This window comes from Solea senegalensis, linkage group LG5, assembly GCF_019176455.1.
Source record: "Solea senegalensis isolate Sse05_10M linkage group LG5, IFAPA_SoseM_1, whole genome shotgun sequence".
In the NCBI taxonomy this organism is placed as follows: domain Eukaryota; kingdom Metazoa; phylum Chordata; class Actinopteri; order Pleuronectiformes; family Soleidae; genus Solea; species Solea senegalensis.
In genome coordinates this window covers 13,750,634-13,859,016 of record NC_058025.1, presented here as the reverse complement: position 1 = coordinate 13,859,016, position 108,383 = coordinate 13,750,634, and the positions used below count along the sequence as shown (strand labels likewise).

The window sequence follows — 108,383 nt, the reverse complement described above, 5'->3', positions numbered from 1 at the left end:
TTCATCTTGCAGTGTATGGGAAATGGCAGTTGTTACATTTCCTTGACCATAAATTGCTCATTTAAAAAGTTAAGGCTCAAGTATTTGTGTGTGTTGTGGTTTTGTGTACAATCCCGGTCTCGTTTGCACTCGGGTCAATTTGGATCATCCGTCTGACCTCACTAATAAAGTGGTCAAAAGAAAGCTCAAATCTAACCTTTAAAGGTTTAAACCGATCAAACAGATCATAAATCAACATATTACTACGTCTTATAGATACTTCCTCTGTTGCATAAACTCCATAGTCAAAATGAGATACATATTTTTACAGACAAACTCAACTAATCACTCATTCATACGACACATGGCGTTTTAAATTCCATAAACAGATCTTTGGCCAATGAAGTGTCATCACATGTGTGTATTAATTTATATGTTTATTTATTTGATTTCAGGATTTTGTGATGAATTTCGACAACTTTATAATTCATAAAACACAGTATATGGATGGAACATGTGCAGACAGACCCTTTTAAAGGGTAAAGCTTAGGCATGAGGAAGCATGAGAGCAGACAATTTTGCACAGAGGCCGTGGAAATGCTCAAATAGTTGAGACGATCACATTTTCTGTGGTGTGAAAGCGATTGAACTAATAAGGGCTGATGTTCACAGTGTTGTGCTTTTGTTCTAACAGCCAGCAGCACAATCCCACACACAGTTCTCCCCAGGATTTTGGCTCCTTCCCCGTGTCAACATCAGACCCTTGTGTGACTAGCATCCGAGTGTCCCAAAAATGAAAAAAAAAAAGGCATGTAAACTAACAGAAAGTGAAAAACACAATATCGTCACACCGCCTCCACTAAACTAGAAGCCTTTAAAACATCAATCAAGACTAGACAATAGTCCACAGTACAGACACCAACAGGAACACAAATGTCACGACAGAAACACAAATCCTCAAAAATCAAAATCCTCTACAAAGCAGTTTATCTCTGCGGGCTGCTCTGGGTCAGGTTTGTGGAATATTTGTGATGACTCTTGATCCCTCAGCTCACTTGGTTCTTCCAGCAATCAAGTAAGGATTTACAGTTTAAAAAAAAAACAAAAGTACAATTTGAATCATCACGTGAAAAAACGTCCTTCAGATTTCAAAGACCCTCATTTCTGTCTCCACTCACAAAGTACTTGTCCTCTGATCAGTGAGTTGTTAAATGTTAAAGCAAACCTTAGAAACTTGGTTAGGTTTGAGTTGAAACCTCTCTCACACACACACACACACACACACACACACACAGATACACACACCTAACTGCCTCTTGTGACTCAAAGCAACAAATGCTGTTTTCGTTTCATACCCTGTCAGCACTGAATGGGTTTATCAAAATGATATTGTTTGAGTTTCCGCTCATTTTGGTGCGGGCAAGTCAGTTTTCAAGGCGATGAATCACCTCTCGGTTGTGCTGAAAGGAGTTACCGGACCTCTGTTGGAAGCTACTATGTTCTACTTGGAGCAGGTATTGATGTTCTTGCCGTCAGCAGCGTCTTCCACCAGCGCTAAGTAATAATCAGTGGAGAGTGTGAAGTGAGACACGCAGCCCACCAAACCCCCCACATACTGTCTGTTTGTGTGAAGAGCAACTTCTTTCATTCCGCCTTCAGAGGGGAGAAAATACAGAGAACACGTGTTAAAGGGAACAATAATGGAAACACGGGTATTGTACATATAATCTTTTACAGCTTCGGGAGCTCCACTTACCTACGTATAAAGGTCCATTGATATTGAGTTGTCTCATCTTGCCTGGTGACCTGCCCGTCTTCGCTCCATAGTCGTCCACTGTTAGCTTCCCTGTCTGGCCATCCCTGAATGTATAAACGATACTGGTTATTTGTAGACCTTCAAAACTGTGCAAAGCTACGGTCATGTTTTGTTTTTGTTGTTTACATTCAAGACTAAATAAGCTTGTCCTTGGATCTTACGGTTTTTCACACTGAAACTGTTTCACATATTTCTGACCGATGGCATCGAACCAAACGACCTCTCCTTGAAGCTGCACTTATCAATAATTGGATATTAACTGATCAATTGAGTATGTGAAATGTGCAAGGGCTTCCTCGTCGGGGAAAACACAATCAACCTAAGCGCTGCATAGATTTTCACCATCTTTAAACTGAAATATAAAATATTCTGCCTTTTTTTTTTCATTTCCCAAATCAATAAGTTGCCATATTGCTCCATGTCTGTTTGATATATCTATAAATTGCAGTAATGTCTGTCCGTGTGTTCAGCTGCTACCCCCTAATCTGGCATCCACAGAGCATTATTTTTTTCTATTATTTGTTTTCTTTATTGACATTATTAACAGTCATAGTTGGATCAGATTAGTGAAATGTGTCAAAGCACCACTTGTTTTTCCTTTTGGAGAAAAAACATCCCCTGGACTGACATGCGGGAATGAATAAACATTGAGATTGATGCTTGGTTTTGTGTACAGTGCACTGCCCCCTAGTGGACAGGGAGGAGGATAATTGCTGCTGACCACAGGAAACACTGATTTTGACTTGATCTCTCACCTCACAGCTTTGACCCGGTGCCACTTTCCGTCACTAAAGGTCCCGTTGACGACAATGTTGGCTCCACCGCTGCCCAGGTTATAACTGCAACACAACACAAAAGAGCTTCATATATGAAGTACATCCCCCTTCATCATCTTCTTCCATTGTGGTTTCATCCAACTATGACCAAACGACTTAACAATCGACTTAACGGTTGACTGAACTTTTCTGAATGAATAAAAGGGAAAGGGGAGTTTACATGTGTGGGGACAGTATAGCCTCTTTGATAACTTCTGCAATTAAACATCATCACAAAACAGCGTGCAGCATATACTGCTCTACGGCTGCAAAGCATTGTGGGAAAATCCAGTCCGTCAACACAACAAGCACTAAATAAAGTCTGTGGCCCGTAAATACCATTACATATGTCATTAATATGCAAACTGAACATGAAATGTCAAATGAAACATTTTAAATTGAATATTTCCCATAAAAATTTAACATGCAAGTATCTTTCAAACAAATCTCCATTTAAATGATTTCACTTGCGCTTAAATCTGACTTTCTCCCCTGAGAAGGTCAGAGTCTGCCCTTTGACTTTAACTCAGAAATATAGTCTGATAATAATAAGAAAGTTACACACAATCTATTCTACACAAACAAATACCTAAAGATTAAAGCACCGTCCTGAAGCCCCAGAGAGAGGAAGTCACTGTTGGGTCTCATTGGACTGTCTCCTCGCCACAGCAACAATCCGTCCTTCGCTGTGCTTTTAAAGCGCATGAAAAGGTTGGTCCTGGAACCGGAAACCCTGAGAACAAGGGTTTGACAAGTTTACTTCCATGCTTTTTTCAGTTTTTAAAATCGTACATATTCTACAAACCAACCTTTTAAGGATATCTCTGTTGTCGTAGGTCAGGTAACTTCGCCCGATGAACTGCGGGATCTCAATGGCTTCAGTCACAGCTGTGCAGGGAAAACACTGTTCTTATTCCTTACGGTCACAAGGTGGCAGCGTCAACGTTTACTCTATTAGTGGTTTAAGTTATAAGAGAACTACCAGAATGCTATGAAGGTTCTTTAATTCATACAAAAACAACTTACTGTTCAAACAGTAATTCCCACACTCTGTTCATTGAAGGCATTCAATGAAAAGAAGAAAAAGAAGGCATAGATAGGTTTAAAGGATTACAACGTCCAATATATTATTCTAAAGAGATTACATAGAGATAACAGAGGATGAGCGACGAATGTAGTGTAAAGCCATACACTACATTATTAACAAAAACAGAGGGCCAAGATACATCATGCAGTGGAAAACGTAGTGCAGTGTAGTTTGGTTTCATTTAGGCCTTTAATATCAGGGTTATTATCCATATTGTGCAAAATTGACTTGAAATCAAGGTAGGGTTGTATTTAGATACGTTTATATTGCAGTTTAGGTCTTGATTTCTGAACCATTACTTGCTCAAAGTGCATATTTTCCCTTAATTCTGCTGTGCTAAAAATTTTAAAAAATGTATTCATAGTTTCTTCAAACGCACAATCTTTGAAACATGTCTTTGAGTGTCATGTAAACAACAAACGACTGTATTTAACCACTGGACTGGTTAAATACACCGGGTAATGAGCACAGACCCTGCGTTCAACGCACCTTTCTGGCAGTGCCTGCCGTCATACCCGAGAGCACAGTCACACTCGTAATCGTCCCACTTGGGTCTGCACGTCCCTCCGTTGGCACAGGGACTCTCCACACACGGGTGTGCAGAATTAGCTACATTGACGCCACCGGCGGAACCGGTGGTTATCAGGATGGTGCGGTCGTTAAGGATCAGCTGTGGAGATGAAATGAAGGAGAGTTAGGGCGAGAAAATGTGTACAAATTGGACATGACCGTTTATTTATACAGCACAGTGTGTGTATATATATATATATAATATATATATAGTATAGATTCTATACAGCCCCACCTTCTGAATGATTCCAGTGAACGGCTTCGTTACACCTGACATCTTCTTTGTCTTTTCATATTCCGGTACTCCTCCAATATAAAGAGGTGAACTGCAGTTGATCTGAGTGAACGCTCCCTGAGGAGAAAGAGTTGTTATGATAAACACTATGTGAATATCTCCTTAAATATCCATGTCATTCATCATGTGATTATTGCAATAGTTACACTATAGGTATGATAAACTTTACACTGTTCACGGATTGTGAAATTAAATCAATACTCTGGAATAGCAAATCGCAAAACATTTCATCCTAATTCAACATTAAATTTAATTTTAAAAAGAATAAAGTATAGCAGAATTAAATGAATGATATTTTTCTCTAGAGTTCAGGGGTCAGGTCAGGGCTACAGTGCAATTAAAAGGTGATTTGAATGGGGCATCCATGTTACTTTGCTTCCGTCATTGATCTAAGAATTTAAACAATAGTGTGAGTGTTGTTGGGCTTTTTGTGTGGTTTGTCTGCCCTCTTGTGGTCACAAATAACAAACCAGCTTTAACCCTTTAATGCCTAAGCCTCAAAGAAATGTCTGGTGTGCTTTTGCCAATTTTTTTCCAGAAAAACAAGATGTTTATTGAAATTTTGTATGTTAAATTTGAAATTTGTACAGTGTAAACACATTCAATACAACATTTGTTTGAGTCTTTGTCTCAATGTCCAAGAAATGGAAACTTATGTACAGGTGTTTTTCCGACTCTCTCCTCTCCCGTGACAAAGACTCCTGCAACATCGGGAGATTGAAATTATCGTATTAACCACATGTTGGCTTTGACGTGCAACTTCTCAGCTTTCGGGAAACAGTTGAAAATGATCGTAATTCCGGTAATGCAAAGATACGCTCGGTGTTAAAGAGATAAAAACACACAGACACGGAAGGAAAATACCTCAGCTATTCCCTCCCTCGGCCTCTGACTGTCCACCTGTAGGATGCCACTCTTTGCTGTGCGAGAAACCCTCAGCTCATGCCACGTGTCCAGACTTATCTGCTCCTCACTCCTGTAGGCCACATCATCACATTTAATATGAATAAAATTAAACAAATGTAAAAAGATGCAGAAAGAGCAGACTAAATGCATCCAGGACCTTATGATGGCTCCGCCAGAGCCACAGTCAAATCTGAACTCCACATATCTGTCCACCAGGTTAATCGCCAGGAAGTCTCCACTGCCTGCGTCCTCACTGTACAGCAGCGCCCCGCTGGGCTCCGAGGGCCGAAACGTCAGCTCGAACTCCGTGAAGGACAGGTAACTCTGAGAGGACTGAGGCCACGGGAGGACGGCGTACGAAAACACGGTCTCGTTAAAGAGTGGCGACAACAGTGAGAAACCTGGGAAATAACAAGCACGGGGGAAGACATCAGACATGGGGAGGGGGGGGTTTGAAAAGGTGTAGAGCAGTGAAATGATTTAGAGTGAAGACGGAGAAATGAAGAAATCATCGAAATGGCCGGATGTTAAATCAGTCCCTCTGTACAAGAAATAATAATCCTCCATCTCAACCAATTTTCTCCATGTGGCACTCAGCACTTCCTTTAAAAGGTGCGAGAAGACAGAAAAGTGAAGTTGACTCACTCTCTTCACAAAGTTCTCCCCGGAATCCGAGCGGGCACAGGCAGATGAAGCCGTCAGCCCGGTTAGCGAAGCACGCGCCGCCGTTGGCACAGTTGACCGGGTCACACACGCGGCCACTGCAGTCGTCTGGTGCAGAGCGGTGAGGAGATACATGCGGGGTCATGAGGTCACGCTCAACAAAATGTTATCAGTAAACCAATGACTGTATGTAAAGACAGATCATAGGACAGCGTTCCATAGCGGAAAAAGCTAAAAACTCTCCATGTTAATGAACAGAACGTGAGCCAAAAAATTTGTTTGTGTCACGGTTCTCAGTTTAAGAAATAATGTGTGCAAAAGTAACATTTCACACAGCAGAAAGAAGGTTTCCAAAGGATTAAACATAAAAAATGTGTTAAACGGCGCATCAGTATGGTGTAGAAATTGGAAAATATAAAGTGTTATTATTTATGTACCAAAATTTACCCTCAAGTGAACTTTGAAATGTGACGCATTTCCAAATTTCACTAATACAATCCGATTTTAAAAAAGGTTTGACTACTTTTTGCTCTAAAGTTGGTGAAAGTGATAAAAATATGCATCAGATTGTCTAGGTTGTGCTGAAAAATAGCCTCTGTTTAGACATTTTTTTTACATAGTAATGAAAAAAACAGCCTTAATGCTCTGTGTTTCAAATAAGTAGTTTCCTCCTACAACATAGAGATTTAATTATATGGGGTTTTCAACAGCTTTTGCCTTGGTGAGCAGTGTGGTCAATGGCTGATATTTACTGATTCTATTTTTACGTCTGATAAAATACGCCACATTTAAGTAATAAAACATCATCTCTCAGCTTAACCGCTGATCATTTGAAGGTTGGAGGAGACTGGTACTCATTCTCACTCAAGACTATTTATTTATTTAACTGATGCATCAGCTAGTGTTACCTGTTATTATTAGACTGAGCATTAACACCTGAAAGGTAAACCAGTGCGTTCTGAATTACATGGACAAGAACTGCAACAGCCAAGGGCAATTATGACATACACATAGTGACATATGCTTCCTCACCTATATCAGCTGCACTCAGAGCTTTACCCAGAGGCCACGGTCTGATATCGGTGACCTTGTTGTTGACGGTCAGACTCTGAATGCAGCCGACAAAGCCACGGTTTGTCCCCGTCACCCTGACCAGCCAATAAGCGTTCGGGGATCCTCCCACATACAGCGGGGAGCGGAAAGTGATCTTCGTGTACTGGCCCTGAGACAGAAAGACGCTTCATTTATTACTGGGGGAAAAAAAAACAATGTGTAGATGAAACACTGAGTGTTCAGCCTTCTGAATGCGCCGCGGTCACCTGTGAGCGTCCAGATACAGGCGTGTCGTTGTCCACACGAAGCCAACCACTCATGCCGTCCCTGAACACAGTGACTGTGTGCCACTGTCCAACGACGACGTGGCTCTCGCTGACTATCCGAGCTGCTCCTGTGCCACAGTTAAACCTGCGGAGATGACAAAAACAGAAAGCGGGTCGTTCCTTTATATTCACGAGGAATGTGTGTTATGTGCTCTCCATCTTTTCAAGTCAAAATGAATTAATCGTATAATTACTGCTACAATTACTACCCTGAGGATTTAAAAAGGTGTAATGTGTAGAGTGTAATTATCTAAAAACCCGGTATAAGTACATATTTAAGGTTCTGAAGTCAAAAATCGCACAAACCTTTCGCTGCTTTTGACCAATACTGTATTTAAAATGCAGCTTCAAACAGTCTCTTTCTTTCTCAGGTGATATAAACCGGACATAAAAAATGTGTGTCAGTGCCTTCCTCACCTGTAGTGAAGCTTCCCTCGCACCAGGGCCAGGGAGGTAAAGTCTCCGCGGCCATGTTCGTTCTCTCCACAGTAAAGTAACAAGCCGTCCTCAGAGTCGGCCTGCGCCACACAAAAAACTCTTTCAAGGCCATTTTTGTCATTGTCAGGTTGAAAAAGAAAATGATACAGTGCTTAACAAATGTATTAGACCACCACCCAAAGCCACAGCTGCCCTAGTTTAACAGCACTTTTTATGTTTCTGTCACAGTTAATACACCAGAATGAAGAAGCTCTATAACCAAAATGATATTTTTAATGCTAAAATATAAGTATTATTGTCAAATCAAATCAAATAGTCATCAAATTATAGTTATTTACTTGCATTCCAGGTCAGAAAAATTACTTTTAGTGGTTGAATGCTTGAATATATGTTTGTTATTTGCCAAATAAATAATAACCTTAACAAGTTTTTGAAAGACCTCTGAAAATATTTAGGTTTTCCCATGTTTATGACACTTTGTCTAATACATTTAAGCACTGTACAGAGTAGAAACAACGCGTCGTCTTACCTTGAACTCCAAAGTGATCTGAAAGCTCTGGTAAGAGTTCTTCAATGGTTCAAAGGTCATGTGAGAGTAGCCATGGAACCTGGGAAACTTAACTGACACCGCTAAACCAAGGATAACCGTGACACATTTGTTAGGGTCAAAGAACTCAAAATCAAAGAAAAATGGACAATTCAAGCGCACATGTCTCTCTCACCCTCAGAGCAAGTGTCCCCTCTTCGTCCGAGGTTGCAGTGGCAGCGCGATCCGCCGCTGTCGTAGTCGCTGAGACAGAAGCTGTCGGGGGGGCACACCGTGTCGTCGCAGGTCAGGTCGTACGTCCGAGGCACTTCGCCTCTCCATGGGGACATGGTCGGGGTGGTGGTGGTCAAAGTGGTGCTAGGGTGGAGTCAGACAAGAAAGAAAGAAAGGAAGAAAGAAAGAAAATGTAGTCCAGCACTTAAGGCCTGTACATCACAAGAACACAGAAATGTGAGAATGAAAAGAATGATGCATTTCTATTCTTGCAGCCCTGGTTTTGGGAGTTCTCGCAGCTTGTTCTTGACACATTACGTGTTGTGTCAAGAACAGCCGAAAGGAGGAGTTCTGCAGAAGGTTATAATAGTTTGGGATTTTTTGTTAGTTCTTATTTCGTTTTGACATAAGTTTTTAGTGCGGGTCTGCTAGTTTTTTTTTTATCGTTTTTTTTGTAACTGCTTAGTTTTAGTTTAGTTTGTATTCGTTTTAGAGCTGCAACTAATGACTATTTTCATAATCGATTAAAGGTGACATAGAATGCTTGTATCACACATATATGTTAGTTATGGAGGTCTACTTACATATATTAACTTGTTTTCATGATTAAAAACCTCCTAATCGCAGCAAACGAGCTGATCAAAATATCTCCTCACTGACGCTCTCGTCAGCCGTGCTGTTTCAGACCAAAACCAGACCCCTAGAATGTGGACTGTGTTGTGATTGGCCAGCCAACGAGAGCTTTCCCACTGTCCTGTGATTGGCCAGGTACCTGGAAGTGATGTAATAGATAGGCCAGCTCTCAGATACACAGCTCCCCCTCTGGCACGGTGGATGCTCTGCATCTCAGCAGCTACAACGAGAGTAGTTCTTCTTCTTCTGCGATTGAATGTACGCAACCGGATGTGCCCGGACTAGTGCCCGCACCAGGAGGCGCTACGGTGGTGAGAGGAGTCGTGAGGATTTTTGATGACGACATCAAATTAAGGAAGTGCCGATCCGCTTCGCAGAGCCCAGGAAAACAATACAACACTATTTTCTCAGCAGTGGCTGAACTGTTGTTCTGAAACTTTAGGGTTTCATAAACAAGGTAATGACGCAGATACACACACACAAACGCAGCGTTAATTGGAGCTTCCGGTCTATGTGGGCTTTAATCTTTCGATTATTTTCTCGATCAATCGTTTGGTCCATAAAATATCAGAAACCATTCAAAAATGTTGATCGGTGTTCGTCAAACCTGGAAATGATGATATTTTCAAATGTCTTGTTTTGTCCACAAACCAAAAGATTGATTTTAATGATTCCTTTGTTATCCAGACCAAAGATATTAAGAAAATATTCACATTTAACACGTTTAAACAATCAGAAATCTTGTTTTAATCATGAAAAAAGCTTCAAACCGACTACCAAAATAGTTGTCGAATAATCATGGCCCTCGGTCAGATTGTATACGGTCCGTGGGACAGAAAATTGTCTTCAGTGATATGTCACTCCTACGTGCCTTAGATTGGCTTTTGCCATTTAAAAAAGATAATTGTGGTGTCAAGGACCAGTGATCCCCGGAAATCTTCACATTATCAAATCTGGCCCTAATCTAATCTAAGAACGACATCAGAGAACAGATTCTAAGGTAAACCAAGACTTTTGCAGTGAATCTTACCTGGGAGTGATGGGTGGTGCAGTGGTTGTGGGGTTGAGGGTGGTACTGGGCGCTGAAGTGGTTGAAAAGATCAGGTCTGTGAAGGCTAGAAAAACAGACATGGTGGTGGTCGCTGTGGTGGAAACTGCCGTGGCAGCGGGACTGGGAGGAGCTACGGTGTTCATACGGTAAACGACATTTCGACCAGACGGTGGACCAGAGTGAGAGCGGAGCTGGGATTTCTTGTTGTCAGGACCGATACCTGGGAATGGATTTAACTGTGGAGCAGAGGAGTAAAGTGTGTCTCTTATATTTGTCATCATTTCTATTTACCAATATGCTGAGTAGCTAATACAACACATATACTCTAAAGATCATTGCAATTTAAAATCTATTCAGACTATTATAATCTGGGTCATGTAAGGACTGACCTCTTCAATAAAGACATCATAATCAGAGTCATCAATGTCCAAGCCGTCATTATCTGTGACCCCAGAATCTGTGATGTACTGGCCATAATCGCCACTGCCCACATCTGATGCGCCTGTTGAGAAAGTTAACATGAATTATTATGAAGACATGATTAATATTACATGATGTGACGACAGCATGTGTCCACAACTGGTCTGATAATTAAAGTCATAAATGCAGGTCACAGAATCACATATGTAGAAAGCAAAGCAATATGCATTAATGTATATATAGGTGTTTTTCACATATAGATACTTTGACATGTAAGAAAAGCACAGGTGGCAATAATTGATTTAATTACTAACATCTGACCGTAATTAATGTTACATTAATGTTATGAGGAACACCTGGACCTTCCCTTCGTTGGCTAGACAAGACTTTGAGGACCTGTGAGAATAATCAGCATAGCCTAGAGCAAAAAAATATATACATTTTTTTACCAAACACTATTATGGATTAATTACCATATTCTGATGACCCACATTTTATTAAATAAAACCAGTAAAAAAAAGCAAAAAAAAAAAGCCCTACATGTTAACTAAACTGTATTTAAAAACACATACTTTAAATTTGATGCACAGCAGTTGCGAAATATAATGTTAGATTTACATTTGATGGTATATCAGACATTCCAATCCAAATCATAAAAATGTCCTCGTGAGCCCGAGCTGATGCAAAGGTTTCCATGCTAATTTGCACAGCTTAATAACATTATATCCTGAATACGGTGTGTCCTGGCAGGGCAGGGGAAATCCTTCCCCATCCTAATCTTCTGTTGTGTAACAACCCCCACAATCATACCATTCTGTTTCCAACTACTCTGACCACACACACACACACACACACAATCAGTCAAGTCCACCCCTGCTGTTCTCTCAAGAAGCTGCCTATTGTTGCCTCAGTGTGTATCTGCGTGTCCATCAGGGGTGTAGATGAGGAGAGAAGGGGGTCTGGCATCCCGTCCTTAATCCTGTCTGATGAGACTCAAACATAGCCGGCTTTTATCCCCTGCTGAGAGACCATGCTTGTTTCTGTCTGTCTGTCTGTGTGTCTGTGTCTCTTACTCACTCCATTTATCTCGTTTCATGGGACTTTCGTTGACATTATTTGTGGCTTCCTTTCTAGAACCTCTCTCCTCGTCTGTCGTTCCTAGTTTTTGCGCCGTCTCTGGGCAAGTCAGTCTGAGAGGACTTATTTATAGCCTGTGAGTCAGTGTGGCCTTTTTGTGTTTATACATAGCTGTTTACTTCTTATCATCGTATACATCTAAAGTCTAACATGCACAGAAATATGGCCACAAAGTAAACGGCTCTTGAATGTCATGGTCCTCAACACATTTCCCGTTACTGTATGCAGAACAGAATTACCTGTGATGATGTTTGGATTATTCTGTACACCACATGATTAAATTACAAAATAATAATAATAATAATCAGCTTCATGTGTTACTTTTGACTGTGTAAGCTGCAGTAGATAGGATCGCTGGAAAAATAGTTCATCCTCAGGACATTTAAATCCAAACAGAAGCACAGGATGATTAGACACAATCTCTTCATGCACACTGATTTGGACACATGTTTAATAGTGTCCACAATCCAACTCTCTTAAGACTGTTTCCTTTTTGGGTCTTCTTTGTCCATGCAGACTACTGTCCTGTGCTCTCTGTCCTGTAATGATCAAAGCTACCTTAAAGGTATAGTTGAGTAAAAGTGCAAGTATCTTACCAAAAAATGACTTTGGTAGACGTTGAAGTCACTTTTTAGAATAGTACTGAAGTAAAAGTCTTAATGTATATGACATTTACTGTACTTAGGTATCAAATGTCATTTTCTGATATAAAATGTACTTAAGTTTTAGACAAAGTGAGCAGTTAGGATTGTGTCAGTGGTAGGGCAAGTTGTCTTTCAACTGGAAGGTTGTGGGTTCAATTCCTAGTCAATATGTGTCACACTTAACCCCCATTACCAACTCTCCTTCTTCTGATTTTATGTGGTAGTAACTTGCAACAAAGATAGAGGAAATGTAGTGGAGGAAAAGTAAAAGTTGTACAGATCTGTGAAATGTGTATTTCAGTTAAATTACAACACTGCTTACATTGTGCTGAAAGGTTATAATGAAACATTATCTGTTGGAGGAAACTTAAAAAAAGTTTTTGAAAACTGTATTATTGCTTTACTCCGCAGGGCGAATGGAAACTCCAATGGTGAAGAGGTATTTACACAGTGTGGTTAGACTTCAGTGATGGAGAATCTCAGTGTGACCTGTTTATGTCCGTGTTGGTGTGTCGTTGTAACTTGAGTTTGTTCTTATTTTCACGTGGTTGAAAACCAGAAACAAGGTTTTTGCATTTCAGTGGGAGATCAACATGTGGCCAGGGCCTTACCAAGAGTGCGCACAGGGCTGTTGATGTGGCTGGGTGGGCTAACCCCGTGAACGTTGACTGCCCTCACGATAAACTGGTACTCCGTCTCCGGCAGCAAACCCTTCAAAACCATGGAGTTGGTCTCAATGGGCTCACGGATATACGTCCACTCCGTGTCCATTTCTGGCCTGGAACACAAAAGGGACATGCATGAAGATACACAAAACTTACAATACTTAAAATAATCAAATGTTTTTAAAATAAACATTTCTGTCTGATATGTCTTTTTATGAAACATTACATTTTTCTTCTGAAAAAGGAAGTTTTAAACTTGATATGAACTCATACTTCTTTCTTCTTCCTTTTCTGGGGGGGAGAACATAATTGCATAATTCATGGTCAGGACAACACTAATTAACTTTTTCTTCCATTATTTTACTTTTTTATAAAAAGGAATAAGGAAGTAAATGAAGATGAACTCCTGAACCGTCTCCAGCTTCCCTCTCAGCTGCCATGTTGTGTGTGCTGCAGATGCCTGTGGCTGAGCTCTCTGCTGAGTAAGATTCATCCTCTTTACCACTCACTCACTCACTCACTCACTCACTCACTCACTCACTCACTCACTCACTCACTGTCTCTCAGTAATGGTTGTCTATGAGACGTCCCTTTGTGTGGAAAATACCCCCACAAGCAAAAAAACGGATTCATCGTTTGTGTCTCAGAGAAAGTGACAACATCTATCCAGTTTTTTTCAAAGAATGTATACTTTGTACTGTGTACCTCTAAAAAGTATTAAAGTATTATTGTAAAGTATTTTAAAAGTCTACCTTGCCTTTTCTATTTGCAGGTGATAACTCAGCCTCTGGGGATTCTGGGAAAATAATTTCAACACTTGACATTATAGCCTGATGACTCAAAACACTGGAGGGTGTTTTTGAGGCCGGACACAATCAGACACAGTCTGAACTTTATTCATTTCTCATGCTCCAAATTACCCTCGTGTCATTTCGCAGCAAATAGAGAGCTGTGTATTCTGTATGATAGTAATGCAACAGTGGAATTACAAGGAGGTTAAAAATGTCTACACGCAATATTAACACTGACATCTGAAAAAGAAGTCAACTTTTCAACAGTAAAATCAATCCAGGTATCTTATTTTTAGCATAAATGTTGAATCCCAGATGATGTTAAAATAGCATTAATAGTTAACAGGCTATTTTTTTTACATTTGCAAAAGTTGTGAATAAGAAATATTCAAATTGAAAGAAACAAAAGAGAGAAAAGGCCCTTTAATTGCTATATTGTTGAGAATTAGATGCTACGGCATTTATCAATTCATCTAACATTCAGCAATTTCCTGAATTCAAGCTCAGAATTCTACCAGTTTATTTGCATCATTGTATTCATTTGTTGTACATTCTTTATCTTAAGAAACCATAAAAATTTGAGGTTGATTGACAGCAATGTGATAATGGACTCATCAAGTCATCTGTGTGATTATTATCAATAGTTAAGAGGAAAGTAAAGGGAAAAACCCTCTCAGAATCCCTGAGAATCTCTGAAAAACAGTTGAAATCAGTCATCTTTTCCCTTTCCCCTAACACACTGTATTTCCCTCTAGGATGTGACCACAGCAGCTTTCAATTGATCTGTGTGTTGCCAGTTTAAGTGTGGATTATTATCACTGTGTGCATGTGTGTGTCTGTGCACTTGAAACGAAGGTTTATTGATTGATCAATCATTTACGACTGACCTGATATACGCCACCAGGAAGTGAAGGACAGGTGAGCTTCCCTCGCTCTCTCCTTGCTGCCATGACAACGCCAGCTCTGTGTCAGATACAGCCAGGACAACGGGCTGAGTGGGGGGAGATGGTGGCATACACACGTCTAATCGAAGAGAAAGAAATTGAATTATATTAATATTAACAATGATATTATGGAAATAATAGCATCGGCTGATAATGAATTCCTTTTGCGCACATATTCCTACCATGTGAAGCAGTGCTGATGTCTCTGGGCATGCTGGGTCGTCCCTCTCCTGCCCAGCCATAAGCCCCAACAGTGACTCTGTACTTGGTATTCACCTTCAGGTTACTGATGTCCACATCCTAGAAGAAACCGAAAGAAATGGAATAATAAACACATCAGCAAGGGTGGAATGAGAGACAGGTGACCAAAAGCCATGAGAGAATAAGAGAAAAACTAAGTCACATCTGTTTATTTTTATTTATCTAACTTAGTTGAAAAACAAAAGTATCACCTTTTGAAACACTATATCAAACAATAACTTTCACAAAAAGACATCTGCAGTCCCTTTGGCAACTCAGAGCAACATCTAAATCACTAAAAATGACCAAATGACACTTACAAAACTTGCTTGTCCATCAAATTGTCCCTTTGAAAAAATAAGAACAGAGGTTTCCATTAATATTCTTAACACAGAAAATGCCATAACGTTTATTTCTGTAACAACAGACTGTCAGTAAGGTACTTTTACAAAGTGAGAAAGTATGAGCGAGTGCTATGTCACAGTATAATATAAATACTCAGCAAATCCTTATCCTTATCCAAAAAATAAAGGATGTTTCTCAAATTTCATGAAAGAGCAAAATTCCCTTTACATGTAAATGAAACGGCTTTTAAGAATAAACTTCCTACTACAGAGTTATATTACTAAGAGTTTACCCCACAGACAAGGTGACATAATTCACTACAGTGTTTGTTTCATCATGAGTTTTGATACATTTTTCAAATTCAAAAATTGCCAAAATCCTATTTTAAAACGTGTTGTTTTCAAGCTTTTATTCTGTGTGTCTGCGTGTGTTCACCACTCGTCTCTCCACTGGACACGGCATGGTTATTTTGCGTTTCCACTAGCGTAGCACCTGGTACTTGGTACTTTTTTAGTACCTGCTCTGGCGAGGTACTAACTGATTCTAATGATTCAGTTACACTGAAAACAACTGCTTTACAAGTCACTCGTTTGTGTCGCCTGGAAAACGAAGTCACGGCAGTTTCATGACTCCGCCCACGTTCATTTGGGCGTGAAAACCAACGCAAGTCGCGCCGTGCCGTGTCGTGCCGAGGCGAGCTGCGACCATAGGTGGAAAAGGGGCTTTATACTCACTGTGGTGAGCATGTCTAAGCTGAGCGGCACCTCCATCAACGATGCTGAACCCAGTGGATGACCATTCCTGATCTCCGTATAAAAGACCTGAAAAACAACCAAAGTCAAACAAAGAGGCGCACATAAACACAGATTTAAAGGAAAACATGTGTCTGGTTATTTATATTCCAGTAAAGTGAAAACTGTTGGGTTTTAGCCGGCATTCTCATTTTCAAAGATTTCTGTCACTACGATATCATGACTGTCAACAGTGTAAACCGGGGGTGGAGTGGCTCAGTGGTTAAGACCGGTACCCTGTGTGTGAAAGACATCATGGTTGCAAGTTCAATTCCACCCCTGGCTTGTACTCGATTCCATTGTAAGTCGCTTTGGATAAAAACGTCTGCTAAATGACATGTAATGTAATGTAAACACTGTGAGGAAACTTGTTATACTCTGCCTAATTATTTGTGAACCTCCAAAGTAAGTGGCTAAATAGACACATGTTTGTCTGTGGGAAGTGGGGAAGCTGGGTGGCTGACTAATCCTCTTAGGAAACATATGGTCAAAAGCAACGTGTGCACACACACACAGTCATACTGATCCATACTGTTAACTCAAAATGAAGAGGAGGAAGAAAGGAGAAAAATACAGAAAGGAAGCTTCCAGTGTTCAGTCAAATGTGTGCTTCAATAAACCTGAAAAGCCTTGTTCAAAAGCAAAAACCCTAACAATGTAGCCACAGTCAGTACATTTAAGGTGCTACATGAAGATTCAACATGTTTCACAACTGCACTGCCTCAGTACACAGCATACACACTTAGTGGAAATGTTACCAAACTGCAGAAAATTTATAATCCATCAATCTGACCTCAGAAACCACCAAGGGCGCCTTGCTGCATGGACAGTGAGTTTGAAAGGCACTTTAAAGAAACAGAAAGAGTATGGATGCAACCCACGTCAGAGAGAAAAGAGCATCCATTCAGTAATTTGATTTGGAGTGTACGTCAATCACTCACTCACTCACTCACTCACTCACTCACTCACTCACTCATCTTCTACCACTTTATCCTCCACTTAAGGGTTGCTGGTGCTAATTCCAGCTGACGTAGGGCAAAAGGCGGGGTACACACTGGACAGATTGCCAGTCCATCACAGGACCACACAGGGACAAACAACCATTCACACTTAGACCTATTTTAGAGTGTTCAATTTGCCTAATCCTAATCCAAATCTGCATGTTTTTGGAGTGTGGGAGGAAAGTGGAGAAAACCCACATGCACACGTGGAGAACATGCCTTTCTCCATCCATCCAGAAAGGCTCTTGTTCCAACTGGGTTGCTGTGGGTTTTTTGTAGGTAGAAATCATATTGCTGTAATGTGCAACTTTTAAAACACAGATGAAAGTCTGCAATATATAAGCCATTATCAAATGAGTTTATACAATGCTCATTGATCAGCTCCATATGACTGTGTATTTCCCACTATGCATGTGCAGTATGGCGCAAACAAAACCTTAAAAAAAGTGTATTCCACTGCTAAAAATAGACCTGGACCGTCAGTTTAAATCATGGTCATGATTTTGGTTTCTCGTGGTCCAGTGAATGTGAAAACTATTGAAAATGCATGCTCTGCCAATAGTACGCAAAGCAAATTACACTTTTCCCCTAAACATGTGCCCAACAGAGCTGCTGCTGTTCCTCCACCACGCAGCTCCAAGTTTCCTGCATGCAGTCCTGATGAGAAACACCACAGAACACATGACTGCTGCCATACCCTTGAGCCAGGGGTTACGTGAATGTAAACCTAGAAGTGTAGATTCTACCTATATCAAAAATGTGAAATACTTGAAGAAACACATTGTGTTGTTATAGATGATGTCTGATGACAGCACACAGTTGCATCACTGTTCATTTAATTGAATTCACATTTTTTTGTATATCAAGGAATGACAACATACATTATCTCAAGGCACTGCACATAGACAATGTTTTTGAGAGCAGAGAAACCCAACAGTTCACACAGTGTGCAAGGACTAAACCCTCCCTTTAACAGGAAGAAGCCTCTCACAGAGCCGGACTCATCCGGGGGGAGAGAGAGCATTGTTCATGTTCATCAGTGCATTCCATGTTCCATATACCTTATATCCCGTGATGGTGCTAACATGTCGCCGTGGCATCTTCCATCGTACACTGAAAGCTGTGCAGTTGATTGTCTCCAGCTGGATGTCTAACGGAGGACTCAGACGATCTGGTGGACACACACAGACACACACACACACACACACACACACACACACACACACACAATCAGAAGACATTCAAAGGGGAAAAGTGTCATATTTGTGATTAGGCAGGTATTATCAACCTTTATACTGATTTGCTTTGGTTGACATTGGAACAGGAATAATTAAGTTAAGTCTGTCTAAAAACGGTTAAATATCTCACCTTAACATATTGAACATGATTGAATACAAGTTAAAACCTTTGTGTTAAATAGAGTGATAAACACACACAGTATCGCCATCCCTGCAGCTCTTTTGCCGTTATTGTTTTAGTTTTACAGCTTTACTGTTCTGGATCACCCTCACTGATTAATATAGTCGGTATTAGCCATGACAGACAATGTTTTCTGTCAATGAAAAAGAGTTTAGCAGCTACACAACAGCCAGATCGTTTCTTCAATACCAAAACGGAACTAAAAATTGTGTGAGTGAATTATAAAAAGACATTAATCAGGTGGTTAGGGCTCCTACACTACATTTAAGAGAAGCTTCTCAGATGTGACCTTTTTGTCTGCATATGATTGTCACATTGAGTTGAGTTTGAATTCTGTATCGGCTCCAAGTGCTCTTATATTTTCCGAGCGACAAAATGACATTAATCAAATGACCTGCGAGATCTCACGCAACTAAAAATAGCGAGACAGAAGTCAGACACCTGACAGCTCACACTGCTACAACACTGATCTTTGCAACCCTCTGCCCTTTCCTCTCGTCTCTCACTTTTTCTCCACTTCCTATGTCGACCTCACTCCTGTGCTCTTCCGACTCCTCGTCTCCTGCCCTCCTCCCGCTTCCTCCACCCGAGCAGATAATTCAATGTGTCAGCTGAATTCCCCAATGCTGCACATCTCTACAGGGGCGTGTGGCCCAGTGAACAATCACATGAGCTTAACTTACATATAAAACTATCATCTTTCTGGCCATTAACATAGAGTTAAGACACAGGCGTGGGTACAAATCGTAATTGCAAGAGAGATTGAAATTAAGCCATTATCTGTAATCAATCTAATCTTAATATAAACCTCCAACAGTGATGGATTACGTTTGGTTAGTAAGAGATTGGGTATTGATCCTGGTGTCTCTTCAGGAGGCCCTCGCTGGAGTTAATCAAACTGTTCTTGAGCTTACTGCATCTTTCGAGTAGCACTAGTCAAACGATGGTGATTGGTACCACTTTAAGCGTCTGATACAATACAGACATCTCAATCTCCAGAATCAGACCCAGACTGGCAACAACACATTTGTGCCATTTCAGGTTATTTCAAAGACATAATTTTCCAACTGTGTAACAAATATTATTCTCCCATAAAGCAGAAATAAACAGCCCACAACGTGACTCAGCTGATGCTATCTGCCCAACTTCATCCCTAGTGATGAAAAATGAAATTATATTAAGATTTAGATGAAATCACATGTTGGAAAACGCTAAACTCCAAAAGTAGATGGGACGCAGGAGGATGTTTGTTTACCCTGTAAACTGTCGCTCTCGTGAGAGGTTGGTGCCGTCAGTTGGCTTCAGTTGGTTTGACAAATCATGTGGTCTGTGATCCGCATCAGGGGCAGTCATTAAATGTGTGATCTCCAGTCTTTCAGTCATCATAAAATTAAGTCTTAGACTCTTCAAAGTCTTTTCAAAGTTGTGTAGCGTGTCCCCAACTTCAGACAAATGACAAAACTGAGCAGACAGACTGAGCAGCATGGAAGTAACGAGCAGCAGGTGGACCTACGTGAACACAGGTGAACTGAATAAGTGCAGGACATGTAATCACAGAAGGGGAGGGTTCTCCGGTTTCCTCACACAGTCCAAAAACATGCAATATGGGGTTTAGGTAAATTGGGACACTCTCAATTGGCTTTAAGTGTGAGAGTGAGAGTGAATGGACTATGTTTAATGTTTTATTTCTTTTTTTAATGTCTACAATTGAAATTTTTTTTTTTTCATTTCCAATGCATTTCCTTGCCTCTGTAATTCAATATGAATTGCTTGTGTAAGAATGATGCAATACAAATAAACTTACATTGCCTTGTCTTCTGTTAGTAATGACCACTTTATAAGGTACACTTGTTCAACACCTGCTGAAGAAGTGGTGAGAAGTTAAACTCGGGAAGAAAGATGAAGAGTGTGACTCTGAACAAGGTGTAGATGTTAGTGACAGATGTGCTGATGTGACGCTTCTGAATGTACTGGAATTTAAACCATGTCTAAGTTTTAAGTGAGTGGCCCGAAAAAGAGAAAATAATCCAGTGAGCATATTATTACTGTTATTATTGCACGTGTGTTTTCAGCTGATGTACTCACCAGATCTCCGAGCATTTGATCTTCTTGCACAGAAGCAAACGCTGGCTGTGCACATTATAAAGAGTAGTAAATACAGAAGACTCCTCTCCTTACAGGTAGATTCCATGTCTTCTTCAGGTCGAAAGTTTGGAAACGGTCAAATGTTCATTTTATTACAGAGCCCAACGCGCCTTTGACTGGAAATGGAACCGAGCAGGTTGCTGATAAAAGTTTCCTCGTTTTGCGCAAACGCCATCCAAGAAAACTGGCCGAGAGGAAAAGGCAACGACGGTTTGACAGTGAGAAGATTACGGTCTGCAAAAGATCAGTGGGCACGGACAGACAGACAGACAGACGCGCAGGCGGACTGACACAGGATGGACTGGCGGTTGCCCTGACAATCCACGCGTAATTTCCACAGCGGCTGACACCACTGAATGGTCGACACGGTCCGTTTTTACGCACAAATCTCGAGCGCTTTCGTGTTACGCGTAGTCCGCGCGCCTTCGACAGCAGATGAGTGAAGTGCAGGAACGTGGGGCCATTTAGAGCTAAGAGGATAACAAGCGTCTAATCCGCCGCGCACTGGACACAGATGGAGGGCAGCGACAGCACGCCTGCCTCCGTGTGTGTGTGTGTGTGTGTGCGCGCGCGCTTAATTATATCTTTGTGAGGTTTAAAAAACAAACAACTTAAAAAACTATCTTTGTGGGGACATTGTGTCTGTGCCCCACAACTTTAAAGGGCCTTTAAAGGTGAATACCTGGTTTAAGGGTTAGGGTAAGGCATTGGTGGTGACAGTTGAGGTTAGAGCATTATGTCTATGATGTGTTCTCCTCACTAAGATATAAAAGTGTATGTGTGTGTCACTGACTGCTTGTTGGTACAACTTTAACCATAAGGGTAATTCCATGAATCCACATTGCTGTGAACTCATAAATGTAGACTAACTGATGTGTAGTATTATAGTAAAGCACTATTAACACTGATAAAGACTGTCTCACTGTCCTGGCAGTCAGTAAACATGCAGACTGATTCTTCAAGCTATTTTTTATTTTCATTGTGCAGGTCAGACATTTTCCAGTGCCCTCAATTTGAATAAATTAGAAAAATCCACTTTTGGCCCACACTGTCACCTTGAGCAGTTTTGCATGTTTGAATTTGTGTCACTTAATGACTCATCCTTTATAGCAGCAACTCAAATCATGTACCCATCGAAATGTATGAAGTAAAGTCTAAGGTGGGCACACGGACACTCGCGAGCCCTCGAGCTCCAACCCGTTCAGAGCCGCTTGCAGTACTAGTTTTTAAATTTCTTTGTTCCATATAACACAAATCATTAAAACCAATTCATTTTGTGGACAAAACAAGATATTTGAGAACATCATTTACAGGTTTGAGAATCTATGATCAACATTTTTCAATATTTTCTGGTGCAAGGAATTGAAAAAAATAATTGACTGGTGAATTGATTATATATATATTTTTTTTTAAATCAGCCCCCTTCTCCACAAAAGCATCATCCCACAACCAAAATGTCAGTCATCTCTTTTTTCTGTCGAATTCATGATGCACTGGATGCTGAGACTGGAAGAATCGTCTCCTCGCCCCTCTCTCCATCTTGGATCACCAGTGTTTGCAGCTTGCAACAAGCCACTGACTTCTTTGTCTACCGTTCGGTTGTTCCAAGTCTGATCTTTACTTTGGGAAACATCTTGTACATCTGTGCCTCACACTTTGGTGTTTAACTGTATTTTCCTGCACTGTGTGGCGCTCAGTCAGAAATATAAGCATTGCATGTGTGGCTGCTCATATTGCTGCTGGTGTTAATGGTACTGCAACACTGTTCAAATAACTATTTGAATAGCACTTTTCAAAACAACTCTACAAAGTGCTTTCCATAGTAGAAAAATAAAACCTTTAAGCGTAAAATGGTAAAGACAGAATTAAAAGATAAAATGAAAAGCCAGATGAAATAAAATAGTAAAAATGCATCTGTAGTTAAAAGAAGGCCTTTTAAAGCAAAGTAGTCTAATGTTCAGTGGCATATTTTTATGCATTAGCCATATTTAGTGTTAGTGTCCAATTTATTATATTCCCTTTAAAACGTTGCACAAATCCATATAGGTATATATATATATATAACTGAACACTTGGAGCAGTGTCAAAAGGTGCCAAGCCTACAGTAACAGATCAGTGCAATTCCTTTTAAAAGAATTCCACATCTTTAAGTTCAAAGCACTAACTTGTCAAAATAACACTCATCACAGAATCACTGAAAAAATACAAGTCAACCATAAAGTTAAGAACAAAAGTTTTACTTGATATGAAGAAGGCAATAAATACAAGTTTTCAATGTCTAACATTACAGGCTGAAAGTAGCAGTGTCTGTACAAGTGATGTGATTAACACTACAAATCTGTCCATTCCAATCCTTTGTTTCGGAGGAAGACACAGTACATGCATATCATGACAGGCCGAGTCACAAAATCAGATGGATCCTTGTCTGATTTTGGAAACTGCACAGCCATGGTATGCCACTCAGTCAGGATCCGTGGCCAGATTTCCTCACACACAGAGAAGAAGGGGAAGGACGAAATGCCTTATCATGTTACGAGTCGACTCAATTTACCTTGTTCTCTGTTGTGTGAAGAAAACCCAGCTCATAAAATCTTGACTGATTTAAAAATTGAGCAATTAAATAACTCAAACATCGATGCTGTTGGGTCATGCAGAGAGCTTGCGATCTTTTACAGAATGAAACAGGCTAAAAGTAGTAGTGTCTGTATTTTGTCAAGTGTGGTTGTGCATCAGTAGGGACAGGGGGGTTTAAAGTCCATTAAAAAAAAATAAAAAAAATCTTGGTGATCATGTCCTGTTGGGCAGAGTGACGTAGCAACCATTGAGGCATGTGTACAGTTTGGCAAGGTCCAGCATCTAACAAAAAAATTAAATTAAGAGTCAGCACACTTTAGTATTAAGTAAATATATATTAAACATATTGAGTACCATCTGAAAGAACATACCGTGGAAAAGGTCGGTTCATCTTGGGTGAAGTCCTCGTCGTAGAAGGGTCGGTTCATCTTGGGCAAAGTCCTCGTCGTAGAAGGGTCAGTTCATCTTGGTCTAGGTCATCACCGCAGCCATCCAGGACGGGACTTCTCCAGGTCGTGGTGTCCAAAATGGAGTCCTCTGATCCAGGAATGTGCTGCAGCCTTTATCTCTTCAAAACAAGGAAGAATTTGATAAGTCACAAGAAAAAAAAGAAAAAGAAGTAAACAAATGACAAATCTTCAGGTAGCTCACCTGGTCTAGTGTGACACGTCCTCACATCCAGTCAGAGCTCACCGATGGATGCCCTCCCTAACCTATACCTGCCTTTCCTGTCCTACTCTGACAGTTACAAGCAATCTAAGCCAGCCATTTGGGATGATGCTAACCCCAATGTCTTGGTTGGCTGCATGAAAAACTGTAAATCTCGCAGTTGCCCAGACAAACGTTCCTTCTGATTCTGTAGCCACACCACAAAAAGGTCCTCTGCTGAAACCCTCATTTTGCTAAGCATGAAATCAATTCCACTTTCCTGTCCTCAGATCTCATTTTCCCTCCCTGCAGCCTTTCAACGACCATTGCTGTTGTAACATCTGCAAGAGGCAGCAGTTTCACAATTCAGAGCTTCTTGTGTGTTTAGCAAGACGTGGCACCAGAGTATTGACAAAGCAGACACCTGAAAATGCTTGACCACAATTTAAACAAATGCTTCACCATTTACAAGTGATGTGATGTGATTTACACTACAAACCTGTCCATTCCAATCCTTTGTTTCGGAGGAAGACACAGTACATGCATATCATGACAGGCCGAGTCACAAAATCAGATGGATCCTTGTCTGATTTTGGAAACTGCACAGCCATGGTATGCCACTCAGTCAGGATCTGTGGCCAGATTTCCTCACACGCAGAGAAGAAGGGGAAGGACGAAATGCCTTACCATGTAACGAGTCGACTCAATTTACCTTGTTCTCTGTCGTGTGAAGAAGACCCAGCTCATAAAATCTTGACTGCTTAAAAAATTGAGCAATTACATAACTCAATCATCGATGCTGTTGGGTCATGCAGAGAGCTTGCGATCTATTGCATCATGGTTTCCCAAACATTTAGAGGTCAGCTTACTGACCCCAACAATAATTTTCTGTCCTAAACTGATGAACCATTTGAATAAATTAGATCAAGCATTTAAAAGGTGTTTACATTGTTAGTAGTCTAATGACACTTCTTACCCAACACATGAAGACGCAGTGAATCACGATACGGCTACCTTTAGCAGATGCAACAGCAGCAGTGGGTGGTGGAAGGCTGCAGGGAGAGAAAAGTTTGATATGGAGACAAGTTGGAGGAATCATTTAATGCATAGCTCAACAAGAGTTAAAGCGGAGAGAAACTTTAGGGCAAGTCTACAAAAATCAGAGGAGGAACTTCGCCAACACATCTAAGAGATAGCAGTTTCTCATGCAACCAATCAAGACATTGGGATTAAGCATCTTCCTAATGACTCTACAAGCTGCCTAAATTGTGAAATTTGAAAGAAAGTCATGGGTAATAACGGACTACAGACACTTCGCTGAAATAGCTAGTGTATGGTGAGGTGTTAACCCTATGCTCTATCAAAAATCCCACTTTGGGCAAGCCATAAAGTCCTATCATTTCAACCAACTGCCAGCTTCGCAAATAAGAGGCAAAAGACCACTTGTGTTTACATGTTTACATGATCACTGTTAACCACAAAGCTCCAGACACCAAGTCAATCCAAGAAACAAATCAAATAACGAAAAACAAATTAAAAAGCTGCAGCTGCTCACTCCTGCTACAAGAGGGTACTTGCACAAGAGTCTTTAACATTAAGCAAAATTCTGTCTGATTTCTGTCTGAATTCAGCTCACAGAATAAAAGTTTTATTTCAAGTCATTGTATCGAAAGATAAAAAGTTTGAACATTTGGTGCAACTTTCATTTAAATAATCCAAGTTGTCTCTCTGCCAGGTTTGTGTCCTCCTAAAGAAAAGAAACGCGCTATAATCCTGAAGCCTACAATCTCATTTATGAAAGAAACTATGCAGGATAGCCCTACATCCCTAAGGCAAGTAACGCATAGTTCTGCAGGAGAAGATAAAAATCCCCTGCTGGGAGGCCTCCCAACATGACGCGCAAAAAGACTATGAACACAAAAGGTTCAACTCCTTTAGAGGGAAATAAACTTGGCAGAGTGAGACAAGTCAGCATTAATATTGAATTCGATTTCAGTTAGCAACTACAAAAGGCTGATGGCAGTGCGTAAAGTTTAAGACTTAAATGGATATCAAAAGTGTGCCAACAAATGCCAGATTTAAAGTATATCATAACATTATCCATGGGCTGAATAACACCTACAATCTAATGTGACTACACTTGCATATAAATCAAAAGTTTAGCTTCATAATCAAATCAGGAACTGGTTATCTTATCAAAGCAATTACCAGTTGAGAAGGAAGACCTGGTCTAGCTCATCATAATCAATTACTAAATTTTTACAGCACTTTGAAAGAACTTAAGCTACAGTAAACGTTGATGCATTTACTACATGATTCATCAGCTTCCACGTTTGTCAACAGTCCAAGTGGCAACTATGATAACAGATTCAAGACCAAAATCTCATTTTTAAATTAAAGCCATTTCAAAATGAGGTACCAGAATTTCCTGCAGAAATCAGACGCCTCAAGACTAATCAACTTTAAAATCTTGGCATGCGTCAGTGTGTAAATAAAGGCGTTTGCACTCAGTAATGCAAAACAAAAAAACTTGATTATTGTAATGCCATTGTGTCAGGCATTGTAAATGTTTAGATGCAAATTAACTTTAAAAATTGAGTGGACACGATTTACCCACAAAGATCATGTGGCAAAGGCCTTTAATACTTACCTGAAAGCTAAAAATGTTACCTGTTTTTTAAAGAATTTGAATTAGCTTGTTGTCTAATTGGTGTGCATCTTGCCAGTCTTGCAGCATAAATTTTGTTCACCTTTCTGGTGCAGTAAAGTCAATTGGAGTGTTAGTCTTGGTCCAAAGGTCAGATTAACGTCAGTCCAAGTCAGTCATCACACACACACACACTCAACCAGGAAAACTTAGTAGGAAAAACAGATCAGAAATGATAGACTGGCATGAACACCAAGACCAAGTACAGTCATGACACAGTGGCCATGAAAAATCAAGATTGAGGTCAGAGCAGGTATAGTAATGGCACGGCGGCCAAGTGAAATTTCACCTTAACTAAAACGCGATCTAATTAAGATGGACATGCAGGGATGTCGGTGCTCCTCTTGACTGATGCTAGAAGAAAAGTACAGGTTAGTTCACTTACTGTGCATGGACGCGGAAGGCACCCATGTTTGCCTATGTAAAATGACTATACGCGCAAAGCCAGACGTACAAGAACACAAGTAGGTGATGAAGGCGCGGGCACAGTTAGCGATCATGGCCTACTTGCATTAAGGGACGTATGGCCATACAAAGGCAATGGCACAGCTACCATCCAAAGCCAGGTACTGTGTAGATCACCAGGATCTACTTTAACGTTCTAGGGCTAAAGGTAGATTAATGGCCACGATGGAAAAGAGAGAGAGAGATTTCAGACCACCCAATAAAGTGGACAGGAACATACAAAACCAACCTGTGGCAAATGCTCCATGTAAAACCCTTAGCTATTTGAAAGATGGAAAGCAGGAGAATAGAAAGAACGTGGCCATGTTGGACAAGAGAGAGAGAGAGATGTAGGCACAGCGGCCAAGAAAGAGTGGGGACACAGCGGCCACCCAGAATTAAATCATGACACCTACTGTTTGATAATCTTCATGAAGATCAATCTGGGGGGGAAAAACAAACAAAAAAACGTTTTTGAGTGCAGTCTCCAGCCTTGACAATGTTCAAGTTCACACCGTTACAGGTGTAAAATAACTAGGTAAGGTGTTCTACAATGTGTTTGTATGAGGTACAGACATGGTTCACCCAGCCTGAGATATAAAGACTCACTTTCAGTGGAAACATTGCTGCCAGCACAAATTCTATTCCAACAGTGAAACAAAGAAATTAACATAATCACAAGTGATGTAGAATAAAGTTGATTAAGATTTAGGGAATGCCTTTATGTTCAAGTATAGAAATGTCAGTACCTCATACAGCCACACTCTTTAAAAGCACAAAAAACTTATATTATACATGTTTGATTAAATTAATATGATATATTGCCATCAGTTAAATACATTATGAAAATTAGCCATAACATTTTCAATGATGTACTAAATTATCACTAAAGATGTCACTCACCTTTTTTTGACAGCCTCAGGCTTTTGTATATGGCGGGTCCGACCAGGTCTCCGTGAGCAGGAAGCAGGTTGTTCCTTTACAAAAAAAAAAGAAGTTTGTATTTTAATGACTATATTAAAAGTTTAAAATTATAAAAGACATTTTTTAATAAAAAAACAAAACTCAATAGTAATGACCATGAGTGGAACCAAGGGTGTAGAATTGGGTAGGGACGCTAGGGACACGTCCCTACCAATATTCAGCTGCTACTGTATAGTCACAATCAATACAACTGCTGTCCGTAGTGTTTAGTCAATGATTATGGCACACAAAGGGTTAAATGTCGGTCTCTGCTAGAAGTCCCGCCTCTAACATAAATATCGCTCCCTGATCGGCTGCCGGTTTCTCGCTAACTTACATGTGCTGTCCCCGCTGTCACTCATTCTGCCTGTAGACGCTACATGCAACATGCTAGTTGGACCGGACGAGAGGCAGTGCATGTTATCTGCAACCGCGAGTGTAAGTTGTCAACATGTTTGGCAATTGTTCCTCTTGAGTCACTGTATCCCTAATGTATCTGTTCATATGTCATGCATCAACATATTTTTGTTGGTTTACCATTAGTTGCTTTAACCTATAACATCTGCATGACATGAAATTATGATTGCCAATGTAAAAAAATGTCAACTTTCAGGAGTGCTGCCTTGGAGCACTTTTGTGTCCCCACTGATCTCAAAATCAAACATACCCCCTTGAGTGGAACAGTGAGTTTACATAGCACAGCAGCCATTTTAATTTGTTTTTAGTCTTATGGATTGGTTGAAGTGTTTGACTTTCAGATCTTTTTTTTATATTGTTAAATGTTAATATTTCCTCATTGCTTTGCTCTATTTAAGCAATCATTGAAATCAAATAATTTAAGAATATAACTTAATTTAGAAACAGGGAACAACATTTAACATTTTATGGAGCAAACATGAAAATAAATCACAGGTTAATGAAAATAGAAATTAGCTGCAGCCCCATTTAAACCAATGATTTAACTGCTGTAACCAGACAAAACGACTGCCGATTCACTTTAAGCCACATTTGAGCTATATAATTATTATTATTACGTATTATATAAATTAAGCTTAACATGAAGCACAGCTCAAGCAAAAGCTGAAATTGAGCAAATAACTTAGGCAGAATTAAAAATGAAGGCATAATTGAGCAGACAATGAGCAGGGCTAAATTTGAGCATATAATTTAGCAGAGTCATCATTAAGATAACTTGACAAAAGTTACTCACCAATCTGGACCAGGTCGAACACGCCATCCTGAAGCGCCTTGCTGCGTTTTTATACAGGAGCTGATGCAGGCGACCACCTTTTCGGCGTTTGACGTCACGCCGCGGTAGTTTTCTTCTTTTTCTCTTCTTTTTTTAAAGTTCCCTCGTTCTTTTTTGAGGTTTTAGGGCGGTTTTAGGGCGGTTGGTGCATTACCGCCACAAGTTCCCTCCTCTCGGAACAGTTTCAGTAGTTAAGCAGCTTTTTTCACGTCTTTTTTTCCATTCCACGGCTCGTGCAGCTTCTCTTCAAAGTAACATCACGGAACTGTTGGCTGGAGGAAGATTAAATAAGAAGAGGAGGAGTGAGCAATCAGCGGTCATCAGCTGATTGAAAAACACCTGCGTGAAGACGAGCAGACGCGTGGTGTCTTCTTTTCTAAGGTTTTATGGCGGTTGGCAAACAACGATTTGGCGCATTACCGCCACCATCTGGTACGGAGTGTGGATCGAAATGTTGATCTAACTGAACTATTAATTAACAGTAAAAATAATAAATAAATATTATTATACAGACACACACACACATCCTATATCCTCCCAATTAACTTTGTGGTTTTAAGAAACTGAAGTAATATCTTGTAACACTCACTCCAGTTCTTCCGCAATACATCTACCAACTGTAATTCCTCATCAATGTCTCTCAACTTTTTAATTAATCATTACTTCTCTCTCCCTTTGCGAGAGAAGTAATTTATTCACCAGGTGAAGTGCATGAGGGAATTAGGGGAGATGTGTCAAAACAACTGAGGAAACTACGAGACAGGAAGACATGACATTTACCAAAATAAAACGGGAAGTGAAAATCAAACCCACACCAAAAGTGACAAGAACTTAACGTGAATTTAAACCTAAACTAACATGATAACTTAACTAAGTAGGACAAAAACATTAACAAACCTGACGCTTTGTGACATTATATGACTAACTGTTTCACATAACAAGACAATTTATTAATTTCATTGTAACCTAATACAAATAACTTCTGATATTTCAGCTTATTTACATGGCGAGGCAGATAAAATAAAAAATAAACTTTTTTACTTTTTCACTAATTTGAAAATAAAAAATGAGCAAATGAACCAGATCGGTGGTTCATAAATGTATTTAACTAATTGAGAAGAACAGCCTCTAGTTAAAAGAGACATCAAATTTCAGATGAAATATTTTTTTCCTCCTCATCAAACCACAGAAATCCATACACAATGTGCAGCCACAACACATTCATAACAACAGCGGCAAACAGCGCCTACCAGTGGCAGCTCTTAAGTCCTGCATGCACATGTGTGAGGAATCAGCACATCTGCAAGTAGTAATCTCATCTGTAGAAGGAATTACTGAGTGTGTACTCGTCAAATAAGAGTCATGCCACACTTGACCAAATCATACAGAGTGCAGACATTTTGGCTGGTCCTCACTTCTTTAAAGGGCTTTTTTTGGGGGGTTAAGACCTGGTTTTAGGGTTAGAATTGGGTTTAGGTTAGGGTTAGGATAAAGGTTAAAGGTGTACCCATATACCAAAATGTGGGGGGGGGGGAAATAATTGAATATAATTGAGAATCTGACTACCACTGGCATAGTGCATGAGCACCAACAAAGACTAATTAACAGTAAACAGAAAAAATCAGGCGGATAAAACTCTATTAATTAGCATGATTAATTTTCACTGCATGGATCACAAAAGTTATTACAATTATCCCTTGAGCGCCGTGTACAGTGGATCCCATTTCATAGCAATCCATCAAAGCATTGTTGGGATATTTCAGTGGGGAACATGTGTGCCTGCAGTCTGATAAAAACACTTCCTTAACTGTAACATCAAACCACTTGCAAAGTCAAAATATTCACTTTTCGGCTAATTACTACCACGCCAGGAGCCATTCAAGCCAAATCAGCTGCCAACTCCTCCCTCTCACATGAGCCACTCTGCGGCTAAAGTTTCACGGTGGCCCATAATGACGGATGAAATGACCTGCGCAATTAGCCTTTTACATGTGAGTCAAACTCAGCCCCCCCAAAATGGCTGACAGACTGAATTGCAGATCAGACTCACGATTAAGCCCTCGTGCCTTTCAAGGAGGGAAACGGACATCTGTTTGGTGTATTTGCTACTTGGTGAGGGTGTAATTGCTTGAGGATGAGGTATTTCCATACAGGAGAGGGAGCAAGTCAGTGCAACGGGAAGCTGCTTTCGAGTGACTAATGGTCTAATTTCTAAATAGAAAAGCAGAAGACGACTGGATTTATGTGCAATAAAAGCATATTTAGAATTTTTTTTGCATATTCAAGTGATTACTATACAATGTGGCTAACATATGTGCACGCACTGACACAAACTGTCAGTGAAAGGATGAGTGTGCACGTGTACACATCTGCATTCAAATATCCATGAGGGTATAAAGCTGCTAAAATGGGAAGGAAATATAAAAAGAGTATTGCGGATAAAAGAAAGTGTGCGAGCACCATAACAGATTTACATTTTACCCATAATAGTTACGCTCAAAGAGAGAGTGAGAAGTTTAAATCTATGGTCTCAACACAAAAGGAAAGGAAAGATTTTCACATTGAGATGTCCTCAGCAGACAAAAACTTGAACTCAATTTAAGAAATTAAATCTATTTTCTGGAACTCTAATAAGTAATAATATAATAATAATAATAATAATGGCATTGTCTTTGCTTGCACATTTCCATATAAATGCATAGGAACATGATCTGTCTAAATCCAATACAGTCATGTGGTATACATTATCATCTACTGTTTCTATACATATATATGTATGTATAATATATATATATATATATATATATACACAATGTGTTCTGCTTACCCTGAACAGAAAATGCCTTCAAGCATTACAGCTGTGTGTGAGTCCGTTTTACTGTACTAGTGCAGACTAACATGAAATAAACAACGTTCAACTCCTCTTGGAAGGAGAGCGCTTGACACGCAGGCACATAAACTCCTCAGATCACTCTCACTTTTCTCTGGCTGCTTCCAATCATTTCACATGGTTCCATGCGTCGCACATCTCTCCCTCGTTATTCTCTGAAAACATTACGACAGAGAACAGACTAACACGGGGAACAGACGAGAAACTGGAAGTCATCTTTCTTCAGGCCGTGGAGAGATCAAATCACATTATTTATGATGATATTATATATGATAGTGTTTTTTTTTATCCACTCATGCTTTTAACTGAATGGGAGGCCATATGAGGTGATGATAACCATTTCCTGGATATGTATTTAGTTTAGGTACACAAAGCACCGTTGATGCTACCAGACTTTTCCTGATAGCATCAACATTGTCACATACAACGTAACAACATATTGTAAATACACATGGATTTTTGACCTAAAACAGTTCTTAGCAAACTTCTCACGCCTGAGAATTTTGTGTCAGTGATATGACACAGATGAAACGATCTGCCAAAACATGAGATTCAATCGACCTATTTGATTCCGTACAAAATGAACAAAAGCAACATTTCCAATGGCTTTCAGTAAAATAGTATGTTCTTGTGCCTGAGACCAGGCTGTGAGAGCATGTCACAACAGACACATTTATTTCACAGCTTCATATAAAACAAGGATCTATGTTTCTTATTCATGCTACAAGTGAAATAAGCACCAAAGTCTTTAAACTGGTTATTTCAAGTTCAATATCACCATACTTTAGTGCTTTTCCACTACACAGTCCCGGCATGCCTTGCCTCGCCTTGGCACTACACGGTTTGGTATGGTCTTCCATTACTATAGTACCTCCTCAACGTGGGCGGAGTCATTGTAGCATGAGTGGATGAAACTGCCGTGACTTCGTTTCACACACGACACACACAAACTAGTGACTAGTGGCTCGCATGCTCACAATTGCCGCTTTCAGCAGTGATGTCGCCAAATACACCAGACTCCTCTGTTAAATGTTGAGATTTTAGAGACTTCCTTACAAAATGTTGGTGATTATCGCAAGTTTTCAGGATTTTTAAGTCTTTTTGACGGATCTACTGTGCGGAATTGTTCGGTTTGATTCTTGCGTCGGACGCCATGCTCATGACTCTTCCAGTGACGATACAGTATCAGTATCAGCTCAGGAACGGATTGCTTGGAACCTCGCCGCAGGTACTAATGGAAAAGCAAAAAAAAAAATCAAATTCTGCTTAGGGCCCCATAAAGTTTTGGGCCGGCCCTGTGCTATCAACACAGAACGTGTTTGTTTGCAGTGTGGTGATCTTTTGTGTCTTTCTCAGTCACCAATGCATCATTGACGAACAGAAAACTAAAACACTTGTGTGTGAAAGTTCTCCTTGCGTCACTCAGAGTGTAGATAAAGGCAATCGGACATGGTTGGATTTTGTTGGAGAGATTTCAACTCTTCTCCAAGAGGCTTCTTGAGTTCTGAACGACTGATGGAAAACTCACTACCAGTCGGTCAGAACTCAAGAAGCCTCTTGGATGAGAGGTACAGTTTTAATCAGAATTCAACCAAGTCCAATCGCCTTTATCTACACTCTTGGGCACAAAACAGTCATTCTTTTCAAAATGGAAAATGTTCTTTTTGTGTCTGAGTGTAGTATGTAGAAAGGACATGACATTTTCTATACTTGGTCTTTAAAATACAGTATATGTCTATCAAAGACGACTGTCAGATTTGCACGTTTATCTGTAATAAACATCAACTCAAACACAGCATCACCTGTTGATTCAAGAACAGCAACACAATCTACCCTCATTCTCTTCTCTGACTGCATAATTGGAAACACATTTCCACGCAGTATCATGCAAACACCAGAAGCAGCAGGAAATCTGATGAATTGTTAGTGGAAAGTGTGAAACTCCTCTCCCCCCACTCTTTTCAGATTTTGGAGCTCCATCCCTCTGTGTTAGTCTACATGGGAGGAGACTGGAGGAGACAGAGGATGGACTTTTGGACGTCACCACCTCTGTCTCTCCTCTCTCAGTCCTCTCTCTTCTCCCTGTCAGGGTTGATGGTGAGTGGAGATGAGCAGGAGTCTGCGTCACTGCATTGTGCAACAGAACCCATGCGCACTGAATGAAGGACTGTAAACTGGGAGTCCGTTTTTTTTTTTTTTTTGGCGTCGCTGGATCCAACAATAACTTCAGAGGGAAGTTATTTTGCGCTTCTGGCTTTGGTTCCGTGCGTCTTTTGGATGTTGCGCCACGCCGCAGACTTGTGTTCGCCAGCTGGCGCGTGAGCCATAGCGTGCTGTTCAGGCAACGACACACTGATCCTGGCCGACACGAGACGTAGCCGACGCGCGTTTCCTCTCCAACGGTTAAACGTCTTGAATATGATGTTTATCAGATGAGCAGCAAAGAGTTCCCTTCGCGCCATGTCCCTCTGTCGGACCGAAGTGGACAATGAAGTTATGGGATAGTCTGACCACTTGTTTGATCCTGCTGAGTTCCGTGCGCGCCAGTCCGATGGCGCGGAGCCGACAGCAGTCCGTGCCCGCCAGGAGGAGAGAGCGCGTGCCCCCCGAGACTCCACGGGAGCAGCCGCCGCTTCACATCCGAGTGTCTGTCACTTCCACGGACACGGCGGAGTGGGAAGAGACACAGGAGACTGCAGGAGGACAATGTAAGAGCACGAGTGCCAAGACCAAAGAATACGACATTTGCATTTATTAGTCTTTCTGTGTCCTGCAGAATGATATAGGAGATAATTGCAGACATGGAGAAAACAAAACAAAACACTGTTTATAATGGATTCATTAATTCCCAATCTCTCACCCAGAACAATGGATCTCTGGTGTATCTGTACATTTTCTACATGGAACAAGTTTATCCTGTAAACAGTTGCTTCACAGAGCGTTTTTTTTAAAAATTATTTTTAATCTACATTTTTTTTTAAATGTTAGAATGTAGAATTACCAATTCGTTTGGAAACGATTTAAAAATCGGGGCAACAGTACTCATATATGATGCCATTATTTATTTCCCCTTTTCTTTCCATCTATAAAATATAAAAGCTAAACGCAAACACGTGAATAAATATTAACTGTAACACTCCAGTATAGTCTGTAGATTGCCTGCACTGGAGTGCATTTAAAATACATACACATTTTAAACTAAATCTTTTTCAGGACTAAAATACATGACATGTCACCCCAAAAACAACATTTTAGTGCACTTTAACAAGTTCCTAGGAACAAAATGTGTAACCATTCAAAAAAGTAATAAAAGTCCAATTAATTAAATAATATTCATCCATGCCAATTAGTAAAAAAGGGGGAAAAAATGACCAGATTTATCGATTAAGTGACAAAATAAGAAACAGAGAGCTCCAGGGAATGTGTTTGTCAACTTGAATATTTAGAATATTTGCCATCACAATCACTTCTAAATTCATTCTTTAAATAGCTGTCAAAATCCAGAAATGGATTCATTATTTTACGCTGTTGTGACGTGTGGCTCTAGGCAACATTTCGGCTGCTGTAGCTTTAATGAAGTCCATGTGAGCAAAACAGACAAAAAAAAGATCTGGTGGATGAATAAGAATGGGATCCATTAGTAACGTGGAGCTCGAAACACAAACAACGTGTGCTCTTTTTCAGTCCGTCTTACACAACTCTGCTCTTGATGTGTTTCAGCCACCGTGGAGGAGCCGCTCCCCAGCGAGTTTCAAGATTTAGTGGACTTCATCAAAGTGACCATCAGGAGGATACGTCGCTCCTCTGTGTCCTCATCTACCTCCTCCTCCTCCTCCTCCTCCTCCTCCACCACCCTGTCCCCTTCCAAAGAAAATTTGAGCAGTAGCAGTCGTCACAGAAGGGAGAAGAAAAGTGGGGGAAGCCTGCAGACCGGAAAAGGAGGAGCGGGAGGTGGAGGTGGAGTGACAGGCAGGAGGGTGAGGGGAGGAGGAGGAGGAGGACGAGGACAGGGCTGTGCACTCAAACAGATCCACCTCAATGTGACAGATCTGGGTCTAGGCTACCGCTCTGGCGAGGAAATGATATTCAGGTACTGCTCGGGACCCTGCAGGAAGTCTGAGGCCAACTACGACAAGATCCTCTACAACCTCGCTCACAACAGAAGGTTCCCCCCCAAAGACACGCCCTCTCGGGCCTGCTGCCGGCCAACAGCATTTGACGATGATCTCTCGTTTCTGGACGACAACCTTGTTTACCACACGCTGAGAAAACACTCTGCCAGGAAATGTGGTTGTGTGTAGGGACGGTGAAACGAGTGTCAGGTTTTGTGTAACTGTAAATTCACGCCCACTTTAAAGTGTATGCTATCGAGTGTTGTTTGTTTTTTTTGTAGATTTTTACGTTGCAAGGAACCGTGTATGACCTCAGTTCATCAAGTAATATAAGGGGAAGATTTGTGATGTGCATCACACAGTACAGTCACATGGCATTTTTATTAGTCCAAGTAAAACTGGACTTGGGTGTAGTGGTTAGTACTCTTGCCTTTTGCAAGCAGACTCCGGGTTTGTGACCCGACCCGGTTGGAACAAGGGCCTTTCTGCACAGCGCGACCCTCATGTGGAGGATAAAGCAGTAGAAGATAGATTTTTCTGACTGAAATTGTACTAAATCAAATCAGTCCCAAAGTCAGACACAAACACCCAGATAATGCGACTGACAGTCAGATTACTGCCGCATGTATATGTTCAACTGGACTCAATCTGGCCCAGGTAATCCGTGCATGCGGCACAGTTCTTGCCCCCTGAGCTTTGGTGCAGAAATAATAGAAAAGGTCCAGTACACAGAAGAGGATTAACGGTTAGAAAGACAGTAACAATTGAGACTGGTGTGTTTGTTTTGGTCTGGCGATGAGTCCAAATTTAGAATTTCACATTTTGAAGTTAATGGATAGTAGAAAGTCATGGATTAGTGCTCGGCATACTCATAACAACCTGGTTTTTGGCCAACCAGGAAACACCAAATAGTGACAAAGCTGAAAAAGGGCCACGTGTAGTGTAATGGGGGTGGACACACTACGATTCCCTGCCAGTACTTGAACACTCGGACAGTCGTGGAGCTCCAACCACAGCTTGACTTAACTGCATGAACATGTTGTGACAGTCTCACAAAAGTATTTATGAAATGTTGAATGTATTAACTTATTCATATTTATTTTTCTGTTTTTATATAAAAGGAATAAATGTTATTTATTACTGGTATTACTGGCATGTGATGTAACACTGCAATGTTATGCTTTACACTTCATGATCATAAAAGGTGAAAAAAAGGGACCGTGGTCAAATATTGTGCGGAACACCTTTAAAATCTCTGGAGAATGGTTAGAGGAATTGCTGATGGTTCAGTTATTTTATACAGCATTCACTTTTAAATTATCCTTTCCTCAGTGAACGGATCTGTGTGGATTTGTTGTTACGTGCCATGCAGTTGTAAATCTGCCTATTTTGAACCTATTTCTATACACTAACAAAAAAAAAAAAAAAATATATATATATATACATAATGCCATTACATAGATATGACATGGGGGTAGCAGAAATGAATCATCACATTTCTGTTACTTTTGTGTACCGAAGGGAACGGAACAAAAGGGCCGAAACCTTCAGAGTCATTTAATATGAGAGAAAAGCAAACACTGACGTGATCAAATGACAAGGACAGACATTAAGCAGGGGGAAGAATAGAGTATCCTTAACACACATCTGCAGTATGAGAACAGGTGGAAGGTGAGACAGAGAGTGGAGGATGAAAGAAAAACAAGTGTTAAAAGATTTTTTTTACCACATAAAGAAAACAATGAGGAGGAAGAGGAAGAAAGGACATAGTGTCCGTTTGAAGAGTGAAAAGACGGTATGATTAAAAAGAAAACCAGAACATCCAAATGAGACAAAGGTGTCGGAGAACATGAGAACACAAGTCCTGCTTGAAGTAATATGTGGTTCGATATCTGAACCGCCGCCTGCTCTCTCACGTTTCCTCTGTGAGTCTGATTCAACGGACTCCGAGCTGCTGAATGTCCTGATGCAGTTTGACAGTTTCACCGTCAAACTCATTTGGCACACAAAAAAAAGAGTTTGAAAGGGATAAAGGGATGTTAGAATGAGGGAGACAGTCAAAGAGGCACATGTGTCAACATTTTTAAATGTAAAACGCTCACAGTGAATCGTGGTTAAATTAAATGTAGTCTAATGGCTCCCGGGAGCTCATTTACACGAATGTTTAAGTCCAAGTCAGTTTCACCTGCTGACAGCAGAGGGAATCATTAGCAGTAACTGACAGTCAGAAGATAGTGTCATTAGTCAGATGTGTCCTCTGCGCTCTTTTGTCCATGGTGTCAGATGAGCTTGTAATGAAGGATGATGTTGCACTGGAGAGTAATACAAGTATCTCCAAACGTGTGCTAAATACTGGCATAGTGATGTCACACTTAGAAGTGATGTGGGTCAATTCACTGGAATTATATAACAGTTTACTTACTGTATTGTTGTCGTCTACATGATTCCACTCGGCTATTAGGGCTATTAGGGCCAAACTGAAGAGAGAGAAAAAATCATCACATTACAAGACTTTTTTCATTAATTAAAAATGTATTATCATTATAATGATTATTTTTATTAATAATAATAATGACAACAACAACAACAACAATAATAATAATAATAAATAGCAACAAAATGCACTTGCAGTCGACCACTACTAGCCATTTCCTCCTCCACAAACAAGATGATTTCCTCTTAGTCTGTGTGATTCTTTGTTCTAAAACAGACTCAGTTTCTTGCACAATCTTTTCATGTTAATGATAACGTGATGCTGATGTGATAAAAAGATGGAGTATTTCCTTATTTGTGAAGCCCAAACCAAAATATAACTTCACAAAATGCTCCTATTATTGAATAATAATGACGACTTTATTCTTGAAAGATTGACCCTAATACGAAAGAGGTGACTAGAATGTCCCTCGAAACATGCAAGGCAATGGAAATGTACAAATAGTTAACAGGAATGTTTATTTTAAGGGGCAACATCTCGATTGCCACACCTCAGTGTGACGTCTGCTGTAGAAACAGAGAGGAAAGTTGTGGAGAACTCTCTGACCAAACCACATACTCATCCACAAACACAGTGTTTGTGTTATTTTTGAGGCAAAAAACATTATGAGTGTACAGGCCATATTCTTTTGCTGTCTACACATGAAACAGCTTCAAATCTTCCAGTCACACGTTCACATTAGACATTACTTATGCAACACATCTATTTTACACAAATGATGTGTATTGGCTTTGAGTGCCGCCAGAACACTGTGACCTCCATCTCAAAGACGCAGAATGAGTAAAGCTGCTGCTCCCTTTTTTAAACTTATAACACGATAAATAATAATAATGTTTTAAGTTAAAAAAAATAAATTAAGTAAAATATTCTAAACCAATCCCTGCTGTTTAAAGTCAAGGCCAGTTTAAATCATAAGAAGCTCTTTGTGGTCGCTCCAATTCTCATCGCTCAAATTCAAATCAGTGACCAGTTTGTTTACAGGGGGAAGCAATTGTGGCCAGAGCCGTGTTTACCCCCTTTTGTGTCAGCGAGCATGAAAAAAGACACAGAGGACGGCCCTAAACGCAATCACGGTCATATCAGGCTCTCCACGAGAGATTGACGGAAACCACAGGAGCGTCTGTGTGCCTCTTCTCTGGAATCTGTCTCTTTGAGTCGAGCTTCACGATGACACGTCTGTAAACACAACCACAGAAGGAGAAAGCAGAGGCATCAACGACGGAAAACAATACCACCATCAAGTCAAGACGTATGAATGCTGATGCTGCCTCGCCACCTCTTTGAGAGTATGAAGAACAGTTCATGTGTTTTAATGAGTCGTCTACAGGGAATTCTCCAAAAACTTAAAAAGCCTGAAGGATGAACAAAAATACAGAGAGGAGGGAAAAGTTTCAGTGTAAGTACAAAAAAAAGATGATAGAAAACACAAGTATTTTTTTTTGCAAAACAACAGCCTTTCAAAATTAAAAATCACTGCTGTGCTGTCATCACACTGGCTGCAACACAAAGCAGAGGCGGAGGGGATTAACGTGAAGCTCTAACTGCGCTGCACTGATCACCCCTTCACTGGCCCAGTGCCAAAACTTCCAGTCTGGACCATCAGCCTCAGGCTCCCGACTCACCACCGTTACCCACACACACACACATGCACACACGCCCTGTTGTCAGTCAGCACCGTGGGGAAGTACAGAGAGAACACACACATTCAACAACTACACGACAGTCAAGTAAAGTGAGGAAACGGCCAAGCTTGTGAAAAAGTTCTTGTATTTGTTACCCATTTCTGGCACAAACACTGACTTTGTCAACACCAGTACTCCCAATGGAGACCAAAACCTGGTCCTAATATGGCAAAACATCATTTCTGAGGAGGTGGTGAAGTTTAGGGTTAACATTTGAATTGTGGTTAGGTTAAAGGAGTACTTCACCGATGTGCATTTAGCTTTGTATTACTAATATCTTCATTCTTTTTTTTGTTAAAAAAGACTTGGTCCAAGTCTCGGTCCGAGGCTTAAAACTGCAACGCTAATTCCGCACTTTTTAGACCCACTCGTAGGGGGACGGGACCTCATTCCCAGAATGTAAACAGTGTCGGCCATCTTTGCTAACAGTTACGCTAACAGGACCAAGCATCACTGGTGGGCACGTAAAAGAAAAGAATGGAGGTATTTCTCAACTCAGGGGAAACTGAGGGTGGGAAGCACAATTTTTCAAAAATACTACCCCTATTCTAGCAATACAAAGCTAAATGCAAATCAGTGAAGTATTCCTTTAAGGTTAGCGGTAAAGCCTTGGGTAGGCTGTCCAAATGAATGCAAGCCTTCCAGTTCCAAACATCAGCTAAAACCTGGAAATAATAGAAGAAGCTGGTACAAAGACAACCGTGACAAGAACATGGTATGATTCTTAGACCAATTATATGCTCTGTCTATTTTTAAGTTATTATAAGGACGGCAGGGAGACAGTGAATGATTGAAACAAGACAAGCGTAAAGATGCAGTATTTTACCACACGGCCACGAGTGAATGTAACACTATAACCTGGGTGTTGGTGTGTGTGAGAGGTGTTAAAGCTCACATGTTTAAATATTTACTTGAAACCTGAGAACATGCGTTACAGTGTTCTCGCTCTCTGCCTTACACCTGTGCTACATCACATGTGAGTCTCTATTTTCTGACATGAAAGTGCCAATCTGTAATTTGGAAGGGTGCAACAGACAAGAGAGCTGTTTAAAGTCAGCGTAAGACGAGTTAAGATGATTGTAAAAAGAGGTCTCTATTTTGAATATACAACTTTAGTTTAGTTTAGTTTATTTAGTTTGGTCACATGCAGAGGAGGAATGGAGATTATATTAGACAAAGTATGTATGTTGAAGATGGGGCAGGAGGAAAAGCGCGGGGGGAGGAGACGGGAAGACGACAGAGGACACAAAGGACACGGTGAGATGGAGGCAGAGGTGGTTGGCAGTGGTGAAGCCTGAAGGGAGAAGTCCAAAGAAACGGGAGAGTTGGATCTAGAGCTGAAACAATTCCTCGATTAATTGATTTGAAGCTTTTTTTCATGATTAAAACAAAATTTCTGATTGTTTTACCTTCTTAAAGGTGAATACCTTTTGGTTTTTTTGCTTCATGTAACAAAGAAATCATTAAAAACGGAATCATTGAAGTTTGTGCACAAAACAAGACATTCAAGAACATGATCATTTCCAGGTTTGACAAACACTGATCAACATTTTTTAGCGTTTTCTGACATTTTATGGACCAAACGATTACTCAATTAATCGTGAAAATAATCGAGTTGCATTTCTGCCATTATATTATGGGTCAAATCATTCAAAAGTCAAACCTCTAATAATGTTATTTGCTCCTTCCGTATGTAGACTGTTACTTAATGTAAAAAACATGGATTTGAGCGTTCCCGCTGGGTCCATAAAAGTTACAAATGTTACAAAATGTGCATAACATACATCGTCACACATCAGTGCTCTTATAGTTTATACATATGGCTCAGAAGCACCTCTGCTATGCTGAGGAATGGAACTACCCTAATCTCCTCTGTAAACACAGCAGTGTGTGTGTGTGTGTGTGTGTGTCTAAGACCCCAGGATGCAAACCAGGCCCCAAATCACCATCCATCCTGCCCTCATGAGAGAAAAAGCCGACCTCCATTTGTCCCTTTCGTGTTCCCCACCATCCCTTCATCCTCCTTGTGTCTTTCACCACCTTCCACATCTCTACAACCCCCCCTTCATTTTGATGTCCCTCAGCATATACCATTAATGTCTTCAGCTCTCCATCCTTCTGTTTTCTTGCTCCCCTCGTGCATAAAAGCAGGACTTGGCTTGTCATCTGCATCTGTTTTGGTGTGTGTAAATCCTCATGTACCTCCATATTCCCCCGGTGTTAAAGGGAGGAACTGCTTACTTCCTGCGTAAACACATCAGTGGCATGCGAAGGATCTGTAGCTTCTGACTCCGTCATGCGTTGTATCTGTAATTGTGCTTTGTAAATAAAGAACATCGCAGGTTACTGAAAAAAAGTCTTCATGATCCCGGGTATTAAAAGATGAAAGAACACACATTCAGAGAGACTTCGTTACCATTCATACCGACTTATTTGCAGTTCCCAAGATGAGCTGATCAGCTGCTCTTGGTCACACCAAAACAAAACTGAAGCTCAAGAGGGGATCAGGCCTTCGCGGTATCAGTTCCCACATTGTGGAATGATTAGCCGCTTCACATTAGGCCGGCTGGCCATGTCACTTCCTGTTTCTGTCTTAAAAACACAGATTTTTCCTTGACATTTGACATGTTGTTTTGCTTCCCATTTGGAATGTGTCGTTCTCTATTTGATCACTTTGGTCAACTATGTGATTAATAAATTATGTCAAAGAGACCCTTCTTCTGAATCGCATTACTGCGATAAAATGTCTATTTTTGCCGCACACAATTGTAATCATGGCCTTGCTTATGTGTACTGTCCTGCATTTTACTGTGTTATTGCAGACTAAATTCCAGTTTTATGGACAGAATTTCAACTGAACTCTTTGTTCTTGTATTTGTTTCCTATTTCTGGCATAAACACTGACTTTGTCAGGACCAAAACCTGGTCCCAACATGGTAAATCCTGATTCCTGAGGAACTGGTTATGTTTAGGGCTAACATTTGAATTGTGGTTAGGTTAGGTTAGGGTTAGAGATAAGGCCTTGGGTAGGCTGTCCAAATGATTGGAAGTCTTGAAATGCATAGAAATACGAGAATGTGTGTATAACTTGGGTATTAAAGGGGAAGTACAACATTACATGACGGCGTTAGCCTCTAATTGACAATTGAAAGTACAAAGAGTCACATAAGAACTGCATCATTATCTTCGCACACAAACCACGTCCACGCGTTAAAGTCGGGCCAAGAGCAGAGAACGGCAACTGCCAACAACTGACATACCACTGAACCATGTGTGTGTTCATAAATCTGCTGCTCATGATGATGCTAAAACAATATGGGCTCCTCAACCAAAGTGAGCGAGCATTCCTCTGTGAAAGCTGCAGCATTGCACAAGTGTTTCCCTTACAGCAGAAGTTTCCCAGCATGAAAACAAAAAAAGAAAAGTGTCAATATGTTTTAAGTTAGAAAAGCAGACACGCCTTACAGAAATAATAAATAAACATTACAGTTTTACCATTCGAGATGCTTTTCAGACAAAAGATGGTGATTTGCAGATGAGATTAAAAGTCCAGGTCCAGGTTACATCTGATATAAAGAGTCTCCAGGTGCTCATTAAAAGCAAGGCGTCACATTTTGGCACAACATTTTGTGGAATATAAATGATTTGGGTGACAAGCAAATATTGCAAACATTAGTGCGTAAGACCCTGAGATATACGTTCACAAGTATTTACAAGCCTCTGATCCCAGAACAGACATCTGTTCCCCCCCTCCCTGAGGTGAATGGACCCTGAAATGAATCCTACAAAGCCAGAAAATGACTCACAGAGCAAAAGCAGGGAGCAAACAGTTCAAACCTCTGACTCACAGCCCCTTTATAACCCCGCGGTGACCTTTGATAGTTTAGAATGACCTTCCTATGACTCCTCGGAGTGCCTTAATAACACCCATGCAGGCCTGAGTGAGTCGAGACACAACTGCTGGAAATGTGATATCTCCTGTTCGGCTGCCCGACAACTCACTCACACACATCATCTAACTCTGTCAAAAATCAACCTGCAAGTAGAATAATGCACACATGTATACACACACACACACACACACACAGTGGATGTGTGTATGCTGTTGAAAGTTTAAAGGCTATTTCACTTTGATCCAACAAAAAAATAAGTGCAGCGCAGAAGGAGAATCATAGCATGTCATGTTTATTTGCTCTTTGATTCATTTAAGTTATGCCATATGGCGGGAAGTGCTTTAAACACCACCGCAAATTGGATAACTCTTTATGACAGGATGACCAGAACAGGAAATAAAACATTGACCTCTGTAATGTTTCTGCCATGCTTTAACCTTTGGAGGTACACAGCGTTAACAGTGAAAGAAAAACAAAAACCACTCGCCTCTTCTTGGTGTGGAAAAACAAAACCCACACCACATCATACCTTGGCAAAAGTCGGAGCCAACAACTGAAATCTTAAAGCGTTTCTTTCACCTGATTTTCTGCACCACCATACTATACTATTTCCTCAGCAGGCACGGTAACTAATTCAAGTCATATTGTTCTAGGAATAGGAGTTCCAGGAGAGTCTCAGGGGGATTAGAAGTCAGGACGTACGTATGTGCCTCACCTGCTGTTGTTTAGACCATTTCTTTTCTTCATTACAGTGTGATGCTGCAAAGAAAAATAATCTATTCTCTGCTTATAACTCGTTATGAATAAAGAGTAACAATTAATACACTTTTCTGTGTGTATGAACTGAAGTTAAAGCTGAAGTTGAATAAATAAATACTGATTAACTGGAAAAAACTACTGAATATTTGATCAACTCAGCAACTAAATGGGCTTTAAATATGAATAAAGTCAAACTTGACATCTGTTACATCACTGCAGGACATACTTTGTTGTGTTTTTCGTACTTTTTTCCATACTGTAGAGACTGTGAATAAATTGTCCTGACGCAGAGGAATAACATTGAAGAAATGGCTCTCTTTTGTCCCTTGGCTGGATTATGAGTGAGCTGAAATGGAAAAAAGCTGCTGTCCCTCCACCGGTCACTCACTACGTCTATTATTTAACAAAAGATACCCTGATTGCAGCACTTCACCCAGAGTCTGAACACACGGCGAACTGTCAGCATGTGCCATGAAAGTTGTGGAGAGGAAGCCGACATAATGTCAACAAAGCACAGCGTCATCAAAGGAGACACAACGAGAAGGAGGCGCTGTGGCCTCTCATGCATCAGGAGCACTGGGGGAGACTATGGAAAAAGCTGTCACACCAACACACTTGTGATGACAGGAGGAGACACTTTACGCTACATCGGTCCACAGAGGACTCAGATGAAGAGCGTCTCTCTCTCTCTCTCTCTGCCTCAGGTACTGTAGATTATTTTGTCTCATCACAGGGACGACCTGTTGTCAGAGGAATTATGCTGAAAAGATCTTGCCAAGCAGAGTTTGCATCTCACATAATGTCTGCACAAGTACTTACAAATGTCAGACAAGCCGACGCTGTCTGTTCTCGAGCACATGAAGCACTAACGCGATGCCGCCACAGTGAAAATGGCACAAAACACGTCACAGCTCAAACAAGCACTTCACAAAGAGCAAAATGTTGCACACATATGTATGTAAATCACACTTTTGACAGCCACAGGAGGAAGAATCAACTCTGCCAAGGAGGTTATGCTTTCCTGCGTGTGTTTGTTGGTTTTCTCCTGAAATAATGTATGGACTAAATCAAATCACATCAGGTAAAATAAGATAATAATAGAGGACTGACATTAATGAATTGGAAGTGCACACACATAATAACTGAGATCTATTTAAAGCAGCAATTGCATTTTCAAAGTGCCAAGTGCATATGCTGGGTGTGAGGTTAAAAATAGCAAGTACTTATAGTACTGATGTATCACAGGAGCATATCACAGTATCAAAAATCCATATAAATCGAGCACCAAATACCTATAAAGGTCGTATTATTGAGATCTATGGTTTTGTACAGATCCACTCACAGAAAAAGAAAGTAATGCACAAAATGAACTGTAATTATGCAAATGTGATTATCTCTTGCAGTGTTAATAGCTGTTCTGAAGCTGAACAACTGTCTGTGCTGTGCAGCAGGAAAGATAATAACGTTTGTCACGTTTGCCACACAGCTACAGCACCAGTTGATTTGTCTTCTAAATCTGGACACAATTAACTGCTGGAACAGGACTCAAATGCCAGAGCAAGTCATCACGTCGGTCTAAGCAAGATGGATTTCCGTTCCACGCTAGTGTTTTGACAGGTAGGTGAAAGAAAATAGGAGAAAGCATAGCACAGCGAGCCAGTCTGCTTCCTCTCTTTATCTCCCTCTGTCTCCCTGCACCCGTTTTCCCCACATCTGCAGAACATATTCTAGTGGCAGACGGGTGAAATTAACCCCTAATAAGACTCCACGTTAGCACCTTGCTGCCCCACTTTGTCTGCCAGACTCTGATATGACGGAGTAGCTACTGAAAACCTTGTGGTAAATGCCAAAGAAGCAGCATGCACCCTCCAGGTCAAAGAAGATAAGCCTAAAATGTTTGCTTTTTTTAAACTTCATAGGGTTTTTCCTTTTTCATGGTATCTAGGTCTCACGTGCACACCACACATCACATAACCACCTCCTCCTTACAACTCGCTCTTTTTAGAGGCCCCTTGGCAGTTATTCACACACAATCCCTGGAAGAGTGAAGACTTTGCCCTCAGCCAGGTCACACAAACATCCCCTGTGAGAGCAGCAACATACAGTGTATTAACAATTCATGGTGCATGTCTTTGACTGCTGTAATCCATGATTGAACAGGTCCACACAGACTGAGGGCAAAACACACACACAATGTGATGATAATTCAGACTGATCATATTTACATTAACTGACTCAAACCGTAACTGCAAGTACTACATGCCAAAACCTATACTTTAAACTAACAGTAATACTTTACCTTAAAGCTGTAGTGCGCAACCTTTGATTTTGTTCTTGGCGATGTTATTATTCTGCCTCTGTGAACAGAAATGATGCGACAGTGTTAGTATCCGTATCCTTCATTTGAAAACATTCGATTCCATCTTCTCAGCCATGACTTCATCCAGTTTCTTCCATTTCTCAGCACAAAACATCGCGCGCACACAACTGCTATTAACTGACGACACGGACAGTCCACCTCCTTGTCCCTGTATTCTGAAGTCACGTTAAATCATGCAGGTTAAAAATCGGTTACAAAGTTAGTTGTGATAGATAGTTAGTCAGATTTGACTTTGACACTTTAGTGTGGGGCAGGCTTTAGTCAGCATTGTATGAAGTCACGTGACAGTAGATTGAATGTAATTTAAGTTACACACATTTTTATGGTGAGTTGCTTTCTGTCCCCATTAGGGAAGACAAGTGCCCATTTAAAAGTATAATTTGGGGCATTTTCACATGAAATTTGGTTCTGAATATTTAAAATGTTAATGATTCATTAAAGGAAAGTGAAAAATTAAACACACTTCCTTATCATTTCAGCTTTAAAGTGAAACTGAACTATTGAAAAGTACTTACTCTGAAATAATTTACCGACATCATCACAACCAAGAAGAGCAGCTGATTCAACATTGGTCAACGTCAGTAAGACTATTTGGTTCTCTGGAGCCTGGAAATTTATTAGACAGTTTGACAAACAGTGACATTACAGAAAAGGTAAATAAGTTTGAAATAACAGATCAAAAGAACAAGAACAGATTATAGTAGGGGATGTTGTTAATGTTATTATTCTGTTATTCCCAAAGTGACAGACAACAAATGAATCAAATCACCCTTTTTTTTTTTAAACCAGCTAACAATTGTGTTTCTTAACAGTGGAGTGTGCTGCCTTCTAGTGGCTTCAACCACCTACTGAGGAACAGTGTGACGAGTGACGAAGGACTGAAGCTCCATCCTGCAATCACAGATCTAGAAAGGCTTTAGACAATATACTGACAAAAATATTTCAGAACATTCTCTGGTCAAAAGTCATTTAAAAAATATATCTGATTAAAATAACTAGAGAAAGCAAAGAAAGAAGTCCATTCTTTCTTGCGCCATAACTTGTATCAACAAAAAATGTCCTGTACGTAATAATACTAATAATCAAATATAAAAAAAGAGCCTTTTTATCTAGTGTCTAGATATCAAAGAGTAATTTTCATTTTGCATGTTTATTAATGTAACAATCAAAAACAAACGTTTTGATAGGAAAAGACAGGAAAATCTGTTAACATATAATAAAACAGATCAATTCAAACATCTTGACACAATTGCTGTGTATTTACAATGCATCTGTGACAGCAAAACACACTTTCTTTATCTCAGGTTATGATATGTCATATGTCCCATTACCAAACCTTGTTAGCAACACATGAAGGAAGATCTAATCAATTAACTGATGAAAAAGTTTTATTATTTCAAAGATAAACACAAATGACCTCTCTTTACAAAGATGTTGCCTTGGACTTGAGGCTACTCAAAGCTTCCTGCATCGTCTGAATAGCAGATGCATCTTCTTCTACGGCCTTAGAGCAGACACGCTGCACACGCCTGTGCAGATCCTCCAAGGACTTCTGTAGGACAAACAAATCACAAGGGACAGTGGTGAGAACTGAACAAAGCTGAAGTCTAATGAGCTGATAACAGTCATACCACCTTACCATGACACAAATACAGGTCTATAGAGAAATGTTATATCGGAGTGTAAAACGGTAAGATGTTGAACGACGACACAGTTACCTGAATTCATTTTATATTGTCTATGAGGCGTGAACGGTAAAATGTTAAGATTCATTTCACTTTTACCTTCTCGTGGTCACGAGAATGGCCATGTGAAACATACTTTCAGGTGTTCAAAACCATCAATCAAAATCTCCCAGTGGTCAAAAACCTGTTTTATACTGTTTTATTCCCCAGTGGCATTGGGTTGGGTTCAGCCTTAACTGCATTTTTTAAAGCACCTCCCCCCCCAGGATTTAAAATCACAGATTTTAGTGTGAAAAAGGCTATAGTGTGGACACAGCTCACCTCCGATAAGGACCTGAAACACTGGTCTGATGTAGTATAGATGTAGCCTCAATCATTCAACTTGAGTAAAGATGCCTGTACTACAACAGACAGACACAGTGGTGCAGGAAAGTTACCTCTGTGATGGACAGGTGGTTAGCAGCTGTGGTAAACACAGACGCCAGGTTGTTAGCTACCGTTCGCCTCTCCTCGTTGGTCTCCTGCAACACCAGGTGGTACCTGGAGAAGAGGGGAGCACAGGCCTTTTACTGTAAAAGTAAGACTGAACAAACCAGAAGCCCCAATGGTGTTTAAGCTCACACGTTATTTATTAAATGGTTACTTACTGTTGTTGTGCTGCCTTCAATTGTTGCACTGCTTCATCGTAACCATAGTTTATTTTCTTCTCCAGGAGTTTACGATGATTTTCCACAGACTCCATCTCTGCTGCCCATTCCTGTTCCTCTCGTGCCAGCTCCTGCACAGACACAAACATTTGAGAAACGAGACGTAAGCACATCTTATGAATCAAAATAAAAATCAGCTAATTCATTCTTTGTATTGGCTTCAGGTTTCCGACATTGGATAAATAAGTATAAGGATAAATCTTTCTTTTGGAAATGATATTCTTTTGGTGTCAAGTTTGTTCCATTTTCAAAAATGAATGATCTCCTGTAAAAGCACTTAATATTTTTAGATTAAATATAATAGTGGTGAAAAGCTCTGACTGGGGTGGACAAGCTGCACCACAGATCATCTCTCTCCGCTTCTGTATGCTATTTTAGTGTTTGATTTCATTTGTGAAGCACTGTTTACATTACGTGTTTAATAATACCCACTGGTGTCACATCACATGGCATTTTTACCATATGAAGCAGAAGACGGTCTGTACCTGCATGTCAGTCTCCAACTGTTCATCCAGCTTACGAATCTGCTCTCTCAGCTGCTTCAGGTCATTGGACTTGTCCAAAATATTAGAATTCACCTAAAACACACAACCAGAGTAAATTCACAATCACATTAGGCCCAGTATGTCTAGACACAAATACAGCAGCGGAAAAGCTTCAATACCTGTTCACAGGACTCCTCCAGACTGAGGTTTGTGTTGGTTAATCGAGTGTTCTCCTCTTCAACATCACTGATCAGTTTTCTCAGAAGAATCTATCACACACAATAATGTAAACGATTTTGTTCTTGTTCATTGTGAATTGAATTTAAATGTGAAATTCTGACAGATTATGTGTGGTGGATAAGAAACAGGGATGTACCTGTATCTGTGTTTTACGTTGAACCATGCTGCTGGGTCCACATTCAAATGGTTTGATCTCAAAATCATGACCACAAGCATTCTCTGCAGACAGAGGTATCAGCTTCAGTTTGCGTGCCAGCTTGTGGTATTCTGCTACCTTCAACTCAGCCTAGAAGGAAATCACAAAACAAGGTAAATATTATTATGAGCCACCCAGAGGAACATCTGACGTTTCTTCAGGGTATATGCAGGAATCCTGAAGTTAATTCCAATACCTTCTTAAGACTTTTTCAAGACCTTCTCAAAATATTTTAAGAGCCTATCACCACTCTAAGCTGTAATCAGCAACAGATATTTAACTTGCAAAACAGTTTTAGTTTGCAATTAAATCTATAGAGCACAATCAATATATACAAAAAGCCTCCCGGTTGTTCTCAGCAACAGGCTTCAGCCATTGCTGAAATTCAGGGATCTCCAACCAGGAATCCGCAAAAATCGTGCAATTTCGGAAGTTATTTCATGCCAGGAGGAGCGTGTTTGCTGTCGCAAGATGCGCAATGTCACGTGTACATGCGCAGCCCCAAGGGGGCCTGAATACCTCATGAAATAGTGTTTAATGGCATTCATTTTCCCAATATTATTATTTCAAGTTGGCCTTTTCCAGTCAAACCACCATCCATTTTTATAGATGTATAAGAGAATGCAAGATGATTTCAGAAAAATCAAACATCGTGTTCATCACAAAATAAATCAAACCCTGCTCCTTATACACAGCTGCGTATGCATAAATTACCTTCTCTTTCACTTTGGCCAGAGCAATCTCTTCATTCCACTTGTGCTGTTCAGCTTCCTCAAGAGACTTGGCAAGACTGGAAATGGTCTGCTGGAGTTCTCTTTTCTCTCTGTTGATCCTCTCGACATCAGCTGGAGTAAACTTCTGATTTTGCAGCCGGTGCTGCAGTTCATCCTGCTCATGTTTTAGAGACGCCAGATGACTGACTGCAAAATGAGGAGATGCGTGTATAATTCATCACAACTGATCCACAATTCAGATTGCAAACAGATGTTCAAAACTATTAAATACATAATATGTACACCCAAGTAAAAACAGCAGGACATATTCCTGCTGTTTAAATCCTTAGTCTTCGAAATTAACTTACAATTTTTAAATAGCAGTTGGCCAGTTTAGGTGCTCTTTCACTGTTCAGGATTTTAATGCATGTCCAAAATATGGCTCCCTGACAGACAGGAGCTATAACTAGAATAACTCTGCAGTAATATAAAAACCCTCTGCACACTTGCCTGTTTGATGTGATTAACTGCACCTGCCTCTACACAACTGCCTTTGGTGTGGGAGCTAGCTAAGATGGCTTTGTTCTGAAAATGTGACTTACCACAATATAAAAAACATGCAAAAAAGCTCTAACCCGTTTTTCCATTTCCTACAGATGAGGAAATGAAGTAGAGAAGCAGACGGCTGCAGGTGCTGCTGATAGGAAGAGGAAAAGGGAGAGGGAGGAGGACTGCTGCTAAACTAGCTGTTTAAAAATGTTGGAAATATCATTTATATACATGTTACTGTTGTGCAAATATTCTGTACAACCACTGATGAAACGGGACTCTGGTCCGCACTTGAGCTGGTAGACCAAAATAGTGTGTGCATCTTCTGTAACAGCCACGCCCTCACCATCTCAGAGCAGAGAATGAAGCTGAATTCGACATGATTTTTAAACAGTTTGCAACTATTTTAATTACTCAAATTTAGTATGCTGATTACTAAAACAATTTCCTCTGGGGTGACAAAGTCACAAGAGATATATTTATTACAGGGACTTCAAACTGGATTTTAAATGAAGACTCAGCCAGGACACAAATCCAGTACACCCAAAACTAGAACCCCTATTATACTTAGACCTGTAAAACACATGTGCATCCTGCCAAAGACTTGGCTGACTATCATGTTTACCTGTGGTTTCCAGCTCATCATTCAGTCCTGAAGCTTTGTTTTCCAAGTTAGCTTTAAAAGAGTCCAAGCTGCTCCGATAACTCTGGAGTTTCTTGAGATCTTCTTGCAGCTTCAATTTTTCCATCCTCTTGGTCATTAAACGATCCTAACCATGAGAGATACAGTAAATATTCAAACAGATAAGTGGCTCCTCTGCCTACATATTACTGAGTGAGCTGAGCACAGTCAAATGACATCTATTACAACCCAAACACTAAAAATACATTTTAGCCACAGCTAAATATTTAATTAGTCAGTTTTCACCCTTTTCTTTCTCTTTGTGTATTTTTTAAGGTTAGTGTTCATGTTCTCACTTTTTCTACTGAGGATCAGTGCTGTACAAATACCCTTACTGAATATAAATATTGTTAATGGAATTTAAAGTCAGAATCTAATTTGTATGCATGATAATGGATGCTCTTACCGTCTGGCTTTCCTTTTCCAGTTGTTCAACCTCAGCACTGAGTATTCTGTGTTTCTCCTCCATCGAGGCCAGCATGCATTCATCAACATTGTAAAGCTTCTCTGTGAAGATACACACACATCTCGTTTATTTTCCAACATCACAAAAATCTGGGGAATTTAAAGAAAAATACATTCATTGTTTAAAATATTTTTTTTTTAAAAAGATGATGCGTTTACTTAGTTTTGTGAGGAATATTTCATCCTCATCTTCAAATGTGTCATCACCCTGCATGAACTTCGAATATGTTTCAGCTGTATAATCCAGGAAGAGCTGAATAAATAAAAAAAGTTGAGAGATAAGGATCAAGAAAAACTGGGTGATGTTGACTCCAGTTAACAAGCAAAGGAAATAAAAATTATGTTTATAATAAAATGGTATCTTAAGGAATACACAAACTGAATTGTTACAAGTAAATCTGTCCAACAACAAAATACCTTATTATACTCGGCCCCTTCCTCAATATTGTCATCGTCTGCACAGAAGTCACTGAACAGCAGGTCTTGTTTACTAAAACTCCAAAAGATCTGAAACACAAGCATTAATTTTATTTGACAAAAAACTACACATTGAATGAATCCTACAAAATGAACCTAGTTTAAGCTAGAATATAGTCCACTGTTGCTTGCTTCTCACCTTGACGTTGTCAATTAACCAAATGAGAGCACCCAGGGCTTGAGGCCAGGTATGGGGAGCTCCAACAGAGAACATTGAAGACTTGGAGAGCACAAAAGGATACCTTAAAACATAAATAACACACACAAGAATAAATAGACAGTGAGTGGTTTTCTTTAACTATGGAGGGAGTCAATATCAGTGCCCACAACAAATGGCATGCATTTACAAAGACTCAGATGGAAGACTAATGAATAAATAGATTAAATACTTCAGGGCTTTTAAGATAGCAGGGACTTCTTCTTCCACTTTTGAGTTTGGCATCTCAAAGGTTGGGTCCAGCTGGCGATAGATAAACTCAAACATCTTCACAAACTCCTTGGTAGAGGGAGACTGGAGTGTCTTGGCCGACAAAGTGCCAGGGTAACCTTGGTCTGTCAAGAACTAGAAACAAATAAGACAGAAGGGCTGAATATCAACATATATATATTACTATGAGTGTTGCAAGGATTCCAAGATCATAACTGTAATATAAATGTCCACAAATGTGTAATATGACACATTTAAATTTAATTTCATAAACAAGCAAAATTATAATAGTTGTAATTCTGAAACTAGCAAAGATGCTTGCATTGTGCTTTGAGTTTTTACCTCATGCAGCTGCCTGATGCACTGCTGAACATAAGATTTATCATGCAAAGGCCTGGCATCTTTGACCTTCTCAGTTGCTCCAAAGCCAGACACGGTGCTGTTGCGAGGCATGCCCGCTCCACTAGTCCTGCAGGCAAAATATGAACATACAAGATTTAAACATTTATTTCAGGATAATAAATAAAAACTGCAATTTTATTTTAGGTGATCAATTTACCTTTTACTGCAATAATTCTGAAAATTGTCACATGTCATTATGTTGTGGGAAATTTTTTTTCACATACCTGGGGCCAAAGAAGCTGGTCCGCCTTTCAGAAGTCACAGACTGGGGTTTAAGTGTGTTGAGCTTTCCAAAGGAAGGCTGTTTACTGTAAACGAGAAAACAAAACTGTGTACAAACAGAAGAGGTTCACCTTGCTGACTCACATTTAACCAATCTGCTTTGAATTCCTCCTTTATCAAGTCACTACATAAAAGAAAAGATATGTATGCTACATAGAAATAAGGATTTTAACATGCATGTCTATATTGAAAAATTGCCTCTTGTTTGCATCCCGGTTATCTATTTTTTTCTTTCATGCCCCCCCAAGGACAGAAATGTCCCCAAATTTAAATATTATTGAGAACCTGAACCTGACCATTTTTATATATTTATCTGTATAAACCACTGTATCAGTTGTCCTGCCCTGCCTCTCACACCCCACCATTTGAGAAGTACTGATTTACAGTAAGTTTTTCAGACAGGTACACTAATTATCTGTACTAACATTATTTTCCCCCATGTGGAGATTAAAGCAGTATAAAATGGACAAATGGATGAATTGATGCTATATTTATCCCATGTAGTAGGCATGGGACAACGTATAAATGTTCTGCTGTGATTATCCTGACCATAATAATTGCGATTCACAATATTATTGAGATGACTAAACGGTGGTCAGAAAAATGGCAGATAGGATGCACATATTTTAGTGAATTCAATAACATCATAATAAGTCATGAGGAAAGGCGCAGCAGTACCAGTATCACTATAAATAAAGCAGCATTAATATCGATAAGCTATCTGTGGGCAAAGCCTTCAGTCTGCACTTACAGTGGTCAGAAACAATGCAGATATGAAAGATATTTTAGTGAAAATAATGCATTCAATAAGTTCATAATAAGTCACAAAGAAAGATCCCTGTCGTGCCATTTTAAAATTTAAGTCAAAGGGTCTCTATTGAGATAGACAGCATTTCCAACTCCCTCACATGAAATTAGTTTTTCTCCATTCAAGATCATCCCAATATAAATTCACCACAATTAACTTATTGTAACGCTTTGTTTTTTTCCAATCACGATGAGCGATAACATCGTATAATATCCCATCACTAATGTGCATACCTAAGTAAGCTATCCTAATGCAATACTTTTGATATAGTTCATTAAAAGTTGGGATGTGCATTATTAAGTGTCACATTAGGTGACATAAACCACAAATAATAACAAAATGTGGTGAAGTAGTACCCTTGCTGACCAAAACAAAATGTCAGGATTTCAAACAAACCTCTGGGGCGTTGTGTACACCATGCTCATCCTGTTGCTGCCCTGCACTCGCATCGGCAGCTCCGAATGTCTGCTGCTTGTTACTCGACTCATCCTTCCACTGCACACAAGTAATCATTGTTGGCTCGGTTATTAACGTTGTTGAACAGTCTCTCAAAAAAACAACATAAAACACATGAAGCCGCACACGGTGGAGATGTTGGTGATATCTAGAACTAAACGTACCGCGGTGAAATCAGTTTCAGGTTAGATATTCAACGGACATTCGCTCCAGATCCAACGGCTCCCTCCTTCTCCACCCCGAAATAGTTGCACGATCACGGCTTGTTGTGGATCTGGAGCGAATGTCCGTTGAATATCCAACCTGAAACTGATTTTTCCGCGGTACTAAACGTCACCAAACGCATCCAAACAGTCTAACAGTAGCAGTATAATCTGTCAGATTCTTACTGTGTATTATGGGGTAGCTATGGCTATGGTGTTTTTCGAACTAACTTTACGGGATAAACATGCTGGATTAGAGACGTTATCACAGAAAATGTTCGTTAGGAGGAACACTCCTAACAAATGACTACTGTTAGCAATTGTCGCTAGTGTTAGCATTACAGAAACTGTCTGGCTATACTTAAGCGAAGTTACAAAAACCATATCGTTATTTCTGCATAGTTTAACAGTACGCTGACTTAAATTGCAATATTAATTTTTTATGTATCTCTATTTGAGGCATACCGCTCCATGGTAGGTAGAGAATCAGTTTGGACGAGGTGAAATAAAACAGGACCAACGAACGAAACCGCCAAAACAATACAAATATAAACCGGACGCGGTGACGTCATTACGTCTACGGCGAGTCGTGTGGTCCAAAATTGTGCATTTTCAAAATAGAGCAGTGTTTCCAAGCCCTGGTCCGCAGGGAACACTGGCCTGCATAGCTGTTGCCCCGCTCCAACACACCTGATTCAGATGAACAGCTCGTTACCAGGCTTCTGCAGAGCTTGTTGACAGCTCTGCAGAGAGGCCAGTGCATTCCTGTTCAGCAAGTAAATCGAAGTCTTACTTTTCTTTTGGGCAAAATATTGTGGGTGAATTAGAGGGGAGGGAGTGAATTACAGATTTTCAAGGTTGAAAATGAGTCAGTTTAGTGTTTTCTGGCTGTATAACGAATATTAACCTGGCAAGTTTGTCAGGGATCAAGCTACAGGCATGAAATACCTCAATCATAGTCCGTGGGAACCACTGCCCTGCGTGTTTTCAATGTTCATATAAAACATGCTGGGCAGTGGGTCCCAAGGACCAGGATCAACACCGGTATAAGGATATCCAATTAGACAACATAGCAAAACATGTGGTTAATGCTGTTTGTCACTACAAACTAAGTAACTACATGATGGTATTTTAATAGCACAGAAACAAGTGAAATATCAAATTAAATTGTTTCTTTTCACATCTATGAGTAAAATGATTATTTATTACAAAGGTTGTCTGGCGTTATATTAGCTCGAGCCCCCTGTGATTAATTAAAAAATTAAATAATATAAACAGTAGAAAATTGATGGATATCAGGCATCATTAATCATCATCTCCCTTGTGACACATTCTCTTAAATAAGGCTAGTTGGTTTTTACATGAGATCAAGGTCCTACACTTTTCTTCTTTTGCAAAATAAAAAGATCAGATTAACACTTTGAGCAGACAAGTGACAAAGTAGAAAATTTATTGCAGTATTTGTTCCACCAAAAGGGTATGAATCCCTTTCCTCTTATTACTAGGGTGACCTAATACAACAAAATCTACATTTACAAAATATCCTCCTGCAATAGGCCACATATACTGCATGCGTAGTTCGAAATAGAATAAATTATATTCAGAGGACTCTGCCATTGTACAGCATGGACAAATAAAAGTGAACAAAAATAAAAAATCTTTTTTTTTTTCCTTTTTTTATGTCTTTTTCTTTCAAATATCTAAAAGCTAAAAGGAAAAAAACCATCAGGGTGCTAGTAGTATAATAAACTCCAAAAACACTTTAATAAGAACATCAAAAAGACTAATTTCCAACATTCACTTAAGGTTTTATTCTTTTTTTTACAGCTTTTTTGTCTTCAGAGATATAAACATTTTAGTTTTTTGTTGTGTTAAACTATTATACAGTGGGAGTAGAAATGAGCGACTAGAATCTGCTGCACAACAGCGAAGGAGCTCCCACAACAATGTTGACAAAACATTTCCCTCCAGGTCTCTTTTCCGATAGCCTTTTAAGGGATAATTTGGGCGAATTATTCCTTTAATGCCTTCTGGATTCTATCCTCTGAACATATACACAAACAAAACATGAGCAGTCCCTCTAATATAATAAGTCTTATGTTTTGTGTCATTTTTGCAAGAATAACTCATGTAAAAGTATGTAGTGTCAAATATTCTTGCCCTCTTGTGTTTTCTTAGAAAAAGGAGGAAGGTGAGGAGGGTGGTAATCCAGTGAAGTTTGGCTGTCGTTGGAGATGGCAGGTTTGAGGAGGAGGAGCAGGAGCAGGGGGAAAAAGGATGATTCTCTGATAAAGTAGAAATTGAGCAGGGGGTAAAAAAAAACAAAAAACAAAAAAACACCACTCGGGAGCCATTAGCTAGCCCCTCCTTCCCGCGCTGCATACAGTGAGCGTAAAGTCTGTACTACTTTGTTGCTCAGTTTGTGGTTGCTGGTCAAGGCAATCTTCTTGTAAATGATGTCCGACTCCTTTATAGTGTCCACCCAAGGCACCAGTTTGCGGCCATCCCGTTTCTTGGCTTCTGCCCACGGCCCCGAGTAGGAGCCAGCCATCCAGTGGATGCTATAACCACTGGAAGTCTTGTTGATGACTCGAGCTATTTGTGGCCGGTCCTTGTATTTGGGGCAACAAAGAGCAATCACATCCATTGAATCCACCATTTCACTCATATGGCCGGGGTCCGCTCGCCTTGACCTTCGAGAGGACTGCAGGGAAGAGAGATAACATGTCTTTTAGTTATTCTAACTCCTTTTAATTAATTTTTAAGATAGTGTGTCAGTCAATATCTCACCCCTGGAGTCCTTTCATCGCCATCACTGTAATCATCATCTGTCTCTGGTCCTGCCTGATTGCGTGGACTGGGTCCCGACATGGGCCCGGGGCCTCCCAGGAGGGCGTTTATGGCTTTATTTCTGATGTTAGCGCTGGCAGAGGCTTCTCCCTCCTCATCCTCTTCATCTGGGTCCAGATGTTCCATTAGAACCTTGAACTGTGTGGTGTCGAAAAAATTTGAGGAACAACTTTAGTGTAGGTAAAAAAGCAGCATACATATCCCAAGGTTTCAGAACAATTAAGGCCAAGTTAAATAGGACTTAATTACTTACGTCTAGGTACTGTCTGACTATCCGCTTCTTGACATCTTCTGTCAATGACGCATGAGCCATGTTGTTGGAGATAAAGTCGATGGTTTGTCGTGGATGAAAGTGAACGGTGCTTTTCCGGTTCACTGCTTTATCATACACCTTGGCTGACTCTGTTGGTGAGTACTTCTGAATTTTACTGTTGGCAGAAGTTTCAATTAGAGTGGACATGTTTAAATTGGTGAATGCAATGTGAAGTGTTTTTTGTTTGTTTTTTTAAGAAACAATGGTGATGTATGTCTTACCTGTCAGAGAAACCATACTGGTTCTTCAGGTGCTGCTTGAGCACCAGCAACAACAGGATGCCCTGAACAGCATTAGCAAAGTCCAAGAGACCAATGGGATTGTCTGGGAGGAGCCTCATTACTTTTTCCGCATCGTCCACATCCAAATCCTCCAGATCAGACTCTGAATCTGAGGTTTCTGAGTCTGCAACAGGTTTTCTAGCCTTTTTAGGCCGCCGTACCACTTCATCATTATCATCACTGTTGCCGTTTTCATCATTGTTGCTCCTGGGAGAGTCACAGTTCATCTTTTCCTCTTCATCCTCCCCATCTGATGTGTTCCGCCATACCTTCTTTACCTTCTTCTCCTTTCGCCTTGGCTCCTTTAACAAAAGCTGTGCAGACAGACAGAAAAAAGAAATCAATAAATAAGTACGAATATTTAAGATACGATATTTAACAAACGATAGTTCTCAACGGGTTCCAGCGGACAATTCATGCTGGTGTGTCAGGCCGGGTCTGGTTCGGGCTTAAAGACCCACGGGCCTGGCCAGGTCGTAATATTCAGGCCCATCGAGAACTCTAACACATGATCCAAATATGTATTATATCCAGGTTTTATTTGAAAAGCTAACCAACCTCTCTAAAGGTTTGCAACAGGTTGCTCCCAGAAACAGACAGGGTGATGTCTATGTGGTGCATGATGAAGAGAGGCTCCTCCTGGCTCTGGAACGGGAAACAGGCGAGGTTGTCTGCTACAAACAGCAGCATGTTCACTTCCGTCTTCTACGGGGAGAAATAAAACAAGGAAGGTTAAATACATGTTTTTATCTGTATGCTGTATAAAGCATTGCTGCTAGAAAATGTCTAAAATACATACTTTACACCAAGCAGTGCAAACATATGTTAAGGTTAGTGGAGGTTCACTCACAGAACTGTCGTCAAAGAGGTTCAGCAGTGAAATAAGGAAGGCCCTGCGATGCTGCCGGTTCCCCCGGATCATGGTGAAGAGGTGCGAGCAGAGTGCTGAGTGGGTCTCATCCTGTCTGAAGCCTCTTATGATGCTCCTGCGAGATGAAGCAATGGCCTGCTGCAGATTATAGGACATCTTCATCCCAGCAACTGCCTTCATCTGTAAAAATATGTCAACAGAGATGTTAGAAAAAGAATGTTCCAATACAATAAACAGTTATAATTTGAAATAAAACACTGAATTAACTCACATGGATGAATCCTGTGTACTTCTTGTCAATCTCCACCAGCTGCTGGTCAGCCTTGTTCCTCATACTGGGCTCTGGATCTGTTCCCATTGCAATGAGGTAGGGTACACACTGTACGACAGGTAGAAAATAATGTTATATTCACATGCATCTTTATATGACTTTGATAAGCAATGGGAAGCTTACATGAAAGAAAGTAAGGGTAAAGTACAGTGGTACAGCTGATGTTTCCAGCTGAATCAATGAATTTGTTTTTTAAAAGTTGGCCTTTCAATTCATTCATTATTACTAGTGGTTTGTCAGGTGCTGGTGCTCACTTCTTACCTGTACAGGATGGATGAGACCCTGGTTGAGTGTCAGAGCGATGACGTTCAGAGCAAAGTGCCGTACACTGGACTGGGTGTGGAAGAACGCCTCCAGAACCTGTTTTAGATAGAGCTGCATTATAGAGCTACTCATCCCTGAAGAAATGTCTCCCATCTCCTTCAGATCCTCCTGTTTGGACAGTTTCTTCCCTACAAGGATGAAAAGTGATATGGTTTAAATAAACAACGCTGAGCCTAACAAAATGTACTTCATGGAACTCAATTCTGGCATGCAAAACCAAAATGCGTTTAAAAACAGCAGCATCAACCACAGCTACTCTTACATTCTCTGTCCGCTTCCTGCATTCGTGTGTCTTCCTCCTGAAGGTATGTCTGGAGGTTTTTGAGGATCTGGATTTTGAGGTTGATGGAAGAGGAGCTGTCAGCCAGGATGCCATTGTACAAGGACTTCACCTCAGGCATGAACATCTGGCTGGGATGCATGATCACAAGGAAGCCTGAAGCAAGAGAAACCAATACAAACCAATAAGACCATATACATAATAAAAGCTGCAAGATGTCCAACTGGTAGAACGGCCTGTAGCACATTACTGGCTCTACTATTACAGTTGTGACAGTTGCTCACGCTTTCCTTGCCCAATTAATTCAAGCTAAAACTCGATATTAAATTGGATACTGTCCTTATCCCAGTGTTTGTGTAATCAATAGCAGGGAATTGCTTGATTGTCAGACTTCACTACACTAAGTGGTGATATGCCACTGTTCAGCTTGTTATTATTATGCATTTTACCTTTGTCTAATATGTTACAGCTTGTAAATGCACAAAGTATCAAGACCTGTTTGGGTCCACTTTAATTTTAAACGTTTGGGTTTAGCTGGACGCAATAATTGTCAGCATACTGTGTGACCCAGTAACACAGCAAACATTGCTTTCAACCTTTCCAAACACTCAGTGGCTATTATTTTTATACACATAACATATTTGATAAGTGTTCTTGCCTAAGCCAATGATGGCTTTGGTCTTGACCTCCTCATCTTCATGTTTGGTGAAGTACAGCAGAAGCTCGAGAACTTTTTCCTTGATAACAACCTGTACACATTACAATGACAAAATGTTTAGACAACAGACATTTTATTATTTCTATAAAAAGGACTTTGGTTTCACAATTTTAAAGTTGCAATCTGTACCTTTCTCTAGATTTCAAATGTTAAATATTAAAACTGTTGTTCTACCTTGTTGGGGCCCTTAAACTCTTCCAGATCAAAATCAAAGTGTCGGGCCAGTGCACCCACAGTGAAGAGCGATCGCAGCAGGAAAGGCTTGTTTGCTACCAATGTTGCACTGTTAGGATCCTCCTGATGCTGAACCTTGAGCTTGTTAAGTGCACCTGGACAAAAGAAAAATTATTTTAGGGTACAAAAATCATGGCTGAATCACACTGGTGACTAGCACAAACCACTCTTCAAATGGGATTTGTAATAGTGAAACAACAAATGACCTGCTTCAAATGTTGAAATACAATTTTAGTGCCTTTATTCTGACCGTCATGAAGACAGCACTTCAACGCGCATCATTGCACACTAACATTATCTTTGCAACAACAGTGCTATAAATCAGACTCACCATAGAATCTGTTGAAGCAAGCCCAGACAAACTTGTAGTTGTGTGTCACTTTGTTGACAACAGCTCCAAGACAGCTCACACAGTGCTGGACCACCTTGACATAAAGAGGAGAAAATAGCTTCAACATATCTGACTGCACTTTATACTTCAGAGTGAACCGGGCTCTGCAGCTGTGCAGTATACATTAAATGAAAAACAAACACAAAAAAAAACTGGTACATACAGTCATGCCATATTTGATGATGAGCTTCATGAGGTCTTCTTCAATGGTGGCCAGAAACGTTTCACTGGGGTGCTCCATCAGTGGTACCACAAGTTCCAAGATCTTTGCCACATTACATATGACCATGAAGTCATTGGCAGTCTGCAGGGAGAAGAGTATAAATAAAGGAATAGCAGACAAAGTGCTAGTTAATGATAGTTAATTATTACAAAGGTCAAATAAGCACTCTGTTCTCAATGCTAAATTCAATTCATAAACTAGGCAGTTAATATTTGTTTAATAATAACAACAACAAAACAGATTTGGTAAACATCACTTACGTTACACTTTGTGGTCAGGTAAGGCTGCATGGTCATGGCATGTTTGACCATTAGCTGGGCCCTGATCTTGCTGAACAAGTACAAGGTAGTGATACACGCCACAAGCCGTGTTGAGTTTACACCTTTGTTCTCTACAGGGGAAAGAAGGAAAAAAAAGAAAGAAATTCTTACAGTAAAAATTTGACTTCTGACATTCCCATGTAGCTTTTCAGCATAAATATATGCCTTTATTGTCATCAAAGTTTATAAAGAAATCCCTAGAAGTCAAATTATACAGTTCAATACCTGCAAGAGACTCCTCATACTTTAGGATGTGCTCTACCAGATTGTCAACTAGCTGAACACAGGCCTTTTTGGCTGGTTTGTATGATGCATCCTCTTCAGACTTGAGAAGCTGAGGCACAAGAGACATTTTGACAGCTCATTTTAAAGTGTTAAAGACATGTTCCCCAGGTGAAGCCCTGATTCAAAATCAAATTCTTACATTTTGGAGAAGTTGCTCAAACCAGTCGTAGCCAGTGTCTCGACACGCTGCAACCTAAAGTGACAGTACCATAAAGATGGTCAAAGTTTGATAAGAGATCCTGTTTTTGTTTTGGACATAACGATTTTTATTCAAACTTACCACATCAGTGATGTTCAGGATCTTTCTCGTCATGGTCTCTTTGTCATGCGCTGGAGTTGGCGTAAACCACAACTTCTGGAATGTCTCGTTCACCAGTTTCTATCAATAACAAGTTTGAGAGTCATTACTTTGGATCAACACTTCGCACAAATCTTTTCCTGATTCCATGATGTATACACCGAAATAAAAATATTTACCATAAAAGAATGTCGCTTTCAAAATATTATAATCACCAAGTAAAAGTTTTAAGGGACTCGGGTGCAGTTCATCCTTACCTTGATACCCTCTTCATCATTGACCCTGCGGATCATCCTCACACACATCTCAGTAATCTTACTGAAGGTCGGCTGCTCCAGACAGATATCTCTGAGGATCTTGATCACTCGTTTTCGTACGCTGATACCAGTGTCCTGTGCACCAAAAGCAAATTAATTCACAAAGGCTTTGCAGAACTAGGCTCTAATGTCCATTAGACATTTTTTACATTTTATATTTGAACCTATGTCTCTTTTTATTTATACAATTGTCTGCAAGTCCTTACATTTTTCAAGGTCTCTCTCAAAAACATATTGTATCAGACTAGTCAATTAAATCATAACATCCAAATAGACAAATATGGAATAGTTTGGCATTAAACACTGTGCTAGTTTACATATTTGCATGTGGTGCAACTGCAGGTTTTTGCCAATAGGTGGCAGTACAAGACCATAATGAAGAGTGAACTTCTCATGAACCCTTCAGAGCATTTCCATGACAACAGGCACAACAATTTCAATGTGTTCACTTCTGAGATGAGATGCTGAGTACAGAGAATAAGGACAAGGATTTTGTGTTGGAATGTGTTTCAATATCAATATATTATATTGATGTGTGTTAATCCTAGACTGTATATTGTGTTGAAAGGGTTTGATTTTCATATTACTTTCAAATTTAAACAAATACAATTAACAGCAGCTCAAATACCACACTGGTTCTTTGTTAGTTATTTACAGAGAAAGGGCTAAACAGATTGATATAAACTGTTTTTATAAGGGTGACAACCACAGAATTGCACAATAAATTGACAATAACTTAAGTATGTCTGATCAAAAATAATCTAACAATCAGTTGGCATTCCACACTGAAATGACTGACAAGTAAGTGTTCAAGGCAGAAATACACAACAGTACTGTATGGAGTAGAAATCACTGCAGCAATGACAAAATGCCTTGGAAAAATGTCTGTTCTGATAAATAATGTCTAACCACATCACCACATGAGGCATGACACAACATACATACAACTGTTTAAAGTGGTAGGGAACATGTAGTTTTTTGAGGAGCACTGAACTAAAACAGACAGTACGTTTGCATGCGCAGATCAATCAAGCTCAGGCCATAGTCTGACTGAGACAGACAACTGGACAATTTGCAAAGTCGTAGTATACACACGGAGGGGAAAATCAATTTATTGGTCAAGTATAGGGGTGCAACAATATTCGGTATTTTTAGCGAACCATTCGATACGCCCCATTCGGTTCAATATACAACGGCAATGGTATGTTTCGGCCCGTCACAAAACATTATCAATTCTTTGTACAGCCACGCATGCTGTGTGATTAGATCCACTCAGGAGTAGAGACATGAGATCAGCGCTGCACTGTTCAGGCTCAATGCTCTACTCATGCTCCCTGAATGTCCCAGGAGCCAATCAGTGCTCCGCATGCAAATGCTGAGGTTCTGTATGTTTTGTACCTGCTGTATATGTTAATCGTGATACAATTTACATCGAGCATGGCTCTTGTGGTTGCGCCATTGTTCAAATAAAGATGTTGCTATATACAATTTCCAGTAACGGTACCACAATTTATACTTGGTCTCCTTCTACTTCGGGTCCAGGGAGGAAATTTTGGTGCATGCGTAGAATGCCAAGCCCGACTCCAGTTCCACTAAGTGTATGCAAGTAGGAGTAATAGGACTATGAATCACATTATACAGGTATATTAGTCTGACTAAGACTGGCTCGAGTTTAGTCGGATTTACTTGTTTACATGACATTAACAAAACCAAATTATTGTCTTAGTCTGCCTAAAATTTGACTTACCGCGCATGTAAAGGCACTGAGTGATACCTACAAATCACCACTTAACTGGACACATCAAAACATCATTAAAAACCAAGTTCACCCATTGACAGCATGTGATGAAAGGCTTTTCTGAGATCCGAGTACATAACTACTGTATACACACACAGTACTGAGACAGTAAATCCTCACAATGCAATAACAATCTAAATGGGCAACCTACCAGTATCCTCTCTATAAGCATTTCGTAGTACTGTTCAGTGAGTTGAGGTCTGCTGAGGACGAATTTGCCTAACAGCTCAACAGCGGCCTCTCTCACACTGGTGGAATTGTCCATCAAACGACCATGGACGCCACGCTGCATGTCCGACTGCAGAAGAGAAAAAAGAGTTACTGCATAGTTTAGTGAAAAACACTTTAAGATTACCTGCAAAAACCAGATAAGTACATTGAGAAAGAACAAGAATAGGAAAACAGGCAATACAATGTAGAGTTTTTGAAATGAATGACTTTCACATACCCTTGCCAGTATACTGGGGTCCACAGCTACAACCTCAGACAGACATTTCATGGCTTTAGTCCTCACAGCGATGGCACTTTCCCCAAGGACTCGCAAAATCTATTAAAAAAAAAAATATGTACACAAACGTTACAATGTAAGCCTGGTACACACACTAGCCAGTTGATCAGCTAATCGCAAAGAATGATTACCAGTTGCAACATTGCATCAACTGACTACAGCTGAAAAGCAACCAGCGCCCACATTCTGAACCGATATGAGTGAGAAATGTTTTTCCTTACCAACAGATAACAAGGCAATAGTCTGTATATGTCATTGAGAAGGGGAAACGAGAAGAACCACCTCTCTATTTGGCTGTGGGTGAGGTGGCACATATCTGTTTATCTTGGTCTGTCATCACAACGGCAGACTCAAGATAGCACTACGACTATGAAGTCGTAGTTTTATTTGTGTCTAATTGTGTCTAAATGTGATAATCAAATTAATTAACTTATGGAAGATGGCCAACCACCCAGGCTTCAGCCCTTGTATCAACAAAATTATACTGACTGAACAACTTTTTATATTATTTTGTGAGGCTGCTGTGCTTTATTATAAAGTTATTTGTAGTAAGAATATTTTAAAATACCTGTGTTAAATAAATATCAAAGCTCTGGGCGAACGGCCTCATGGAGGCCAAATAACGCACGATCAGACAGGAGTCTTCATAGTCCACAGTGTCAGAGTTCATTCTGAAAGAGAAAGATATAAAGGAAGAATACAATAAGATCATGTTATCATTCAACTGGCAACTGTAACTCACAGGCAACCACCAAAAAAAGACACATGAAAAGAGATTGAGAAGTGTTTGTTTTAAGATTGATATGGATTACATTGCCAAGACAATCCTTACTTCAGTGTAGCGAAATGAGACGGAATAGTCTTGATGATATTGCGCAGGAACTTCTTGCGCTTCTCAGCACGCTGCATGATTTCACCAGTGCTCTCCAACTCCTTGGCATGTTGCGGTCCATCCGATGAGTCCTCATCCTTCGAATTTTGGTTCCGCATAGACTTCTCAGCTTCTGTGGTGGCGTCCCGAAACCACTGGGCAATGTAGAACTTTCTGGCAAACTGGAGAACAAAGAGGGTCTCAGCCGGAACCATAGATTATTGTATAGCTTTTAAATGATATAGAATACTATTCTAATTATGTGCTATGCAGTGTAATCTAGGATGTTGCTTCTACAGGAGAAGAACAAATAACTTGTTTGAGCAATTGAAGAAAAAGTCAATGTGACACTGAAGAGTGTCACAGTTAAACGACAACTGAAAACTCACCACCAAAGAGGCATCTGTCTCAGCATTGTCTTCCAAGTAGTCCAATAGAGCCTTCTGCAGCTGCTGGGTCTCATCATTACCTTGAGACTAAATTATCACACAGGGAAAAAAAAGTGTAATTCACACCAAAACAAACACAGAAAAAAAGACAGGAATGCAAAACGTTAATCAAAAGAAGATCTAAACATATTTCCCGTTTTGCCATTGTATCAATCAAATTACACATTCAGTTGACATAATTATATAAGTAGATGCTCCTCTACCTGTTGTAGAATACGATCAATTGATTTCTGATCCATCTTGCTAGTGACTGCGTCTTTCCTCAGACGGGCAGCCACTGTGCCCAGGTAGTCGAGAGATGCTACTCTCAGAGCCATCTCAGTCTGTTTGTTACTGAACTGGTGAACCTAATGAGAGCAGAGATGGAAAGAAAGCAAATAGAACATTTAAAAATGCCAGCAAGACAAAAACCTAGACTTCCATGCAACAAAAATAAAAACAACACTGGTATGATTGCATCAGCAGATTCTCCTTGAAGAGTGGAAATTATGTTGGCCCTAATAAAAGATAGTTTCTGAATTAAACAATAAGGGTGTCTCTCTCTCTCTTTTTTCCCCCCTTAAATCATGCCAGTTCCACCAGTCTTTGACACACAATATTTAATTGTGACTTATTTGCCTCAGTTTATGATGCTAGTGAGTGCTTTCTGGTCAGCCATTGAGGGGTAATCAGCGGGAATAATGTTTCTTTGGTCCAGTTTAATTTGCAGGAGTCTCTGAGGGCTGGTGGAAATAAAGTCATGATGACTGAAGCAGAGTGATAAAAATGACAAGATCTGTCAAGCAGCCAAGAATTACAGTCATCAGACGACGAGTGCAGAGACTGACATCTGCAAAGTATCAATACTAAGAGAAAATAATTCAATGAGCAGAAGAGGGTGATGGTGATGCTTCAGTGGATTACCTTAGGACATAGTACTTAATCTGTGAGCCAGTGATTGCTTAACCATGCTCAAATAATGTATATAATTATCACAACAGTCCAAGTCATGTGATCACAGTGTCCAGCTAACACCTAACCCATTCAGAAACCTAAGGAAACCTTCATTAATGCATTAAAAAAATGAAATGGTAATCCTATTGAAAGTTGACATTTAATCAAGACCAAAGCCAGCATTATAAAAGTGCCTCAAATACTACTAATGTACTTCAAATGTAAAAAAGCATAGTGACACTTTCCAAACAACAACAAATGGTTCCTTTGTTAAAAAGGACCATAAAACTGTCCCCCACAGTTCATTTAGATAATCTATTATTAGAAACACATTGACACAAATTACATGTGTCATACTAACCAATAGTCGACCAAGCAGACTGAGCAGCAGCTCTGCAGCAGGCCACTCAGGTTTGTTTACTGTTGAAAGCAGGTCCTGGACAAAGTTCTCAAACAACGGCCGGTAATCTTCTTCGCCCTGCTTACTGCCACACCTGAGAGCAGGGAAAGAGGGGAAGACAGAGGTAGAGAAGGAGAAAGGGTCATCACAGGGAAGTAACAGGAACGGAACCAAAGCAACCAGGGAGCATGGTGATAAATTTGACCATAGGCCCAAGGTCCATGAAGAAAACTGAATATTCAGTGAAAATAAATTAGTATGGCTAGAGAAGCCTGCAGTCTACTAAACCCTTAAATGTTGATGTCTCAAAACACAGAGCAATGATGGGTAGTAACCTGGTACTATGCACTACCAGCAAGCACATTCAGCATTGTGTATTGTGCGTCTGTTACTAAATACATGACATGAGAGAGAATAATGGAAGTTCAGTGCAACGATACGTTTCACACTTCAAGCCAATAATCAATAAAATTGTATTTACTTTTTGAGGAAGACTGAGAGGAAATTCTGTGCTGTTCTCATTGCGGTCTCATACGAGTTGGTTATCAGCACATCTTGATCAACCTAAAAAAAAAGAGGGGCAAAAGAACTTGTGAGCAAATTGTATGCCTGCATGTTTTTATTTGTATATATACAATTTTTTGCACGTTTCTCCTACCTTGCTGTCGTTCTCTTCAAATATGTCCCTATCACTAGGGAGGTGGACCACACACTGAATCAGCTGCAGCACCAGAGCCGTCACCATTTGGATGTACATGGGCTCTCCATCTTGGTCTGAGCTGTTCAGCCTAAAAACAAGAGATTCGGGTATAGCTGCAGTGAGATCCTCTTGTGTGATGCCACACTCACTGTGAATTAATATAAAAGAAATTACCTGAAATTCCTGAGGGAGCGTTTGCTGGTGGGCAGTCTGGCCAAAGACGTAAAGATCTCCTCCAAGATCAGCTGCCGATGCTTCTCATAACGAGAAAAAACCTGGAGACAGGATTTGATAAAGCCGTTAGTCTCTACCTACATATTGTATTGAGCAGAAACACTGCAATGTAGAACTCAATAATGTGATTCATAAGACTTACTGCTGTAACTAGTTTAATGGCACACAACTGCAGCTCACTGACATTCTCCACAAAGAATGGAGTAATTCCCATAGAAGAAACCTAGAAAAATGGAAATAGCACGAGTTATCACCTGGTTTTCAAAGGAGTGCTTGACTTATGACATTGTTGTTATACACTTGAGGTTTTTACCTGGAGGATGGTGGTGTCTGTAAGTAGTTGGATCTCTAGCAGCTCAGAAATGTTGCTGACAATGTCACACACTTTATTGTACAACATGACTATCACACGCTGCTTATGTGTGGAACATTTTGCACGCTTCGCCTTAGAACTCAACAGGCCACCTAAAGGGACAAGAGTGACATTGTTAAACAAGTATACAGTATTTTGGAGGCACCTGGAGCACAAATACTATACATCACTACATAGCTGACAGCTTGATAAACACCTTAAACTGTACTTAAGAAAGTAATTTACATTATTTTGCTAAATAAAACGTGTAAAGAAGTCTGTTGACAGTGACCCTTGCTCTAATTATTAAATAAAGAAAATTTGGTTTTCTAACATTTAACAAACATACACACAAGATCACACAAATATCCCCTTAAGGACCCTGCATCGACCTCCATTCATTTGGACAGCCTAACCAAAGTATTGTCCTTAACCTAAACCATAACTAATTAATGCCGAACCCTAAATGTGACCTAACCACAATTCAAATCTTAGCCTGAAACATGCTGTGTTTCCATCATGGTACGGTTTAGTTTGGTAAAGTACGGTACAGTTTGGAATGGGTCAGTCTTGCGTTTTGACTGAGAACAGTCCTTTACTTGGTAGAGGGGGTGTGGGCTGTGACTGAAGCCAGTGTAATGTGACGTTGTATTGGTGCAACAACATCAAACGCAGCACAACAGACAACATCACAATGGACAACAAGGCAATCACAGATGGTACACTTCACCCCATTCACGCAACAAGCCTTTCGCACCCTCTGTTGGTCATGGTGGCAAGTGCGGAAGTACAGACAGACAGACAGACCGACCCACCAAAAACAATACGTCACTCCCACTCCATGGGGTAAGTAACAATGAAGGAAATCCAGCAGCTCCTTTTTCTGCCCAATTTGTGGTGTTTGTCTCAACAAGACTTCAAGCTTTGTGTGAGAATAGACTGTGGATGTTTGCCTTGACTTCCATGGAAATTACATTTTTCTGTCACAAATCAGCTGACTGTCATGGATGGAACCAGTCTAGCTCTACCCTGACCAAACCACACCATTTTACTCTGGTATACCAAGGGACGGATGCCAAAGAATGGAATAGTTGGGGATGGTCATTTTGGTACTATTCCTAATGGAAATGCAAACAAATACCACACTGTACCAAACTAAACCGTTTCTATTGGCTGGAAACTTCTGCCTCGTTGGGCCCAGGTCTCATGGTGACAAGGTCTGTGTTTGTGCCACAAAAGGTAACAAATCCAACACACCAACACACAATGCATGTTGTAAAAAGACAGAAACATAGACCAACAGGCCTGGTAAAAATCTGATGGACTTTCTTAGGTTCAATGACTGACTGCAGTTATTTAATTTTCAAATTAAATATAATTAGAAAATAAAAATATATTTTAATGCTCCACTACCTTTGCAAAATGTAACAAGAAAAGACACAGGTCACGAAAGGCGACACATCCTCACCTCCATGTGGATCCACCCTGTAGACTGGATCGTACTGTGGATACAGGCTGTTCTGAAGATGGAACTTGGTGTACTGTAGCACCCGCTCTATGACATCCTCTATATAGACAGCCTTCGGCATGTGTCCCGAGGTCATGATGTTAAGAGCTGTAAGACAGGCGTCTGCAGATTTTGTGACTCTCTCCATGATCAGGTCTCTCCAGAGTTTCTCCTCATCTTCAGCATCATGGTCCTGGGGTGAGAAGGGAAAAGAACTTGAATACATTTTTCACATGCAAATCACTCTCAGAAGTAGTGCACATCTTTTAAATATAAACAAATGCCTGTTATATTCAAACCATAAATTCACAATGCCAAATGCTTATCAGCTCCACGTGACTCTCTGTTTCTAAATATAGCTGTGTTAAGATCTCATGTTGACTGGCGACATTACTGTGCTGCACACAGGAAGTGATTTGTTTTATGTCAAGACAAAAATAGGCAACAGCAACACTGCGCTAGTGAAATAGGGCAGCTGCAAACAGGTTGGAGAATGACTGCCACTGTATACACAGGCACACCCTTAATCAGGTTTGATAGTATTGCTTGACAGAGTCTGTTTTCAGATGAAGGATGCGGCATATAGATGATGTTACATCGTCACTGTTGATAAAGACCAAATTGAGGAAAAATTATAAAAACAAAAAAAGTGGAAGTTATGCACGTCCGTTTTTTACATTTGCTGCCAGTGACAGTATTACAGTTTTAATTCTTTAAATGGATACTGTACTGATTTTGACAATATTCCAGTAATAATTCAACAAAACTGTCAAGACCATTGAAAACAGATAATGGAAGAGAAAAATTGAGCTCACATGGTTCATCAGGGTAGAGAGCTTTGACCCATCCTGGATATTCTTTTCCAGTATGTTCAGCAGCTTTACCAGCTTGTCTGATGGAATCTATAGCAACAGAGCATATTATTTAGATTGGCGTCACTCATACACAACAGTCTGTCAACAGCGTCTTTGTTAATATACATTACCCTGTTGGAGATGCCCATAGCTTTGATCTTCGCAGACTCACTGCCCAGTTCATTCAATTGGTGTTTACCAAGCAGAAGTTCCTGAGGTATCTCATCATCATCTGCTGCTGGGAAACAGAAACCATTACAAAACATTCTGCAGAGTCACACTAAAATATAAAGAGATTGAATGCCAGTCAGCAATGATATTTACCCATGGTAGTAAAATCCACATCCTCCAGATTCTCCAGTATGTTGTCAATGCTTGTCAAGAACCTCTTGAATGTAGATGAATCCATCAACTCTTCTTGGGTCAACTTGGGTTCATATGCTTTCCGTTTCTTCTGCTTCTCCTTCATCTTCAGTTTTCTAGCAACTGTAAGGGAGAATTAATCTCATTAATGTTAGGATTGTTGCCCTAGTATACCATTACCAACTGTCTTTAAAAGTGCATTATTATTATAATCACATTAACCTGACACTGAAAAGTATGTGTGCATTTTTTGATGGTTCCTTGTGTTTAACAGTGCATTTGTATTTTATTTTGCATCAACCTAACCAAAAAAATAAATAAAAAAAACTTTAATACAGACCTTCACTCATGCTTGGGGGTGGCGAATCCTCCTCCTCGGAATCTCTGTATCGACTTCCAGAGCCTCGTCGGCCCTCCCGTTGCCCACTTTTCCGATGTTCCCCTGAACCGCGACGCTCCCTCTCCTCAAACTCCCAGGACCGGTCTTTCTCTCTACGTTGTCGCTTCCTTGCAGCTGTAGAGAACATAAAGGCCACTGATTAAGAATATTCCTAAAAATCAAATGACTAAAACCTTGTGCAAAGAATAGCAGCAAGAAAAAAACACCAATTAGTAATTTGACTCACACTCTCCGTTAGCATCAAAGTCTTCATCCGAGCTGACCTCAGCATATTTGGGCTTTTCATTTACAGTGCTACGTTTCCTCTTGTTCATCTTTACTCTTTCACACAGGGGCATGGTTGACTCAATCTCTGCAAGAAGCTCGGGGGGCAGTTCTTTCAGAACTGCTGGGTCCATTCCACCTTCAATTTAATCATATAATTTAAAGCTATTAGAAAAAAATCTAATTCTTTATATAAATAAATGGTTGATAAAATACAAATGATGCGCTTGATTTATGTAGTTGAACTAACCAAACAGTTTCTCCGTCTTACTTTTGCCAGACTTTCCTGACGAGATCCTGTTCTTTCCAGACTTGCTGTGCCGGATGATGCTCTGGATCTGGTCAACGGAGAGCTTTTTCAGAACCACAACAGGTTTTGGCCTCTTCTCAAAGTCCTTCACCAAACCCAGCCTCTCTAGTTTAACCTTGGGCTGGCCCCACATTTGACCTTCGTTTGACCCACTGCTATCCTTATCACGTTTAATCTGAGGGAAATAAAGAAAATAGAGGTCCAACTTAAGTAAAACTTTCTTTTCTCTCTCACTTAATTAGAAAAAAAGACAATACAATTTTTAAAAATAAATGCATAATCAGACTGACATGAAATTAGTGATTTTGATGTTAGTTCTGATAAGCATCTTAAAGAAATGCTCCACCATTACATTAGCTATTTCAAAACTACTAATTTTGTGGATTAATATGCATTGTCAATTGACATTTTAGTCACTATATTGCTTTATTTATTTTTTTTACTGAAAGGTACAGAGTGCAGCTTTCACAACAAAACACAGAAAAACTGTTGCTGTGATTCTAGTTAATTCTTACTGACCCAGACCCGAGGCCTCTTAATCAGTGTTGCATTTCTACCCTCCACAGAGTGCACAGCCAGTTAAGAGCAGCCTTAAACCTCTTAAGTCAATAGACTGGATTGCCTGGGAACTTTAACATCTAGCAGTGTAATTTTTGTTTTGTTAAAGGTTAAATATATCTTTGACAAAGTAGTTGTGCAACTGCGACAGCACATGAACTTTGACCTTTGCCACACAAGACCCTTTAAGGCAGTGCAAAAGAAGCTACTGTTAAAATAAATATAAAGATGTGTGAAATTGTGCTTGTTATTGTAAGCAAAACAGACAACAGCAGACCCCTTCAGTTTGGTAATTTACCCATATGCAAACAGAAATGGAGCATTTCTTTAAGACAGCTGCTTTTGTATACACAGGACTCAATCTATTAAAATTTAACAGTTTCTACTTTAACAGATGATAAGGTGTGGGTTAATGTGTTAACAGAATTAAAAACCAACACCAGAAATAAATTAAATACTTATGATGAATGGGAAACCAAAAACAAAAACAAAGCATGAGCAGTGGTATATTTTGGTTTGTGAGATTTGAAGCAGTGACAGTTGAATGATTGATTGGTAGATGAGTAGATTTTGTTTGGGTCAGCCCAGATCACCTTAGGGATCTGGAAGTTCTTCAGTGCGCCACTATGCCCTCCCAGGAGGTGAGCAGGAAATGAATCTGGAAGTTTAGCACCAGAAGCAGATGATGCTGGTTTGGAACCATCCTGCCTACTGCTGGTCCGACCAGGATCTCCAGTGGAAGAACCCCGAAAGCCAGATCTATCTCGGTCACTTCGGCAGCGAGAATCAGGGGAGCGTCGGTCTCGACCACCAGTCTCACTCCGGTGCCTCCTATCTCTGTCAGATTCTCTGTCCCTGTCTCTGCCGTGTTCGCCGCGGTTTGATGATTTTGGCATCTCTCCCCGTCTGTCTGAGGATTTATCGTCATTTCGATGCTTCGATGACTCCCGACCTTCTCTCCTGCTGTCATGTATATCGACCCTATTCTTGATCACTTCCGGTCGTCCATCTGGTTTCAACTGCAAAGCTGTGTCAGAACCCTCCAGAGTAGCCGGCCCGCTAGCTGGTTCTTCAGGCCAGCGTTGGGCCTCAAGGGCTGGAATAGGGGCACCCAGACAGGGGTCGAGCTGGCCATCAGCTCGGCCTGCCTGCTGGAGGTCGATGCTCACCATAAGGGGAGGGCGGCTGGCACCATTCCCAGCTGCAGTGGCCTCTTGTGGAGTCAATTTGCCAGCGTTGCCTCCGCCTGTTGCTCCACTCCCTGGTGCACCTGTGGGTCCACCTGGTCCCCCCGCTCCTGGCTCCAGTGGAAAAGAGTCCTGTTTTCTCTTCTTCAGTGGCTTGTCTGTAAAAGTAAAAAACACAAGTAATATTAGATTGATTTTCTCAACTCTCGTTACATATATTATGACATATTTAAATATACTCCACACACCTTTATCTTGTACTTCTTTAGAGCATTTCTCACTAGCCGCTTCTCGTTCTATCCTCTCAATTTCAGCAAGGGCATCAAGCTCTGCCTCATCGTAAACTGGTGAACTGGGAGGCTGGAGACCACTGCCACCACCTGCTTGCTGGGAAACTTGCTGTTGTTGCAGCCGGGCTGCTAGAGTTTGCTGGAGAACAGGCACCTGCTGGAAACCAAGCTCTGACTCCATGTTTTCTGAGTTCTGGTCCATACCCGACACAGCCTCATCTGAAACAATTATATATATAAAAAAAAAAAATATACAGAGTTGTATGACAGAGGGCTAATGGTTTATAGTACTCCAAAAGTTCAGAATAACAAGAATTATATTTTTGCACAAATCTAAGTTCAGCATACCTCAAATGAATATTGAAAGCCATTCATTTTCAATCAAACTATTCTGGAAAACTGCTTAAAGAAAAACAAAGTGTGTGGGGGGGGTTGGTTCCACACAGGCTGAGAAAATACAAAATTGTATCTTACCTGGGGGATCGGACTCATTTGACTTGACCCTGGACAGTTTGAGGGTGAGTTTCTTAGAGTCCTTGTTTGGAGAGCTGACAATGTCATACATGTCCTTCTCCTCTTTCACCGCAGGGTTTTTCTTCCTTTGCTGCTGTTTCTGGTCGGGTCCTCCCTCCCTTGGTGAGGCGGCATAGGGAGGTGGTGACTGCAGAATCAGTGGGGGGCGTGAACCAGCTATTACAGAGCGACGCAAAATAGAGATGAAAGTTATCCATCAATGCATGTAGATGAGCACATAACTGCAAACACAATGTAACATAACAAGGTAACTATTACCAGTGAAATGGAAATCATTGTGGACTGCTCTGAAATTTAAATTATGAAACCTTCATGTCATGGGAAGGCTTTTTCCTAAAAGCAAAATATGTGCAGGATATATATGGTGTACTTATTCCTGTCCTTTTGCAGTGGCCTTACATTTGGGTGTTCCTTCACTGCCTGCTGGGGAGCAGCTGGACTGTGGAGACCTCAGAGGGAAAGAAGGATTCCTCATGGTGGAGTCACCCTCCTGGAAATACAGATATGATTAAGATTTACAGTGCACTTTCAGACAAAGTTCTTAATACACTAGTGCCTTGAGACATGGTATGTTGTGATTTGGTACTATACAAATTAACTTTTATTTTCATTAGATTTGATTGACATGATGTTAAGACAAAGTTTTGATCATCTTTCACCAATGCAGCTTCCTGTACGAGGGTGCACTAATCTCCAAAAAACTCTCCCAGAGGTCAGAAGCATAGTACTAAATTAATACTACAGCTAAAACGGAAGCAGAACACCACTGCTGTGTGGACACTAGTGTGTTCTACATTTCCAAAAGCATTTTTGTCCTGAGAATCTTCCATCAGTGGAAAACACACCTTGAAAACCAGTGTCGGTTTTAAATCCATGACAACTTTTACTATGTTAACCCAATGCTTGGTTGATTCAATCATACCTCACTGCTCAGTCGGTGTACAATGTTAAGGTAGTCCTCAGTGCCATGTCTGTCTGAGTGATGGTTGGCAGCATTGGCCATCTGCCCTGATACTTTGACCTCGTGGATATTTCTTATGCCACCTGGAACCATGGGACTGGTCACAGACACTGCCAGATAAATAGAAATATGTCATCATTTCAAATATAAATATTTATATAATTTTGCATACGAGCAACTAGACCTGAAACGATTAATCGATTATTAATCGCTTACTAGATTAATCATCATCTATTTTGATAATCGAATAAACATTTTATGCTTTTTTCATGATTAAAACAAGATTTCATGATTTCCAATTGTTTAATTTGTTTTTCTTAATTTCTTTGCTCTGGATAAAAAAGAAATCATTAAAAGTCAATCATTTTGGTTTGTGGACAAAACGAGACATTTGAGAACATCATCATTTCCAGGTTTGACAAAAACCGTTCAACATTATAAAAGGTTTTCTGACATTCTGAACACCACACGATTAATCGAGAAAATAATCGACAGATTAATCGATTATGAAAAAAATCGTTAGTTGCAGCTCTATGAGCAACCAATAACACCAGTTAGGATAACAGTAAAAAATAACATGTTCTCCATCAGAAATCTAGGAAAATTAAAATAAATAGAATTTCCTCCACTATACACAGAAAATGTGAGGTACACAATCTAGCAATATCAGGAGAGCAGGAATTTTCTGTTCAATATGTTTGCTTTGTTATAAAGATCATACAATGTTGCAATGTACTGATACCACTTTTTTTCCAGACAAAGTAGTTACATTACATTAAGGTAATCGACGATACGGCGTATGGATACAAGTACTTGTTGTTACAGTACTTACAATTACAGTAGGGAACTTACAAACAATACATGTTTGTATCGGAATAGTTTTGTAAGCTTGAGTGCATGTGCCTAGTGTAGGACCAATACCCGATACGGGTATCGGCATTGATGCACCCCAAATAAACTCATTTAAATGTTTAGGTATTTAGGACAACGGTAACAGAAAACTTACTAGATAAAAATGTTGGTATATAAAAATCTGATAAATAACAAAGCACAAAGTCAACCAATGAATAACTCAATAACTACTGCTATAATACATCATAATTTGCATATCAATAATAACGTGGCAATAAGCTAGTACTAACTATTATACTGTGACACATGCACACAGATGTACGACACACACAAATATCCTCTCACCTTGTTGTATCTGTTGGTGTTGGTTATAGCTAGGTGGTTGTTGATACTGCTGTATGTAACCAGTGGCGGGGCTTTGGGGAGTGTAGGGGCTGGGTACTGGACTGTTCTGCTGGCCCATATACCGACTACTGGACCCAGTCTGAGGCGCCACAAACCGACTGGATAAAGTGAAGATAGAACAGGATGGTACAAAGTCAGCAAGTATGTACAAACATGGATTAACACAAAGAGCAACAGGTTATCCAATTATTAGCCTTTAGACATGTATAACACAATTAAATGAGTACTAATTTTTATGTAATGACAAATTAGGATCATCTCATTCTTGCCGCTTGACCAACCTTGATGGACTTGGGGAAATTGCAGGCTGGAAGTTTGCAGACTGAGCAGGGCTATGCATGGAATTCTGGGTGATCTTGAACTGTGGTACCATTGGTTGCTGCATAACATCTGTTTTGAATTTTTTTAAAAAAAAAGAACATTTATTATAGACACTGACACAAATATTATCTATGTAATTGGGTGCAACCATGTTAAGGATGTGCTCCATACTTTTCTCCCTGAAAATGCCAGGGTTCCTGGCCAGCATGGTCTGCAGCAACAGTGGTGCATCTCCCTCTGGCTCATCGCTACCCAGGTTGTCCTTTAGCTCTCTGAATACACACAAAGTAAAAATGAAGCAGGCAAGTAAACATTAGAAGCATTAAGTAGAAACAGAGACTTGAGAATGATGTTTAAACATTCTGTATTTATGTACCAAAAACAAGCATATGATTGTATAGATTTACCTGCCAGTTAAGACAGTAACATGTATTCTAACACATTAAATTGCATATAGTCAATAGTGGTGTGTCTGGTGATGTCATTTGTAATTCGTTTTCACATATATTTCCTATGACTAGGTTATGACTGCAAGCTGCCATTACAAGACACTGTTTTACACTTACATATGCTCAGTGGAGACCTGGTTGAGGCCATGGGCTAGCTGGGAGGCCAGATTCTCATCCCGACAGCCCAAAAGGCAGGTAACCTCCTCTGCGATCCTCCCATTGTAGAGGAGGCTCTTAGTGGTGGTAGCGGGGAGAGGGGAAGGGAGGGGTAGTTGGTTCAGCACTGAGGTGATGGAGAGATGATGGAATAGAAGAGAATTGTGGGAGACAAATAAACATAAGGAAAGAGAGTGGATATGCAATCACATTTGTATCATTTAAACAGAATATTTCAAACTCTTTGCATTGGATGAGGACACAAAAAGGGACATTGTGTTTGCATGAAAGCGGTGTTACTCACAGTCTGTTAAGCTAGCAATCCCAGCAAGAGTGGTGATGGGAACATGAGGCATATCCCCATTCATACTGAAGGTGGGGGTGGGGGAGTGTGTTGATACACAGGTAGATCAGGGGGTCGATGGACAGCACCCGTCCTCACATCTCCCGACACCTAAGAGCGAGGTTAGAAAGAGATGGAGTGGATAGAAGGGCGGGTATGAGCAATGCATAGGAGAGGGGTGGAAAAAGACAGTGAAAGCAGCAGAGAAAAGAGCAGATAAAAAGACAAGAGTGAATTTAAATTAAATTATAATTAATATTATTAAATTACATCAAATAAATAATAGGATACATGCAACAACATACACTGTTGTGTCTGATGCATCATACCAACCAAGAAAGCTTGGTACAGTTTCTACACGCAGTAATGATAGAGGGGCAAAGTTTTAAAAACAAATGCAGTTTGGCCTAATGTTTAGAGGACAGGGTCTCTAACCATGCAACCATCCTGCTGCTGTGCACTATGTCATTATACCAGGTCAAACTACATACACCAACCAATCCCTATTCATTCATAAAACGCTGCATCAATATTCAAAATGTTTTAATTCTATTGAATTTTGATTCACTTTCAAAGCTGTGAAAATGCAAAATACACAGGTACATCTTGATGACTGCCATTAAAGGGCAAACACAGTATAGACAATAACAGAGCAGGATGTTTGTCAAGTTGATACCACAGAATAACAGTATTAAATATTACACCATTGTAGCAATAAGGTATTCCAGTGAATATGCCTGGGCATTCTGCTGGCAAGTAATACAGTAGATACTACACCATGTATGGATATTTACAAACATTCTGTCTCTTCAGTTTCTCCCTCCACTTGATTTTACAAACATACATATTTGATGTGTAATTTTGTGAAGTAATTCTTCATGTCTAAACACTTGGCCAGTTAAATCTCCTTGACTTCTCAGGGAAGATGATAAAGGAGGTCACAGAATATCAGAGAAAAAGGCCAGCTGCAATTTTCAGAAAATCTAAACGCAGCCCACGCTCAATGGACCTAATTGCTACAACAAGCTGAAGCAGACAAGTGAAAGGGGCCCATTCTTATCTATTATATCCACTCAGATACAAAATAACAACAACAGTGTTGCATATTTATACATTGGAAATGTTATACTGTTCACACACTATCCCCATCTAAATGAGGATATCACCATTAGTTGTTTCAGAGTTATTATTATTACTAATAGCCAGTCTGTGAAATGATAAATAACCATTATAAAAAATACCTTTTTGAAGAATCCTGTGCAGTCTCGGGTGGACCCACTGACATTTCAAATAAAAATCCCTACTCCTTCAATCTGTTGAAAGAGAACACGGCTTTGATTCAGACTGCAACATAAAATTATATTTTCTTTTTGTTCAGGACAATTTTGGAAAAACACAACATATATAAGAGTTAAAATACATTTGTGCAAAATAGCAAAACAACAACATATATAGAATCACAATTTTTACAGTCTTCAAACGAAAGATGCAACAGCATGTAGCACAGTTGACTTTGAGTGCAACCCAGTAAAACGAGGAAATCACAACTAACCAAATGCAATAACTTTTACAGAAACTTCAGCATGTTACTGTAATCTGTAAACACAAGGTTGCAACCAGACCTGAGTGGCAGCAGATCACTGAGGGCAAATAGTAAATGCGTGAAAACTATTTTAGCATGTCACAACTGTATCAGGGATCAACAGATGGATGTTATAAACATAACATTATCTTGCAGTACTGTGAGCAATCTCACTCTATGTGGTCTCTCTCTGTACACAGAGGCTTGGCTGACAGCTGTGAGACTGACAAGCAGGAGACAGCACAAAGGAACAGATGCACTGTGATGGTGGCGGCAGTAGTGGGGGGCTGTATCTTCCAGTAGCTACAGCTAAAACGCACTCTACAAACGCCACAGATAGCCACTTCACTGTATACGATAGGGTCACGAAAACATCTACGATCCTCTAGTGAACACAAGACCATTGCCACCAAACTCTGATTGAAAAAGTAACTAAAGCTGTGGCAGCGCAGGCTGTGCATAATCAAAACATTTCAAAACAAGATAGCAACCTAAACCCACATTAGCCCCGCCAAAACATCCAGCAAAAACAAAAACAGACCGTTATTATGGCTTAATTGACAATAATGCTGTGTCGTAATTCCTAAAGGGATTATTTTAAGTGTTTATCTTAACTGAATAACCAGCTGCAGCCCGCTACGAGCGAACAAAACCAACAACGCTGTAGTGCAAAGAAGTTGTCTGTCTGAATGTTGCGGGCTAATTGCAAAGGTCGTGCTGCCAATGAGGATATCGGCCTGAATAACTAATGCTAGCTGTCTAATATTCCATAACAACAATAATCGTGTTATAGTAGCTAGCTAGTTGTGCTAACTAGCACGAACTGTTGTTAGTTAGCCTCTAACGCTGTCTCCGTTCAAAAGAGGAAAGGCGATTCAGATAATACAAGGAAGCGCAAGTTTGGTGTTCTTAAATGTTCGCCAAATTCCCCTGAGCTGGGCAAATGTAGCGTGTTTGAGTTCGCAGATGCAAATGTAACTGCACGGATACCAAATCCGTGGCAACGGCCCAATCCTCGAGCTCGACGAATGACATCCAGTTCAGGCCGTGCGCCTCGGCAGAGCAAAAACACACCTAGCTAGCTCGGCTGGGCTAGTTCGCTAGCTTCCGTTGCCTCCCGGTCAACGATTAACGACGCCGTAGGTGGTCTTGCAGAAGAGCATATATCAACGTGAAAATTATAATAACCGCAATTTAAAAAGTTCACCTCATAAAGAAAAATAAGTGACAATATTTACCTTCGGGCGTTGCGTTCAAAGGGAGGGGGATGTTTTAGCTTGGTTTGTGTCCGCGTCCGTATCTCTAGCTCCCCCTTTCTTCTCTCTCGCAGCTCCTCCAGAAGGAACTCGACTGGCTTGCCAGCTAGCTGCTAGGCTAGCTTGCTAGCTATCAACAATAATCCGGGTCGGGCTGATTCGTTCTTCTTCCGTCACTCGAGGGCGAATGTTTCTGCGTACATTCATTGGGAAACATTCGTTCTTCGGCGTTTCAGTCGGTCTGCGCCGACATAAACAAGGAGTTCAGCCAATTTCGACAATAAATGAGAAATATGACGATTGTTGCGATCATCAAGAGGCTCTCCTCTCGTAGAACAAAATGCCGACCGGAAGTTCTGCCGACTGACTGACCAAAGATCTCAGGAGTGACTCCCTCCATCGGCGCCAAACAAAATGCCATGCGACGTTTCGTGTTTGTGCCGCTGGAGGTCGCTGCAGGATAACGTTGTCTAGCAGCGTTTTGTTTTTGTTTTTTTAATTAATGTATTAAATTTAAACTTCTCATTTACAACACGTGTAACATTTAAACATTTGTTTAACATTTGTTTAGAACAAAAAAGGTTTAAAGTACTCCGTTTGTGAGGTCATTCTTTAATAATGATGAAAGGTATTTGACAGATTTTGATTTCAAGATTTTCAAGATATATTAGTGAACACAATTGATTTACTCATGGAATAGCCTCAGAAGGGCTAAATATCAGCAATGGATTACTCTTTCAAAGGTATACAGTTGGAGTGCTTACAAATGACCATAAAAGTTGAAGAGCAATAAATATTATGTAGTAAATCATTTGTGATATATTTTCCATTGAAATCAACAGTATAGTAATGCAATTTCCATCTGCCTTAACTTGTTTCCTCTGCTGTATCCCAATAGGACAGCATATACAGGGCCTGTAGTCACATGGCCTATGGGATAAAAGACAAGTATTTATCTCATAGGCCGAATGCAATTGTGAGGCGGGCCGATGTAGCCCATGGGCCTTGAGTTTGACACATCACATGGTCTAGCCCATTTGAGTTACTTTATTTTTACTATTTTCCCAACCTTCTAGTTAAGATTTATGTATGTATGTGTTTCAGATGCAGTTGGAATTCATTTGCTAAACAGATCTTGTAAATTATTAATTTACCAATTCAATATTATATAAGGTGTTACAGATATGGCTGTATTCACTAACAAATTTGCGCTTGTAATTTGTGGTCACAGTAGTTTGTCATCTTTAAAAAGTGGGTTCCTGAAAAGAACGTTTGCCCAACACAGATTTAGTATTTTTAATATAAAAGACAGAAAAACAAACATATAAACAAAGATGATGTAGGCACAGTTTATGTTTTATCTAATAAAACATAAACTGTGTAATGTAAACATGTTATAGTTTCTTAATTCAAAGCACTGGTTGCATCCATGACTTCTTGGAAAAAGCTAACCCTAACCCTTTTAAAGTGAAGTACTTTCATTGCTCAGAATTTTATAAATCCCTTTTTATTTGATTGTTATTAACATTGACATCATTAACATTATTTTAATGTTGTAAAAGGGACTTCATCTACCAGCCTAACTACTGCCACTGTTGTTTTAATAGTGCATCAAAGTTTAGAGTTGAATGGAAATAACTACCATAAAGGTTTGATCAGATTGGTAGAAGGACAATGGACAAGCATGTAAGTCTCATATGCCAAAAGTAAAAATCGTTTTACACATGCTCCGCTGAGCTCGGAAGATATGATCTGACTTATTATAAGATTATTGGACTATTGCCAAATTGACAGACTTCTTTTTACACCAGAGAAAAGCTGTGTTTTGCTGAAAACAAGTCACTGTTTAGTTTAGTTAAATATGGTGGTTATTCTGAGAAAAAGATCTGTGTTTTTTGTTTCAAGAGGCAATAATAACCTGAATAAAGTGGGATGTAGGGAGCAGTTTCTCCTTAATTTCATTTCATTTCATCCCCTTTCAGGTGTTCATGGTCAAATAATAACAAAAGAAAAAAAAACAACCACTGGTTTTATTTTTTAATTAAAAAAAAAAAAATCATCCATGCAAAATAAAACTACAACTATTATTCAGTCTGAATTCATGAGAGAAACAACGGCAGCTGTAAACAAAGGAACTATTCTGCTTCCTCGTGTGAAGGACTCAGACCTTTAAATCATCCAGTTCTGAATTCATGACAGGAATTACAAGACTTGTTAGTTTGGTGTTTGATAAGTGAATGGTTACAGCATATGTACGTACACAATCACCAAGTAACAATTTACAATTTAAATCCACAGTTAATGTACACGTTATCTACAGTTCTCTATACAAGTACGGTATATTCAGAAAATCTCCTATAATGCTACATTTGTTACTGAATTAATTCAAGTACAAAACAGCACTTACAAATTCCAGCTTGCTATAGTAAAAGACGATAGTGGAATCCATACATGCATCCATATTAAAATCAAATTGTTAGGTTTTTTTATCTACAACTAATGGAGGCTGAAGTGAAGAGTTGCATAAAAATCAAGGCACATTTGAACATTGTATACCCAACCCACTGACTACCATTTTAGAAATGAATATAAAACAAATCATTTGTGTATGAAATATTGTCAGGAAATTGACACGTGAAAGTTTCAACGATGTAACTTTTGGTTCTATTCTCATTTTTGAGGGCCTACGAAGAATTGATTCACAATCGTTTATGTCGGCCTATCAAAATGGTACTGCATTACTGTGCAGGTTAGTGATTTGTTTTTTGGGTACTGGTAAATTTGGATATTATTTTGGTGCTTTCTTTTTGGTTGAAATCGAATGGCAAGAATCGAGATTTTGGTTCATCACTCTTAATGATTGTTGAAGAGTATGTGTGACACTATCTGCCAAGACCCTGACAGCATTAACTGCTTTTGTGCAGTCACGTAGTGTGTGACATCAGACATCCAGTTGAAGCTTATATACTATATTTGAAAAATATTGCCACAGATGATGCTAATGAAATTTGTTTACATGTAGCTTTTTAAACCCACCCCCATAGACATTGGCCTGGTTCCTCCAGTGTAGCTGCATGATATACAACACTTTCGAGTCTGCAGGAAGAGATTTCCCTTTCACTTCTTCAAACAATAGAAAAGCAGCAAGTATGACGGCAAAAACATTTCTGTATAAAGCTGTAAAACTGTTCAAGTATGGACTGTAATCTGCAGTGGTGTAAAGACCTAGATCAATACTGGCCTCTCGTGGGCAAGACCAGTCATCACAGTTCTAAAAGAGGTTGGATATTGCATGAAGGCCACAGACCACCAGGGTTTAGAGCAGTATATTTTCACTCGTAAACAGCTGCCTCCCCGTGGCAGACACATGTCGTACACTTAGGACGTATCATCAGCACAAACCCTTAGAAAAACAATGCAGCATGAACCACTTCAATTGGTACTATATATCATGAAAGCCTTGGATGTAGTGGAACTTACTTGGCTGAAATCCTAGCTGTGCATCAGTTTACTTTGAACCCTCCAATCATGTAATGCGTAGGCTTGCAAATTAAGAAGATATAATGTGGTTCAATGCAGTGCAGTTGATTTTTCTAAGAAGGTATTCACCCATGGGAAGAAAAAAGGTTTGCCTCTACATCTTGGTCTCACTGTCAGAAGGCCTTTCGTTCTCATACTCGTTCTCCTGGCGGATGAGCTGGTACGGTTTCTTGTCTGCCTCCTCCACCACTGAGTTGCCCACCTCAGGGTCCTTCTTCTGCAACTCATGGCGGGACAGGTGCTCCACTATACCTGCACCAATTGAGTCTCCGAGGACATTAGTCATGGTGCGCAATCGGTCCCTGAGGAAGGACAGGTAACAGGTGAACATGAGAGAGATGAGAGGTCACGCCATGAGAAGATAGTAGAGGTGAGAGGTGAGGTGAGAAAACAAACAAACAAAATGTGAGGAACAAAGGAAGACAAGATGAAACAAGACAGAATGGATAAAGAGAGAATAACAAACAAACAAAAAAACGACAAAAGAAGACGAAATAAGAGACAAGAATAAAAGAGAAGACAGGCGAAGAGACAAGATGGCAACATAAAATAATAAAATAAATGCTCAAAGAGAAAACAACATAAAAAGAGACAAGAAAACAACACATGGCAATAGAAGACAAGATTAGACAACGCAAAACCCTAACCCTATCCCACAAGACAAGACAGGGCAAGGCAAGAGATGTGAAAACAAAATAAGACAATAAGAGGCGACACAAAGTTTAAAGACAAAATGGGGAAAGACAGAACAAAATAAATCAAGAGACAAGAACGTGAAGATTAAAGACAAGATAAACCAAATAAGAGAGGAGAAGAGAAAACCAAAGAGACAAGACAGGAAAAGACAGAGCAAAATAGACAAAGATAAAACAGGACAAAAGTACTGAGAACAAGTGCATCAAATATTTCAAACAATTCTATAGGAGATATTAGAGATTAGACTGATGTGGCATGTTTGCATACAGTACAGTATATAGAACATCATCGGAACACTGAAGACGCTTCTGTTACGACTGCAAACGATAAAAAAACCCACATGAAGTGCATCAGTGAGGAAGTAAAGGCCGTTGCACTTTGATTGGATTCTGTTTGAATAAAAACCAGATGGAGTGAGAGACTTGGAATGTAAAGGGAATGTTTCTGAAGTATAGGATCAAAAGAGAATTTGAACTTCCCTTAATGTGGAACATTGTCTATAAATTATGGATCTAATTTAAACAATTAAACTCCCAACTCAATATTTCAGTATGCGACCTCAAAATTGCTACTGGATTGAAGTTGTCTATGTCATAGAGACAGTACTTACAGGAACCAATCGACAGCAATGATGAGCGTAATGTCATCAGTGGGCAGACCAACCGATGTTAGCACGATCACCATGGTAACCAGTCCTGCCTGTGGAATTCCTGCTGCTCCTATGCTGGCTGCTGTGGCTGTGATGCTGGAGGGGAGAAAAAGTGCAAAAAGAAAATAAATGAAGGAGAGAAAATTGATTGTATTTCAATTATATTCGAACATAAACAGTCATTCCAGTAAATATACATGCCCTTGACCTAACCACTTGGTATTCTTTAATTTACTCCATCCTCATCCAGACTTCACTGCTGGTTGGAAAATCATTTATGAAACTGGAACTATGTTTATACTAGTTTTGGATTTTTCATTTATTTTAGTTTTTAGTTAGTTTTGACTTTTTCTTTTGAAAATGTCTTAGTTTTCATTCGTTTTTAGAGCGGGTTTGCTCGTTTTTATTTTTTGTAAAGTCTTAGTTTCAGTTTAGTTTTTATTAGTTTTAGTGTTAGTGTGTTAGTTTTTTTGTAATATGGAGTGTTTGCCAGGTGCAAGATTCAAAACGGTGATAATAAGTAATGTGTCTCAAATAAAACCTTTCAAAATTGCCCGGCAGAGAAAAAATAAATACACTCCATATGAACCCAAAAGGATTATGTATGAAATTAATTTACAAAGACGAAAACTAAGCACCATTGTAGTTAGTTTTATAAACACACAGTTAGTTATCAGGTTTTTTTAATCACTAGTTTTTATTTTTATTTCAGTTTTAGCTTTCGTCATTTCATTAGATTTCATTTACTTTATTAACTTTGGCTGGGACATGTGGTTTTTTTTAAGGTTTTACTGAGCAAAAAACTCCACCCTTTGTTGCAGTTTGCAGTTTCACCAAAAGACCCTTCATACCATAATAAAAGACACATAGACATATTATCATGTACCAAACCTCTATTATTATTAATTAATGAATTGAATATATAAGACAAGACATTGAATGTAATAGTCTGTTTTCTTCACATACCTGATGGTAAGAATCTGTCCAAAGTTAAGGTCTAAATTATTGACCTGAGCGATGAAAATGGCTGCCAGGGCTTCATAGAGAGCCGTACCATCCATGTTTATTGTAGCGCCGACGGGAAGCACGAAGCGGGTTACACGCTTGTCCACGTTGTTGTTTTCCTCCAGACACTTAAATGTGATGGGCAAAGTGGCCGAACTGCAAAAGGACACAGGAAGAAGAAGAAGAAGAAGGGGATGATTGATGGAGGGAGTGCGTTTCTTGCCAGTGAGTGAAATTCTGACTTTTAACCCAACGATCACATACCTGGAGGATGTGCCCAGGGCGGTGACAAGTGCCTGCAACAGCCCTGCGATGAAAACGACAGGGTTTTTCCTCGTGATGAGGAAGTAGAGCAGTGGCAGGACAAACACGCCGTGGATGAGCAGCCCACAAATGACTGTCACCGTGTACATTCCCAACTGGCCTCCCATGGATGAAATATCATCCATTTCCACAATCTTACCAGCAATCAGGAACAAAATACCAATAGGGGCATACCTGAGGATTGAAGGGTAGAGAATTGATCAAACTTGTCCAAATAATCCTTAAACAGGATCTCCTTTAACACAAATGTCAGCCCCCACCCTTACGCTTACCACATGATGATGGCAACCAGCCTCATGATGGCTTCATTGAGACAGTCAAAGAAGTCTTTGAGGGGTTTTCCCTGTTCCCTCATGCTGCCAATGATCAGACCGAAGCACATGGAAAACACCACCAGGCCTAGAGCATTAACTCCATTCACTGAGCCCGGTGCAGGAATCATCTCCTCGCGGCTAAACTGCTGGCTACCATTGAGTGTGAATACTGTGTCATTCACTGTCATCTGCACATAGACCACTCTCTTCACATACTGTGTCTTGAACTGCAATTTTTGGAAGGAAAGCAGAACAGGTTTAATTCAAGATGAATCCTCGATACTTTGAGAGAGAACACATTTTGCTGGCTTATTATAAAGTAATGAGATGTCCAGGCTGACAGGGAAAAGTTAAATTAAGTAAATGTAGAATGGGTGCATAATGAAAAAAGCAGCAGCTCGGCACACTGTGATTTTGACAGTCAAAGGTCCCAACGACTATATCTTGAAGCATACATCGTGGATGTGCTTTCGTTTTTGTGTATAAATCAGGGGTCTCAAACTCAAATAACCCGTCTAGACTGGTCCGGGGGGGGGGGCCGATGAAGTGGGAAAAAGTCAAACGTTTTGTGAAAAAAACAACATAACATATATATAGCAATAATGATATTTGTGATGATATTTCAAAGAATTTCAAAATAAAAGTGTTCTGTTTATATATGGAACGATAGATAATTTACTAAATGAATCTGTAAATAAAAATGATTAATAATTCATAGAAAGTAAAGGGCCACATTTGATTGGCAGGCCTCAAGTGGGCCACAGGTTTGAGACCTCTGGTGTATTTGTTAATGTTGCGGTACAAGAAATGAGCCCTAACCTATAATCTGGTGAAGTAAATCAAATGGTAACATTTAAATGTCCACTGTCGTTTTTTAATAAATGTAGTAAATGTGTATAAAGTCCTGTCTAAAAATAATTAAAATCAGCTTCCTTTTTTATGACCTTTGTAATGTTATATAAGCACTGATTGAGACATCTTGTGACAGAAAATACATGTTTTATATGTGTTTTATATGATTGCTATTTAGATTTAAAGGTACAGTGTGTAAAATGTATTTATTGGTGAAGTACTCGGCTCCTGATGTAAATATCAAAGGCTCATTCTGGGGTAATAATAATAATTAGAATAATGATAATAATAATTTAAAAAAAAAATAATTTATATCGAACTTTGAAGTACTGAACAAAGTGCTTACAAAGAATTCAGACAACCTGGTGATTGCACACACTGAAAAATGAAGTAGTTATTTTTTATTAATTACATTTCTGCCATATAAAAATAATCCCCTACATTTTAAACGCAACATTTAACTTTAGGAAATTCACAAGTAATAAATAGAAAGTCTGATTGTCAGTAAATAAAGACAGATGGGTAAGAAATTAATTAAAAAAAAACAAACATTTTATGTAAAAAATTGGAAAGTCACTTACTTGTTTGGTGCAAGCTTCAACAAGGTTTGGAGGAAACATGTTTCTGAAAAATCAAAGATCAACATTTTTGTTTACATGAACAAATAACTTAATAACTTAGTATGAGTATAGATATAAATAGAATCCTTTACAAACAAATCTCTCTCTCTCTCTCTCTCTCTCCCTGTCCCTTGTATATGTATGTGTGTGTGTGTACCTGATAAGATCCAGGAAGGCATCCGCAGGGCTGACCTTCTCCACTGCCTGCTGCTTAGTGAACTCATCCTTCGATCCTTTCCCAGGGTGAATGATGAGCACCATGACGATGCCAATGAACACAGCAATGACGGTAGTGGTGGTGTAGTAGATCACTGCCTTCATACCCATTTTACCAGAGGCACGGCTGTCCAGAGCCGCCATACCTGAGGAGGACACGTCACATAATAATCATGTCAAACAATTTAGATTAGATTAGATATATGTTGTTCATCCACTTGGGGACATTCAAGTAGCTCACACTGGAGTAGCATATAATTACATAACAATACAGCCAACCATGAAAACATACAGCAATAAAACAATAAAGGTTTAAGTCACTAGTTTAAAAACATTGAATAAGGCAAGGAAAAACACAGGCAGGAAGACAAAGGTGTCACCCTAGCTTCATTGAATTACTCGAAAGAATCTATTGTGATTTACCCACTTGCACTCTCATATCAACAGGGATTCAGTTCAACTTTCATGTGGGAGGAGTACCAAATTGTTCCTGTAGAGGGAGCAGCAGTGCAGCAAATGTGAAGCCTCATGCTAGAGGGAGCTCCATGTGGTAATTATCCACATTGGGGGTCCAAAAACTGTTTATTCATTTGAAGTAATTTGCCTGGACGTTTGAAAATATTACATTTCTTGCTTTGCTGTTTTTTAGAGTTTGCAATAATATGTTATGTGTGTCTGTAAGTGTATATAGCATGAGAAAAACGTAATCTGGATCATCTGCTGCATGACAACAAAAAGTGGCAAGAAACATAATCTGACCCTGATCTTAATCACATGTACAGTGTCCAGAGTAAGATCATATATGCACACACCTTCATATATAGTATAGTATAGTATAGTGTAGTGTAGTATAGTATAGTATAGTATAGTGTAGTGTAGTATAGTATAGTATAGTATAGAAGGTATTTGTAATGATTTCTTTTTTTCCTCCTCAAAATCCACTGCATTTTAATTTGGAAAAACAAAAGCAAACTCAGATTTCAGAGGTGGAAAGTAAAGAATTACATAAGTCATTTTTTAAATTTGTTATTTTACTTTTACTTGCGTATGTTTGTTTTTTTGGAAGTACTGTACTTCACTACATGTTAAATCAAATCCGTTACTGAGTCAAAAAATGAATAAATAAATTGAATGAATGAAATTGAATGAATGAAAAAATAAATTCACGCACCACAGTAAATGACGAGGATTTGTGACCTTTGACCCATTTTGACTGATACATTGTGTTGATGAGTTTACATATTTTATTTTTTCAGCACTTTAATTTGTAAAGATTTGCCTCTAATTAAAAACAATTCATGTGAGATATATGTCCCCTTGTGCTTTTTGCAAGACACAAGAAAGAACCCCAAACTTGTTAAAAAAAAGTAACCTTTATTCTGCTACTTTCTTACTTTAACTTGAGGATATTTTTAGACCAGCACTTTTACTTGCTGCTCAAGTTATGTTGTGAACTTAAAGAGTCACAGAGGTAATGACACAACAAAAATGTAATGTATCTGCATTGTAAGATGAAAAGTGCATGAACTGTGAGGCAGGTCAAGCCAAAGACACTTGCAACATCTGTGTTATTCTGAAATATCTGCTCACAGGTCAAATTACGGATGAATAGCCGTCTGTGGTCGTTCCACGTTGGCTACAATTTACAAGGAAGACTGGATATGTATGTACGCCACACTGTGTGGTGAGTTGGATTTTGCGGGGCCACTTAAACACTGCAATTTCATGCAACATGAGAGGGAGTTTAAGTCTTTGTCAAGAAACCTGACAAACCAGTGATGGAGAGAGAGATTTCAAGGAAAAGAGAAAAGCAGTCACAGAGCCAGTGGCTTAAACTGTCCGTCGCTGCTCTTGTAGTATTAAGGGGACTTTGTAAGGATAACCATTGTAAAAAAAGAAAGTAATACAGCCTTTCAGGGCATCTGGATTTGGAAACAAGACAAGCTGCCTCAATAGGCGTGACAGTGGCATTTCATGTTCAAAGTGTCAGGTCCCATAATGGCCATTTTCTTTCATTCAAAGCCGTACAAGGCAAAGCAGGCTTTGTGTGACGGGAGATCTATGTGATCCTTTCATACATGGGACCTCAACCCTCTGAGTGCATGTGCGTGTTCTTGTATGGGCAGCTTTGTGAGGACCAAAAAACTTGTATACCTAAGGAAGTGAGGACATTTTGGCTGGCCCTCATATTCTGACACCCCTAGAAATGGCTTTTCCAGGGTTAAGACCTGGTTTTAGGGTGAAGACAAAGAAGAAGAATGCTATTTTCCTCTGTCTCAACATGCCCATGACTTTAAGCTTTTATCCTGTTCTCTCTGATCCGTCTTCCTCCCCCTCCTCATCCTTACCTCCCTCATTGTCCTCCCCGAAATTCCTCTCCTTACCGCTCAACTACCCCTTGTTCTTCCAGGGAGCCCTTATGTAGTTACCCGCTTGTGCTGTTCCTCCTCTTCCTCCCCCTACTCTTTCTTGCACGCTGATCTTATTGCAGCAAACCTCTTTCATTGCTACCTTTTTCCTCCCAAGCATCCCTCCCCGCCATCCACTGCGCTCCTCCTCCCCCCCCTCCTCCTTCTCCCCAGGCCTGGGAAAACCTGTTGACTTAGTCCGCCCCACACACACACACACACAATGATCCCTGGCCTGTTGACCAGGCAACAACAGACACAGCCTCACCAATTCCATCCTTTCAAAAGAGTGAAATAACCAAGGCTGAAGGAGAGCATGGAGAATGACTTTCTTTCTCATAAGGGGAATGTTCATCAAATACAAAAGTGGGCTTTAAGGGGGCAGCTCCGAGAGGCCTGTCCTTTCAAGCGGTTAACACTGGAGAAAGTCTCACTCCAAACTTCAAGCAAGACTTTACTGGAAACCTATATAGCCAGATATAAATCATTTTGACAGAAAACTGTACATTTCAATAGCTACAGCCTCTAAATTCTTGGTATTTTTCTTTTATACAATACCAGTCCAATTATCCTCTGACTTTTTAGAAATAGTGGGACAAGATAAGCAAAATTAAGACTGAGATGTTGTGATTCGCCTCACAGGAATCACAGCATTTTTTTCTACCGTATTTCACAATTGTCACACCATTGTTCAATTAAATAGAACAGTATTTGTGGGTTACGCACAATGACACTGCAGCAGATTTATCAACAGCTATTTTACAGGGGTTTAATGTACTGAAGGAGATGCTTCTTCGTGCATTAGCTTGCAGGACAACAGATACCGTGAGGCAGTTTCCGCAGAGATCCTGGTCCTCGTGGGCGCAATGCAATCCAACACACCTGATTCGAATGGTCAGCTCAGTAAAAAGGTCGGCAAAACCCTGGTGACGAGGCATTCATTTGAATCAGGTGTGTTGGAGCAGGGGAAACACCTGAAACATGCAGGGTAGTGTCTGGTAAGGATCAAGAATTAAAACTGCCAGGACAATGGGGCCCACAGACTTAGATAGAGGCTACTGCAAACAAAATAATATCATAATAAAATAATAAAAAGGTTTAAATCAAACGTGCACTTAACACTTTTTCTCAGTTTGAGTTGGATCAGCTTAGAAAATATTATAAAATAAAACAAAGCTAGCCGATATTACACTATTACAATTTGTCCAGTCATTTGTGTACACTTATTTAAATCACTGTCTTCAACATCTTCTCTGCTTTTTACATCTTGTGCTGGTCCTTCCCCCTTAACTCCATCCCCCCTCCCACATTCAAGTCCCTCCTCTGTGATCATCATCATCATCCTTTTCCCTCTTTTTATTGCCTTCTTCCTGCCAAGCCCCCTCTTGGCTCTATAAATACTTGGCGGTGGATCAAACTTCCATGGGCAATGTGGATTTGTTTTTGGAAATCATACATCGAACGGCTCAGTGTGATGCTTGAGTGAACAAGTGTGGGGCAGATGTGGTTACGGATGAAGAGGATCAGTGACAACGCTGCAGCTCACTTTTTTTTCATCCTCTGTTGTCCTGCCTGTGCACCAGACTGTCTTTCCAACAATGTTGAACCTGCAGTGTCCCTCTGGAAGTTGTCAGTCTTTTTTGATTTCCAGAATGTATGAGGATCACACCACGTTGCTTTCGCACAAGAAAGAACATTTTACAGAAAAGTGACGCGGGGACACAATCACTCTTTGGAGCGTGACAGTTACTTTGAAACCAGGAGCCACGTGTTTGCAGCAAGGAAGTCATATGAAAGCAGCTCCTCTTCCATATCCTCTAAAAAACATGTTACTAATAAATTAGACTATGTAACTAATAAACATACAAGTGTGTAAAACACACTAAAGAGCAGGTTGTCTTGATTCTCCAGCGCATAGTTTTAGCAGAAGTATGAAAAAAAAGGTGAAGGAAAAGAAGATTCTCAGTATTATGAACTACGTGTTTGAGTTTCCTGACAATGTAAATGTGTTTTCATTCTATTTTCCAGTGCGACACACTCCAGTTATAAACAGCTTTCTTTCTTTTTTCTTTTCTTTTTTTGCTGTTTTTACCGTGACCTATGATGCGCTGCACAAAATTTTCCGACAACCTGCAGAAAAATGTAACCGGATCATAGAGTTGGCCTCGATAGTTCCACGCTGTGATAGAATAGGCTTTAGGAAAGAAGCAGCAATGGATGAGCAACATTTTTCAAAAGATTTTAAGTCTTGTTTTTATGACAGCTTAGCCATAAGTATTTTGCTTTATGATAAATCATGCAGTGCTGTGGTGCAAAAATGTGAAGTCTAGAATTGTTGTACAGTATATGTCCTTTCAAATCAAGCTGCACAAGAGAAAATTAAGAAATGATGATGTTCACTGCAATGGGTGGCTTTAAGTCTCTGTTTGGAGGCTGGGAAAACACAACTTTTAACATGGCAAGAGTAAAGGAAAGTCTGTTAGAAGTTGACCTTTGTTTTTCATTTGAAAAGCAGGAATTACAGCTGATGAATTCAATTAGGAAGCGCGTATACACACACACACAGTGCTGAATCCCTTGGTTACAGAACCTCTTTGTTGTTTTCCACATGTTGTAGCTGTGGTCATGTGACATGATGTCAGAGGATGCTGATGTTACGCTCTGCTGCAGCACAAAGTAGGTTATTATCGGACATCGGGTCTCTATCATCCCCTCAGGAGACGGACCTGTTGCCCAGTCAGTTAGTGTTCTACAAATAAAATATCCTTGCTCGTCTAACTGGGATTATATTAATGAGAAATAAAATGTCTATACATTCCTGGATCACAAGTGACAACTTCATGATCATATCTTGCAGTTTTTTCTGAAAGAGGATATCCTGGACCTTCAAGTGAATCCAGTCCACTATTATTTAAATAGTTTATTTGATGACTGAAAAACACCAACAATGACTGGACTGAGCATTACTACAAGAATTTGATCAGGTGTGAGACCAGTATGTTTAAACATATCTCTCTCTTTCCGTCTCTTGCCCGTGACGTTATCCTAACCCCGTCCACCACTGGGCCCAAAACCAACAAACAGCATCGGCTGAACAAACAACTGACTCACTCTCTGCCACTCATGATACGTGTCAGAGATCGGAGTCAGAAAACAACAAACAGCACTGTCGCTGGTAAGAGCCTTTCACCCAGAGGACATGCACTACTCTACCTTCATGCTATGCCACTTATATCTAATGCAAACAGTCAGACAGAATCCTCCTTTTTCTCTTCCACATATAAAAGGCAACCCAGTGTTTTGCAGCTTTTCCGCAGGCTGGAGGAACTATAGTTTTTTTTTTCTGAGAAATGTGTGGAGCCAAGCTGAACACAGAAGAAAAGTGTTGAAAGGTTTGTGATATTCAAGGAAATAATCAGATCTGTGTGTGGTGACTGAGTTGTCTGGTGTAAATTTAAAAACAAAACAATGTCATACAGTTTGGATCAGGATCTGTGAAAGTCTAAGCTGTGTGAGTTCATTTTAGATATAGTTTAACTAAATAAAAAAAAAAGACAAACTGAATGACATTTCAACCAAGTGGGAGTGCTGTAGTTAATCTTTTGTGATTAGTAAATTATTCTTTTTCATATATATTCTCACATATGTTCGAACGACCGGGTATTTTCAGCAGTAGACGTCATTTCTGACACTTTCGTGGCCACTTTTTTCATTTTTTAATCTGTTTGCAGCTGTCTCGCTTTTTTCAAGTGCAATATTATTGTAGCCATTTCCTCTGTCTCTACTGACAGTATCAGCACTTGTGTTGTGTGCAGCGTGGGAATGTACCCAGGTGATACCTGACATCTAAATCCTGCTATACTTGTGGAGCTGATAACCTGAATCAGCGTTGTGTGTGAACTCCTCAGACACATGTTCATATTAAAAACGTTGAGCATTACAGTTGTAAGTTACTAAAAAAAAATTTTTTAAAAATACATACAAGGCTGGAATGACTTTGTTATCCATACCTGTGATGAGACTGGAAACCAGCAGGGGCAGCACCAGCATCTGAAGCATTCTCATGAGCAGCTCTCCAGGAAAAGCCAGGAAGGTCACTTCACGGTAAGTCATCTTATAAGGCCGCAGAGAAAATCCCAGGATTATACCTGTGGTAAGAATCAAACATGAAGTCAAAGCTGGCTCCTGAGACATATGTAAAAGTGGTGTTTGTGTTCATGTGTTGATTTTCTATTGACAAGGTGAGCAGAAGGTCTTTCATCCATTGTTAGTTGCAGCTTTAAAGCCCCACGTGGTTGACCAAGTGGCTTGTAGTGGGCACTATCCTGAATTTAACATGAAGGCAAATGAATTTGTCATGTTGTGTATTCTAGCCGCGCAGCAGATGTGCAGGCCAATGTGTGGGCTATTCTCACTTCCTACTGAGGGAAGTCCCAGGGGGTTAATGGCAAAAGGGCATAGGTCACCTACAGGGTCAGCGAAGGACTATTCCCCTGACTTAATCTGGTTTCCTCTGGTTTTTCTCATCTTGTGAGTTTGTTTCAATTCCACCGGGGTGGACCTGGGTCACACCAGGATGATGGATCATCCAAGCAAAGTAGCCAGTAAAATGTGAAGTGTTATTTTCCAGTTGTGTCTAATAAAAGTTCCCACTCACCAAAGATAACAGCAGCAACAGTTAATATCACAAAGGCATTTTTCATGAAGAATCTCTTCACGTCGTCCTTTGTGATGCTCTGCACTCTCTTCCTGGCCAGCAGACACTGAGAGCGGATCCCATCCTGGATGCGTCCCAGACCTCTGCGGGTTCTCTGAGGGTTCTCTCCATTGCGTTGAGTCATAGCTGCTGCTGGAACTTGGAACTCCTTTCAAAGTGTGATTTTGAACACCTTGATGGTGCTGCTCCTTCACTTGCAAATATTCTTCTGTCTGTCTCTCTGTCTGTCTGTCTCTCTGTCACACCCCTCCTTTGGTTTGGAGGCTTAAAAGTCGCCTGACTGAGAAGGAAAGACATAAATGAGATTTAGACATGTGAAAGGAAATGGTGACAACCACCCTGTCTTCACTCAGTTAATCCTAATTCTCATTCAAATCATCCATATTTAATCTGCTATATATGTATAGATATACTCATCTGACAGAATTAACCATGCAAATCCTTCCAAAAACTTCTTTATAAAAGCTAAAACAGAACATAACTGTGTGAGATTCACTGAATAAGGTCAACAGTGAAGGCATGCCAAGCTCAATGCACTACACACGTGTAGTTAAAGTGAAAACGGTCACACTGACACAAACTCCCACACATGCATGCAGACACACAGATATTGAAATACTGAAATAAAAGTTGTTTCTGTACCTTTAGCCTGGAGTTGCAGCTCTTTGTTTTTGTTCTGTCAGTTTGTTTGTTTGTTTTGCAGGGGGGAAAAGCTCTGGGGTTTTTTAAAGCGCGTCTGTGTGAGGAGGACAGGAAGTTCTTTGGCTGTGAGCTGGCTCGTGTAGGCAACCAGCAATGAAGAGAAAGAGCGGAGGGGAGGAGAAAGAAAAAGAGGGAGCCAGTGAGAGGATGGAGGCGGTGCTATAGTAAGAGAAAAACTAATGAAGGCATGTGGATAGTTCTAAAAAAGTGAAGTAAGGTAGGTTTGCAGATGAGGGGGAGCTTCACGAATAATGAGCTTTCCAAGCAGGAAAGAGGGAGAAAGGGCCTTCTGTCCTTCTGGACCTTCCTTTCACATGGCTTTTCACGCTTGATAAGTTCAGCCGGATTGAAGATTACTGTGTCTGAGTTAACAGAGAAATACAAGTCCATCAAAGAATATGGCTGTGACTGTCCCACATTTTCAAGTCCACTGTTTGTGACTGCAAGTAAATATTTACTATGTGCCAGTGGTGCAGCTGTTCCTTTTGGCTGCGGACGTTCATTGGAAGTCTAGAGGTTTATGAGCAAACAAGATGAATACCGTGATAATGACTCTAAGCTTCAGCATCATAGAGAGTTGATAAAGTAATTCTAAGGACAGGGATCCAAACACAAGCAGGCAGGAGTTTGTTTTGTCTGTGAAATTCAAGAATTCACAGTTCAGTTAAGTGGGATGTGACTAAAACGGAGGAGGGTGTGAAAGGAATGAACATATTTGTATGTGATTGTGTGTGTCTGTGTCTTTTCTTACTCATACCAATGGAATCCATTTTTGGAAGGGATGTATACACACACACACATACACGAAAACACACAAATACACAATTCATATGAAATTACGCACATTTCTCTGATAAAAAGAAGAGGTATTTGTAAGAATAAACACAACAACATAGTTTCAGCTGCAGATTGTTTCAACAGAATGGAAATCTGCCAATAAATGTTTTGAATGGATGGGCTATGACCCAATGAAGTAGAAACTGCAGAAACATTTTTACCTACTGTCAATATTAGAGAATCAGGCAGTGCAAACTTTCCCCAGGGTTTCTGTTCCTTTAAATCATATAATTGGAAACATTGCCCACAATACAACGTGACATTTCTGTAAGACACACAGGAGAGTCTGAAAATCCGTCTGCTCGATAGAGTCAACAATATTGGTTGATGTGTCTGCAAAGTTTAATTAAGAATTAAATATTGTGACAATTAAAGCGCAGAATAAACAACAGTGAAACACCTTAGACAAACAAGAAATAAGACAATAGCAGTCCGACAAAGGAAGCTCATATGGTAGTGACACCAACCTGTTTTGTGTTATGATTTTCCTCTTGTACTCTGAAACACTGAAGAGCCGACCTTTAACCATTCCGTCTTCAGACTGAGTCACCGACGTGCTGGTTGGTCATTGTATGGTCAAGGTTGTACATAACACTATATTTACTGGAATTACATTGAGACACTTATTAAAAGACGCTGGACTTTTGGACCAACAATCATCTTCTCAAAGACTGTTGTTATACCTGTTTACACGGGTATCACTTAACGTGCCCATGTGTCCATGTGTGTTTGTGTGTGTGTGTACGAGCGTGTAAGAGTTTGGACTAAATTACCGCCATGATGGTCCTTTTCTTGCAAGGCTGAAACACATTATTGCATGTTCAGTACAGGAAAAAAATTATTAGCAGTGATTGATGCTGTTTTTATAGTAAGTATCTTGGTTAGGGACGGAACGGGATCCAAAAATCATAGGCCGTATGCTTCGCTATGCACAGACTGTAAAAATGGAAATGTAAAATCAGCAAAAGCTTTTTGGGAAAACAATATTTGATACATAGTTGGAGAATTATGTCTTTGAAATTATCCAGCACAAATGTGTTGCTAACAGCTTCATACGTTCATAAATGGTCTAAAATGACTGTATCAGAATAATATCTCGAGTTTGTGATATAAGTATCGGACCCGATAAGGTGGTATAGTCCCATCCCTAATTTGGAGGCTGAGCAGTTACTTTGCATTAGTTTGTCGCCCTGACGAATCAGACCTTTGGCAATACTGACACAAATAACTGTCACATGATGCTGCCTGGAGCCATTATCCCCTTCTGCATGTTTATGAAGGGTTACATTCCACATGAGAAAATTCCAGAACATAAATTTATAAAAAGTGAAAAAACTTACATTTGTGTCCACCTCAACTCCAGTATCAGTTAGTACAACTTTAAATAAAGAGCAGATTTACACTGTCGTTGTCAGATGCAGCAGGAATGGAATGCTTTTTCTCACAAGGAAACACATAATCACAGTAATTCATTGACTTAATTTACAGTCTGGGTTGAGCACGTTGCTCTCTGCGTGTGTGTTTGTCTGGAATAACTAATGTGAAAATGTTGATGGTTGACCAAAGCCAACGGGCACAATGATTCATCAGTGTCTTCATTGTGAAGAATCCAGACTATTTTATAAAGAAATGTTGCAGAAAAATTGTCTGATATTTGACATCAAATACAAATACAAAACCAGGCTTTCTCATCGATCAACATCAAGTCATCTGGAAAGCTTTAAGTCAGAACCTCTCCATTCCTGACACTCACCACAGCGACCCACATGGCATCCATCACACTGCTATCCCAACAAGCAACAACAGACAACAGACTCCTTTGTCTTCTGCAGGCAAGGCAAGGGATTGGCTGGTGTTGGCTGAAGAGCAAAACTTGTCAATTGATGAAAGGGGGAAGAAGAAGAATCAGGAGCCCTGCCATAAAACACCACAGGGAAACAGGTGAATGGGACAAATTGCCATGGCTGCTGGGTAGAAAATGTGTTGCCTCGTGTATGTACTTTATCACAATGTGGGGACAAAAAAATGCATTCCCCATTTCTGGACAAAAAGCCACTCTCCCCCTGCCCTCAACAACATCTTCTTGTATAATTATTCTTGTGTGAGGCTGTTTTCAAATTGTATTATTTTTTTCTTGCCCATACATCATAAAACTGTTGTGAATGTAGAGAGACCACAGTGCCTTGAATACTTCTACAGCTGAGAGTTTGGTCTCAACTCCGCTCAACACAAACAGCAGTAATTAGGTTTTATGTCCCATTGAGGGGAAACGCTCTGTCCATTCAGTGTTGACCACAGGAGCCATGTGCTTTCAATGGTGTCAAAGAATGCTGCGAAAACATCAAAGTGGAGGCTCGGATGTAGAAAAATCATTCCACTGAAGTCATAAAAACATTAAAAAAAAACCAAGTATATACTTAAAGCTGCAGTGCATGCATTTTGCTGGTATTTGTTGTTGTTTTTTAACCCTAATATTCTGCCCCTGTTTGGTCTTCATGAACAGAAACGATGTTTGCAGTAGTTCAGTGTTAGTGCTGCATCTGTCTTGACATAAAACAAATCACTTCATGTGTGCATCACAGCAATACTGAGAAACACAGAGAGAGTTGGTAGGGTTAATCAGCATTAAGTCAACTTATTTGACATTGGTTTGAATGTAATAGACATTTGTTTAGATTTAAAAGCTACGCACTACATTTTTAAAGACGTTGTCAGAGTTCATATATTTGTTTGTTTTTTTTCTTTCCTTTTAGGATATGTGATGGGTATTTTGTTTATGTTGATGTACAGTAAATGAGCCAGTGGATGTCATGTGTACATGTTGACATGTTCAATAATGTGTTAAACCTAAACTAAATGGATAGATAAATTAGATTAGATTAGATTAGATTTATTTCAATTTAAAGTTTATTTTAACATGCACAAGAAACAGACAGACATACAGTTTTTCTCCGTCGCTTTGGTTCTTTTCTCAGATCAGAATTAAAATTCTCATAACTATTAGTTCAACCTCCACAACATTTAGTCATTTGTGCACATCATAGAAGTTCTGTTCCTCTGAACAGATTGCAAATGCTTGTGGACATGTATCAGTTGCTTTCATACAATTCTCAGCTGTTTTATAACATTATCATTTGCTTATGTCATCTCAGTTAAAATGAGCTATACTTATGGATTCTGAATAGTCGTTCCCAATAAAACTAATAGCCTTCATTTTATTGCTTGAATCATTACATACAAATTTGTTGAACTAGTTATCAAATTCTGTCAAGCTAATTTTATATCTTTCTTTATCATTTTATCTTTATCAGGCGAACTTCAGCTTTCACTCACGAGGAAGTGTGTGACATTGCAAGGGATGATATCCGTTGTGATGTAGGTGAAAATATGTGGCCAGACAGGCAGGAACGTCTGGATGTGCCAGAATGATTGACCTATGTTCAGTTACAATATGTACTGTTATGTTGTTCACATTTGTGCACAGCTCTACCAAAAGGGTGTTTCTTATGTTTGTTTTAAATAAGTGACTGTAGTGTATTTTTCTTTTCCACAATGCTGGAGGATTGCAAAGACTGTTGTTTTCAAATGGCTGTTCAAGTAGTGATTAGTGCTGTCTTGAGCGATTTTAGGTGTCACCGAGTTCTGACCCTTTTTTTGCATTGGAAAACACTGAGAGAGTAAACTGTCATAATGGAAACTTGACAAAGCCATTTGACTATCTCATAAACGATGGTGTCAAGACTTCTCATTTTGATGACACTGGCAGTTTCATTGACGAATACTTGCTTTTGAGGAATGGACTATCTATTTTGAGTAAGTGACGTGTTTTTGTATGTCATCCACTAGGTTTTGCAGTTTGCACTAATTGTTTTGAGAAATGCACAACTGCTGTGCAAATGTTAAAGTGATGTGAGAAAAGAACCAAAGCGACTGAGAAAAACTGTTAAAGCAAAATAAAAACAAATATGGATGGATAGATTGATAGGTTCATGTCATATACATGTAGATTAATTCATGTCATATACAATAATAATAACTGCATAATATATAATTATAATCGTCATACATGTATGTACACAAATACAAATACATACAATCCTTATTATTCACATTTATAAAAAAACAAAAACACAAGGTCCAAGTGATAATAAACACAAATAAAGAAAGATAGATAGCTAGATAGGCAGAGTTGAGTTAAAATAAGTTATAAAATACATAAACATAGGTGTAGGCTTAGGCCTATAGGCGACCTATAGGCTTAATTTAAAAAAAGGCCCGGTGTCACAAACTCTCCCTCAAACATTCAGTCAGTACACAAATAAATAAACACAGACCATTTTCCCAACAACTGCTCAACTGTGTGCAACTCAAGCCGCTCCAAACTCCTCCACCAGGCTGGTTGTCTAAGATGGGAGTGGTCCACTCCCAGGAGGGTGATGTATCCAGGACAGGTTATAAGATCTGCAGTCTACAGTGGTCCTCTGGGGACACACAGAACTGGGGACACATTGTTGAGCTGCATCATTGTGCATGAGGGTTTCCCATGGATCAGATGTTACAGACTTCAAACCCAGGGGTCTCAGTGCGCTCATAGCTGTTGTTCAATGGGCACGATGGGAGCCAAGGCTGCTCACACACGGACTCTCACCGGTCTGAATGGAGCCACACTGGACCTGGTCCCAGTGTGACTCGTTCTGTGGATGTGGTCCACACAGGAGCTGAACTCGGGAAGAGTAGCAGCAGCAATAGTTTACATCACAGGAAAACAAACTTCCCCATGAGAAGTTGCAGTTGTAACATAACTGGCATTTTTCATAAAGTGTAGTACATACACACTGACAGTATGAATTTATCTATGAACCAGTATCTTCAGTGTTATATTAGAAATACACATTTTATTAGATTAGGTGATTTAAATCAGCGTGTGCAGCCTCCTCTAAAGTCCACAAAGAGCAGGTGTTAAGTTCCACTGAAAGTCCTGGCCTCTTTGATCAGCATACACTTGTACACTCAGCCCTTAGATTGATGATCTTACAGTGAAACCAAACAAATAAGTATGATATCAATGTTTTAAAAAAAAAACAAAAACAGGGTATATAACACTAACTGATTTCAGATACACATAGGTTCAAGTTTCAGGTTTCCCAAATAAACTGCGCCCCGTTGTGCCAAAGGGGAGTGACTGGAAATCCGACCAAGTTTTGTTTAAGATGTGTTTGATGTTATCAAAATAAAATATGACACCCTCCCTGTCTGAAGTGGATAAATCATGTTGACAATAGAATAATAAAAAGGGAAGACAATGTCATTGTAGACACTCAGCTCAGTGTCTTCTCTTAACACAGACTCAGCATCTAATGTCATCACAGATACGGACAGTCCCAGTACCTCGGAGATGTATTTATTTATTTATTTGCACCCCTGTTTGTCTGTTAACGATGAGCTCCCACGTGTCCTTTCAGAACAATGATTGCGTACTGCATGTAGTCCTTTTTAGAACCCGAGTACAACATTTATGATTATGAAGTGTTATAATTAGGTTATTATCCATCCATCCATCTTTTACCTCTTTATCCTCCACTGGAGGGTCACTTGTGCCAATCCCAGCTGACATAGGGGGAAAGGCGGGTTACACCCTGGACAGGTCACCAGTTCAACACAGAGAGGGTTACAGAGAGACAGACAACCATCCACTCTCACACTCTCCCACTCTCACCTATGCCAATTTAGAGTGTCCACATTTGCCCTAATCAGAACACACATACTATACAAAACATAAACTAATCAAATATGCAATATCTGGGATCACAATCATAAACCCCCCCACACAATCATAAAAAAACCTATAAAGGGATGAGATGGGTTGTTTTTTTTATCCATTAACCTGAGCTGTACTTTGCCCAGCTGTGTAACGTGGAATTAATTCATTACCTCCATCTAGTGGTAGCAACTGATAATTGCTTCTTTTTTTAAAAAAAAGAAAAAAAAGAAAAGAAATGTATTTTCTGCAAAAATAAGATTTGCTCACAGAGATAGAAATGAAAACAAATTTTAGTTGATTGTCTGAGTTGTCAAGTATTCATTTTCTGCATTGATTAAACTGCACTGAAGCTGGATTATGCTGAACAATCTTAACTGTCCCACTGTAAAAGAAAAGCAGTCGTGACTTATATGTGTGTTCATAATTTTATTTATTTATTCATTTAGATTTGAGCACAGTTTTTCCTCACACAGCAGTGGGACATACAGGCTAAAGGTCCAGTTTGATTTAGACTCTTCATTACATTAATAAAAAAAAGTCTTTGTTGTGCATTGATTGTACTAATAGAATATTCTATAATCAACAATGTATGGTCATTAATCAGTGAAAATACAGTGACATAAGGACCTGAATGATTATAACGTCTTTTAACATTAGTCCAACAATGGTGGGATGGGTTAAGGAGAGAATGTAAGCTGACAGATGGCAACACTAACTAATCACCTGCAAATGCTGCCAGGTTTTATCTGTCACTGTCACGATCAGCCCATAGCACTGCGAGCTATGGAGGAGACGCTACAGAGAGAAATGTGACATTTGACCAAAACACAAACTGTTGTTCTGCAATGATTTTGTGAAGAGTAACAGCACAGATTTTCTCACCTGGAGATGGAGAATATGCTCGAGGAGTGGCCTGAGTCCCTGGACATTTTGGGGTCAGTTTGGATGGATGCACTGGGACTGTTGAGAGCAGCTCAGAACTGGTCTGTTTGTCTGAATCTTGTACAACATCTGTGTTTGGATCTACTGAACCACGTGGATTTTTTACTGGAACACCAAGGTGTGTGCTTCAACGTACTGGGCCCCATGTTCGCTGATGAGCCGTATGTATGGATGCTGTTCCAAAACTGAGATGGTCCAAAGACATGATTGCAGTTTAAAAACTGCTTTTTTGCTCATAATGAACAAAACTGCATTCAGATTTTATTCCAGATAATATAAAAGTCAGATCAAATATGTTACGACAATTGTAAAACTGAGTGAAACAAAGTTTTCCGGAACAAATGTATGTAATAAAGGTTTATTTGGCGTAATGTGTTTGGACATGTGCTGTTATTTCTCTGCCAGAAACATGGTCACATGACCAGAATCAAGGCAGCAAAATGTGTCTTGTGCACCTTAATTTTGACTTTATTTTAAATTAAATTAAAAAAATTATTTGCAACAACAGGATTGGGTGTACGCACATTTTGATTCAAATTTATGTCTTTGTGAAGACATTTTTGACCCTGTGAGGACATTTTGGCTGATCCTAACAACTTTAAAGGTCCTTTTGTGGATTAATACTTGCTTTTAGAGTTAGGATTAGGATTATGTTAGGCTTGGGTTAAAGGTTAGAGTTAGGCATGATGGTTCAGGTAAGGGTAAGGGGCTAGGGAAAGCATCATGTCTGTGAAAGTCCACACAAAGAATGCAAAGTGTGTGTGTGTGTGTGTGTGACCCGTGGGGCAGTTTGTGATCATTTTGATCGATCCAAAATATGATACATATGAACACATTAGCTTGTAAACTTAAGTAGGAAACATTAATAATCCCCTAATCCTCATAAGAATTAGATCATATGCTCAGTTTATAGCTTTAATCTGTACAGATTAAATAAAGTCACTGCTGCAGCCTCTAAGAACAATTTGGGGTCATGCTAATGTACAATTTAGTGAATACGATGATTTGACAGAAGACCTGAGACAATCTCTCATCTCTGATGATTTTGACTCATGTTTGATTTATTGTGTGACGTCTCTCTTTTATGCCTGGTATACACTAACTGATTTTGGGTTGTGAAGATGAAATAAACGTGGGATAGTGTTTCTATGTCCACACAGTCCACATACTGTGCATCATACACACTGTATCCCCCTTTTTTTTACCCTCACGTCTACTCAGTCCCCCATTTACATTCACCCCAACACAATCTTCCCACTGAAAGGCAGTTTTTGTCTCTCCACTGACACCTAGTGCTTGCTTATTGTATGATCTGTTGGATTTCTTTGTTTTCTTTAGCTCACCAGGCAAAATGCGAGTAAACATTTGATTAGGTTTGATTTGAACTTGCTAAAAACAGAAAGCAAAGGAAGTGCAAAAGT

The 108,383-nt window shown here is 39.8% G+C and overlaps 5 protein-coding genes across 17 annotated transcripts; 1 reads left to right on the top strand and 4 right to left on the bottom strand.

The window, feature by feature from the left end:
* Positions 1-401: 401 nt before the first annotated feature.
* Positions 402-21,385, bottom strand: LOC122770155 (pikachurin). Of its 2 annotated transcripts, XM_044027164.1 has the most exons (25): positions 20,875-21,384; positions 18,432-18,541; positions 16,313-16,399; positions 15,554-15,580; positions 15,176-15,293; positions 14,937-15,072; positions 13,205-13,371; positions 10,782-10,894; positions 10,372-10,628; positions 8,671-8,852; positions 8,478-8,578; positions 7,928-8,028; positions 7,451-7,595; positions 7,164-7,353; positions 6,114-6,239; positions 5,626-5,869; positions 5,427-5,538; positions 4,503-4,619; positions 4,187-4,367; positions 3,637-3,660; positions 3,420-3,498; positions 3,200-3,343; positions 2,551-2,634; positions 1,736-1,839; positions 402-1,632 (listed from the first exon to the last, which is right to left on the bottom strand). In XM_044027164.1, exons 1-25 carry the CDS (start codon positions 20,978-20,980, stop codon positions 1,481-1,483), a joined length of 3,207 nt encoding a protein of 1,068 aa, XP_043883099.1. In that variant the 5' UTR covers positions 20,981-21,384; the 3' UTR covers positions 402-1,480. The 2 variants fall into 2 exon arrangements, with proteins under 2 accessions (XP_043883099.1, XP_043883100.1); XM_044027165.1 differs by lacking the exon at positions 3,637-3,660 and having other exon boundaries at positions 20,875-21,385.
* A 13,248-nt stretch (positions 21,386-34,633) lies between these two features.
* On the top strand, positions 34,634-37,032 carry LOC122769204 (glial cell line-derived neurotrophic factor-like). Its single transcript, XM_044025546.1, has 2 exons — positions 34,634-35,117; positions 36,130-37,032. Exons 1-2 carry the CDS (start codon positions 34,898-34,900, stop codon positions 36,708-36,710), a joined length of 801 nt encoding a protein of 266 aa, XP_043881481.1. The 5' UTR covers positions 34,634-34,897; the 3' UTR covers positions 36,711-37,032.
* An 11,292-nt stretch (positions 37,033-48,324) lies between these two features.
* On the bottom strand, positions 48,325-57,054 carry ndc80 (NDC80 kinetochore complex component). Its single transcript, XM_044025212.1, has 17 exons — positions 56,972-57,054; positions 56,244-56,342; positions 54,982-55,065; positions 54,698-54,824; positions 54,318-54,490; positions 54,068-54,170; positions 53,869-53,958; positions 53,611-53,704; positions 53,393-53,493; positions 52,930-53,074; positions 51,757-51,962; positions 50,983-51,132; positions 50,786-50,875; positions 50,607-50,699; positions 50,062-50,192; positions 49,852-49,954; positions 48,325-49,281 (listed from the first exon to the last, which is right to left on the bottom strand). Exons 1-17 carry the CDS (start codon positions 56,977-56,979, stop codon positions 49,153-49,155), a joined length of 1,926 nt encoding a protein of 641 aa, XP_043881147.1. The 5' UTR covers positions 56,980-57,054; the 3' UTR covers positions 48,325-49,152.
* An 885-nt stretch (positions 57,055-57,939) lies between these two features.
* Positions 57,940-83,744, bottom strand: nipbla (NIPBL cohesin loading factor a). Of its 5 annotated transcripts, none has more exons than XM_044025729.1 (49): positions 83,362-83,744; positions 81,783-81,854; positions 80,503-80,652; positions 80,160-80,325; positions 79,765-79,865; positions 79,554-79,662; positions 79,213-79,370; positions 77,977-78,125; positions 77,454-77,544; positions 76,995-77,210; positions 76,479-76,739; positions 75,637-76,388; positions 74,426-74,660; positions 74,138-74,314; positions 73,852-74,025; positions 73,473-73,634; positions 73,280-73,386; positions 73,110-73,196; positions 72,256-72,487; positions 70,749-70,900; positions 70,578-70,658; positions 70,376-70,476; positions 70,160-70,289; positions 69,983-70,065; positions 69,463-69,595; positions 68,372-68,515; positions 68,109-68,195; positions 67,681-67,901; positions 67,417-67,519; positions 66,789-66,887; positions 66,492-66,638; positions 64,483-64,617; positions 64,208-64,306; positions 64,067-64,120; positions 63,868-63,976; positions 63,583-63,713; positions 63,263-63,403; positions 63,040-63,133; positions 62,649-62,803; positions 62,415-62,505; positions 61,739-61,912; positions 61,414-61,604; positions 61,093-61,200; positions 60,801-61,001; positions 60,509-60,655; positions 59,891-60,264; positions 59,610-59,784; positions 59,297-59,494; positions 57,940-59,210 (listed from the first exon to the last, which is right to left on the bottom strand). In XM_044025729.1, exons 3-49 carry the CDS (start codon positions 80,564-80,566, stop codon positions 58,860-58,862), a joined length of 7,650 nt encoding a protein of 2,549 aa, XP_043881664.1. In that variant the 5' UTR covers positions 80,567-80,652; positions 81,783-81,854; positions 83,362-83,744; the 3' UTR covers positions 57,940-58,859. The 5 variants fall into 5 exon arrangements, with proteins under 5 accessions (XP_043881664.1, XP_043881665.1, XP_043881666.1 ...); XM_044025730.1 differs by having other exon boundaries at positions 73,280-73,383; XM_044025731.1 differs by having other exon boundaries at positions 74,447-74,660.
* Positions 83,745-85,868: 2,124 nt separating this feature from the next.
* On the bottom strand, positions 85,869-101,655 carry LOC122769767 (excitatory amino acid transporter 1-like). 8 transcript variants are annotated; one of them, XM_044026590.1, is made up of 12 exons: positions 101,600-101,651; positions 101,033-101,059; positions 100,425-100,862; positions 99,363-99,492; positions 98,661-99,000; positions 98,014-98,151; positions 91,537-91,741; positions 91,341-91,383; positions 89,866-90,134; positions 89,231-89,767; positions 88,226-88,360; positions 85,869-87,221 (listed from the first exon to the last, which is right to left on the bottom strand). In XM_044026590.1, the coding sequence occupies exons 5-12, from the start codon at positions 98,842-98,844 to the stop codon at positions 87,014-87,016; spliced, it is 1,719 nt and encodes a 572-aa protein (XP_043882525.1). In that variant the 5' UTR covers positions 98,845-99,000; positions 99,363-99,492; positions 100,425-100,862; positions 101,033-101,059; positions 101,600-101,651; the 3' UTR covers positions 85,869-87,013. The 8 variants fall into 8 exon arrangements, with proteins under 8 accessions (XP_043882525.1, XP_043882521.1, XP_043882526.1 ...); XM_044026586.1 differs by having other exon boundaries at positions 100,425-101,059; positions 101,600-101,655; XM_044026591.1 differs by lacking the exon at positions 101,033-101,059 and having other exon boundaries at positions 101,600-101,616.
* Positions 101,656-108,383: the final 6,728 nt, after the last annotated feature.

Excerpts from the sequence above, each read along its gene's own strand:
- LOC122770155 (XM_044027164.1), bottom strand. The coding sequence starts at position 20,980 with ATGGAATCTACCTGTAAGGAGAGGAGTCTTCTGTATTTACTACTCTTT. Across the intron at positions 13,372-14,936 it reads TTCCTGGTGGCGTATATCAG|GCCAGAAATGGACACGGAGT; the intron begins GTCAGTCGTAAA and ends TTTGTGTTCCAG. Across the intron at positions 1,633-1,735 it reads CAATGGACCTTTATACGTAG|GCGGAATGAAAGAAGTTGCT; the intron begins GTAAGTGGAGCT and ends TCCCCTCTGAAG.
- LOC122769204 (XM_044025546.1), top strand. The coding sequence starts at position 34,898 with ATGAAGTTATGGGATAGTCTGACCACTTGTTTGATCCTGCTGAGTTCC. Across the intron at positions 35,118-36,129 it reads GGAGACTGCAGGAGGACAAT|CCACCGTGGAGGAGCCGCTC; the intron begins GTAAGAGCACGA and ends GATGTGTTTCAG.
- ndc80 (XM_044025212.1), bottom strand. Across the intron at positions 53,075-53,392 it reads TGGAAAAGGAAAGCCAGACG|GATCGTTTAATGACCAAGAG; the intron begins GTAAGAGCATCC and ends TCTCATGGTTAG. Across the intron at positions 50,876-50,982 it reads AACGTAAAACACAGATACAG|ATTCTTCTGAGAAAACTGAT; the intron begins GTACATCCCTGT and ends TGTGTGTGATAG.
- nipbla (XM_044025729.1), bottom strand. The coding sequence starts at position 80,566 with ATGAATGGGGATATGCCTCATGTTCCCATCACCACTCTTGCTGGGATT. Across the intron at positions 61,913-62,414 it reads CAAAGCCATCATTGGCTTAG|GCTTCCTTGTGATCATGCAT; the intron begins GCAAGAACACTT and ends CTCTTGCTTCAG. Across the intron at positions 60,656-60,800 it reads ACCTCTTTGACGACAGTTCT|AAGACGGAAGTGAACATGCT; the intron begins GTGAGTGAACCT and ends TTCTCCCCGTAG.
- LOC122769767 (XM_044026586.1), bottom strand. The coding sequence starts at position 98,844 with ATGACTCAACGCAATGGAGAGAACCCTCAGAGAACCCGCAGAGGTCTG. Across the intron at positions 98,152-98,660 it reads TGTTGCTGCTGTTATCTTTG|GTATAATCCTGGGATTTTCT; the intron begins GTGAGTGGGAAC and ends TTCTTACCACAG. Across the intron at positions 91,384-91,536 it reads GCCTTCCTGGATCTTATCAG|AAACATGTTTCCTCCAAACC; the intron begins GTACACACACAC and ends TTGATTTTTCAG.